We start from the raw sequence: 142,016 nt of genomic DNA, 5'->3' as shown, positions 1-142,016 counted from the left end.
GTCGCTTGTGTCCACACTGAGGTTTAGAATGTCCCACGGGCTCCTTTATAAACTCTCAGTCCTCACATGTCATGCTAACTGAGGGAGAGGGTTGTGGAGGCTTCCATTGTAACGTGAGTATAGGCTCCATCACACAGGACTGTTGTGCTGTGACATCTTCGCACAGGCCCAAAACAGCACAGCTGCTCAACCATGCATTGACATCTCCAAAACCAGGAGCGAGGATAAGCCTCTCCCTCCTCACAGCCCAAACAAACTCCCCTCACCCTCCCTACAGCCCAAACAAACCTCTACCCACTTTAGCCCACCCCTACCAACCAAAGCAACCCTCCCTCCCCATCCCATTACTACTTGTTGGGTCATAGTAATGAAAAGGGTAACAGCAAAGACATTTGGCAGACTATTAAATCAGATTATCAGCAATACAGTGTCTTAAAGCAACATAAACTTAATTCTTACATAGTTCTGGGCTTGGAAGTGTGCAGCAGCATCTGAAATCAAATTGTCTGAAAGGTTTACTATCTATTGCCTGTCCTCCCCCAGCTTCTCGGCCCCTCCCTCCATCTTCACAGCCAGCTGTGGCTAGTTAAGCCTTATCCCAGACCATTCCTACAGACTGGCTAAGTCTGTGTCATAGAGAGGACACTAGTGACATAACGAGGGCTCACCCAGATAAACCAGGACAATCCTCTTACCTCCGGTCCCCTGACTAGCTCTAACTGAACTCATAGCTTTGGGATTCCTGTCATGTGGCAAATCTATTCACTGGGTTGGGTTAGGACATTATCTTCTATCTTCCATAGGAGTTGGAAGTGGTTTTCATGCAAAAGAGCAAAGCCACAGTTCAGAGAGGGTAGGCTGACAAGGTGACCCACGTGGAGAGAAGGTGTAGCCCGCAGGGGCCCCAGGTCAGCTGAGAATGACTGACAGTGGAGCTCACCCGGGTGCCGGGGAAGCCATCTGAGACACGGGTCCAGGACAGGGGTGACAAGCCCAGATCTGTCTGAGACCTCGCTTAAAGTGGGAGATGGAAAGAGGTTAATGGGGACAATCTCATTAAAATTTTGTGTTCACTTTTTTGACTTCAAAATTCATCCGTGTATTGTACAGCTACCCAAGGGCTAAGGCTTTTTTGTTTTGTTTTGAGATTTATTTTTAAATTCTTTATGTGTATGAGTGTGTTGCCTGCAAGTATGGATATACACCACAGGTGTGCAGAGCTCAGACATGCCAGAAGAGGGCCTTAGATCCCTTAAAACTGGAGTTATTGACTGTTGTAAGCCACCGTGTATATGCTGAAAATCAAACTCAGTGCTTCTGGAAGAGCAGCCAGTGCTCTCAACTGCTGAGACATCTCTCCAGCCCCCAAATGTTGAGATCTTAAATTTGATCATTTTCATTTTCTTTGTCCTCTGTTTCACTTCTAATGCAGCCCTGAGTGGGCCTCGGTGTCAGCTGCCAAGGTTCCCCAGTACCCCAAAGCTACTCTGCCCAGCCAGGAGTCCTGGATCTGAGGTGGTTTAACTTGGGTCTCTGGAAGGGCAGAGAAAAGGTCTGGGAACCCCCTACTCTGAAAAGCTTCCCAAAGACTGGTGGTCTAGCTTGAATAGACAGAGGGAGAGAATGGAGGAGGAGGAGGCCACAGCCTGATCCTCCTGTTAGGATCAATCAGATAACTTAGGCTTTGCTCCTGACAGGGGGTCTCTGCAGGTCAGCACCCTTCACACCCCTCACAGCCCTGCCAGAGGGCAGGTCCTTGAGAGGCAGCAGGTGGCTCTGTGATATGCTGAGTGTGCACTGGCCAGGCCTCTCTGATGATGCAAGCCAGTCTCCATTGTGCAATAGAGATGAAGGGTCCCAGGGAGGGCCCACAGAGGCTTTGCCTCACTGGCACATTGAGCTGTGTCAAAATCAAACACCCCAAAGGAGAGAGTTTGAGGTTCAGAGGGAAGGTGTATTTTTACCAGGCAGTACAGGTCCTAGGGACCAGGGGCCAGGAGTGGGGAGGGAGGGGTGAATTAAGAGGGGGAAAAAAGACAGAGGAAGAGAAGGAGGGAATGGCATAGAGAGGAGAGGAGCAGCAGGAGAGGTGCCTGGTTGAGGGCTCTCGCCTAGAGACAGACAGCCTGGAGCAACAATGGAAACTCTCAGCCCCAGATCTCACCCTGAGGCTGACTCTGCTGGGTAAAAATAGGTGTGGCTCATAGGACAAGGTTTTGCAGTCCCCAGCGGAGCCAAGTAAATAGTGACCTGATCCAGTCATGGAGAAAAACCAAACCTTGTTGACTTTGCAGGCCTGCAGCTCTGGGTGCGGCCACTTGGGTCTCTTCTGTGGGGCTTTTGACCAGCCTAGCCTTGGCTCTGCTCAGATCTCAGGCTGGAACCCTGGGGCACTGCCATCTGCCCTACAGGGTTTCAATAGATTCAGGGCCTCTGTGGCACCATGCTGCCCCCTGCTGGTCAGTTCTGTGGTATCCCGGGAGGTCTCTGATACATGGTGACTAGGAGGCCACTTTGGAGAGCCCTGGGATGAGACCCTCCCTCTCTAAGCAGATGGCGTAGGGAAGCACCAGTTACATTTCACATGTACAACTGAGGGTCTGTAAGGTTAAGGTGGAACTAGGAAGTCCTCGTCCCAAGTGGGGACATGGATGTCATAGTACCATGTGTTACTCCCATATTTGTGTGACCATGTCTCCTGCACTGCCCACCCTGTCAATGCAGAAACTCAGTTATGTGAACTACAGAAGATTTGGTGGTCATGATCAGCGGCTACCTACTAGTCACGTCTTTTCATGTTTGTCTGCTTCGTTTTTCTTTCTTTTTATTTTTCTTTTTTCTTTTTTTATTTTAATGTGTCTGGCTTTTGTCTGCATGTATGTCTATGTACCACACATGTGCAGTGTCAGTAGAGGTCAAAAGAGGGCACTGGATCCCCTGGGACCTATGGAATCACAGCTGAGTCCTCAACAAGAGCCACCGAGCTTTCCCTTTTAAGTTGACTGTAGAGGTGTCAGCTGCAGTCTGCACAGCTCCCTGTGGCTCCCATTGACTGCATCTTGATAGTACTAAAGGCCATGTCCAAGGAGCAGCATGTTGCATACAGGTCAGGCAGGGAAGGTGAGTTCATGCTACTCTCTGCAGAACAGAATCGTCCTCTGTCTGTCCCAGGCATGTGGGGACATCTGAGTAAGGCAGGGAAGGAGCCAGCCAGTGGCCAGTGACAAAAGCCCCTTCCTCTGCTCCCTAGCTTCTGTCTGTCTTTCCATGAGAAGTGTGTGACTGGCAGACCTATCAATGGCTGGCACTGTCCTGAACTATGTGTTGGCAGTGTCCCGACTGGGCCTTCATTCAGAGAGTGGACCTCTTGGGTAAGGAGGGATTATATTCTCCCAGCTGTGGGTTGATCTTGGAAATTGAGATGAAGAAAAAAGCAAAGATGTCCAGGTGGTGGCTTTTCTCCTACCACTGTGTGGGGGTTGAGGCACAGGATAACCCCTGGCCTTTGGATACATTCTGGTGTGTGTGTGTGTGTGTCTGTACATATACATGTTTATGCATTTCACTAGTTATAGAAGAAATATTATGGGGCTGGAGAGATGGCTTAGCAGTTAAGAGCACTGACTGCTCTTCCAAAGGTCCTGAGTTCAAATCCCAGCAACTACATGGTAGCTCACAACCATCTGTAATGGGATGTGACACCTTCTTTTGGTGCAGCTACAGTGATCTGAAGACAGCTACAGTGTACTTAGATATAATAATAAATAAATCTTTAGGCTGGAGCAAGCAGGGCTAGCCAAGCAACCACATGATGGCTCACAACCATCAGTATAGTTACAATGTGCTCATATAATTTGTTTGTTTGTTTGTTTTTTGAGACAGGGTTTCTCTGTGTAGCCTTGGCTATCCTGGAATTCACTCTGTAGACCAGGCTGGCCTCAAACTCAGAAATCTGCCTGCCTCTGCCTCCTGAGTGCTGGGATTAAAGGCGTGCAACACCATGCCCGGCTGTACTCATATACTTAAAATAAATAAATAAAATCTTTTCAAAAAGAGAATAAAAGAAAATGTACTTCTAGAAGAAGGAGGAGGAGGAGGAGGAAGAGGAAGAAGAAGAAGAGGAGGAGGAGGAGCAGCAGCAGCAGCAGCAGCAGCAGCAGCAATATTACTGCATGAGGCTGCCCTCACTTGCACCAGAAGTCAACAAAGTTGTTCTGTTTTAATGAGACAGGGTCTCTGGATGTAGCCCTATCTGGCCAGGAACTCACTATGTAGACCTGGCTGGCCTTGGGTTCACAAAGATCCACCTGCAGAGATCCACCTGCCTCTGCCTCTGCCTCTGCCTCTGCCTCTGCCTCTGCCTCTGCCTCTGCCTCTGCCTCTGCCTCTGCCTCTGCCTCTGCCTCTGCCTCTGCCTCTGCCTCTGCCTCTGCCTCTGCCGAGTACCTCTGCCTCTGCCTCTGCCTCTGCCGAGTACTGAGACTAAAGGGTTGTTCCATCACACCTGGCCTATGAACAGTTTTAAAATGAAGTGTGTCATTTATCATTTACGAGGCCCATGGAAAATGAAAAAGTTGGTGAGAGACCAGAGTTGTTAAGGATTTAAGGAGGAAAAGAGTTACTTTTGCTCTGAAGACTGTGGTGATTGACAGCTCTAAAGGGAAATCAGGAACACCCACCAGCCTTAAAGCACTCTTGTCTCTGAACAGCAGTGTTTCTGAGGACCTGCCTGACATCAAGGTAAGCACAGAGATGCTGAGCGTGGGCTTTCCTTAGAGTGGAAAACAGAAAGTGAGCAGGGCTTTTTTTTTTTTTTTTTTTTTTTTCAGAGAGAGGGGAAGCGGCTTGAGGTGCAGATGGGGACCAAGAAGTCACACCCACAGAGCCTGCTCCAATCCGCAATGTGACTTTGCTGTTCTGCCTGTCACAGGCTGGAATTTATTTCTCTGTTGTTTGAAGTCAGGCCAGCCTGTGATACGGAAAGTGCCAGCAGGGCCTTGTGCAAGTCCCAAGGCTTGAGCCTCAAGGGGACTTGTGGCTTTGGTCTTCACCTGCCCTTGTAACCACCATACAGATACCAGGCCAGCTTCCATGGATGGATTTCCGCCATTTTTGCCTCTTGCCTGGAATGAAGAATGCTGCCATCTACTAGGAGCTGACTTCTCTCCCCACTCCTCCCCACCCACCCTTTTCCACCTAAAGTTTTTTGTTTTTATCAGATCTTTTATCACAAAAGGAAATTGCCAATACTCCTCTTTGGTTAGATTCCCCCCCCCCGAGTTTTCTTAATTGATTAATGAATTTTCATTTCTGGTATTTAGAAATACAATGTCATTTTACATGTGTATAGTGTGTAATTATACAAAATAAATCCACATTATGTCCAGCTATGTACTAGCCAGGCGCTGTGGTTCCTGCAGCTAGCTGGCTGCCGCTAGCACTTCCCAGATCACCTACCCCCGGTGGCTAGCCTGCAGAAATTCGGCTACCACTCACTCAGATCCCCTTAGTCCCATAAAATGAAAACTCTAGAGGCTTGTAATTTACCAGCCAAATTTGTAACAGTAAATCCTCAACCCCCAAAAGGCCCACGCCCACACAAAGAATACGAAACTCAATTGCTGTAAATACAAGCTGCACACCTAGATGGGGCACATGTGCCCTACATTACTCGATTGCCCATCTGTGGCTATTTCAGGCCATGTCGTTCTGATTCATCTTTTTCTTCCATCTTCTCTCCATCTCCCCCTGTCCCCATCTCTCTCTCCCCTCTCTAAAAAATTCAGCTCTGCCCCCTCCTTCCACTGTTCAAACACAGGCTCTAATCTTATCTGACCAATTAAGATTTCACTTGACCTCACCTGAATACAGACGCCCTTTTTGCGAGGGCAGAAAAAACAGACAACAATCCACAACACATGTCATTCTTGTGTATCCTGAAGCGTTAGTGAGTTCATTAGCTTTTGTGAATTTGGGGGATTTCCAGGCAAAGTCTTGTCACCTGTGTACGCAGTTTTTTGCCACCTCTTCCTCTTTTCCATCTTCTGAGACAGAGTCTTACTCTGTAGACCAGGATGACCTCAAACTCACAGAAATCCTCTTGCCTCTGCCTCCTGTGCTGGAATTAAAGACGCACGCTCTATTCCCCAGAAGTTGTTGCCTCTTTCTTCTACCTTAGTTTGTTTTCAGTTTCTTCTGTTTGACTTCTATCTTTGCTATATCCTGACACTTTTTACTTCTTCTTCTTGTTTACTTTCTCTGGTTAGAATTTCTAATATAATGTTCCATGACCCCTCCACAGCTTATTCCTGTCCTTAGACAGGCCATTCCAGCCCCTCTCCTTTGTGTGTGATGTCAGTGTGAGGCTCTCACAATGCCCCCTATGGTATAGAGGACATGCTTGTCTATGTGTACATATGTCCTGGGTGACTCGTGTTAGTATGAAGGAGACCTGGGCTTGTTCAGATATTTTATCAATGTCAGCTAAGGTGGTCACCAAATTTCCTACCCTTTATTCAGGGAGTGCCTTCATTATTGATTACTTCTCTTCTGTTGAATCCTTGCTTTCCTGGGGTAATGGAACAAACAGTGAAACCTACCAATTGTTTCACTAATGGGTTCTGGTTTTGTTATTCTGCTTAGGAAAGCCTTTACAAAATAAAATGGCCCTGTGAGCTCAGACATTGTTATGAGTGTGCCTATGTTATGTATCTGTGCGTGTGTGGGTGTAGGTACCATGGAGTCCAGAAGGGGCATTAAATCCCTTGAGCTAGAATAATAGGCATTTATTAGCAACTTGACCTGGGTGCTGGGATCAGAACTCTGATCCTTTGACAAAGCAGGAAGTGCTCTCAGACCCCAACTCAAGCCTTCTTAACAGCTGTGTGGTGTTGCTTCATGGACCCTCTACACTTTTAAGGAAGTACGCATTGATGAGTGTTGATAGTAGACAGCCTTGTTACCTACACAGATCTCCTTTGCCAATGTGTACCAAGGGAGTGTTGTATTCTTCTCTGTGGAAGAAAGTGTTCTGCCTGTCACCACCTTAACTGAGTGACTGCACTTAGTGTGATCAAGTGGAGTGGCATATTGCATACTTCTGCTAGGACATGAGAAGATCAGAGTCCTGTGAAGAAGTGTCTCTGCCAGAAATCCTTCACCTGAGATCAATCCTTAATAGCCAATTTTCAGTCTATAAAAGCATGTATGTGTGTGTGTGTGTGTTTCCATTTGGAAAAACAGATCAGAATGTGAGACATTTTATAAGAAAACTAATCTCTGCTCAAGTCAACTCCTCCTTTTCTAAAGGCAGAGGGGGCTGTTCTAGACCAACAGACAGACTGTAATAGTCAAGTACAGAGCTTGAACACAGCTTTTAGGTAAAGCTGGGTCAGATACTTTTATAAAAACTGGAGTAGCTTAAAAGGATGGGTGATTGGAGGTGCGGGAACCTGCTGGTGGGGTTGCTGTCACCTGTGGTGGTGGTGGCATATAGCACAGTGCTCCATTGGGAGGCAAACTGAATGTGTGTGTGAGGCTTTGTCTGCAGTTCACATAGCCCCAAGGGTCAGCAGGAAACAGTTACAGCCATGCTCAAACCACTGTGCAGAGATGGTGCAGCACACAGGGTTCTGAAATATAAGTCGGCTTGTCAGGAGTGTGCTCTGTCAGGAACACAGATGGCCACTGTTGTGGTTCGAAAGAGGATGTCCCCCACAGGCTTGGACATTTGAAAACATCCCTGTTTGGTGGCTCTGTGTGAGGGGATTTGAGTGGTACAGCCTTGCTGGAGGACTGTGATGGCTGTTCTTGGTTGTCACCATGACTACATCTAGACCTAACTAAAACCCAAGTGGCTGGGAACACCTGTGAGGGATTTTTCTTAATTAAACCTTTCAAGGTGGGAAAATCCACCTTGAATCTGAGCTGCACCTTCTGCTCTCAGCCTATATAAAGGACATGGAGGAAGGAGGCTTTCGCTCTCTGCCTGCTTGCTCTCACTGGCAAGTTCATTCCTTTACTGGCATTAGAACCCACTTCTTCATGATTTTGGTATATACTAAAGACCTGCTGAGACATCCAGCCTTATGGACTGACCAATATTAGATCTTTGGACCTTCTGTTGGTAGACAGTTAATATTGAGCTTGCTGGATCACAGCCTGTAAGCCATTCTAATGTAACATAAAATAACATAACATATATTAATTTTATAAGTTCTGTCCACCTAGTGAACCCTGACTAATACAAACCCGTGCCACCTCCTGTTCGCCATCTCTGCTTTACGATTGAGGTTGAAGATCTGAGCTGTCAGCCTCCTGCTCCAGCTGCCATGTCTGCTACCTGCTGCCAAACTCCCCTACCGTGATAGATTTCTACCCCTCTGAAACTATAAACCAAATAACCCTTCCTTCTGTAACTCTGCCTGAGCATGGCTGCTTTATCATAGCAACAGAAAAGCAGCTAATACAGACACATTTGTGCCTTTCCACCACCCGGCAGAGTTTATCACCTAAGTTATAATCTATAGTAATCTCATTGGCTGCAATTCAACAAGGGTCCCTGATGTCTCTTCATATTGTGGCTGCTGACAATTGCCTCTCTTAGGACACGCATGCCATTTCTCATAAATATTCACAAGATGGCAATGGAGGGGATAGAGCAGTTGTAGGCATTAAAGTGTGCCCATCTCTGTAGGTGACCAGATAAGGTTGACACACCACATGGCAGTGGCAGTCAAGTGGCCACATCAAGGGGGGCTTGTGCTGGGCTGAAGAAACATGGTGGAGAGTCCACCATCCCCTGATTGATCCTGTGACACAGGCACCTGACAGTCTGACAGAGAGTTTGGCCTGGTACTCTAAGTATGTTCATGTGCCTGGTTTGTCCCATAGAGTTTAGCATGCCTACATGTACCTGATATAATTGCTGAGTGGTGCTGGGTTTGTTTTGTTGTTTTCATACATCCTTACCCTGGGCCATGATTCTTCCTGGAAAGATGATAACTTTTTATTTGCACGGACAAGGTGAGGGGTCACTCTGCCTCCGTGTGTACACACAGTGGTACAAACTGTCTTTTACAAAGAGGAATTGCAGGGTTGCTGTTTCTACCATACATAGTAAAGGAGAGAGTAGCCCAACTGATTTCCACATTGACACTCTGAAGGCGTGTGTTTATGCAATTAAAAGTTGTAGAAATAAGCAGAAAATGAAAATATCTCTGTATGTATCGCTAAGCATCCGTCCAGTGTTTTTCGTTTGTCTGTTTTCTTTTTCACCAACACAGTATCTATCTTCCCACACCAGCAATACCACCTTAGCGTCCCCTGTGGAAGGGTTTAAGTTCCAAAATCTCTAAGGCGTTTTCTCCTCGTTGATTCAGTACAGCAAATTGTTCTGCTGGAGGAGCCAGGAGGGGAGAGCCTCACTCTGATCCCCAAGAGGTTGGTGATTCACCTGGAGCTGCTCAGGTGAAAGTGCTGGAAGGAAATGCAGTCAGACAGGTTTCTAGTCAGGAAAATGGGATCAATTTCTCAAGATGCATTAAATATGAACTTAATGTAAACTGCATGTTTAAAGTTATATGTACATTTTAAATGTTTGCTTTTTAATTTTATGTGTATGAATGTTTTGCCTGCATACATGTATATATGTGTACATACATGTGTACAGTGCCTGCAGCGGTCAAAAGAGAGTGTCAGATATCCAGGGGCTGGAGTTAAGTAAGGTTGGCTATGAGCTGTGATACGGGTGCTGGGAATCAAACCCTCATGCTCTGGAAAAGTGTCCAATGCTCTTAACTAATGGTCCATCTCTCCAGACCCTATAAAGTGAATTAGAACTGTAGAAGTTGTTTTTGTTTTTGTTCTTTTTTCTCACTTGGTTGCACTTAAGAAATAAAACAAAGAGAGAAGGCTCCTCCACCATTGCCTGGCTGGAGAGTCACAGCATCTTTCTGGGCTCATTGCTATGATGAGTGAGGAGGGACTCTGAGCAGAAAGGATTTTTATAGGGTGTAAAGCATCCCACATCCTGAAGTCAGGAACCAGGCTGCCTCTGTCATACAGCTCTGTTCTCTAGGCTTCTGCCTGGAAGACTGGTAACAGTAGAGTGTGCTTGCCCTATACAGTGTTTGACATGAATCCCTGAGAACATAAAACAACCCAAACAAACAACAATAAAAAAAAAATGTGTTGCTGGCTCCCCGACCTTTTCCTATCTGGGTCCATATTGCAGATGTTAAAAACCTATGACAACAAATGGCCATTTTTGTTCATTATCAACTAATAATTAAGGGCAATGTAGACATACCATACCCACATATCACATATGGGTTCACACACATGTGTACTGTTGGGCAAAGAAAAATTTCACACATACCCCCTGAAGTTTAACTGAATAAGGTGTCTAAAATAGATTAATTTGAGAAAAACATACCGGTTTATAATATTCACAAGTGGCCATAAAATTATTCTCATGCTCAGTGAGGCATACTTCAGAAGACAACATCCCGTTGTTTATAGCGGAGGAGGGGGACAGGGGTAAGAATGACTTTGGGACATTCATACAGGATTACTAAAGGAATAAGCTGTCCTGAAGACAGGAGTTAGTGTGTACCTGAGCCCAGGGACAGACCACATTTAGTGATGTGATGTCACTAGTGACAGAAGACCATGCAGATGTGGTCACATTTCTCAGATGGCTTTTCCTTCTTTCTCTTTCTCTTTCTTCTTCTCTTTCAAGGTTTATTTCTATTATTCACATGAGTACACTGTAGCTGTCAGACAGACACACCAGAAGAGGACCTCGGATCCCAGATGGTTGTTAGCCACCATGTGGTTGCTGGAAATTGAACTCAGGACCTCTGGAAGAGCAGTCAGTGCTCTTAACTGCTGAGCCATCTCTTCAGCCCATCGGATGGCTTTTCTAATAGATAATAGACTTCCAGGCAGGGTGGGAGGTCTCCCTCTGTAGTCAGGACTGGGAATTCTGAACAGAGTCTCCCTGATCTTTTGGGATGAGAAGGACCTTGGCTCTGAGTTTTTGCTTTTGTTTTTTATTTTCCGTTAGCCCCAGGTGCTCATCACAACAAAAGCTGCCATGTTTTGGATATCACTCTCCAAGTCTGATATATGTGCATACACACATTCACCCTCACTACCATTGTTCACTTGTCAGCACTATCATCTCCTGAGATCTTATGGCATTGAGCACTTCCAAGGCACCTGGTCTGTCTCCAGCTGAGACTAGATTACTAGAGAAGGTGGCAGTACCACACTCAGTCACTCATCCACTGGTATGAGCATCTACATCTGCATGCTTGTCCCAGTGAACAATGTCCCAATGAGAGCATCTATACCTATCAATGTCTGTACTTTCTGTGTCCTCAGTGGGCATTAACACACGGTGCCCCATGGCTCTGCAGAGGACTGCATGCCCAGCACTGTCTTAGTGTTCTAACCTGGCATTCAGTCTATGCTTAGGATCTTCTCAGAGGTGGCCTGGGATGTCAGCCATGATGTTATAGATGTAGTCACAGCACCCCAGAGGCTTTGGAACTGAGTTTGAGATCAATCTAGACAATGTAGCAAGACAGCACATCAACAAACAAAAGAAACCCCCAAACCAAACACCAACAAAAATGTGACCTGTTTGGAAGTAAAACAAAATCTTATTATTTTTCAGTTTTTAAAAAATATTTATCCTTAATTATGTATATGTGTGCAGGTATGTGGGTGTCTTCATGTGAATGCAGGTACCCAAGAAGGTGAAAGGCATAGCATCCCCTTGGAGCTGGAGTTGCATGCAGTCATGAGCTGCTTGGTACGGGTGCTGGGATCCGAAGTCGGATCCTCTGCAAGTGCAGCAAGTGCTATTAACTGCCGAGCCTTCTCTCCAGCCCCTCCTTGCTTGTTGGACTTGTGTCTTCCTGCCTGCTGATCTCTTAATCATCTTTTGATATGTTTGCTGGCATTGGGTTTGCAGGCTATGAATCTTCCCCTAGCTCCACCTATTTTTCTGTGGGATTGCTCTTTCTCATACCTTGTGAAAATATGCCACATCTCAGTGGGAACGGCTTTGTGTTCATTTTCTCAAATCTAACATCTGTCTTTTCATTGGATGTCATCTTTCATCTACAGAAAATTCCTACCACACCCATTCCTTTCTATTTTCCAAGGTATTTCTTTTAGAACAAATAACCAGGTACTCTCCTACATTAGCTAAGTTCTTCCCGTAGGACTGGAGAGATGGCTCAGGGGTTAAGAGCACTGGCTGCTCTTACAGAAGATACAGCTTGGGCTCCCAACACCCACGTGGCAGCTCACAACTGTCTGTAAATACAGAACCAGAGGATCCAACACCCTCTTCTGGCCTTTGCAGAAATTGCATACATGTAGTACACAGATATCCATGCAGGTGAACATTCCTACCCATAAAATAAAAATAAAGAAACCTGAAAAGAGAGAGGGGAAAGGCTGTTTCGCTACCTTCTAAAGCAGCAACTCTCAATCTGTGGGTCATGACCCTTTCACGGAGGTCATCTAAGACCATTAGAAAACACAGAGATTGTTTATATTATGATTCATAAGAGTAGCAAAATTTTAGTTATAAAGTAGCAATGAAAATAATTTTGTGTTTTGGGGTCACCACACATGAGGGTCTGTATTAAAGAGTCGCAGCTTTAGGAAGACTGAGAGCCGATGCTCTAAAGTGTTCATGTACTCTTACAGATCTTCTCAATCTGCTATTGCTGTTGCTCCTCCTCCTCCTCCTGCTCTTCCTCGTCCTCCTCTTCTTCCTCCTCTTCTCCCTTCTCTTCCTCTTCCTCCTCCTGGAGCTGAGTCTGAGTTACTGAAGTCCGCACTGTTCACAATGAATGATATTATCTCTCACTTGGGCCCCAACCCTCAGAATTTTGCCTTTTGTATTTATTTAATTAATCTATGGGCATTCACTTTTGCGTGTGGTATAAGAGTCTGGTGTGTTTTGCTGTTGAAGATCCAGCCAGGCCTGGACATCACTAAACAATTAGTCCCTCACTTTCCTATCACCCTCAGTGGAGATCCTGAATGTGCCTTCCATGTGCTTTGTGTGTGTTGATTCGTCACCATTCCTGGCTCCTACAGCTCAACTACATTAAGTTACCTTGACCTTATCCTACCTTTGTAGTTTGGTTTCCTTTCATTTCCTTAGGCAAATTTCCTTGTCCCTCTTGATCTTTTCTGTCACCTTTTTGTGTGCCTTGGATCTGGTGACCCAACTCTAAGCAGAGGCTGGGCATGCACTGCACACTGAGCCACACCCCTGGCCCTTTCTTAACATTTTCTGTCCATTCTGGGCATTCGAGCTTCATTCATGCCTTAACCCTGACACTCTTCATCTTCCATTAGTTAAGAGAAATTGCGTGGCCCTGACCTGGGCAGGGTGGCATGCGCCTGTAACCCCAGCACCAGGAGAAGGCAGTGGAGAGAGGAGGATGGCCCATAGCATGGGGCTGGTATCAGCTGCATGGTGAATTGCAGGCCAAACAGGGCCACATCATGAGACCCTGTCTGAAAACAAACAAAATATAATTATATCAATCTTAGGGTAATTGACACTTTAAGTCTTAGTGCTATTAAGTTTTCCATTCAAGACAGTGTTTGTTTTCTGTAACCTTTACTGAAACTTTGCAGTTTTCTCTGTTCTGTAATTTTCTTATGAAAGAAAATGTATTCATTTTTTAAATATTTATTTAATGCATGAGACTTACATATCTTAAATTTTCTTTAAGCTTAAATTAATTTTCTTATTTATCAGTGTGTGTGGTGGGGAGGCATGGCTCACATGCAAAGGTCACAGAACCTTGTGGGGTCACTTTAAGTGGGTGCTAGGGATTCAACTGTGGTCTCCAGATTCGTTCAGGCAATGTCTTTACCTGTTGAGCAACCTCACAGCCACTGCCATCTTAAATTTTTTTGTTCACTTTAGAAGTTTTTCTTTTTTAAAGATTTAATTATTTTTGCTTTATGCGTATGAATGTTTTAACTGCTTGTTGAATGTATGTGCATCACATGTGGTGTGTGAAGTGCCTTTAGAGGCTAGAAGGATGTCGGACCCTTGGAACTGGAGCTACAGATGATAGTGAACCACCATGGGGGTGCTGGGAATTGAACTCAGGGCCCTTGGAAGAGCAGCGCTCTTAATCATTGAGCCGAATGCCCAGCCCCAACAACAAGACGCTTCTTAAACAGCTTTAATGGAACATAACTTCTTTCTAATTAGATATCAGGCAATAAAACGACACTATTTCTTCATTTTAATAAAGTGTGTAACTCAGCGACATGCAGGGTAAGCTCCAAATGTTTCCCCACCTGTACTTGACTTCTGTCACCCAGAGACCCCCATGGCTTCCTGTGTCTGTGGTTTACCTGTTTTGGGTAGAAATTACTTAGTGTAACCCTCATGTCAGCTGTTTCCCCTTATCCCAGAATTTGGCATTTCATACAGGCTCAGTCCTCCATAAAATGTTCTCTATGTGCCTGGATCATGGTTTGTTTGTCTGTTGATTGACCCGTGGAGGGTGGAGTAGCTTCTACTTTAAGCTGCATAAGCTCTTCTCTGTTGTCAATTCTCTTGGGCATTACCTTTGGGTGGATTGGCTGGATTATAGAAGACTCTTTGTCTAACTTTTTGATGAAACACCAAACTGTTTTCCACAGTGACTGGATCCCTTTTGCAGACCTACAAGCAATGCCCTGGGAATAAATACTATTTTATTTTTCAGTTCAAAAGATGAGAATCAAATGTGAAGCTCTGCAGCTTCAAATTGGCTATCCTAGCTGTTCCGACTATATAGGACACAGAATCACTGAGATATGTTGACTTGAGGTTTGGTTAATTTAGGAGTATGATATTTTTTCATTTCCAACTTTTTCTTTTAAACAATAAAGCTAACTTTTTAAAAAGAAAGAAAAGAAATATCTAGTCTCCAAATGTAAGTAAATAAGATTTTAAAATTTAAAGCTATTTTTAAAAGACTGTTGTACATTCATTTGTGTGTGTGTGTGTGTGTGTGTGTGGTGTGTGTGTGTATATATATATACACACACACACACACACACACATATATATATATATATATATATATATATATATTTATACATACACACACACATATATTCAATGTTTTGCCTGCATGTATGCTTGTGTATCATGTGTGTGTGTGTTGCCTGTGGTGGCCAAAAGATGGCATCAGATCTCTTGGATATGAAGTCGTAGATGGTTGTGAGCCACCAAGTGGGTCTGGGAATCAAACCAAGGGGAAAAGCAGCCAGTGCTCTTAACAGCTGAGTCATCTCTCCAGCCCCAAGTGTTTGTCTTTTACAGTGGCTGTTTAAGTGGCTGACTCAAGTTTATGAAAATTCATTACATGGATTTTGGCTTGAGATTATGCCATTTCTCATCTAGGTCTGAGACAGCCCCAAACACACTTCTGCCAAGTGGCCTTTTACATGTTCATGCAAAGTGGCATTCTCGGACTAGTGATTATAAAATCAAATATCAATCAACTCTGAAAATGGCTCTGCACCCTGCAGCCTTACACATCCAGCCAGAGTTAATTATCTGAAAGTGAACAGGCTCACCGTCTCATTAGTGTTCCTATTGGCTTTAATCTTTAATCTTTAATAAACGACAAGGTCATATGCACAGCAAGGAGCTGGGCAAAACAGCCAAGAAGCATGCTTTTCATTGGTTTCCAGGCCATGAATGATCTACATGTCTCCTTTTCTATATTTACATTCCTTGGGTCGTATAAAAACATCCTGAGCAGAAGAACCATAAGCAGGCCCATGTTAAAGAATCTTGCCTTTGCTGACAGTTGTCACTCACAGGCTGGCAGCCTTTCTTAGCTTCCAGACTTACTTTTTTTTACAGTCTAGCTTTGTCAAAGTCAGGCAAAGTTCACACCAGTGAGTTAATAAGCACAGTTTGACGATACAGGGAGATCCTCTCCTGTAGTTTATATGACAATTTTTTTTTTCTGGAATAGTGATGGTTTTAACAATAATCATGATTTTTCTTTACCTTTGAAACAATTTTTTAAAAGATTTATTTATTTATTTATTTAATGTAAATACACTGTCAATGTCTTCAGACACACCAGAAGAGGACACTGGGTCCCATTACAGATGGTTGTGAGCCACCATGTAGTTGCTGGGAATTGAACTCAGGACCTTTGGAAGAGCAGTCAGTGCTCTTAACCACTGATCCATCTCTCCAGACCTCTTTGAAACAATTTTTAAAGTCTATTGGTTGTTGTTGGTTTTTTGTTTGATGTTTGTTTTTCCAGACATGGTTTCTCTCACTCTGTAGATCAGGCTGGCCTTAAACTCAGATCCTCCTGCCTCAGCCTTCTCAGCACTGGGATCAATGGTGTGTGCTGCCATGACCTAGCTCATTTCCTTTTCTTGAGCATCACACCCTACCACCCTGTGCTTAGCCTACGCTGTGTAAATGCCAGAGTGTGTAGCACCACAGCAAGGACCCAGTGCTATGTGCAGAGTAGCTGGACCAAGTCTAGCCATCCATAAATGTGCTTGATAAAAGAACCAGCATCAGTGACAGACAGCAGGTGTCAAGTGTGGAAGTGGCTTGTGCTACACAGGGAGCAGTCCATGCTGATTCCACCCAGGACCCAAGAGTCTATGAAAGAAGGAGTTAAATCCCCTGTAAAGTCAACAATTGGCATTCATCTTCTGCTTCCATGAATAAAGAGTTCAGAGGTCATCACCTGCATCCTACAATGAACAAAACTGAATAACATTAAGTTTTCATCCAGCTTTCTAAGAACTGAGGGTGTGGGCAAGAGGGTCAGGCATGGCTCCCAAGTCTGTAGACACCGGTGGCTAAGGAGTTCTGCAGAGTTAGCAATGCCCCTCCCCCAAGGCTATGCTAAAGGAACTAGTCCCCAGCACCTCAGCACAGGGCCTTGAGGGAAAGAACAGTACTGAGTATAGAATTACTTAAATCACTGATGATGAGGTCACATTGAAGCAGATCTGGGTCTTCCACCCAGGTCATGAAGAGTGTCCTTATGGGTAGAGAAGAGACATGGGACAGAGCTGGGGGTGAGGGATCGAGGGTGGTGGTTTCCATGTGACAATGGAAGCAGAGCCCAGGTGTTCACAACTGCAAGCCAGGGCCAGCCAAGATGCAGGATCTCCCCCCCACCCCCACCCCATGACTCAGAAGCAGTGAGACTCGAAATCTGTGAGCTTCCAGCCTGCAAGGGTTGCAAGTACATGCATTTCTGCATTCATGCATTTCAACTCCCTGATTTGCAGCATTCTGTTACTGCAGTTCTGGGAAAGAGAAACAGAAACCTAGGGTGGAGACCATGGACCAGCAAAAATAGCCAGGGCCAGCTTAGCTGGGGGTGGGGGTGGAGTGCTGTGGACCATTGGAATCACATAACATTCTGGTGTCTCACTGGAATTGAAGGCGGGATGCTCCAAGTCACAGTCAAGGGTAAAATCCCCACAGTTTGATGTCCAGGAAGCTCACTGTTTTCCATGGTGAAGAGCCATAAAAATGTTTACCTTGTGGCCTGGCATGGTTGCAAAGGCCTATACATCCAGGGCTTTGGAGCCAATGGCTGAACACAAGTTCAAGGCATCTGGGCTACAAAAGAGACCCTGTCTCAACAAAACAAACACAGTCTTGTGCCTCTGTCAGAGGGAGGAAAATAGTACCCATTTATAAACCCTCCTAGTGCCCTCTCCATAATGGAAGCCAACACTGCCAGGACTTTGCCAGATTGTTGTCTGGTGCAAAATGAAGCCAGCCTTCCAGCCCCTAAATCTGGCTTTGTGTTTCACCTAAGCTGGAGAGAGGGCAGAGTTTTTTTTTTTTTTTTTAAGAAAGATCTCTGATGGCCACAAGCCAAGAATACTCTTCTCAGGAGACAGATCCTCTCCCTATATTAAGTGTGCTCCAGCCTGGGTTCAGGGGTGACAGTTGAAAGATCTGCAAGACAAAGACTCTGTTTCAGAAGTGCTTGGGGGGGGGCGCTCAGTGGACAAAGGTGCTCATTGCCAAGTTCTATACCCAGGATCCACTCGGTGGAAAGAGAGAACTGACTCCCACAAACTGACCTCTGATCTCCTAATACCCCTAATACCCCTCACATGGCATATTTCCCCCCATACATATACTACACTAAATAAATTAGACATAATTGTGAAAAATTCTCAGAGAAACACAAAGATGACAGAAGAATCAAAAGAACAGAGTCGAGTCGGGCATGGTGGAACACACCTTTACTCCCAGCACTTGAGGGCAGAGGCAGGAGGATCTCTGTGAGTTCAAGGCCAACCCAGTCTACACAGTGAGTTCCAGGACAGCCAAGGCTACCACAGTCAAGATGTCCAGAGAGAAAGAGAGAGAGAGACAATGGACTTTGAAGCTACTGGCATTGTCAGAGTGGTGGTTTGAGTGAAAATGGCCCCCTCTAGCCACAGGGAGGGGCACTATTGTGGGTGTGGCCTTGTTGAAGAAAGTGTATCAGTGGGCTTTGAAGTTTCAGAAACTCCAGCTAGACTCAGTGTCACTCTCTCTTCCTACTGAGCTGATCCAGTTGTAGACCTCTCAGCTACCTTTCCAGCACCCTGTCTGCTTGCAGGCATCCATGGTTTCCTCCATGATGATAATGGACTAAACCCCTGAACCTGTAAGCCAGCCCCAATTAAATGTTTTGTTTTTATAAGAGTTGCCATGAAACCGGGCGTGGTGGCGCACACCTTTAATCCCAGCACTTGGGAGGCAGAGGCAGGCATATTACTGAGTTTGAGGCCAGCCTGGTCTACATAGTGAGTTCCAGGACAGCCAGGGGTTACACAGAGAAACCCTGTCTCGAAAAAAAAAAAAAAAAAAGTTGCTGTGATCACAGTGATAGGAGCCCTAAGACATTACACAGTGTTAAACACGGCTCCATTCCTGGCCAAGTTTACATAGCATTTAACACCAAACACCACTCCTGTCAACCAATGCCTCAGGTCTGGCTTTCAGCAAAAAGTTTCAAAAGATCCTAAAAGGAAAAGCCATAGTCTGCAGTATCAAGGAAAAAAAGGAAAAAACAAAACAAAACAAAACAAAAACAAACAAACAAAAAACAACCCAGGCAGGACATGACTCAGGTGACTGGACAGGGAGGCAGACCAGACTGAATATATTGAGATTCCTATGGAAGACAGCAGGCGGCAGTCAGGAGAAGGAGCAATGTGATGCAGAGCTTAACCCTGAGCAAGATGATAAAAATGTAAAGACATTAAATATGGATGTCCTCAGTGGGTAGAACACAGACTGGATGTGGTCAAAGGTCAACAACAGAAGCTCTGTAGCTGAAGAGAAAAAAGAACACAGGTTAGATGAACATATTTTAGCAGAGAGGCAGAGAGAAAAATCTAGAAGGACTCTGAAGAAACTACTTCACCAGGGTAGTAACCTTTGATTTTTCTGCCAGAGACGGAGTGAGCAAGGAGAGAGTAGGGGTAGGGGCTGGTGAGATGGCCAGATGGCTCAGTGGTTAAGACCTGAATAGTTCTTTCAGAGGTTCCAGCAGTCATGTCTGGCCTCACACAACTGCCTGAAGCTCTAGCACCAGGGGGATCTAATAACCCCGTTCTGGCCTCCACATTGCTCCACTGTGCTTGAGTGGTATATACTCACACAGATGCAGACAACATACACATAGTTTAAAAATAAACCTTTCAGTAAAAATAAATGAATAAATAAATAAATAAATAAATAAATAAGAGAGTGGGTAAAAATTTAAAACACTTGAAAGCAAAGCCAGTGACTTGAACTGTACATAAAACAAAATTCTTTTTTTTAGAAGTAAAGGAGAAAGATTCTGTCAGATAAAAGCTGAGGAAATTCATTGCCAATAGACAGATCCTGCTGGAAATGTTAACTGTGAGGGCCATAGAGATGGCTCAGAGGTTAGGAGTGGGTGTTGCTCTCTCAGAAGGCCTAGGTCTGGCTGCCAGCACCCATAGGGAGCTTACAACCACCACAGGGGAGAGAGAGAGACACACAGAGACAGAGAGACGGACAGAGACAGACAGACACAGACAGACAGACAGAGAGACAGAGGCTCCGAGGATGGCTCTGAAGAGATGCATGTGCAGCACAGAGCTCGTGGGCTTAGGGGGATTGTCTTGTGGCATTAGTGCTAACAGCTAGGCAAGTGTCCCTGGGCACAGGATGGGCAGAGGTCTGGCTTACCTTTGCAATGAGTAAGTCAACAGACAGAGAGATCAGCACAGTGGCCACACCCAAAGAACATACATCCTCCACTCTAGCCTGTAGTCCTTGGGTGGCAGGATGAGCAGCAAGGGACTGGGCAAGAGGGGAGCAGGGCCGCTTGTGTTTGATGTCTCCACCCAGCCGTGACGGCAAATGTGTGTGCAAGTCTCACGCATCACCGTCTTTTGAAACACGGTTTCTGGGTGGGAGATGGTGACACCTAGTCCCTCCTCTGCACCCTCATGCTTATGATGATACTGTAGGATCCTTCCAGAACCACAGGACTACCCATTCTGTCCCCTTTAGACATTGGGACCCATGGACAGGAAGGCACATTTCCTTGGAGACAGGTCTTTTGAGTCAAGACTGCATGCATTTGGCTGCAAAGCAAAAGCTCTCTGCACCCTGGGGCTTGTGGTCCAGGGTCCAGGGAGGTGAGAGGCCATAGCCTCCTTGGCAACAGGCAGGGGTCCCCAAGCAGGGGTCCCCAGCAGGCCAAATGGCCACACAGGTGCCCCCCTCCTTATAGTCAGCCCATGTTTCCGGGCCTTTGTGTCCCCATTGGTGACAGGACAAAGCTCCTTGTTCTCTGCTTTCCTGGGAGAGTTGCCATGCCAGGACCATGGCCAGGGAGCAGGATGCCTCTGCCATACAAATTAGACCTGCAGCTTGGTTCTGCCAAGATCTGTGGGGCTGATGATCTCAGACCAGTGTGAATGTGTGTGTGTGTGTAGGGCGGAGGGTTTGCTCTGCAGGGCCACAGAAATGGCAGAGGACAGCTGTGCTGTTGTCGTGGGGACTGTTCCTTGCTGCAAACTCAAAGTCTGAGGAGGTGTGCTCAGCATAGTCCCTGTGAGGGATCAAGTAATACACTCACATGCTTCAAACCTCAAGATGAAGAGAAAAAAAAAAAAAGCTTTGAAAACTTTAGAGCCCCTACTACCTGGCTCTCCTGTGCCCCCAGAGGAGCTTGCACAGGCTTTTGTGATTCTGACACTATTACAGCAATACAAACCAGAATGAATGGGAATATGTATTCTACTCTCTGCTCTTTTCATGCAAGAAAGATCTGGAATTTTCACTGATTTCTTTTTAAACATAGCAGCCTGTCCTGGAGGCCTAGAGAGCTATGCACAGCTATGATACTTTGTGGTGAACTCTGGGCTTTTAAATGAAGACTTTGTGGGTAGGAATTCGAGGTGAACTTTTGTGGGTATGTCTGTTTTTTATGACCCCTTTCTCTCACCATAGCTGTGCCCTCAGCCTCGCCTCCTAGAGACTTGCCTGGGCTACAGGTCATGTGGTCCCCATTTTCTTTTTTTCTTTTTTTTTTTTAGATTTATTTATTTATTTATTATATGTAAGTACACTGTAGCTGTCCTCAGACACTTCAGAAGAGGGTGTCAGATCTTGTTACAGATGATTGTGAGCCACCATGTGGTTGCTGGGATTTGAACTCCTGACCTTCGGAAGAGCAGTCGGGTGCTCTTACCCACTGAGCCATCTCACCAGCCCCCGGTCCCCATTTTCTAATTTTTTTCTTTAATGTATATGGGTGTTTGCCTGCATATATGTCTGTGTACCTTGTGGGTGCCAAGTACCTGTAGAAGCCAGAAGAAGGTCTTGGATTCCCTGGGATTATAGTTACAGACAGTTGTGAGCTACCATGTGTATGTGGACCAGAATCAAGCCTGGTCCACAGCAAAAGTGGCAAATACTCCTAACCACTGAGCCACCTCTCCAGCCCTTCTTTGATATTTCCCAGTTGTGTACTTACATTGTGTGGTTTTGAATGGGAGTGGCCTCTCAACAGGCTCATGTGTTTGAATGCTTGGTCGCCAGTTGGTGGAACTATTTAGGAACGATTAAGAGATATGACCTTGTTGGAAGATGTATGTCACAGGGTAGACTTTTAAGTTTTAAAAATGCACACTATTCCCAGTTAGCACTGTCTGTCTGATGGCTGTGGTCTCGACATGTAAGCTCTCAGCTACTGCTCCAGCATCATTCCTGCCTGCCTATTGCCATGTTTCCTGCCACAGTGGTCATGAACTTGCCCTCTGCCAACAAAGCCTTTCTTCCCTCAGTTGCCTTGGTACTGTGTCTTGTCACAATTTAAAAGTAACTAAGACAGCACCCCTTGATGGTACTTCCTTTTGACTCTCATAAGCCTTCCGATCCTACATCCATAGAGAAGCTGCTGTGGCCAGCAACTGTTGTCAACATTATGCACACATCTATGAAGAGCCCCACCTGGGCTGGGTCTTCACTGTCACAGAGTAAGCTAAACCCTAAGGGGCTGCCAGGGTTGTCACTGCTCTTCCCTCCAGCCATGACCTGCCAGCTTCGTTAGGCCAGATGCTTTGGCTCTGCCTCTGGCATGAAGAAGACATGGACAGAGACCAGCTGTGCTGAGGGCCACAGAAATAAAAGCAGATGGAAACATTTGTTCAGAGTCTCTGGGATTTGGGGACATCAGTTACCATAGCACAGCAGTGTAAGCTGTGTGTGGAGCAATGAGCTGTGCAGAAGAAACTAGTGCCAGGCTAAGTATGGTCTCTGCCCCACTGAGAACCAAGGAATAAATACTGCCTTAACAGGGGAGGTGGGAGCCACAGGGTTAAGGCCACAAGGATGGAGAATCGTGTTCTCAATAGGCTAAAACTGTGAGATGCCAATCAGATCTCCCGATGGCATGGTCAGGTGTGTGGTTGGATGTATGATCCCACCACCAGAACAAGGTTTAAGGTGGACATGGACAATGTATGGAGCTCAGATGGAAGGTTAGGAGCCAGGCACTGGGGAGGGAGTAGGTATCCCACTCAGCCTCCAAACACAAGGACTGGAAGTCCACAGAAGTGCTCGGAGGGGAGACACTGCTGGAGGTATCCTGCTGTGATACATGGAAAGACTGTGTCCTCAGAGTCCAGACTGCCCTCAAATTCATGATCCCCCCTGCCTCTGCAAAGCTGCTGAGAAATCCAGGTGGTACCACTTGACCTAGGATGTTTTAAGCTACCCAAAGAGAAACTCCAGATAACCAGGAGCTTGGAGACTTGGAGGTCTGCGTAAGCCTTGCTTCACAGCTGACCCGAGAGGACACTGTAAGAACCCGGGAGTGGGCTGTGATGTGGATTGCAGTTCCCTTCTGTTTATGTCACATGGATTGTTTCCCAGGTTCAGCAATGAAGTGCACAAATTCAAAAACTCAGTAACCCGATTTAAAGGAGTCTTAATTATACCTATGGTACATAAAAATATGCAATAAGATGGAGGACTCTGGTATGAGATGCAAACTCTCACTTAGCTTGCCTACCATGCCTAAGGCAGATCTGATTCTCTCTCTCATTCTCTCTCTCTCTCTCTCTCTCTCTCTCTCTCTCTCTCTCTCTCTCTCTCTCTCACACACACACACACACACACATTCTCTCTCTCTCTCTCTCTCTCTCCCTCCCTCCCTCCCTCTCCCTTCCCCCTCTCCTGCCTCCTCCCCCCTCCCCATCTCTCTCCCTCCCCTACCCCCTCTCCTGCAACAGATAAGAAGTAGTGGGGTGTAGTGGAGTTAAGCAGCCCGGCACAGAGGCACAGAGCACTGGATTAGAAGTCTCCGTTACCGAGGCAGGCCAGTAGCACACAGAACCCAGCAGCGAGCCCCGGGCTTCCTCTAGTGGCCAGAACTGCCTAGTGTGCCCACTGTAGCTCACCTGACAGGGTGCTGTGCCTGGCAGGATGTCCCCTCCCATCTTTCTCCAACATCCTAGTAAGGCTTTGGCCGTATCTGGAAATGCCTCTGGCTCTGCTGTGAGTGAACAAAGGACTAATGTGCACAAGCAAGCCGACCAGAGCCTTGAAGAGCATTCTCAGTAGGTCATGATCTGATGGGAATTGTGAGTTTAGGGGACGCTAGGGTTAGAATGGAAATTTTTTTGGCAATGAAATTATTTTAAAAACAAGACCTAGCCAAGGTTTTATGAAAGCCAAACACATGTGGGCTTGACCTCTACCACACTGCAGGTTTGGTTCCAAATCACAGTAGTAAAGGGAACAGCATGACGAGTGCTGTGACTGTGTTAGTGACTGTCATCTGTTAAGGACAGCTAAGATGAATCGCCATGTCTTCTTCTCATCTTGCCTTTGTTTTTAGTGGGTGTGTAGCTACTACACATATGCAACACCAGCATCTCCTCTGGTGCTGCCCCCTCTCCATGTTCTTCCAGTCCCTCCTACCTTGCTTCTTGGTCTTAGCCTTATTGTCTTGCCTTGCCAAGGGATCAAGACAGAAGTGTCATTCTGAGGCCAGGATATAAGAGGACATAGCTCCTGCCAAGGTCTCCCAACAGTGGCTCAATGAGGAGTTTGCTGAGGTTCCCAGTGATAGTAGCTCAGCTACTTCAAGGCATCCAGTCAGTTCCAGTTAACTGGCGGCCCCACCAGCCTTTGACTGCCACCATATAAGCAACCCACAGAAGAGCAAGTGTGTGCAGTCCTCCCTACGGGCTTTTACCACCATGTTTAAAAAGCAAGAGTAGACATCTAAAGAAACTGCACAAAGCCACAATCTACTAGCCAAGATCTGGTGTCCTCAGAGCAGAGATATGTAGCCCTCCTTTAGAGAAGCAGCAGGCACGCTCAAGTCACAATAAGACCAAAGAACATTGATGGGGTACCAGTACATACAGGAGTTGCTTGTGTGTCCTAGCAACCACTCTTTAAACCAAATGAGTATAGATTCATGATAACACAATTGTCCGGAAACAACATCAACTCCTTGGGTACATCCAGTTCCTGGTACAGGCCTCCAGGGAAGCTGGGAGAGGTTCCGCAATGAGCTCACTGGTAGACCTTGTGTCCTGGGAGATTTCCAGCAAAGTTGACAATGTGGTTCTGCTTTTGAAGGACTGGACATGTTCTCCTTTGCCACCACAACCTCACTGCACACTGCACTTGATATAAAACAGAAGCGGAGGTGGCTGGTCTGGGGAATCTCTAAAGGAGACTCAAGTACATGCCAATGGCAGCAACAGTGGAGAACCACGGCAATGCCAAGTGAGCGAGTTGCCCCAGCTCTGTTCGTGAGAACAGCTGACAGTGGGCAGCTCTGCCAAGCCTGTATGCTCTGAGTGCCCAGGTCACATGGGCTGATGACCTCCCAGGAGAACCTAACAGCCCTGGGGTAACACAGTCCTGACTGGCCTGGCAAGAGTTTCTAACCACCCCCTTCCTCTACAGAGGTTAGTAGATCACTGCATTCATGAGTGGCATTAGCCAAGGCAAAGGTACCTCAGCCTTTGGAAGGGAGATGCTATCTACAGGCCACACTTGTCTCTAGGGAAAACTTCCATGTGTTCACCATGTACAAATTCTAATGAGACAAAAATTAAAGAAAGGATTTTTTTTTTTTAGGATGGAGGAGACCTAGGCATGCATTTGTAGTGAGGGAGCAGGGGATGGGTATGTGTGAATTCCTAAGCAAGTGTGTGTGTGTTGCTGGAAAGGGCAGAGCCATATCAAGGACCCATTGCCTCAGACCCAGCAGAGTGGCAAAGCCTTCCCCAAGCGAGACTCTGAGGGATCGCAATGTCTCCCTCTGACTCAAGAATCAGGGTTTACAAATTATTGACCATCGGGTGCCAAGATGAGCAACAGCACTTCCTCCTTCAGGACTGCCACCTGAGACTGCTCCCCAGCAGAGACCTCCGTATGAAACTACCTAATGCTGCTTCACTGGGCCCCACCACAGCAAGCACAGCCCACCCCATCCCAGCTTTTCCGTACGTGTCTGCCCATTCTCAGATCCTGCATTGTCCCAGTCAGCTTTTCAGGACCATGACATGCAGGATGTACTGGTATGGGCTGAAGGGGAATAAGCAATGAATACAGGAGGCCCACTGCTTCCACAGTGGTGGCTTGTTTCAATGGTGGCTGAGTTCGATGGCTTTCTGCCACAGCGTAGTGATAGTGACAACAGGAGTGATCCCTTCAGGTGCCCACACTCACAGGGAACTGACTTCCTACAACCAACTACCAGCTTTGTGTCTGGGAGCAGTGCTTCACGGGAGGGTGACTTCACTGGCTTGTGCCATCTGACCAGTAATGACATTCCATAAGCCCACAGCATGGGTTCCAGGGGGAACCTATAGATTCCCACACAGGGATATGTTCCCACAGCTACCCTTCCTGGAACCGCCTTAGGCACACAACAGGAGAGCCCAGGGACTTTGATACAACTCAGTGGGTACACGCTAGTGGTTACTCAACTTGGGCTATGGGAGCCTAGCCAGGGCTGGAAACCAGAGCCTGCTGCTCTCCTCTTCCTTCCTCCCTTCTCAGCTGAGCCCCAGCTTCCCAGGCCAGCAGGACCTACCAGGGGTAAGTTGCCCTGCCTTTACTTGACTGGATCCTGCCTGCCAGTCTTCAGGGTTGGGTACAAGTGGGAGCATTACAAGTTGCTGGGACCCAGGGGGTGTTTGGGGTCATGTACCTATCTGCAGAGTGACTGAGTTCATCTTCCTGCAGACAGGCCTTGGTGATGTGGAGACCAAGGTGAACTAACAAATGTCCCTTCCTGGGATCTGCCACTGGAGGGAGAATCCTGAATCAGGCAGCTCATAAACAGCCACAGGACATATGGGGACTCCCGTCCATGTGCCTCCATGGCTGCCTTTGTTCTCCCCCAAGCTCCCTTTGCTGAGGAGAAGTAGAAGTCTGAAGAGCTATCTGCCGGGTTTTTTTACTCAGGCCCTACATCCAGGTCCCCTCAGTCAGGAGAGGCCAGAACAGACTGAGTGACATAACCCAGGATTCAATACCTCAGGGGCTTGTTTCCCTCCTGCTCTAAATCTCAGGTCCTGGCTCTCCAGGACAGTGCCCTTCCAAGCAAGGGATCACCCATTGCAATACTCTGTGACTCCACTGTCTGTCTGTGCATTAGAGGGAGGGAATTAGAGAATTCTCAACATTAGCCCTGACTTCTCAAATGCTTCAGCCCTGAAGGGACCTTCTCAGAGCCGCTGGCAGACTATGGAGAACAAAGAAGGGTTTCCAGGGAGATGTGGGAATGCAGTTGGGCACTTGGGGTTGCAAACATCTCCCCCATCACTACCCCACATACAAAATAAATATGTTAATGCCTCATGGGACTCAAGAAAGAGACAGGGCATGCCTGTGGAGCTCTGGTGGTCAGGATAATACGGCACATAAAGGGCACTGAGTCACCAGCCCTGTAGCTCTGGGACAAGTCCAAGTAGAGATGGCTGACTGGACTGTCTAATAGGACCTCATTCTGACTATGGATGACATCTGTCTAGAGGCCTTTATCTAACAGCTTTCTGTGGGATCAGTCTCATGAGAAGCTGGCTAGTCCCTTTCAGCATCTCTCATCTCTGTGGAAGATGGGGTGGGCAGAAGGAGCCATCTCTACCTATAGGGTAGGTTTGCTCATCTAATCAGAGATGGTGGATGGGCCTGAACACAGACTAGCGAAGGAAAGGGCCATACACTCTGAGAGGAACAGTTAGGAAAGCCACCGTGAGGAAGGAGCTGAAGGGTGACTGGCACTCATGGAAAGAGTTCTACGGGAACAGTCACCTTCATGAATGACATATAACTGAGAAGGAGTAACCATGAGGCTTGTCACAACATCCTGGAGAGAGAGCCTGGGACCTGGGAATATGCTGAAAGGATAATGAAGCAGGAAGAGAAAGCAGCCTGCCTCCATAACAGTGGGCCCTGTGGTTGGCTCTTCATCCCATGGAACCTTCTTGGGAACCATTTGAAATGAGTCTATATGTCCAGGGCCTGGAAAGTCCTACCTGTTGGCTGCCTTGACTGTGGAGACCTTCCACTCTGCTGACTGACCCCTTGCTGGGACACCAGGCAAGCCCTACACTGAGGCAGAGCCTTTGCACCTGCAGGGGCTGGAAGCTGACTAGTACAGTGTCCCTAAGCCAGACCACAGGGACAGCCACTGTGCAGGAAAGGTCTCCAGGAAAGCAAGGTGACTTTCCACAGGCCGTTCCATCTCCTCCCCAACAGGCCTGATTGGAACTGAGCAGTACACAGGGCAAAACCCTACAAGTGGCTACATAATGTCAGTTAAATAAGGCTTCTAGATCTTACCAGAATGGTCTGGAAGGAAAACTGAGATGGCTACAGGTCAGGGCCTTCCTGAGAAGCTGAGGTTCTCCATGAATCTGCAGTGAAGTGTAACTCTCCCAGCCCTTCACCTGCGTGTGTGAGTGTGCACGCTCACAGGCTGTGGTGGGGCATGGAGGTCAGAGGACGACAGCTTCTCTCCTTCCACCTCATCCAGCATTGGTACTGTCACCCGCTTCTTCCCCTGGAGTTTTGCTGTCCTCTTCAGCAGATGAGCCCAACCAAGATATTCTCTCTCTCTCTCTCTCTCTCTCTCTCTCTCTCTCTCTCTCTCTCTCTCTCTCTCTCTCTCTCTCTCTCTCTCTCTCTCTCTCTCTCTCTCGTGTGTGTGTGTGTGTGTTCTTTAGAGAGGCCAGAGAAGCCATATGGTAGGATCACCCATCTTGTACTAACACGAAACACAGATAAAGGAAACCTACCATTCATCCACCTTTCCATCCACCCACACACCCATCTGTGTAGTCCTCCTCCTCCTCCTCCTCCTCCTTCTCCTCCTCTCCTTCTGCCTTCCCCTCTTCTATCCACCCATCCAACTATGGAGTCACTCATCTTTACATCCATTCTTACACTCACCCTCTATCCCTACCTCCCTTCTATCCATCCCTCCACATCTATATACACATTTCTTCCTCCCTCCCTTTCTCTTTATTCCAGTTCTGATTATTTAATTTATCTATTTATTATTCATTTAGTCAACTTGACATAAGCTAGAGTCATCTGGGAATAGGGACATCACTTGAAGAGATGTCTCCATCAGATTGGTCCAGTGCAGCCAGTGCTAACCTGGGCAACGTGGTCTGGGATCGTATGAGAAACAGCTGAGTAAGTCACAGGGAACAAGCCAATAAGCAATGTGTTCCCCGTGGCTTCTGCTTCAAGTCCCTGCCTTGGGTTCCCACTCTGATTTCCCTTTTGGACTGGGACTGGAACTCATAAGCCAAATAACCCCTGTCCTCCAACTTGCTTTTGATCATGGTGTTTTATCAAAGCAATAGAAAGCAAGCTAGGCTACTTGTGCTATTTGGCTGTCTGCGCATTCATGTATCTGTCCATCTATAGATGTGTGTGTGTGTGTCCCCTTCTTTAAATGCCCCCATTTATTTATCCTTCCACCCACCCATATATCCTTTCTCTCCTGCTCTCCTAGTTAAGGAGTCGGGAAGACTATTCCTGAAACTGTTTGTGGATGCCTCTGCCAACAACAACCCATCCTTCCTAGAAACTGGAGAGACTGCAAATTCTTTCTTTTCTTATACATCTAACTTCACCTTCTTAGTTGAGTCCTTTCCTGTGGCTTTTAAATTCATACATTCCCTCCTTAAGCCCATTCCCCCTCCCAGACACCCTTTGCTTACCTTCTTCTCCTAAGCTAGACCCTTCAAACTTGTTCAGCCTCTGCACTAGCTCTGCCCATCATTGGAACACAGTTCCCTCTCTGAAGTTCTAGAGGACCTACACCAGCCCTCAGGCTGCCACTTTGTCCCCAAGCCTGACATGCTGGCCTCCTGTATTGCTCACACACCTGGTTGCACAGAGCCCCTGAATTCACTCTGCCCACACTGCATGCTGTAGACCTCAGCTGACTATGCTGCCCAGTGTCTTTTGCCTAGCAGGTGGCTTCCAGCTAATTCAGCCATTGGGAATCCCTGGGTACAAGGAAGAGGGAGATAAATGGGTAAGCCTGCCTCCCAACTACATCAAGGGCCAGGTAAATGCTATACCACAGAGCCACATGCCAGGAATCAGTCTAGGTCTGCCTGCCCCTTGTCCTTGAGCTTCCAGCCTTGTGGGTGGGGTTGACTCTGTTCTGTCCCTAACTCTACCACACACACACACATACCTGTCACTGCAGGATCACATGGCCTGTCCCCATTTTGTCACTGGGGTTGGACTTCCTCCTGACCCTGAGGGCATTCCCTGTGCTATGTCCATTCCTAGCCCTCCCTGGGCATGTGCCTGAGGACTGACCTGTCATGCCTGTGCCCACAGCTGAGTCCAACAGAAAGTCCTGGCTAATCAGAGGAGAGAGGGAGAGAGGTGTGTTGTTAGGCTGGCTGCCATCACTGTAATAAAGTAATTGACTGATAAAGAGAAAGGATTATTTCACCTCATTCCTTTGGAGATTTCGGTCAGTGATCACTTGGCCCCTTTGGCCCGGGGCATAGGAGAACAGAGAGCTTACATCGTGAGACAGGGAGCAGAGGGGAGAGATGGGCACCAGGGTCCCGCAATCATCTAGACTTCCCACAAGGGTCCACCTCATAAAGGTTCCCACTCCAATGATGCCACTCTGAGGACCAGGCCCTGAACACATCCTGTAGCAGGACAGGAGGTATCCCCTGTGGTTACAGTGTCACTTGGATATGGCCACCCACATGCTGTCCTCTGGGTGCTGCTAAGGCTCCAAGTTTCTTCCCCTAGGAGGGCTTGGGGTCTGGGGACCATAACTCTGTGGTGGGGTGCTGTCCTGGGCTCCTGTGATGCCGCTATTTCTTGTCCATACTTTCCAGGTCCCTGCCTCTACTCCTACATGGATTCTTGACTGTTTCTGCTCTAAGGGCAGCGATACAAAGTCACATGGATCCTTTATGATTTTTTGGTTTTAATGCCAAATGGTTTGTTTGTTTGTTTGTTTACTTGATGAATGAAATTAAGGTGATGATCAGGGGAGATTGTTCTTTTTTATTTTTGTTTTGTTTTGTAAGACAGTGTCTCCTGTAACTCAGGCTACCCTTGAACTCTCTAGGAAACAAAGGGTGACTTTAAAATCCTAGTTCTCCTGCTTCCACATTAGTATTTCCAAGCCTCTAGTTCTACCACATTCAATGAGTTCACTATTATGTAGTCATCCCCTAAACCCACCATCATCCCCTCCCTCATCCTCCATCATTCATATCCAGCCTCCATCATCCCCTCCCTCATCCTCCATCACCCCTCCCTCATCCTCCACCACCCCTCCCTCATCCTCCATCATCCCCTCCCTCACCCTCATCATCCCCTCCCTCACCCTCCATCATCCCCTCTCTCATCCTCCATCATCCCCTCCTTCACCCTCATCATCCCCTCCCTCACCCTCCATCATCCCCTCCCTCACCCTCCATCATCCCCTCCCTTACCCTCATCATCCTGCCTCCACCATCCTGCTCTACCCATCACCAGGCGTTTCTGGTTCCCAAATAATGTCACCCACTTTAAACACCAACCTCCAAGACTCCCCAGTCCCAGTGCTCCCCACACTCCCTTCTGATTGCCCTAGGGACTTCACCTATGAGGAATCGTTAGGTCCTTTTGATTCCTGTGTATTCCTGTGTACTTCAGCTAGTTTGACTTAACCTCATTCGGTAAATTCAAGACTCAATCCTTGTCATCACTGGTCTGGTTTTCTGCCTTTTTAAAGTCTAAATTATTTCTCTTGATTTTTTTTTTTTTTTTATGAACAGAAATGGCAGTTGAGAATAGATGCTTCTCGAGGATTGTCTTACAAAATCAGAAGGTCTGGTTACCACTGGAACACAGTGTCCAGTGACACAGCTGACCAGGTGTCCCTGACCTTTCCAGCTTCTCCACTGCTGTCTAGTGAGCTGAGCTTCATCCCTCCCAGCTGACCCCGCCCCTCCCTGCACACACCTTGGACCTTCTCTCTGTTCCCTGGCTGGGAAGTCCTCATTTCCTCCTGATCCAGTTCACTTGCCACACCTGCGATCTAGGCTTTCTTAGCAATCCTCTCTCCTTTGACTTCAGCTGAGCTCTCCTCATCATCTCCCCTGGGTTGGGGAGGCAGCACCTGCCTCTCTGGGTCAGCCCATGGAGATCATGTGTAGACCTTGCTCTCCTGGGCACTGAGATATTAGGGTTTGGCCTGACAATGCCCACAGGCTCCACCCAAGGCTGCAGAGGTATGGTGTGAAGAGGGCCTTGAACTTCCAGATCACACCTCATCTCTCTCCCGGAAGAATGACACTGTGGTTTCAGGTGCCATGACCTCTGGTTCAAGGTAGAACTAGAGTGGGGTCTGACACTAGCACCTGCTTTTACCTTCTATGTCAAAAAGCACATGTTGGGCTCTTCCCAGGGGGACATACAGTGGTCACTGTGACCTCTGGAAAAAGGAGGAGGGTGTCAGATGTGTCTCACAAGGTGGGATACAGGTTTCTGAATAGGAGGAGGGCCCCCAAAAGGAGAGAACTTTGCCCCCAAAAGAGCATTTGGGTTTGGTGATGCCCCCCTGTAATCCCACCCTCAGGAGGCTGAGCTGAGGGATCACTCCCAAGGTTTAGGCTAACCTGAGCATACACAGTGAGACCCTGTCTCCACAAAACACAACAAAGTTTGGGCCGCTTACCCTGCTCACCTTGACTTCCCTAGGTCGTAGTCCTGGCCAGGTTAATGTTTCCTCGTATCCAGTGAGTTCCAGAACCAGATGAATCATGCTTATACAACAGAAGAAAAGCTGTTCTGCCCATCTGTTCACCTGTGCTCCAGCTTCTGAGCCCGACGGCCCCTCCTAACGACTTCAGGATTAAGCAGCAGCCCTTCCAGCCCTCCATCCCCTGCCCTCCCATTCCCTCTATCCACTTACCCTCAGCCTAGAGATTGGCCAGTTCGCACTGTTCTTCCTGGGGAGCTAGCCACAGGGCCCTGCAGAGAGCTCCAGCAGTTGTCCTGGCTGTGCTTGCCCACCCATACCTGCCATGATGCTTCCTCAGCATCCTTAATAGAGATGGTAGGTTTAAGACAAAAGGGAGCATCCGCTGCTCCCATAGAAAGATCCAGAGAAGCATGGGAATATGGCATTGAGTGTGGTTTGTTTAGGACATGTGTGCCACTCCATGCAACTGCTGGGCACTGCTGGCATGGTGGGGTAGAGTGGTCATCCCCCTGAGTGTCATACAGGCTGGGACACAGGCTGGCTCTGCCACTCACTGACCTCAAACCTGTTTCTCTGTCTGCCTGTGAAGGCATGAACCCAAAATTCACACAATGTAGCTTCTGCCATTCTCCCTTTGTTAGAACCAAGTCATGATATCTAGCCTATACTCATGGGAGGAAATAAGATTCCACAGGCCCTAAAGGAGAGGTTTCAAAGATTTTCCAACTGCCACAGCCTGTGTACCAGCCCCAGTCATTGACACTTCCCCCATGCACAGAACCAACTCACCGAGCTGAGCACTATGAAGGGAACCATAATCCCATACGTAGAAGGCAGACACAGGAAGATTCCCAGTTCAAGGTCAGCCTGGGAAACCTTAGCTCAGAGAACAAACCTTCCCCCCCCCCCCATCACTTCCCTAGAGCCCATTCAACTTGCAGGAAGTGTCACAGCTGCAAGTCAGAGCTGCTTTCCACACCGAATAACAGCAAGAAGCTCAAAAGTCAGGCAAGAGCACCGACATGCATCTTGGTCAGTCCCTCAAGTGTAGCCCCTCTGGGCAGGATTGCTAGCGTAGGGACAGGCTCCCGGGGCAGGTATGCTAGCGTGGGGGCAGACCTAGGACAAGCATTCTGCTGTTGAAAGCGAATGGTGGAGGCAGTGAGGCCCAGACTTTCATTTCTGCACTTTGAGCTCCTCTCTCTGTTACCCTTCAGGAAGCGCAGCCCACATCTGCATCTGTGACACTTCTGCCAGTTAAATCTGGAGAGTCAGGGGCATCTTCTTTGGCGCTCTTGCTAACCCTGTGCATCCTTGCTGGCCTTCTCTCCAGTATATGTTCTAAAAACTTTGTGTTTCTTTTATGAACCTCATTGTGGCAGCTGATCTCCGTTGTCCATTTTATGGGATTTCAGGTCTCCCTGGAAACAAACCTCTGGCAACAACTGTGAAGGAGTTTCTAGATTCAAGTTCCATGAAGACCCACCTGCCCCCATTAAATGTGGGTGGATGGGTGGCAGCCTGGTATGGTGAGGTTCAGTATTGCATAAAAAGGAAAGAGTGAGCTGAACACAGAATTCTCCACCCTCTGCTTCCTGACTGCAGATGCAATGTGACCAGCTGGCTCACACACATGCGTTTGCTTCCACAATGGACCGGACCATAATCTCAAACCATGAGCACTGACAAGCTCTTCTTCCGTTACATTGCTTTTGTTGGGCATTTTTATAAATGAGAAGAGCAGCATAGAGGCCCCCATTACTACAGGAAATGCTGCTTGTGCCCCCTTTCTGCTCAGTGCCCTAATAGAACAGATCCCTGCAGATTTCCCTAGATCTTGTTTTGACAGTCAGCTTCCAGGCTGACCTTTGGGACATTCCGTCACCCACCCTTCTGCCAACTCCATTCCAACTGCCGAGTACAGAGCACACCAAATCCTGACATTTAATCATGCTACATACAGATTTTAGCCCTTTACCTGCAAGCATGCCACCTGGTGCTGGGTCATCGCATACTCCTGTGGGTGGCATAAGATGGATAACACTGAAACTGGAGGGTCATAAAGGAAAGTTAGAGCTTCTCTGAAGATGTGGTGTGTTAATAGCGGGAGCTTCCTAACTCAAGGAGATAGTAAACAACGCGGAAAAGTCCGTGCGTGAGTCCTGGAGGACTTTTTGAGCGACTATTATCTGCCTTGTTAAGGAAGTAGGAAAGACAACTGTTGCATTTCCTGATCTCAGAGAGCTTACAGTCTGGTAGGAGAGCAGATGCACAAGAGGGCAGGGGGCACTGAGGGTATGGCTAGTTCTCTATTGGCAGTAACTGAGAGTGGAGGGGCACAGAGGAGCCCAAGAGGCTCCTTAGGTTGTGTGGAGGGTACAATATGTTTGGGCTGAGCAACCCAGAGCCAGACATTGGCTGGCTTACCAGACACAGAGGTGCCTGCTATCACAATCCAAGGGTCTGCTTGAGGCAGAGCCAGTGCAAAGGTTGTGGTTAGAGCCAGCCTGGTGTACTGAAGAGGGGTGAAGAGCTTGAGTAAGGAGTCTCAGAGGTGGTTTGAGTGGCAGGACGGTTAATGGAGTAGTTGTGTGTGTGTGTGGGGGGGGGGAATCCTTGGGAGGGAGCCTGCAGGACAGAGCTTTGGTCAGGAAGTGATGGGCGTGTCACTGGACCCCACCCCCCACCCCATTGTCTTCTGACTTTTCTCAAGTAGGACAATGACTCTGCCCAGGGAGGGGGTCTGCGACAAGGTGGAAGGGCCAGAGGAGAACTTGAGAAGAAAACCAGAGGAGGCCGTGAAGAGGTGGTGGGAAGGGCATGGGATTCAGAATCTCAGGCCCACCAGGACACAACCCCAAGTCCACAGCAGATGGGTGACCTTGCATGTCTCAGTCACCAGCGTTGTGCTCCTTGCTTATCATGCTTGGGTGAAGGAAATGACCCAAATAACATAAATCCTGAAGGCGGGGGACTAGGCCAGCTAGGGCTTGCTCTTCCCTTCGCCTCCCTTCCCAGCTGCACTTTCCAAAGGCCCCACCTTCAACAGATTAGACCCGCCTCCTGCTTCCTGCCTCCTCGCCTCCTCACTCGTGGGTCTATGCCCATCTCCAGTCTCGGGATTGAGGCTCACTGAAGTCCCATCGCGGTCTGGTCTGGTGAATCAGCGGCTGGCTCTGAGCCGTGGGTGACCAGCTAGGCTCCGGGCATGCTAGGCAATGAACTCAACCCGGAATGGGGGATGCGGGAAGGCGGGGAGGTCTCCGACCAAGCTATGGGTACTCAGCCTTTTGAGGACGTGCCTGTCGCTGCGCGGTGCTTTTTATAGACGATGGTGGCCCATTTTGCAGAAGGGAAAGCCGGAGCCCTCTGGGGAGCAAGGTCCCCGCAAATGGACGGATGACCTGAGCTTGGTTCTGCTAGTCCACTTCCCAAATCCCTCACCCCATTCTAGGGACTAGGGAAAGATCCCCTGATTGGTCATATCTGGGGGCCTGGCCGTAGGGCCTCCTATGATTGGAGAGATCTAGGCTAGACGGGCCCTAGGACCCGCCTCTTCTCTGCCTGGAGGAGGAGCACTGACCCTAACCCTCTCTGCACAAGACCCGAGCTTGGGAGCTTGCTGCCCCTGTGCTGACTGCTGACAGCTGACTGACCCTCGCAGCTAGCAGGTACTTCTGGGTTGCTAGCCCAGAGCCCTGGGCCGGTGACCCTGTTTTCCCTACTCCCCGTCTTTGACCTTGGGTAAGTTTCTTTTTCTTTTGTTTTTGAGAGAGGCACCCAGAGCCTCTCCACTACAGGCAGCCGCTGAACCTTGGATCCGCAGCTCCTGCCCTGGGAACTACAGTTCCTGCCCTTTTTTTTTCCCACCTTGAGGGAGGTTTTCCCCAGTAGCCTCGACTGTCCTGGAACCAGCTTTGTAGACCAGCCTGGGTCTCCGGAGAGTTGGGATTAAAGGCGTGCACCACCACCCCAGGCTCATGTCCTCGGAGTTTTCTTAAGCACAGCTGAATCTTGGCTTCTGGTCTGTAAAATGTGGAGGTGTGGAGTCTTAACAGTACACCTCTCCTGAGGTTCCTGGAGAATTCTGGTCCTAGGCAGCTGGTGGTGAGTGTTGGCATTGTCCTCTGTCCATATAAGTTCTCTGTGCCCAGGAGACAGCAGGGACATATTTTACAGAGGCATTTGAGACACAGGGAAGGTGGCAGTTCACTAAGGCCTTGCAGGCTTGAGAGCTGGGTTGCTCTATTGTACCCTGTAGCCACACCCAGGATCATGGAAGTGTCTGATCTTGACTCCCTGAGGGATTTATCCACCCCCACCTGGAGCCAGGGCAAAGAGGCTATCATAGGACAGGGTCAGCCTTGAGCAGTTATAGAAAAGGGTTCCTTGTATTCTAGCAGAATGTCTGGCCATGGGGTGAACCCTGACTACCACTAGGTCTGCTCCCAGCATGGGACGGCAGCAGGCTATAGACCGAGGGCTCCTGCCACTGTTCTGCTGTCCTGACCCAGGGGCTAGAAGAAGGGACCTGCGGAGCAGGAGCCCTCTGAGTCCCTGAAGGCCCAAGGCTTCAGCAGCCCCTGGGGATGTCCCATGACAAGAAGACAGGGGTGAGAGTCTGCACCCTATAGCCTTGGGGCTCAGTAGACCCTCCAGACTCTCATTTGCTGTGTGGCCAAAGGCCAGCTTTATGTGACAGTCCTCACTCCATGTTTCTTCTTGTCCCTGAGCTGTGATAACGGCTGATCTGCAGCCATCCTGACTGAAGCCAAGTGGGGTTTTTGTTGTTTTGTTTGCTTGTGTTTTTCTCCTTTACTCTTTCTATAAATAACAGATGTTCAGAGGGAAGGGAGGCAGGTAAGGGAGCCCAGAGCTGAAATCTCAGCACTCAAGGGGCTGAGGTGGGAGGATGGAAATGTCCAGGGCAGCCTGGGCTATGCACTGAATCCCCCTTGAAAGAAAGCAACAAATACATAGAGCACACACACACACACACACACACACACCATCCTGCAGACTCACATAGACACACACAGCATACCCCAGACCCACAGACACACCATACCACAGACATACCATATCACACAGACACAAAGACAGATGCACATACCACAGATACCCACATACAATACATACACACACACATGCACACATACACACCATACCACAGACAGATAGACAAACACACACCATACTACAGACAGACACATACACCATACCATAGACACACACACACCATACCCCAGACACACAAACACACCATACCACAGACAAAAAGACACATGTACATACCACAGACACCCACATATAATACACACACACATGCACACACACACACACACACACACCATACCACAGACAGACAAACACACACACCATACCACAGACAGACACATACACTATACCATACACACACACACCATACTACAGACACATACCATAACATACCATACAATACCCCCCCCCACACACACACACCACATTACTGCTTTGGGAAATTACAGTGAGCCGCTATCTGCTGGAACATGTTGGTTCACATAACCCCAGCCAGCAACAGTTGGCTACATCCTGATGGCATGGTCTACTAACTGCAATTCACCACAGCATAAACCCACCTGTTGTCCTCTGGTCTTCCTACAGTTTATAAGGGAGACACTAAGTCAGGACTGAGCCATTTTTCATGCCCCCTGCAGAGAGTTTGACTCCACTTACTGTTTCCCAAACCTCACCAACACTGTGTATCATATTATTTTCAATACCTGTCAGTTTTACAGGGGGGAGTATGTACTGTGTTTAACACTGTATTGTTCTAACTGGTTGTGATTTGAACATTATTTTGTCTGTTGGCTGTAAGTTTTTCCTTTTAGTAAACTGCTTTATATGTGAAACTTTGTCATGTTCAATTTACATTCCACTGTTAGAGTCAGGCTTGGAAAGCCTACTGTTCACCAATATTTTCTAACAATCCTCTCTCTCTCTCTCTCTCTCTCTCTCTCTCTCTCTCTCTCTCTCTCTCTCTCTCTCTCTCTCTCTCTCTCTCTCTTTCTCTCTCTCCCCTCCCTCCCCTTCTCCTACTCCTCTTCCTTCTCTTTCTCCTCCATTTTTGAGACAGGGCTTCATGTAGCCCAGGCTGGCCCCAAGTCCTCTTTGTAGCTGGTGATGACCTTGACCTCCAATCCTCCTGCATCCACCTCCCGAGAGCTGTGCTAACAGCCTGTTCCAGTACACTTAGTTCTGTGGAGCTGGGGATGAAACTTCATGCATGCTAGAATGGATGTTCAGTCAGCTGAGCCAAATTTCCACCTTACTATATTTTCTTCTTGTCTTTGGTGTAAAAATATTTACTTTTAATCCAGTTGGACTTTTTTTGAGCAAAATGTAGGCCCAGAGAGCTCTATTTGTTCTTTTAAATTAATAATCAACCCTCAAAACTTGTTTTAAGTTTGTGGGAAAACATGAGGGCAGAATCGAGTTCCCATATGTTCACTCTGCCCATGTCATCTCCTGTTAAACATTCACCGTGCTGTGTGAGCCGATGCCAATGCATGTGATGACCTCAAATCCATGTTCTGCAGTGAGCTGTTGGCGTGCTCTTTTTGGGTGGTGTGTAAGGACCTGTATTCATCCTTGTAGTCTTAGAGCCCACGAGTGTTCTCTACCCACCACCCTCCCCTCTGCCCTGGAAACCACTGACCTTTGCACTATCTCTGGCTTATGTTCCATGATCTGAACCCCATCCTCACTGGCTTTTGCCTTGTTTTTTCCATTCACTCCCTAACCTGCATCATAGTTGCTTCCAGGATTGGTCAGTTCTAAGTAATGCTGCATGTGGAGTTTTATGTGGACATTAACTTTCTGTCCATTTGAAGAAATGCCAGTGAGGGAGTGTCCTAGTTAGGGGTTGCATTGCTGTGATGAAACCCATGGCCAATAGCAACTTGGGAAGGAAAGGGTTTAATTGGCTTATGCTTTGTCATCACCGTTCATCATCAATGGAAGTCAGGAACTCAAACATGCAGGAGCCTGGAGGCAGGAGCTGATGCAGAGGTCATAGAGGAGTGCTGCTTACTGGCTTGCTCCACATGGCTTTCTCAGCCTGTTTTCTTAAAGAACCCAGGACCACCAGCACAGGACCCCACCCACAACGAGCTGGGCCCTCCCACACCAATCACTAATTAAGAAAATGGCCATAGGCTTGCCTACACCCTGATCTGATGATGGAGGTGTTTTCTCCATTGGGGTTCCCTCCTCTTCAATGCTCTAGCTGTGTCAAACTGACATAAAAGTGGCTGGCGCAGAGTGGGTTCTAGAACCCATAGTTACAGTGAGGGGTGCCTTAGAGCAAGCATGCTTTGGGGAACTGGAACGGTGGCTTACTGGTTAAGAGTGCTTGCTGCTCTTCCAGAGGACTTGCATTCTATTCCCAGCACTGAGGCCAGGCAGCTTACAACCTCCTGAGGCTCTAGCTCCAGGGACATCCGATGCCACCTCTGGCCTCCACCAGCTTTTTTCTTTTTCTTTTTCTTTTTCTTTTTCTTTTTTTTCTTTTATTGGATATTTTCTTTATTTACATTTCAAATGTTATCCCCTTTGCCAGTCCCCCCCCCAACTCCCTATCCCATCCTCCCTCCCCCTGCTTCTATGAGGGTTGTTCCGACACCCATCCACCCACTCCCACCTCCACGCCCTGATATTTCCCGACACTGGGGCATCAAGCCTTCACAGGACCAAGGACTTCTCCTTCCATTGATGCCTCACAAGACCATCCTCTGCTACATATGCGGTTGGAGCCTTGGGTCCCTCCATGTGTACTCTTTGGTTGGTGATTTAGTACCTGGGAGCTCGGGGGAGCTGGGGGGGGGGGTTCTGATTGGTTGATAGTGTTGTTTTCCTATGGCATTGCAAACCCCTTTAGCTCCTTCATTCCTTTAACTCCTCCACTGGGGACCCCATGTTCAGTCCAATGGTTGGCTGTGAACATCTGCCTCTGTATATGTCAGGCTCTGGCAGAGCCTCTCGGGAGACAGCCATATCAAGCTCATGTCAGCAAGAACTTCTTGGCATCCACAATAGTGTCTGCTTTTGGTGACTGTATATGGGATGGATCTCCAGTTGGGGCAGTCTTTGGATGGCCTTTCCTTCAGTCTCTGCTCCACACTTTGTCTCCATATTTCCTCCATTGAGTACTTTGTCCCCCCTTCTAAGAAGGACTGAAGCATCCACATTTTGGTCTTCATTCTTCTTGAGTTTCATGTGGTCTGTGAATTGTATCTTGGGTATTCCCAGCTTCTGGGCTAATATCCATGTATCAGTGAGAGTATACCATGTGTGTTCTTTTGTGATTGGATTACCTTACTCACGATGATATTTTCTAGTTCCATCCATTTGCCTAAGAATTTCATGAAGTCATTGTTTTTAATAGCTGAGCAGTACTACATTATGTAAATGTACCACATTTTCTGTATCTCTGTTGAAGGACATTTGGGTTCTTTCCAGCTTCTGGCTATTATAAATAAGGCTGCTATAAACATAGTGGAACTTGTTGTATGTTGGAGTGTCCTTGTTATATGTTGCAACATCTTATTAGCAGGTTTGAATCGAGTTGTTGCTCTTTTGACTGAGTTTTGAGAGTTGGCTTTTCAGGTCTCTCGGTTTATGGATTCTCATCTTCTTTTCTTTTCTTTTCTTTTCTTTTCTTTCTTTTCTTTCTTTTTTTTTTTTTCGAGACAGGGTTTCTCTGTGTAGCCCTGGCTGTCCTGAAACTCACTGTGTAGACCAGGCTGGCCTCGAACTCAGAAATCCACCTGCCTCTGCCTCCCAAGTGCTGGGATTAAAGGCCTGTGCCACCATGCCCGGCCTCATTTTATTTTCTTGATGTAGTCCTTTAAAAGTAGAAGTATTTAACTGAGTGAAGGACTTAACTCTCCTTTTCATGAGCCCTCCGGTTCTGTGCTTTGAAAGCTATTGACGATGCAAGGCTGCCCATGTCTCTCTTATTATCTTGGAGTGGCTTATAACCTCAGGTCTGTGATTTGTTTGGACTTGATTTTTGTGCAGCGTATGAGCCAGCATGGCCACCTGTGACACAAACACCAAGCCCTGACAGCTCACATGGCCACAGGCTAGTGAGACAGCAGAGAAATTAGGCATGAGGTTAAGTCTGAACGGCAGATGTGTGAGGTTGGCCAAGGCAGACAAGATCAGTGCTCTGTGCTGAGAGAGCCCTGGGTGTTTGGTGAGCAACAGGCATTCCAGGTGCTCAGACAGCAGCAAGCTGTGCCTGTGGGAATTCGTGAGGCTGCTTCACACCCGTGTTTTCTGCGCTTCTGAGTGTGTGAAGTGCTCGCTGCTTCAGTCTTTTCCCTAAACCATGCATATGTGATAAATGGACAATTTAAGGAAAGATACCAGAGAGTACCTCGGGTTTTACAGGAAGGTACTGAACTTGGCAGCCATCCACACACACTGACTTCTCTTCATTCCAATGTCCCTCTCTTCAGCCTTCCCCATTAGCACCCCTCCCAACTCAGTCACCCTGTGCTCTGGAGACTGGTGTCAAGCAAAGCTCCTTGTTGTCTCTCTCATGACTTCTGGGCCTGGTGCAATAAGCCTGGTGTGACCTCAAGAGAAGTGTGGTGGCTTTCTCATTAACAGCAAGGGAACAAAGGCTTAAAGTGGTGTGACCAAGGTCACAGATGGGTCACTTCCAGGGGATGTCCTAAAATGTCTCTGAGGACTTGCACCAGGTTTGTGACAGTTTGCAGGGATCAGTGAAGAGAGCCCCCTAAAGCTACAGTCACTGTCTGATTCAACAGCTGTCATCAGTCTTCACATCCACAGATGTCTAGGCTACCCCTGTCCCCTTGCACAGTGGCAGTCTCCCCAAAGCAGCCTGCTGTTCATGGAGCCCCAGGGATGGCCAAGGCAGGAGAAAGCACCCGCAGGAGCCTGCGCGGTTTCCTACGACTCCAGAGAGCCCTTTCTAACCCTCTGGCTGCTCCTTCAACAGGCGCCTTCCAACCTTCTGTTGCCATGAAGATTGCAGTAATCGGGCAGAGCCTGTTTGGCCAGGAGGTTTATTGCCAGCTAAGGAAGGAGGGCCATGAGGTGGTGGGTGTGTTCACCATCCCAGACAAGGATGGGAAAGCAGATCCCCTGGGTGAGTGAGCAGCTCAGGGGCAGGGAGGAGGGTGGGCTTGGGGGGTAAAGTCTGGGGTCTCCGCAGCACAGCCCTTGCAGAGGACACTTACACCCCTTCCATCCTGAATCCACCCCGATGCCAAGTGGCTGCTGGACTGCCCTGGAATAAAGTGACTATGGGGTGGGATCTGTATCCTGACCAGTGGGCATAGAGAAGTCCATTTTGTCCCACATACCTCTCTTAACTTCTCTGACCCAAGCATCTAATCTCTGAAAACCTCCTAGGGGTGGCTCCTGGCGTTGTCATTCCGTTCATGTCACCATCTTTGGGGCTCTGTTAGCCCTGAGTGCTCAGTCCACCCAAAGGTTCCTGGCACATAGAGTGGCTAGAGCTGAGAGGTTTCCCTTATAGCATCTTCTGGGTGTCCCTACCTCACTGGCGAGAGCCCTACCTCAGTCCTGGACCCTTTCCTTGGAACTGGAGCCCAGCACCCAGGATGCTGGGGCTTCCATATGATGAACAGAGCCTTCTCAGGCCTGATGGAGGAGGACTGTGGGGCACAGCTTAAGGATGGGAGATTGAGAGTAGGAAAGTGACTTTGTGGGACCAGCCAGATCCAGGGCAGAGCAAGCAGCCACAGTCTGACCCCTGGACTCTGATGATGCCTGCCAGGTCTCAGCCCTGCACCTGACCACAGCATGACATACATGACCCCACTGTCTGAGCTCTACAAACAGATACTAACAGTGATCAGACAATGTCTGCTCCCAGTACCTGTCAGTAACAGCCCAGGCCCTGTTGGGACCACTGCTTGGCCTTGACCTTGGATGGCCTGCAGGAGTCTCACTGGCCAAAGCAGTGAGGCTGCTTTGGAAGTGTAGTCCAACCTAGTCTCATCACAGCTGGTCACACTGTGAAGCTGAGATTTGTCCTGGTCGTTAGCTGGCTCTTTTCTCCTGTTTTATTTACCTTAGTACATAAGATGTTGTTATCCACATCCCAGGGATGTTAGCACCTTGGCAACACCCTCCTACTGATTCCAAACCTGGCGACATTGACTATGTAAATATTGCCCTCATGACCACATCAGGTCATGGTGGCAGAGATGAGGACAGAGAGCAGGGTCAAGGGTGGACTGTACACAACAGGAGTGTTCTCAAGAGAATTGCTAAGGATGTTCATAAGTACTGAAGAATGGTCGGCCAAAGAGAGCCCCTTACGGTCAGGGTTGTGCCTTCCAGAGGCCGCTGTTACCACCAACCTGAGGATAAGAGGGGATGGTGTTGTGCAGGAAACAGCCTGTAAGGAGCCCTGCAGGCTGGTGGGCCTCCAGGCTGCAGATGTGAGGAACAGAGAGTGTGTACATCGGGCGGGGCCAGGTCTGCATACTGGGAGCAGGGATTAAGCGGCTTCTCTGGGAAGGAACCCCTATAGCTGGGGTGAGGCATCTGACTAGGGTGGTGGACAGGATCCCACCGGAAGGACCAAACCCTTTCCTCATCCTTCTTGTCCTTCCCCCCCGACACCCCCCCCCCGGCCTCTTCACCTCCTCCTGGTACAGCTGACACCCAGAGGGTGGAGAGGTAGGGAAAGGGAAAGTAGAGATGTCAGGGGAGAGGAGGAAGACATAGTATTGGGCATGGAGGGGCCTCTGGAAAGGGCTGTAAGGAGAGAGGCTATAGGGAACCTGTGAGATCTGAGCAAGGGAGGCATTCGGAGGCCTTAGGGCTCGCAGCAGGAAAGTCCCTGCCCAGTATTCACCCGCGGCTAGCCCCACCCACATCAGAACTTTGCTGGACAGTGGGAACTGGGAAGGGGACCAAGAATGGGCCCGTAGCCACTTCTCTGGGTAGAGACAGCTGACAGTGTGTGGGTAGAACAGAGAGGAAGCTTGCTCACCTGCTCTCTCCACAGGCCTGGAGGCCGAGAAGGATGGCGTGCCCGTGTTCAAGTTCCCTCGGTGGCGGGCTCGAGGACAGGCTCTGCCAGAGGTGGTGGCCAAATACCAGGCTCTGGGTGCAGAACTCAACGTGCTCCCCTTCTGCAGCCAGTTCATACCCATGGAGGTCATCAATGCCCCACGGCATGGCTCCATCATCTACCATCCGTCTCTGCTGCCCAGGCACCGAGGGGCTTCAGCCATCAACTGGTAAGATGGAATCCACCCCCAATTTGCCTGGCAATCACCCTTCCTCAGCCTGAACCATCTCTCTGGGGCAGTCAAGTGCATGGTGCTGATGCCTACCCTGCCCTGCTGTGTGTCTCCCTGAACCACAGTAGGGGAGTGTGTTAAGACAGCATGCTTGTCAGGTGTGGTGCACACACATGGTTGGAGATCATAAACGCTGTTTCTTTTCTTCCCTTTCTATAGGAGGAGGTGTCAGCCTCCTATGGGAGGAGATAGACCACTCCCAAGAGTGGCAGGGGCCAGGGGCCAGCTCCCAGTGTATCCTCTGTGACACTTTCTATCAGACTGATACTTTCCTTGTATCTTCCAGGACCCTCATTCATGGAGATAAGAGAGGAGGCTTCACTATCTTCTGGGCTGATGACGGTCTGGACACCGGTGACCTTCTGCTGCAGAAGGAGTGTGACGTGCTTCCAGATGACACCGTGAGCACGCTGTACAACCGTTTCCTCTTCCCCGAGGGCATCAAAGGGATGGTAAGGCTGAAGGCTGGCCACGCCTGCCCTCCCATCACATACCTGCGCTGACCCAGTCTCTAGACTCTTGGCTCCACTGCCCTTCCTGATCCCCATTGGCCAGGCACACACACCCAATTTCAGGACTCGTGAACGAGGGTACTCACTCTTTAGGACCTCAAAGGGATGGGATGATGAACGTGAAGGAACTGTGGGCAGAGTAGGCAGAGCCCAACTCAAGAGGGTGTTAGCCTAAAAGGGCACTTTGGTTGGAGTCATTGACTAGACAAGTCCAGACACAGGGTGGGCCAGGTGTGGTTGAATCCAAAAGCCTCTAAGTCTTTGGAATCTCACATCTCAATTTGGTCCTTTTTCTGTTTAGTTCATTTTATCCTCAGGTCAGATGTCCTGCGTGACATGAAAGATCCTTGACTCCTATGTCTAAGCTTTCAGTCCCCTAGTCCATGGGGTGAGAAACCCCATTTCTCCAAGATATATGGCTGGAAGATCAGGGAAGACTCTGATTGGACATCCTGGGGTCATGTGGTTATGCTGACTCAGTTGTTGGCCTGAGCAACAGGAATACTCTGGTTTGTGGGGGACTCTGTGAACATCAGGGCCTGTAGAGTGTCCATCCAAGACAGGCAAGAAGGAAATTGGGTTCAGTATGACTCAGTAGCCAGTGTTGGTTCACACTTCATGTTTATTTTAGGCATATTTAAGAACAGCACAATTTGGTGAAAAAAGATTTCCTGGTGATATTTAATTCAATCCCATGTGTACAATAAAAGCTTAAGACATGACTACAGCAAAACCCTGCTTTGTAAAGTACATGTGACACCTGTCATAAAGATGGGTTCTGTAGATTGATTGAGGGAAAGCAAGTTCATGATAAGGGTCTGGGGATGGATGTGGTGTGGTCCCAGCCACATAGATAGCATAGCACAAATGTCACCAGGCTATTTACCATGTCCTTTCCCAGCCTTCTGGGCAGTCAACTGGTTATTAAACATCTCTCCATCTAAAGGGACAACCCTGCATGGTTTTTGTTTGTTTGTTTGTTTGGTTTTGGTTTTTAGAGGCAGGGTTTCTCTGTGTAGCTCTGGCTGTCCTGGAACTGACTCTTTAGAGCAGACTGGCCTCAAGCTCAAGATAACTGCAGGCTAACCCTGCTTGTTTAACATTCCTCATTTCCCTAGTCCTTATCTCTGAACACAGGACCTCTGCCTCCTACACTGATTGACTGTCTCAGTGATATGCATCCTGCTGTGATCAATTGCGGAAGATAGCCACTTAATTACAGTGGCGGTCCAGACTCTCCACTGGGCAGGGCTGTGGAAAGACAAGGAAGGACACAGACAACTTTTAGCCAGTGCCCCCAGGAGGTCCTAGTGTGTGTGTGTGCAAGCTGCTGTTGTTCCTGTAGGGTAGGCTAGTGAGAGAGGACCAAAGCCCTTGATAATCAGGCCAGGATGTTTTACAGACAAAGAGCCTTGTCACATGGCAGTGAACAAGGTGTCAGTCACCAGACCACTGCAAGCCCTGAGCCATCTGCCCCTCACCCCAGTCTGTTTTCACATCAGCTGCCTTTTTGTCTTTAATGTTTTCACTGTGTGTTAAACAGTAGTGAGCAAAGCTGCCTTGTTGAATACTTAGCCGGAGATGAGAGGACTTCACATTCCACAGCAAATGGCTCAGATGGCCATTAGAGACAGAGTATCCAAGGCAACCACTGGTCACATGTGTCTATTTAAATTAATTATAATTAATTTTCGTTCAGGAATTTGGGGATGGGAATCTAGCTCTGTAGTATAGTGATTACTTTGTATGTGGGAGGCCTGGGTTTCATCTCCTGCATTATAACACACACACACACACACACACACACACACACCCCTACCTTTGAAGTCCCCAGGAGCTGGCAATTGTACAGGACTGTACAAACACAGCCCATGTTTACCACTATAGTGTATTCCAACAGGCAACCTCCTTGCATTACAGTTCTGCTGCCCTATTTTTTTCTTTAATTTTTTTCTATTTATTTATTTTACGTGTGCGAGCATTTGCCTGCATGTATATATGTGCACCATGGATATTAGAAGAGGGCATCAGATCCCATAGAAGTAGAGTTATAGGAGGTTGTAAGCTGTCATGTGAGTGCTGGGAATGGAACCCAGGTCTTCTCACAAGAACACCCAGTGCCCTTAACTACCGAGCCACCTCCCCAGCCCCATGGCACTCTATTTCTTGTCAACAATAGCTCCTTTGGGTCCTCCTCAGGGTGGGTTACAGCCTCCTTTCCACTCCTTGATTCAGACCCCAGAGAAGTTGCTTTACTACAGACGCCCAAGCCCACATCATTCTCCTGTCACCCATACCCTGTGTCCCTGTGTCCATGCTGTAGGCTTCTCGGGTGCCTGCAGGGTGAGGACCAGGACTGGATGTGGGTGGGACGCTGATGCTGGGGAAGCTGACTGGAGTCACCTTTGCAGGTTCAGGCTGTGCGACTGATCGCAGAGGGCACAGCCCCGCGCCGTCCCCAGCCTGAGGAAGGAGCCACCTATGAGGGCATTCAGAAGAAGGAGACAGCCAGGGTGAGTACCAAACCCAGCTACCCAGCATCACCTGTGTCTGGAGTGCAGAAGTGGCTCAGGGAAGCAAGATTCCACTGACGCTATAGGAGCAGCAGTGGAAGGCAGGGTTCCAGCACAGCATCGAAACGTGGACGGACAAGGTCCCTTCAGGCGTCATGTTTTTCCTGTTTCTCTTTAAGTAGAAGAAGCAAGCATCACTCCAGGGAGGAAGAATAACTAGGGCTATGGCGTATATCAGCCTTGGAGCTGGAAGCTGCAGGACACTGGGAGGTTTCTTGGAGCAACAGTGGGTTGTCCTATGGCTGCCTCTTCCTGGGACTGGTTATCTCTGTACGGAGGTCTGCATGAGCCCTGTATACATAAAGATACTGTAGTGGGGCTCTACAGGATGGGCCAAAGCACTCTTCCTAGGGACTCTGTGGGACCTCAGCCACCTTGACAACAGTAGAGTAGCCTCTTCCTAAAGCCATTCTACAGGCTGTGCAGGGAGAGAACTCAGGTCACAGCCCCAAACCAGGGCACCCCGCTCTGCACTCAGACACATGTCTAGGAGGAAGCCCAGGTTCTACCTGCAAGATTAGGCCCACTGTGCAGCAGTCTTCGGGAATGAGAGAAGCTAGCTGAGGAGACAACATCTTGGATCCTACAGATCAACTGGGACCAGCCAGCAGAGGCCATTCACAACTGGATCCGTGGGAATGACAAGGTGCCAGGTGCCTGGACAGAGGCTTGTGGGCAGGTAGGTTCCCATGAGGTTGATATCCAGCAGAAGAGCTGTGTGCCCCCACCCTGCAACCTTGAAAACCACCCGCCAGGTTTAAAATGTTTGATAAATTCTATAGCCCCTATTCCACCTTCTCCCAAATGCCCCCTACACCAGGACTAGGAGACCCTGTACTATTCAGAACTAAAAGTGAGATGTCTGCTGCCACTGGTAGCCCCAGAAACCTACTGAAACCTGGGATTCTGCTGAATTTGCTTAGCTTGAGCCTCATCCCATGTTCTCAGATGCCATAGGCCCAGCTCTGACCTTGCCCCAGGAGAGGGGCAACTTACTTTGAGCTGAAACTGAGCAGCAGCTGACTTAGGATAGAGAGATGCAAGTCTTGTGTACCTCTCAAAGTCTGCCCGGTGTCCACACAGTCTGCTGTCTAGTCCCCTGACCCCCAGCTCACTGTAAGTGGACTATGCAGAGGACCCTCACTTTCTGCACTGACACACAACCCTTCACTGTGGCTGCTTCATCTGCAGCAGTGGTCAGCAGCAGCCAAGGGTCTGTGGCTTTGTGGCATACCTTGAGAAGACTTTCCTGGGGGTCTGTGTCCCTGAGAAAGTGCAAAGGTCTCAAGGGTGCCCAAGGCTTGAGGCATCCAGGTCCTCAGATCTTCTGGATAGCATCTGTGCTCCCAAAGACTGGGTCTAGGTCAGCCTCAGTCTTGTGTGTAGATTACAGCTCTTCCAGGTCTCTCCTGTTCCCCCTGAAGGCTGGTCTCAGGCCCACTCAGCATGCACACTCACTCTAGGGTCACACCAGCCCCCATACCACTTGGCCCTCTCAGCCCTGTGGAGTTTCAGCTGGGCTACAGATAGCAGGGACTCATCGGCTGTCTCTTGACTTTTCTCCTGCCATAGAAGCTGACGTTTTTCAACTCGACACTCAACACTTCAGGACTGGTGGCTCAGGGAGAAGCTCTACCCATCCCAGGAGCCCATCGTCCAGGCCTAGTCACCAAAGCAGGACTCATCCTCTTTGGGAATGACGATAGAATGGTAAGCACAACTGTGAGTCACCGGCCTGGATCATAGGTTCAAGGTCACCCATGCTGCTGTCCTTAGGCTCAAACCCTACAGGAAGACCTCAGGCTGCCCTTGAAGAGACAGAAAGAACCAAGAGTCAAGGGAGAAGCTGCCACCTGAGCACAGGCTGTGTGGGGCGGGGCTGCATTTTCTCTGACAGGCTGGACACCCTATGTGACAGAAATCCTTACCAGTAGCCCTGGCCTAGGATTTAAAGGCGTCAAAGCCGTGCCCTTAAACCCCTAGGCCTCAGTTTCCCTCTCTCTGAATGGGGTGGCTGCTGAGCTCTGGTAGTCATTACTGGACTTTGCATATCAGAATAGCTGCAGAATTGAATGGAGTGTACTTAGGCACCAACCGCTATTTAAAAACCACGAACAGGCATCCCACTTCATTCTCCAGACAACCCTAGGAGTTAATTATAGATATTGTTTGCATATTTCAGAGGAGCAAATCAAAATGAAAAGACTTACCAAGTTTGCCCAAGGTTTCTCAAGCTAGTCAGTGCCAGAGCTGGGCTTCAGACCCTAAATCCTGGCTCTGAGACTGCTGTGGCCCTGAGACTCCACTCTGGGAATTTTCTTACAGGTGTGGTGAGAGGCAGGTCTCCAACACTTTGCATCCTTGACTGTGTGAGTGTGGCTAAGGTGGAGGGTGGAGAGTTGTGCAGACTGACAAGGTTCTCTCCTGTAGTCTCATGCTATATTATGAGAGGCCAAGGCTGTCTATCAGCTGCCATTTAACAGTGGGTGGGCACTTAGGTATGCATTACGCATGTGTGCAGACTGAAGCTATCTGTCTGTTGTTGAGGTCCCTATAAATAGCATCTGAGAGGGAAACTATCCCACAGATGACTATTCAGGAGCACCCTAAGGGGAAAAAAAATCCCATGTGGCTATGAGGGCAGAGCAAAGCCACAAGGTAAGGAGTGGGTTTGTCTGATCCAGGTGTCTCTGAGGATCCGTTGACTGCCTCTGCCCTGAACATGTGCTCACGGGTCAGCATCTGCTGTTCTTGTCCTTGGAATAGTGTGGAGCCCTTGGCCTCTCTGGTCACAGATGCTTTCCCATCAGGTGCAGTGAGGATGGAACTGTGCAGTAGGCTGTCGGTGGCCAGCTCCTTGCAGCAGCTGGAGGCTGGTGTTAGCATTCAGGAGGGGTAGGCTCCCCAAGGCCCTGACTGTCTCTGCCCCTGCAACCATACAAACAACAGAGCACAGAAGCCTTCGGGAAACATGACTCAGGCTTGTCTGCTGGGTCTAGCTGGCCTTCTGCTTGCTGACAGTTCTAGAATATCTTCAAAGGCAACTGTGTTGCTATAGACACTGTGTTTGACCCTGGTTGTGACTCTGGAATATTCTTATATCTACCTCAGATTGCCAGATTTTGTAATGTTATTTTATGAGTTACTTGAACTCTGTTTGTTCATACACAATTGTCTAATACATGTTAGAAGGTTGGACAGAGGAAAGATAAGATAAATGATTTTGGATGAGCTGGCAGCAGGCTGGCTTGTCTTCACTGAGAAGGGTGACTCTGCCTGCACTGCACACTTAACACAAGCTCCGCAGAGCTGGAGCCAGGCTCTGCCTGGAGTGCTGTCCTCGAGGATGCAGACCAGGCTTACTGAACTCTCCTTGTATCCTTTCCTCTCTCTACCTGTATCTCAGACAGCTGTTTGTCCTCCAGATGTTGCCGCCGCCTTCTGGGAATGATCCCATGACTAACGCTGCATTGTTGACTCAGCTGACTTTCACTGTAGTGCTGCAAGCATTTTTTTTTTTCTGATGAGAAGCTGTCCTTTTAGTAGAAATAACATCATTATTCAACAAAAGAAAGCACTTGGCTTGTGGCACTCAGTGGTAAGGGCCTGCTTGACATGAGGGAGGCCCTAGGTCTGTCTGTCTGTCTGTCTGTCTGTCTCTCACAAACACACACACACACACACACACACACACACGAACATATGCAGTGCACACATGTGCACACACATGCGCACTGCACACATAGAGTCTAGAAAGCAAGCAGCAAGCCCAGAGTGGCAGGAGACAGACAATTAGGATCAAGGACAGACATGCATTGTACGGTTTCTTCCATATGCCTAGGACAGTGTGTCTCAGTTCTGTCATCTCCTGTGGCTCCTGCTCTCTTGGCTCTGAGGGTTGGAGGGAAATTGCGAATTCCCTGCTCAGCTGCCCATCCTATCCTGGTCCTACTGAAGTTCTCCCTTTTGCAGCTGCTGGTGAAGAATATCCAGCTGGAAGATGGCAAGATGATGCCAGCCTCCCAGTTCTTCAAGGGGTCTGCTAGCAGTGCCCTGGAGCTGACCGAGGAGGAGCTAGCCACAGCAGAGGCCGTGCGGGTAAGACGCACCTTCAGTGGTGCCACACAGCTGGGCAGATTGTACCCTGTACATGTGTCTAATGTGTTCACATTCTCTGGAGTTGGGGATGCACTGACCTTAATCAGCATTGCCTCTGTCCCGTGTTGGCACTTTCTGATGTCCCTGGTCCCTCCTTCCTTTGTACCTGGGCCCCTGGGATTTGGGTCAGCTGAATCTGGCTTTTCTAGGGACTCACTCCAGTTAACAAATGAAATTTAGCTTTAATTTAGTTAAAGGTGGGGACTTAACCCCATCACCTGTGATGCATGTGTGTCTGGAACTCACACAGTAACACCCAGGTGGTGACCAGCAAAGCTTCAGAGACAGGTTCCCTTCTAGCTCCTTCCCTACACAGTCTGTCATTCCCACTTCACCCCCTCCCAGTGAGCACACCAGAGAGGGGAAGGGAGGCGAGAACAACCTCAGGTGGCAAGTAAGTGCAACAGAAACAGACTTCTGTAGGAAACAGACTTCAGAGAGCAGCTTGTTTTTATTGGGGGATGGGGTGGGGCAGGGAATAAAGGCTTTTTAAACTTTATGGGTGAGTAAGTTATATGGGGTATGTAAACAGCATTGGTCAGGGCCAGGGTGCTGGGGATGCCTCGTTTGCATATGGAGGAATTGCAGTGCTACTGGACATGGCCTTAACCTGGCTTAACTATGAGACTTCCTCTGCTGTCAGCAAAAGTGGGGGTGCAGGACTACATGTGCCTGGGACATGCAGGCCTGAGTCAGGGGATGGAGTAGTCCAACTTCCTACCGCTCTCAAACATGACTCAACTCCACTCCTACTCCGGACTGGCTCTCCCCCACAATGGTCTACAGGTAGCTTCCTCCTCTGTGATCTAGCCTGAAGCTGCGTCAGCAGCTACCTCCCAGGATCTGTTCCTGGCCCCTCCCACTCTGTCTCCCTCTGGTACTGAGCCTTGCTGAGCAGATGACACTGAAGGGTTTCAGCTTAGTCATCCATCCAGACAGGGGCTCAAGGACAGCTGCTCCTCTGCCTGTTATGACTCTATCCAGATAAACCCATCTGAGAAGCCAGCCTCGTAAGTTGAATCTTCACTGAGTGCACCGGTCTTAGCAGCATGCATAGTAGAGGGTATTGGTGTGCCCATGAAGCTTCCCTGGGGCTGCAGCTTGCCCTACCCTAGGCATCAGGAGCAGATCCCACCATACCGGTAGTCTGGAGAAAACTCCCAATGCAGAATTCCACGTGGGCTTTACAGTACATGAAGAATCCATGTGTGTCTCTTACTTAACAAGTACCACCCTCATACCATGTGAAAAAGAGAGTGGTAAGTCCTCACAAGCTAAGGGACTTGGGGACACTTGCTGAGCTCCTCCTGATTGCCAGACAGTGGGTGGGAGTGGCGGGTGACGCTGATGTCCATGTAGAGCTCCTAGCGGTGCAGACAGTAAGACAGCTTTGGAAGACATTCTGTACAGAACAGGGCCTGTAAGACGAGGCCTCAGAGATGGGGTCAGCATTGGAGAAAAGCTGAGAGCTGGCTACAGAGAAAAGATCTGGATAAACCTTACCGCAGAGGACTATGTGTGTAAGGACACTGCAGGTGCAAGAACACCACAGGTGCAGGAACAGCACAGGTGCAGGGATAGCACAGGTGCATGGACAGCACAGGTGCAGGGTCAGCACAGGTACAGGAACAGCACAGGTGCAGGGACACCAAAGTGCAGGGACAGCCCTGTTTGAAAAGATCACCTCTGCCATGATCCGGAGCTGAATGGAGGTGGGTCACAGCTGGAACCAGTGTTATAACACTGAAGAGTAAGACAAGAGACAGTCATGAGGTGCCACGTGGTCCAGGTTAGCAGAGAGCAAGCTTTCCCTAGGAAAGCTGGGCACTTTAAATGTCTGGGAGAGAAAGGAGGAGGAAAGGGAGGAAGGAGGGAAGAAGAGAGAGGAGGAAGGAAGAAAGAAGGGAGAGGAGGAGGGAGGGAACAGCTCCACATTTGCTAGGTTTAACCCCCTCCCTCCAAATAAAGAAATTTTCAGGATATTCTTGGAGCAGCCGCTATGGCTGTAGCCCTGAGGCTGTAGCCTGTTCAGGGTCACTGGACCAGCTGGACCAGCAGGCTCTGAGCCAAAGATGCTTGCTTACAATGGCTGCTGTGGAGTCCTGTGCAACAGGGTGAAAGTTGTCCCAGTGGATGTTATGATTGGGTAGTTCAGTCTGGCATCTGTTAGGGACAGCCTTCCTACCACAACCACTGGGGGTGCCAGCTGCTGTGCTCTCCTCACTTGCCCAGTAGGCCAGCAGCTTGTTTTGCTGTGCTTCAGAGGGTGCAGGTCAGAGGAGTGCTAGCCAGCCAGTATCTCAGAGCAGACAAGTCCATGAGGCCCTCACTGTGTCTGGCCTTCACCATCATTCCATGCTGCCATGCGAGTCCTGTGCTGGGAACACTGGAACCCTGACAGCCACACCAAGGCCAGGAGTGAGCCTTTCTGATACCCAGCCATTTTCCATTGCCTTCACTGTACAGGTGACCAGCAACCTAGTGTCACAGAGGCCAGAGCTGTGGCCCTCTCTGGGCCTTAGAGACAGTGCCTTGAAGACCACAGGAGCTGGAACCCACAGCCAGCCATGAGAATGGCACCCTACTTCTCCCAGCATCTCTGTCTCTCATGGCCTTTGTTTTCCAGAGCTCTTGGATGCGAATTCTGCCCAATGTCCCAGAGGTAGAAGACTCTACAGATTTCTTCAAGTCAGGAGCTGCATCCGTAGATGTTGTGAGGTGAGTCCAGGGACAAGGGAGTCCCTTCCAAGTATCTACTATGGCCCCATTGAAGCCACTGTTGGTTGTATTTGTGTATCATTCATGAGATCAGAAAGGGCCCTCCATCAGATATAGAAGCTAGGCCTAAATATCTGCCCCCAAACTGGCCTTTCATCCCGGAAGAGCTGCTGATGCCCGGCTGTCATTGCTAACCCTTGGCTCTCCGTTCTTCTTCGGATCTCCCTGCAGGCTGGTAGAGGAGGTGAAGGAGCTGTGTGACGGGCTGGAGTTAGAAAATGAGGATGTTTACATGGCCACCACCTTCGGGGACTTCATCCAGCTCCTAGTGAGGAAGCTGAGAGGGGAGGACGGCGAGAGCGAGTGTGTCATTAACTACGTGAGTGCTGCCCTGTGACACCACCAGGCACCTGAGCACCTGGAAGCCAGGAGCCTGGCCCTCACCCTCCAGTTTCACCAGCCCTAGATAACATCTCCCACAGGAGACATTGCTGCCCGGTGCACAGAGTATGGGAAAGTCGTGTTTCAAATCTCTAGAGGGGCTAGAGAGGAGGGCTTCTGTTCCCAGTGAGAGCAGTCGACTCTGTGTGTTCAGCTTGTGCAAGGGGAGGTGCCACAGTGACTATAAATACATATACGAGAAAGTTCCTGAACAGTTTCCCTTAGGAGCAGCCGGCCAGTCTACCACCCACAGTGGAGGGGGTCCTGGGTACTTTGTTCACCTCATGTTTTGGAACAAAACTGGGAAAGTACAGGTGGCCAGGGTGGACTCCAGGTGACCCGTAGGATAGTGGACAAAGAGCCAGTGAACAGACTTCAGGACAGGCTGGTGTTCCTGGGACTCTTGGGTTCAGGGTGAAGAAGTTCATGTAGGAGTGGCAGGCAACATGTCCGAGGGTAAAAGAACCTTGCTGCCCATAGCAAGATACCACCAAGAATCCCCCCACCTAGCCCTGTATCTCCTAAGAATCTAGCAGACCTGGGACTCCAGCCCTGGCACTCTGCCGAGCTGGTGGACCTTGACCCTCCTTACCGTAACTCAGGGGCCCCACTGTCTAGGGCAGTTCCTGGAACCCCGACCTTTGTGTGGCTATACATCCGTCTGTGCGTCTCTGAGCATGTCACATTCATCTGTGAGTCTCTGAACGTGCATGATGTCACATGCATGGTGTCACAGATGCCTGTGCGTGAGGGACCCACTGTAACTACGCCTTCTTCCCCAGGTGGAAAAGGCAGTGAACAAACTGACTCTCCAAATGCCCTACCAGCTCTTCATAGGCGGCGAGTTTGTGGATGCTGAGGGCGCGAAGACCTACAGTACCATCAACCCAACGGATGGAAGTGTGAGCAGCCTGCGGCCCCCTTCTTCCCACCCACCTCCAACCTGCCTTCTAGGGACAGTGGCCAGGGGCCTGTGCCTGGATGTATGTCTTCATTGCAGACATGCAAGGGTTCCATCCTAGGCCCCAGGAGTGGAGTAGAGCAGGCTGATGAGGAGAGGGATGAGAGGGGGCAGGAAGGGGCCGAGGAAGCAGAATCTGCTTTCTAGAACAAGGATGCTTAAGATGCTTGCTCCCATCCACGCGTCAGCCATCTCCCGTGTCTGGAGGCCACTGTCTGCAAGTCTTCCTCAGACAGAAGTCTGTGTGTGCCAAGCATTCTTGACTGTGAATCTCTCATGTCATGATATGATATGATGATATGATAACACGGGAGATCACACATGAGGGTCTCAGAAAAAAAGACCCAGCATGGGGATGGACCTTCCGTCTGCAGGTTCCCACTCAGTCCACAGAAAATAGAGAAACTTAAAATGGGCCATCTAGGGTAAGGCGACAAAGCGAAGTCCAAGGGGCTGGCAGGATGAGAGGTGCCCTCGGGATGACAACCTTGCAAGTGCGACATGGATAGAGCTGCCTGCCAGGCCCTGGGGGCCTTGGGTGGGAAGGGGAAGGTTGTCCATTGCAGCCTACAAGGAGATGCTAGTCTCGCTTCTCTGCAAAGCCCGTGGGGTTCCCACAGGACCTATCAAGCCAGGGCTGGGACTGGGACATGGCTCAGCTCACTGAGCCTGTGGATCTCAGCTGCCACTGCGAACAGCACTAGACTACCTGTGTCCCTCACTTGTGGCTGGGCTATCAGTCCCTTCAGGCTCCATGGGAATGTGAGAGGGATGGGCAGGGAGCTCCCAGCCCCACCCGCCTTTGCTGTCTGATTCCTCCCTGTCCACCAGTGGCAGAACTTTCCTTCTGTGCCTGCCTCTGACTGGCTTCAGGATGAACCAGGGGTCCAGGGAAGGCTGTCATGGCTCTATCCTTCCCACAGGTCATCTGCCAGGTGTCTCTAGCTCAGGTGAGTGATGTCGACAAGGCGGTGGCAGCAGCGAAGGAAGCCTTTGAGAACGGACTGTGGGGAAAGATAAATGCGCGTGACCGGGGCCGGCTCCTGTACAGGTGAGAATCAGGAATCACCAGCTGCAGCCGCCCTCACCACCTTCAGCTAGGAGCAGGGGCCAGGGTGGAACCCTATAGAGGTTCCCCATAGTGAGAAGTGGCCTGGGCTTGCAGCAATAAGGTCTTCAGAAAGTCTGGAAAGGCAGATGAGGTGTCCACAGCTAGCTGTGACCTTAGAGGAAAGGTGGTGGGGTCAGTGAGAAGCTGCAGAGGTGAGACTGTGCTCCAGAGGGGACACAGGATGAGGTGCCAACAAAGGGGAGATGTGTCTGGGCCTGCTTGTCACTGCTCAGCCTGGCTGCCGGCCACTGCAACCTCCTGGTGTCATGTCTTCCTCTTTCAGTATTTTTAAAAACTGTTATAATAGTGTATGGCCTATGGTGTGTGTGTGTGTGTGCGTGTGTGCATGATGTTTGCAGTTTATGTGTGATGTGTAGTGTAATATTATAATTAAAACTGTTATAATTATAGTGTGTGGTCTATGGTGTGTGTGTATGTGTAGTATGTATATATGTGGGGGGATGATGTTTGTGGTTTATGTGTGATGTGTAGTGTTATAATTAAAATGGCTATATTTACAGTGTGTGGTCTATGGTGTGTGGTGTGTGTATGATCTGGGTGTATATGTGTGTGGTGTGTGTGTATGTGTGTACATTATGTATGTTGGAGTGACATTTGTAGTATATATGTGATGTGGGGGGTATGTATGTGGTGTGAGGTGTGTATGTGTGGTATGAGGTGCATGGTATGTGTGTGGTATATGTATCTGTGTGTGCTTGTGATATGTGTGGTGTAGTATGTGTTTGGTGTGTGTATGTGTGGTTTGTGTGGCAGAGTATGTGTGTGGTATGTACTCTCTGTGTGGTATGTGTTTGTTGATGGTGTGTGTGTGTGTGTGTGTGTGGTATTTGTGCATGTGTGTGTGCATGCACATACATACATACACATACATACATACACTGTGCGCATGGAAGTCAGAGGACATCTTTCCTGAGTCAATCCTCTCCTCCCATTGTGGGCTCCAGGTCTCAAACTCAGATTGTCAGGCTTGCATGGCAAGGGCTTTTAGCCACTGAGCCTCTTGCTAGGCAACATCTTCCTCATAGTAATGTGTTTTAGTAACAGGAAGGGGCCTCTCCATGTAGTGCAAGCTGACAGTCTTGGATCTCTGGTTGCTTGAGTTTGTGACTGAAGGTTGCAGCTATAAAGGAGCCTACATAAAACCCTGCACCTCTAGAGCCTGGACCACAGTGTGGGGGACACAACAGTGCCCCTTGTAGATGCAAAACATAGCTCTCCTTTCCAAAGTGGCAAGAGCACTGGAGCTAACGGGAGTGCTCATGGCCGGGAAGTGCAGGTCCAGATCGCCCCAAATAACATGTTCCGACATGAGAGCAGTTCCGTACAATTTAAAAATTCTGGGTATGTGTGTTAGTGTGTGTGCTTGCTCATGTGTGTGACACGTGCATGGGTGGAAATTAGAGCTCAACCTGAAGTGTCAGTCCCTGTCTTCCACCTTGTTTGAGGCAGGGTCTCTTGTTATTTCATAGTTGCCTAAGCCAGGCTGGCTGGCTCTCCTGTTTCTGTCTCCTGCCTCACCACAGGCATTCTGGGAGCCTGCAGCACAGGCATTCTGGGAGCCTGCAGCACAGGCATGCTGGGAGCCTGCAGCACAGGCATGCTGGGAGCCTGCAGCACAGGCATGCTGGGAGCCTGCAGCACAGGCATGCTGGGAGCCTGCCTAGGTGGATTCTGGGCATCCAGACTCAGGTTCTCACACCTGCAGGGCAAGTGCTTTAAGCACGGAGCCCTTCCTAAGGTTTTACAGCCACACCACAACAGAAAGCCGTACATCAAGGCATTTTTTAAAATTGCAGAATAGAGTCAGGCCCACAGCTCGGCTGTTTAGAGCACATGCTGCTCTTGCAGAGGACCCAAGTTCGGTTCCCAGCATCCACATGGCAGCTCACAACCTCTGCAACTCCAATTCCAGGCGGCCTGAGCCCCCCTTTTGTCCTCTGAGGCCTCTGAAGGCACTGCACATAACATTGTGCACATACAGACCTCCAGACAAACAGACACATAAAATAAAATAAAAAAATAAGTAAGTCTTTTAAAAAAAAAAAAAAAAACCTCACAGCAGTGGACACATCAGGCTTAGGGGGGCGCAGCAAAGTGGGGGGATCTCTGCTGCAAGTCTCAGGTGCTCTCTGATTACATCCCTAGCTTAGGGGTTGGTGGGAGCTAGTGGTCTGATAAGTTCAGACATTTCAAAAGGTTCCACCTGAGAGTCACAGGGTTGTTAGTTCAGATCTAGAGGTGAGTAGTGAATGGCTAATGAGGGAACCAAAATTAATCTGTTAGAATTTGGCTTGGGATCTGCATCATCCCAACCCTCCACAATCATACCTTCTACTCAGTCTGCCTTGGAAAATCTTTAATCTGGCATGGTTGCCACCCATCCCCACCTCCACCCCCACCCCACCCCCGCCCATCTTCAGCTCACACTCTGAATTGGGGAGTGATTTTTCCAGAAGCAGGAGGTAATGGGCAGAGGAGCAAACAGCCCTCAGAGGAAGCCAATAGAGTCTGCTTGGCTTTTTCCCTCAGTGTCCCAGAGGACCCTCAACACTGTGGAGGGCAACCCACTCACACATGGATTGTGGCTGTGTCATCAGTGAAGAGGGAAATGATGGGGGCACCCTGGGGGCAGGCAGTGCAGTCTTTCTGAAGAAGTGGAGCTTCGTTTGATGCAGGCCTACCAGGGTTTGTCTCACCAGGCTGGCAGGAAAGTGTGGCTCTGCAGTAGGAATGGTGGTTTTATCTACTGCTGAAGCCAGCTATTCCAGGTGGCCCAGCAGCAGGGAACCAGAGCGGGCCCTTGGCTGCATGCATATAGTGCAGACCGGTGCGTTAGACATTTAAAGCTGAGGCTAGCCATGCACTGCCTGCTGAGGTGTCCAGACTCCACGAAGAAGCCATAGAGTTTAGGGAGCTGTTGACCCATGGTTCCCTGAGCTGGAAATGGTCTCAACTGTGGGCCTTAATCTGGAAGCATGTTCCATAAAATGATCTGCTGCCACCTGGTGGCCACTGTTATAATAACCCCATCTAGCTCGCAGTAACAGTTCCAGACTGACTCTCCAGGGGGTCACTGCTGTGTGTGCCTGTGACCCTTGTGCTCATCTCAAGTCAGCTCAGCCAGCCTGGGGCAGGCAGTACAGTCTTTCTGAAGAAGTAGCCACAGAGTGTCCCTGGCTTGATATAGTGTCCCTGGCCAAGGTCCCCAGGTCAGAGGCCTGAGTCACCTGAGTGACAGGCAAGACCAGCAAGAAGGGGTGGGAAGCTGGAACCCTGAAATGACCTTGGTATGGGACCTGAGGGCAACCCACCCACTCATAGATTGTGTCTGTGTCTTAAGCAAAGAGGAAAATGATGGAGGCCCTGGGGGTTGTCAGTGACTTTGTCGGGAGCAGGGTGGGAACTGACCAGACTGCTTCAGTCAAACATTCAGACTTGGACCCAGGAATCTCTGCCAGGCTGAGGCCTGCTCCCTTAGCAGCAGACCCTCCCGTCAGTGAGGGAACACCGTGATTAGCTCCAGGCTGTTCACAGCCTCCATCAGGAGCAGAGCAGGGTAGCCAGATGCTGATGAGAGCAGATTCACAGTTACCTGAGAAGCACCTCCCGCCCCCCCACATACACATCTCTCCTACTTACAGGACTGGGGCCACTAATGGGGGTACTAATGGTTCCAGACGTCAGCCTCGGGAACATGACTCCTGGACTGAGCTGGCCACTGGGTTAGATGTACTTTCTCTCTTTTGGAGCTATCCAAAAACAGGAAGAGTAGCCGAGGGCAGTGGCCTCTCAGCTATCAGCCATAGGCAAGTGAACACCTCTTCAGGATAGCTTCATGAGGACATTGTAAAGTTGTCAATCCATGGGTCTTCCAGGAAGGAAGAGGAAAGGTAGGGACAGAGGATGTCATTCTCACACCCATCCAAGAAGAGAAACCGATTGTCTCATCTTACAGAAGAGTGAGACCAGCACATCTTAGTAACAGTTCTGGTCGTAAAGGGCAGAGTCTCTGGCTCCATAAGGAATGGCATTGAAAGAGCAGGCAAGACAGTGCCAGGCCTAAGCCAGTTTCCTGCCTCTCTCTTGCTGTCGGCCAGGTTGGCGGACCTCATGGAGCAGCACCAGGAAGAGTTAGCCACCATTGAGGCCCTGGACGCAGGTGCTGTCTACACGCTGGCCCTGAAGACGCATGTGGGCATGTCCATCCAGACCTTCCGATACTTCGCTGGCTGGTGTGATAAGATCCAGGTGGGTCGTGAGCTCCCATCTCCCGTGTGTGTGCATTCTGATGTGTGCAGACAGCTACCGCAGCAGGGTGAAAACATTAGCAAATCAAGGTGGGAGTCCAGGAAGCTTGGTTGGCTTTGTGCTAGGGTCTCACAAGGGGGCCGGTCAGCCTTCTGTTGCAGTAAGAAATACCTAGGGAGTCAACTTGTAGGGTGAATGGGTATCATTTGGTTCATGGTTTGGATGGTACATCCTATTGACTCTGAGTCTGGGGATGCATAATACAAGAGTGAGTGGCAGAGCAAACCTGCTCACATCAAAGCAGGTTAGACTGGAGTTTGAGTAGCTCCTTGAAGCACACTCCCAAGACCTAACCTCCACACCCTCCTCTTAAGGGTTCCCCTACCTCCCAGCAATGCCCTTCTGGGTAACAAGCCATTTGCATGTAGGCCTTTGGGGGACACTCAAAACCCAACTATGACAAATGCGTTTGATGGGTGGGCCTTATCTTGAGTCTCTAAGGTGGGCCTGTTGCCAGGACCACTCACAGGTTGCTGAAGTCCAGGTCTGGTGCTTTCAGGGCATGTGTCTGCGCTGGCTACAGGCAAGGGCCTCTCTCCACGATCCTCACAAGGCCTCCAGTACCCAGGGACAATGCCATCTGTGAGCTTTGGGTCTCTGGCTCTGTCATATAACTGTGGAATGCTATATGAGGGATCCTCCCACCTCCTAAGGTCCCCTGTGAGAAGCTAGAGCTTGCATATACCCTGCCTTGAGATCAAGCACTCAGCCTTAGAAGGTTCCCCAGAGAGAGGAAGGCTCGAGGCTCCCCCTCCCCATTAGGAGCTGAGAACTATGAAGCAATGATGCCCATGTGAGAGGAGGGAAGCCATCACCACCCACATTCTGCTTCCTTGTGTCTTCTCTGGAGCCACCTCATCCCGGGCCCCCTGGGCCACCTCAGCACTAATTGCTCTAGGGGCAGCATGGCCTCCTCCAGGGGTCTCCTCATTTTTTCTTTGCCCAGATATCAGAGCATGAGGCCTTGTCTCTTTCAGGACTAGCCTCCTGTCCAAGAGCTGTGCTGAAATAAAGCTGTTGCTTTGCTCCCACTGCTCATCCAGCCTGATACCTCTCAACTCCTGCCACATCCCTGTCTAGTGAAAGCTGGCGACTTTGGCCTCCTAACCAGTTCCTCATTTAACAATCAGTGCCTAAACAAGACCCTGTTTCTCCCGGGTCTCCTACAGGGATTGGCTGACCAAGGATGGGACTAGCCCCACCCTACCCTGGTGACGCTGCTGTGCTTCTTCTAGGGTGCCACCATCCCCATCAACCAGGCTAGACCCAACCGCAACCTGACCTTGACCAAGAAGGAACCTGTTGGGTGAGTGACAAGGCACGGGTGTGCTGGTGTGTTCTGGGATACCATATGCCAGCCTGCAGCTTTGTAACATACTCTGCATATACCCATGAATGGCTATGCTGTTCATATCTAAAGTACCCACTCTGTCCAGCACTGCTGTGGTCACTGTGCCATTATTTAAGTGCACAGTAACTGTCAGAGCCATGACAGTAAACAGGGGGGCTGCATCCAAAATGATTGTAGAACAACTGCGTCCATTACGAATGAGTCAGTGTTAGCCAGAAGAGTGAGCCAGCAGAATATACCTCTAATTAAAAGACCAGTGGGGTTGGCCTCCACCCTCAGAGGCTCCATAGCCAGATGGCCACCTGCAAGCTGGGTGACAGCCACCCAGTCTGAGAAGCTGGAAGGCTCAGAACAAGAGCCACACATGGCACAGCCGAAGGCCTGGAATTTCCCTGGAGAGGTGCTGGCGTGACTCTGGAGTCTGATGTCATGGATGGTCCTGCTGATGATGCATATGTATGAGCAGCCCTGTGCTCTACCGATTGCTCCATCCAGGCCCCCAGCCTTGTGGATGCTGCCACCCACATTCAGGGAATGGCTTCCCTACTCCATTCCCAGATACTCCCCAAAGTTAGAGCCAAGGTTAACCAGTGACAGTGCAGGGCAGAGTTCAGTAGGGGAAGTGCAAAGGCAGATTGCAGGGCAAAACTGGTCACCTAGTCTCCCCCACAGGAGGCCTCAGGGCTCAGCAGAAGAGAGAAAGCATACTGGGATGAATATCTTAGCCATAAGCATTCAGAATCCTGTGTCACAGACATGGCAAATCCCTCACAGGTGTAGGGGGAACTTAGGAGCCTGCATGCAGTTCTATAGGAGCAGGAGTTCTATCAAAAATACTTAAACTGCCATGGTCTTAACACAGTCTCCTGAAGTCCCTAAATGGGAGGGAAGAGGGATGGATGGAGGGAGGCATGGAGGGAGGGAGGCATGGAGGAAGGGAGGCATGGAGGGAGGGAGGCATGGAGGGAGGGAGGCATGGAGGAAGGGAGGCATGGAGGGAGAGAGAGAGAGAGAGAGAGAGAGAGAGAGAGTATTCAGACACTATAGGACAGTTAGTATCATGGGTAAATCAAAGACAAGAGGCTTTCTACCAAGCGTGGCCACTAGGAATTGCCATGACCTGCATGACTTAGGGATTGACCTAACTGGGGTAACAGGGAACTAAGAAATGGCAACACACATACAGATATGCTGGGATTGGGTGAGCCTTCTTCTTTGATGGAGACAGGCCAATCAATGGCAAACCAGAAACTCAGTGTATTTATTTTATATATCTGAATCTAGGAGATGGGTCATTATATGCAGCTGAATAAGGCAGCAGGTTTAACTAGTCTCAGTAGGGGCTGGGGTCTCTGTAGGAGAGCAGCCTCTGGCTGTAAATATCCTAGGAGAGGAAGCTGTAGCTGACATCTGTGCACACACTGTCAATATCGACACACAAATAAGGCTGAGGCACATGGCTGCCTTGCCCCGTGGCTTCAGGCCTGTGGCTCACCACAGCTCAGCAGAAGCACACAGCACAGGAAGCTGCCTGCCTCCGGGCAGCCAGGAACCCTTCAGCATATGGGGACATGTGTGATCCACGTTTGCACGGCATGCTAGTGGCTGCTGACAGCCCTTGGCATTTCTTACAGCACTGTCACCCTGACCTCTGTCTCCATGGCCATGTCCCATTCCCTTTGGGATTCTGGAGGTGTGAGTTTGGGGAGGGGACCCAATTCACCCTGTAGCAAGGGGACTCTTCTGACACTTTCCTCCTTTGGCTCTCCTAAATCCCCATGACCAGCACCCAGCAGCTTCAAGCTCTGCTCTCTGCTACCCACCCAGACCCTCTACTATGCTGGGTGTAGGTTGGACAGAGGGGTGCAGCATCCTGACCCCCTTGTATTCTACCACTCCCAGGGTGATGCACAGGCTCTTGATGGACCTTTATCCACACAGGGACTGGCTGATACTTACCATGCCTCCTTTGAGATGCCTCACAGTCATCCTGTCCACTGGCCTCTCTGACTGTGCTCTCTCAATACCTGGGCCCAACTAAGAAACTTCCTTTCTGGTCCCCTGATAGTAGTGATGGTGACACAGGAGTCAAGAGAGGCAGAGCCACACAGGATTAGGCTGTGGTCTGCATACCTACTGCCCACCTACCCCTGAGTCTACACTACCATACCCATGTGTGAATGTGAAGCTCCTACACTGAGCCAGATGTTCTGCCAGGCCTCCACAACAGTGTCTGGTCACTGTACCCACCCTTACCTCTCTTCCTCCCTAGAGAGTTCCCCTCAGACACCAACCTCCATCCCAGCCAGGCTGCACTGCAGCACTGGAGGCATGGGCTGGCTCCCCAGGTCCATTGCCTTTCCTGGAAAGCCTGGCTTTGACAGTGGCAGCCAGTCCTGGGTGAGGGGCTGAAGTTGGCAGGTTCACTCTGGTTCAGCCTGTCTGAAAAGGGACAAAGGCCCCCTGCTTTTGTTTGCAGGGTCTGTGGCATTGTCATCCCCTGGAACTATCCCTTAATGATGCTGTCCTGGAAGACAGCAGCCTGCCTGGCTGCTGGGAACACCGTGGTGATCAAGCCTGCCCAGGTGAGTACACATTCTCTGGACCAGGCTGTGTCCCAGGAAGGGAATGGGAAACACATCAAGAGACAAAGGTCCCTTCGCCCATACCGCTCACTGAGGAGCTGTGCCTCAAAGGCCAGCTTATGATAAGAGAGACACATAAGGGGGATCAGAGCTAGTTGGCTGAGAAGGCTGTCCAGCTACCAGTAATGGAGCCCTGGACATTGTGTTGGCATATGCCACCACTCAGAGGACAGGGTTTCTACTGCCATTCTGAATCCACTCCCTGGATCTTGTTTTCTGTCTCTTGTCTGTCCCATGCTCAGGGCAGGCCAATGCTATCAGTAAACTTGGTTCCTTGTCTCTCATCTGGTTTCAGAGATCAGAAGTTCTAGAGCAGTGGTTCTCAACCTGTGGGTCACAGACCCTTTAAGGGTTGAGCAACCCTTTCACAGGGGTCTCATGTCAGATATTTACATTATGATTCATAATAGTAGCAAAATTACAGTTATGAAGTAGTAATAAAAGTCATTTTATGGTTGAGCATCATCAAAACATAAGGAACTGTCTTAAAGGGCCGTGCATTAGGAAGGTTGAGAACCATGGCCCCAGAAGGAGGTGGTATGGCTAACAAGATTTAGGAACCTTCCAGCCCTCAGCAAGGAGCTACAGATGATAAGAGAGTAGAGGTGGGGTTTCAGGGGCACTGACAACAAAGCCAGCCTCAGTCTCACGTGTGCACGGATCACCAATCATCCACTGCTTGCCTCTTGCACAGGAGGAACTGGGCACAAGGTCCCATCTTTAGAGTGGCAGGCTTTGAAGCACGTTAGTCTGGAAGGCAGCAGCACAAAACCCAAAGAGGATTCTAGACTGTGCCAGAGTCACGCTCCTTCAGTATTTTAATGCCTTCTGTTGTTGTTGTTGTTGTTTTTTTTCCTTATTCCTCAAACTAAATGCAGAAATAGAACAGCAATTGAGCAGTTAAAATTTCCATTTGTATTTTATCCCTGGAAATACCTTTTCATAGTGATTTGTTTAAGAAGATTGATTGCAATTGGGTCAGAAAAACTGATAAACTTGTTTTCTGAAAATAAAATATCAGAGGGAAAAAGAAAGGATGGTTGGGCTGAGGTAGAAGAGCAAGTTAGGAAGTTTGCTGCTACTCCAGGGGTCCCGAGTTCCCAGCACCCACCTCAAGCCACTGCCAACTGTCTACAGTTCCAGATTCGCATTCAGACAAACACACATATACAGACACACAAATACACACACACACACACACACACACACACACACACTCCAGCTCGAGCAAGCTCCCATCTGGCTCTATTTCTTCATTCCTTTTTTTTTTTTTTCTAATTTTATTTTTTAGAGGGTCTCCTTTCCCCAAGACTGGCTCCTACTTGCTATATTGATGAGAAAGATCTTTAGCTCCTCTTCCCAGCTGCTGAGTGCTGGCATTCCAGGCAGGGGCCAGCACACACAGTTTACTCTGTACTGAGCATGGAGCCCAGGGCTACAGGTACCTTAGGCCAGGGTTCCCCAAATACTCCCCCCTCACACACAAAGGCCAGATCCCCACAACTGCCTTACCTTGTTTTTTTTTCTCGAGTTAATTGTGTTTATTTATTATTTTATTTATTATTATATTTATTTATATAATTTTTATTTACTTTTGGTTTTTTTGAGACAGGATCCTCCCTAACACACTGAAAAAAATTGTCAGTTTGCACGTACCAGCTTATTTAAGCTTGACAAAAATCTTCTGAGGTAGACTTTAATTTTCTGCCAAGCCAGTGCTGCTGGAGGGTCATGGTCATTGTCTTGGCTCAGGTCATCCCTGTCCTCGTGCAGAACACTTGGTCCTAACAAGGACTGAGGCCCCAGAATCACAGCCAAGGCACTGTGGGGTATGAAATGACCTAACCTTGACTGGAAGAAACCACCAACCCAGCAGTTTATAGGAGCCAGGGGAGGGGGAAGTGGCCTCCCTTTGGTTTCCAGAAATGGAGCAATACTCAGAGTTACACATAGGCATGGAGAGCTGGTCACCAGAGCCCTTGTGCTCCTCGGTACAGTTCCACCAGAGGCTTCTTCTCTAGACCGACACCAGCAGTTTTCTGAGCTGAAGCTGGTCTCCTGCTAAGGGACTGCTGAGGGTCACCTGGTTGGGGAAGTTGAGCCATTGTGGATAGACCTGCTAGCCAGTCCCATTGAACACTGCTGCTTCCATGATTAAGTTCAAACACACTGGGTAGACATGAGCATGGGGTAGAAAGGGATCCAGGGCTGGCTGAGGAGCACCAGAGGGAGAGTTCAGGATAGTGGGGGCTTACAAGACCTAATTCTCCCTGAGAGATGTTGGGGATGCTAGCTGTGTGGTCAGTGCCTATGGTTGGCCATGAACATGGCCTCCGCATGGTCTTCCTGCTGCTCCAGGCACTGCTGCTACTTCCTGCTTCAGAAAGCGAGCTTCTTGGGGTACAAAGAGAGGAGGCTGTGAAGGGAGATCTGGATGCACTCTGCATCCAAATCCTCCACAGACTCCTACCCTGTTCTCCATTCAGGTGACCCCACTCACAGCCTTGAAGTTTGCAGAGCTGACACTGAAGGCTGGCATTCCCAAGGGTGTGGTCAACATCCTCCCAGGATCTGGTAAGGACTGGGGTGAGGTAAGGGCTGGGGCTCGGAGCATCTAGATACACACATGGCCCAAGCAGTATGGGAAGGGCAGTGGCCATGACCAGCCTGTGGTTAAGGAGGCTACACCCTGGGGAGACACAGTGGCTTGAAGGATCATGACATTCAGATAACTCCTCAGATGCTCTCAGATGTTTTGTGTATGAATGTTTACCTGCATGTATGCTATGCAACATGTGTGTGCAGTACCTGTAGAGGCCCAAAGGGAGTGCTGGATCCCTTATAACTGGAGTTGCAGATCATTGTAAGCCACCATGTAGGTACTAGGAATCAAAGTGAGGTCCTTCTGAGCAGCAAGTATTCTTAATTGCTGAACTATCTCTCTGGGCCTGTTCTTTGCTTTTTAATAGCTGGTTTAATCCATTTATATTTAATGTCGTTTTGCCATAGTTGGATTTGTCATTTTACCTTTTACTTCCTGTCTTCTGTCACTCTCTCTTTTACTGCTTTATTGAATGGTGTCATAGTTTAATTTTTTAATATGGAATCTTGCTGTGTTACTAAAGATGGTCTCAAACTCTTGGACTCAAGTGATCCTCCTGCCTCAGGGTCTTGAATACTGGAACTATAGGTTTGAGCCATTTTACCTGTCTGACATTTTAGCTTTTTAATAGTGATTTTTTTGGCCATGTATGTGTGTGTATGTATGTATGTGTATACATGCATATAAGTACATACACACATATGTGTATTGTTACACTTTTTCTTTAAGACGTTTTTAAAAGTTAAGATTTGTGTATTTATTTTTCCTTTTGCTTTGAGACAAGGTCTCATTGTGTAGTCCTGGCTGCCTTGGAACTCACTAGTTAGCCAGCTCTCTAGGCCATCGTGTGCTTTTTATTCTTCTTAGCATCTTCTCTAGGACTTATCACTTACTCCTTATTTTGTGAAAATCTATTTTACACTGACTCTGGGCAAACAGAAATATTACTTTATGTAGCTTGAGACCTCCTTTTGTGCTTTTACCTTTTGTGTCTGTACATATGTATCATCGGTGCAGTTATGTGGCAACTAATTGTAGTAGTGTAGGTGCAGTTATGTAGCAACTAATTGTAGTAGTGTAGCTACTGAGATTACTTTGTATCATTTTGTGTCTGCTACTGAAGTTGGAAGAGGGGGCTATCTTCCACAGTTCTTATCTGTCCCCTCTTTCCTGGTCTCATGGTGGATCTGAGCCTCTGACTGCCATCCCCTTTCTCTGGCTTGCTCCTCCCCTCTGTTATTGGTGTCCAAGCTGTTACATTTTTACCTGTTTTAGGTAATGCAAAGAAACTGTGCAGCTGTCATATATGGTTGCTTTTTAAATCAGTTAAAAGATGAAAGGGAAATGAAGTGGGTGTCACATTGCTTGACTAGCCATGTTCTTGATTCTTCACACACACACACACACACACACTTCATGGATTCTGACTACTGTTAGATACTGATTCTAGATCACTTGCTTTCATCTCTGAGAGCTTCCTTCAGTATTTCTTCTACTCTCCACAAACCTCAGTTATCTGTGGGACGATGTCCTTATTTTCCTCCATTTTTTGAAGACCTAGATGCTTCGCTAAGGTAAAACTGCTTTTTGCTGCATTTTCAGCATGTTACTCTATGTGCCATCCCATCTTGTCCCACATGCTGTCCCTATGTCACCCCACATGCCTTCCTGTGTCACCTCATGTGCTTTTACTGTCACATCATGTGCCTTCTGGCCTCTGGTTTCTGTCTATCTGACAGGTCATTCCTCCCTCACTGTTTTCTTCTTCATTTCTGCCCTGTGTGTCAGTATGTGGATTTCATTGTGTCCATTAGAAACTCTTCCAGCTTCTTAGATGCACGGATTAGTGTTGTTCTCAAACTTTGGGCCATCTTCAGCACGGTTGTTTGCACCTTTCCTTCTCCTCTCCTCTCAACACTTCTATGACATGTGTATTGCTACAGCTAACAGTGCCCTGCTTGCCCCAGAGGCTCTGGCCATTTTTTCAACCCCTTTGCCCTCTGTTCACTGGTTCTTCTGTCACCTCCTATCTGATGCTGAGCCCTTGCTTTAGTTTTAACATGTCCTGCTGGCTTCCCTCCTGAGCTTTGCTCAGTTGACTGCCAGCCCTTCCTTTGTGAAGCACTTCAGTTGTTTCTTAATTTGCCCTTTTCTTTCTTTCTCTCTTTTCCTTTTCTTCTTTCCTTTTTTCTAAAAGTAAGCATTTTAAGCAAGTAATATTTTGTAGCAACTTTGAATACTGTTTCTCCTCCCTTTTCAAAGCTTGTTTTTTCTTTGCTTGCCTGTCTAGTGACTTCATTGGATACTTTCAATGAAATCTCTTTCCCCAAAGTCTGTAGCTTTATTATCATTTCTCTGAGGGTTGAGCTGGAGCCTGGTAGCCACAGCCCCCTGCCAGGACAGCAGTCTCAATAAAGCTCACTGACTGGATTTCTCTGGCTGCTGTTAATCATTCTGCCTCTGCCAATGTCACTTAGCTGTTTAGCTCAGGTGCTCATTATCACATATGTGTGAGTACATATATGTGTATACACACATATGCATATAGGGTTTTTTGCATATGTGTTGGTGTACCATGTGCATACCTGGTACCCAAGAAGGTCAGAGGAGGGCATCAAATCCACTGGACCTGGAGTTACAGATGGTTGTGAGCCATCATGGGTGCTAGGAATCAGACCTGGGTCGGCTAGTGCGCTTAACCACTAATCATGTCTCTAGCCCCTGCTCATCATTTTTTGACAGTACTCCATGACATTCTACAACTTCAAGCCCTTTGAATGATTTTTTTTAAAGATTTAGTTTATTATTTTATATTATGTGTGGAAGGGTGTATGCACATGAGTGAAGGTGCCCAAGGAGGTTAGCAGCTTTGTATTCCCCTGAAGCTGAAGTCACAGGCCATTGTGAGACACCCAGGTGGATGCTGGGAATCAAAGCCAGGTCCTCTGGGAAAGCAACCAGTGTTCTCCACTGCTGAGTCATGTCTCCAGCCTGTGAAGGGATAATTGTTAATGCTAGCATTTGAAGTTTGAAGGGCTTCTCCCTCATCCTGCTCTTGGGGATCATATGACCCTCAGGTTATCTTATTGTCTCCTGGAGCCTCTGCTCCTTCTAAGTTGCTCACCCTCAAACCTCTGTTCTTGAGTGCCCTTAAGGCTGAGTGTTTCTTGCTGGTTCCTTTCTAGAGTGTTGATGTTCTCTGTTCTTATGGACAGCTTTCCTGCTGGTAAAAGTCTCTCCTGTGAGGAAGCAGAGCAGGTACAAGATGTTCTGGAGTGCTCCTTTACAAAGGGCCTGGTGAAGAAGAGATTCCCAACCCCGCAGCCATATTTGCCAAGTGGACAGCCCTGCTAGTAAAATGCTGTGTGTCAGAGAGGAGTATGAGGGAGTCGTTTCTCTCCTTGTACCACATGCGTTCCAGGAGTTTCCCTCAGGTGTCCAGGAGTTTCCCTCAGGTGTTGAGGCTTGCCAGCAGGCACTTTATCCATTGAGCTATTTCACTGGATCTATTGTGTTGTGTTTGTCTTATTCTTAAGTATGAGACAATTGCAATCTCCACTTCTCTTTGAACCTATAAACACAGAGCAACTTCAGAACTTGTCAAATGTGTTTTTAAAGACTGTTGTTCACGAAGTTTCTCATTGCCTATGTTACCATCAAAGTACACAGCATGTATCAGTGACAGGGTGGCAGTGGCAAAGTCACATTTCCCTGATGGCACATGCTGCTGAAGTAGGTAGGACAGCACAAACTGTAGTCTCAGTACTTGGTAGGCCGAGCCAGGAGGCTTACTGTAGCTAGACTGTGTCTACTTTGTGGGTTCTTCCTTCTTCCATCCTTCTTTACCCTTTTCTACCCTTTCAACCCCTAACACTAGATAGGAGTGAAAAATGGAGAGAAAGGAAAGGGGGCAGCATTATCATTACACCACTTCCTGCTGATTAGGGGTGTCAGGTTCCTTGGGACAAGTTTGATCTTCACTGTCAGGATATCTAATTTCTTCCTTTTCTTGCTTCCTTTGTGAGCATGACTACTAAACAAACCGTGACCAACAACAGCAAACAACCAACAACCCTGCCTCTTGAGGCCCTGGCATTTACATACCCTCTCAAAAGTCCCCAGAATTCTAAATGTCACACAATCACAGAAACTAACTGCAGCTGGCAAAATCACACTCCTGCTAGAGAACGAGGCAAATCATAGTCAGCTGCTGTGGGCATCTGATGCAGACCTTATCCCACACCTGGGATTAAAACAAAAACATATTCCCATAATATTTCTGTGTTTTTCAAAGAAGCCAAAACTCCAAAACTGTCACTACAGTTGACTTCAAATTTGAAACCCTGGGCTACACAGAAAGGCCTTGCCAGGAGCGCTGTTATTGTTTTTCATGCTGGCTTGCTTGCTTTATAGCTGGAGAAGCATCTCTGCAGATCTTTTCCTGGTTTCAGATAACTCATTTGTTTTCTTAAATGTACTGTTTTTTTTTTTAAATACTTTTGCATATTTTGGATATAAGTCCCCTGTCACATACATCTTTGCAAAACTTTCTCCACAAAGCAGTGATTTAACAGTCGTGTCAAAATGGAATTAACTTTGAGGCCAGCAGCTCCCAGGTTCTCCTCTCGACTAAGCTAGCTGTATGGAGTAACCAGTTTACCCTGGGATTGGATGCAGGGACCAGGGCTGGGAAAGATTTAAAGCACCACTTCAAAGGCATTGGATTTGAGAGGCCTGAAACCATCCGAGCACACAAGGCTGAGTAAGCTGAGGACGAGAGATGGTTCTAATTCCAGAGAGTTTGGCGGGTGATGCATATTTAGGAGATGACGTATCTAAGGGTGGCCTTTGGAGATCTGGCCATGATCAGCTGAGGAAGCCCTGTAAACTGAGACGTGTGAGCCTAGGGCTAGCTAGCCCTGGGTGTTTGAAGGTTGCATAAAAGACAGAGAAGGGAAGGAATGATCAGGGAAAAGAACAAACCATGATTGCAGAAACCAAATCAAGAAAGAACTGGGGTGAGGGGGGTTGGAGAGGGGTTTCTGATGATCCTGAGAAAAAGCAGCAACCCTCCCTATGGTCTCACTGACCAGAGAAACACCAAGGACTTGGCCACAGACTAGGCTGAGGGATATGAAGGAGAGAGGTGTTTTATGGGGCAGGCTGGAGCTCGGTAGTACAAATAGACATGGCAAGACTCTCAGCACCCCAAGGGTGGGACTTTTGAATCCATGGTGTTCTCCATGGACCACAGTCAGTGTTGACCCTGAAATTTGAAAGTCACTGAGTTTTAGGCCACTCACCTTTGATTTCCACACTTGATGCAGAGTGAGGTTTCTGGTACCGCCATGATGAAGTGTTGAGCCTGGGGCTTCCTCATCAGACAGCTATGGTGGCAGCCGTGAGGGACAAAAGCCCAGGAGCAGAGTTGTCAGAATTGCATCCCCTGATGCCTCACTCCCTGCTGTGAAGACGACATTGTATCTGTGCCTCACATAGCCATCTCCCTGTATAGATCTGTATCCTGATTTTCTTTATTTTTATTAGGACACCAGTCACATAGGGTAGAGTCCATTCTATGACTCCGTTAGAGACCCTGCCTCCTGGTGCACTCACATTCAGAGGCAATGGGGTTAGTACTTCAGGGTTTTAATTTGGAGGAACATATTTCATCCCATAATAGGGCAAATCCCATGAGTCCTGACATGGCATACCTACATGGTGTAGCATCCTCTGGTGGACATGTGAGGGACAGGTGGCTGCCTTTCCCAGACCCCAGAGGTCTCCTTGACTTTCTCACCTATCCTAACCACAGGCTCGCTGGTTGGCCAGAGACTCTCAGACCACCCTGATGTGAGGAAAATAGGGTTCACAGGCTCCACGGAGGTGGGAAAACATATCATGAAAAGGTAGGTGGGTCACATGAGCCATGGTATCTGGGTATAGAGATGGTAACCCCACAAGCTGGGTCCTGCTTGTTAGGTTTTGGTGGGTATAGCCAACCCCAGCATGCTAATAAAGATTCAGAGTTTTCCATAAGCCCTTGAGAGGCTCAGTGGAGGCCACACAGACCAGCAGGGTTCTGGTACCATGCTATCTCCTAACCCCAGCAGCGTAGAAGTCAGCAGATCTGACTTGAGATTGCCATGAGTATGAACTAGACATTGATTTTAAAAACTCAACACATACTAATATGTACTCATCCATAGCTTTTATATTGATACAAACCGACCTGGCGATATTTTAGATACATTAGATTAAGTGGAATCTATTACAGTTGGTTTTCTGTATCCATGGCAGATTCAAACAGCTGCAGATTAGAAATATTTGGAAAGTCAATTTTGCCTGTGCTGAACATGTCCAACCTTATATTTACCTAGCTAGTACAAGTATTCATACCATGCTCACATTGTGTTAGGCATCATGTACAGAGAGCTGTGGGTACCAGAGGATGAATACAGCTTCTGTGCATATTGTCCATAAGGAGCCTCAACACCTGCGGGCTTTGGTACATACATGGCTGCTCTGAGTCATATGTGGGCAGTGCTGGGGCAGGGGAGCCCATACCCTTGGGTGGTCTAGAACCAGAAGACCTGTTCTCTCAGGCCATGTTTGGTACTTACTTTAAGTGGCATGGCTGAAGTATGACTCTTGCCCATGGACACATGTCTGTAATTCCTAACATCTTTCTGCTTGGTCACTAAAACCCTGAGACATCCCTATCTGGCCAACACAGCTCTCTGGCCACAGCTACTCCAGTACTACTCCAGCTGAGGGATCATTCTCTTTAGGACATACTCAATCCACATTCCCGGAGCACCAGCTGCGTGTTAGGCACTGGGATGTCATAAGAACCAGACTAGTGCATGCTACTGTAGGGAGGCATGTCTTCTCACAGACAGAGTCATTCATAAACAGAATGTGGAGCCCAGCATCTGACAGATACACAGGGAGGTGAGGATTTTATATAGGAGGGTCAGAAAAGGACCCTATGAATGGGGACAGAGTGGAGGGGAGAATGACATCTGTGAATATGAAAGGCTGCACCTGGGCCAGGTGTTAGGGGAATAGGAGCAGGCCCAGTGGTAAGAGGTGGAGTGGATTGTAGGCACAGGGATAGTGTCTGGTGGCTCTTTGGAATCTAACACACCCTGGACTTGCCTTGTACTCTGCCTGCAAGCCCCTGTGCTCTGGGCCACCTGACATTAGCTCTGCCCCCTCTGTTCCTTCCAGCTGTGCCCTGAGTAATGTGAAGAAGGTCTCCCTGGAGCTGGGTGGAAAGTCACCCCTTATCATCTTTGCTGACTGTGACCTCAACAAAGCTGTGCAGATGGTGAGGCTGGGCCTGGGGTAGAGAGAGATGGGAACATATGGAAGAAAGAAGTAGGAGGCGTCAGGGTAGAGGCAGAGAGATGGGAGCGCAGCATCTCTCAGCATCTATGGTTAGCCTAAGCTGTACAACCATCCATGATGTCACCACAAGTATAAGTGGCATAGTGAGAAGCATCCTTGGGGCAAGGATGTTCCCACAGTGTGTTCCCAGCATGTCCTAACTGTCATACCGTTGAGCTAGATGCATGGATTGGTAACATGAGCAGGCTGCCTCTCATGGCATTGATGGAAAGCAAAGTATCCCTGGATCTCTTGGACATGACCCTGCTGACAGCCACCAGTCTGCCAGTGACCCCGTGCATACATGCTCAGGGTCTCCACCTAAGCTCTGGATAGCCATGGGCCAGGCCTCAACATACCCCATCTGCATAGGGCCAAGGAAGTACCCATCTGTGGTGACTAAGGACTTAAGACAGTGACTACATCCCTGGCCTCCTGCTATATATAGGCTTCTCAGCTCCTAGTGTGTCCTGATGGGTTTCCTGTACTCTTGCAAGGGCTTCCCCGGAACCAGAGCTGTCCCCTCAGCCTTGTCCTCAGGCTATGCATGTAGCCTGGTCCCAAGAGAACCTGGTACCTTTTGGGTCACCCAGTCACCACTCACCCCATACTGTTCTCTATTGTTTGTGTGACTAGCATTGTTATGTGGCAGTGAGGGTGAGGCCTCTATGGCTTCCTTTTACCACGTGACCCGTATCCTCATTTCCCCCTGCCACCTCTTGCCTCCACAGCTGAGGGTCACACAGGACATGTGTGTCCAGTGCTGATCAAGCCTGATCCATGTGTGGGAGGAAGGCAGGATGCAGGCACAACCCCTCTTCCCTGAGAAGAAATAGCAGTCCTGATAGGCACTAGGGCAGAAGCACTGACTGAGGAGATCCATGATCTGGCATTTCTGTCCTTCTCCAAAGGGCATGAGCTCTGTTTTCTTCAACAAAGGGGAGAACTGCATTGCAGCAGGCCGGCTCTTTGTGGAGGACTCCATCCACGACCAGTTTGTGCAGAAAGTGGTAAGTTCAAGGCTAGAGTCTGAGCTGGAGGGGGCAGGCTGCAGGAAAGGCGGTGGTACCCAGAGGAGTGGCTGGGCTCCTCTCATTGGGTACCACCATCGGTTCAGAGGATCCCTGGGGAACTCTCTTGAGACTTCAGCTCAAATTGACATAACCAAAAGGGCCTGTGGGCTGAGGGTGTCCCAGTGGCCTAGTGCTTACCGGGACTTTTGGGTTCCATTCTCATCACCACCACCACAAAGAAGACACATTCTCCAGTAATGGAGGCTAGGATGAGGACCAGGGGTACAAGATTCATGGAACTGCCCTCCTTAGGTGAAGCCATAGGAGGGAGCAGGAGAGGAGAGGGCAAAGGAGAGGGGAGAAAGGACACATGGCCTCAGAAACCCCTAGCAGCATCCCTGGAGCAGGAAGTACCCTGCGCAGGTGCCCAGAGTCAAGAGGCCAGGCTCTGCCCCCAGCCCACAATGTTGAGCAGTGGTTGCCGCAAGCTGGCCATGGGGTGAGGAGGGCAGCTTCTGCTGGCTCCCAAGGCTAACAGCAGCAGCCTGCCAGCACCTCTGGGGACCTGGCAGGTACTAAAAAGTAGCTCCCACTTGAGTTACTGGCTGATTTAACAAACCTCAAAGGGCCAACAATGGCTTTGGGAACAAATGGGTCTTCTTGGCCCCATAGACACATCTTGTTTGCTTGTTGTTTGTTTGTGGTGCTAGAATGGAGCTCAGGGCCTCAGCTACTGAGATTATTGCTCTGTCAGTGAGCCTGAGTCCCAGCAAGGGATGCTTTCAATGCCTGACTTCGGGATTTCTCTGTGGATTGGCTTATGACCAGCTTCCTCATGTGAGGTTGACAGCTGTAGAATGACACTTTTCTAACATAAACCCAGAGAGGGAGAAACTCCAGCTGTTAGGATGAAGTTATGCAAGGGCACAGGTCGGCCCAGCCAGAGCCACCACCCATCTTCAAAGTCTAGACAACAGTGCCAAGGTGATGGCACCTGAGGCAGGAGGTGTCCCGGTGACAACTGAAAGCCTATCTTAGATCCTGAAGATCAGGCAGGAACCTAACAGATATGTACAGGGATGCGGAGAGGCAGCAAGCCTGTCACTTTGCATACACTGTGGCTAGGACACCCTGAGGAAAGGATAGGGTGACATTGCTACTTAGAAGCATTTCCTAGGGGAAGGTCTGTGTAATCGAGTGCCAGAGATAAATGATTCATATGGAAGAAAGGTTTGTTCTTACTCACAGTTTCAGAGTGCATGGTCCCTTGGCCCAGTTGCACTGGGCCTGTGGTAAGGCATAGTATCATGGTAGGGAGTTCAGAGCAGAGCAGAAAACACTAACCTCATGGCTCTGAGAGAAGAGAGGAAGGGCCAGGATCCAAATATCCCCTTCAAGGGAACAACTCCAGTGATCTCACTCCCCTCTGCTATGTCCTGTCTCCTAAAGGTCCCACCACATCCCAACAGTCCCCCAGCCTTGAACACATGGGCCTCGGGAGGATAATCTAATACCAAACCATAGTAGTCAGGAATGGATCTCAGTATGAAAGGCAACAAAGACAGGAAGGACTGGGCAGCTGTGCTACTTAACAAATGACACACAACCCGCTAGTGAGATTACCTGGCTCGCAGTCCATCCTGACTGGGGTAAGCCCTGAACTAAAGAGGCTGGAGATGATTCTGTGTGACCTGGAGACTCCAGGGCAAGAGCCTGGGAGCCAGGCCATACTAGAAAGGGTCTGGAGCCACTCTCCCAGAGCTCTGTCTTGTTGGCCTCTAATTCTGATCACCTGTGTTCCTCATATTTTTGGTTGTGAACCTAGCCTTTAATGGCTGAGTCATCTCTCCAGTCCATGTATCCTTTCTTAATCTTACATCCTGACTCATTTTTTATACATGTATCTCCTTCATGTGTGTATGTACACAACATGCTTGGTGTCTGCAGATGTCAGAAGGCATGGACTCCCCTGGATCTGGAGTTATAGATGGTTATGAGCCTCTGTGTCTGGGAACCAATCCCTGATCCTCTGGAAGAGCAGCTGGTGCTTTAACTCATGAGCCATCTCTGCAGCCCATGATTCATTTTCTGTCCCCCTGTTGTCCCAAGCCCCAGAGCCATTAGATCACCTTCTCTGTGACTCCCTGATGATACCCTAGGAAGCATCTCTAAGTCACAAAGCCTAGACTCAAAGCTGCCTGAGGCAGAGGGAAGGCTTCCTTGGAGAGGCCACTCTCAAAGGTATTTGTTGAAACAGGAAAATGAAGGCAGAGATTGGTAGACTTGATCCTCAGAACCGTTCTCTTTTTTCAGTGTCTGCCCTCTCTGTCACTGAGACTGCTGCAGGAGATAGGTTTGAAGTCAGGCTGGGAAAGCCACGTTAGCTGGGAAATGGCTTCCACATGTTCTTCCAGGATCTGCGGTCAGTACAAAACCGCAAAGATTGGAGGTGTCCTAGTGCTGACCGTCACAGAACACTGTGGTAGTGTTGAGCAGGACCTGACCTGAGGACTTTCTGCAGGTGGAGGAAGTGGGGAAGATGAAAATCGGCAACCCCCTGGACAGAGATACCAACCATGGCCCGCAGAACCATGAGGCCCACCTGAGGAAGCTGGTGGAGTATTGCCAACGTGGTGTGAAGGAAGGGGCCACACTGGTCTGTGGTGGGAACCAAGTCCCAAGGCCAGGTCAGTCAGAGTTCTCCAGCTCACTTGGGTAAACTGAGGCAGCAAACACTAGGCCTCTGGTTTCCAGCCCTGACTGGATATAGCCAAGGGCCAAGTACTGGTGTGGTCAGGATTCAGGCCTGCAGCTCAGAGTCAGATCTTGGACATAATGGGCTTTGGCTGTCTGGTCACTCTCTGGACCCAGGTCTGGGACTGAGAAGGTGAGGCTCCAGAACATTCCCTAGTGCTGGCATAGTCTGCTGTGCAGGGAGTTGCTGTTGCCGACACTCCATTCATGGTGGCCGTCTCCTCTAAGATTTCAAAGTCCTCCCATTTCGGTTTCTCTTTCAACCAGTTGTTTTGTGACATTGCATGACTTCTGGAGAGGCGTGAACTAATGCCTACTCACCCCAGATAGAGCACCAGGGACTGACCAAAAAAAAAGATGGACCACTGATGTCTAGCTTAGTGATCCAGTGAGTTTATTGGTATCATTTATAGAGACATGAATGGTTCAAAGGCAGCTGCATCAGAGCCTGGGTGACGTTCGACTCCCAGCTTGTGTCATTTACTTGCTATGAGCCACCCTCACCCCTTCCCTCCTCCCTCCTCCCTCCTCCCTCCTCCCTCCTCCCTCCTCTCTCCTCCCTCCAGGGAGTGTTTTAGTGCAGAGGAAACAGCTAGGCAACAGGTAGAAACTCCACAGTGTCCCTCCAGTGTTGGTCAGCTGCCCTTAGCTGGGAGTGAGCCTTAGCCTGGAGCAGGCAATCCTTGAGATGGTGCAGATCTTCACAGACACATACATGGCTCAGGCCACCCATCTGCACACAGCCAACACTAGTTAGATACTTCCACCTGATGGTCCCAGGCACATGGCTTTATCAGTCATCTTGCCTGTCTTAGCTGCTTTGCTTTTGCGGCAAAGACACCATGCCCAACAAACACAATGTGCAGAAGAATTTATTGGGTTTACAGTTTCAAGGGGTGAGTCCATGACCATCATGGAAGATAGCATTGCTGTGGGCAGTTATGGCACTGAAGCAGTAACTGCGAGCTCACATATTGAGACAAAAACTATAAGGCAGGGAGAGCTAACTGGGACTGGTGTGAGCTTTTGATTGGTGTGAGCTGCCCCCAAACACACACCTCCTTCAACAAGGTCACACCTCCTAATCCTTCCCAAGCATTTCCACTAACTAAGAACCAAGCATTCAAATACATGAGCCTGTGGGGGTCTTTCTCATTGAAACCAGCACAGTGTCTGACTCCAGGTACACCTGCTTCTCTGGAATCCACTCTCACTTCTAGCCACCCAAACCAGGAAAGCAGAAGTCACATGGATGGAGTCTTGTGCTGCTTACCCAGGGCACCACAGTTCCACATCCTGCCTGCTTTTGCTATCTGCCTTTTATACTCTATACAGAACCCTGCACAGAGAAGGCTCTCCTTAGCAGATGGAAAGAAGAAGGGGAAGAGAGGACACACACCCCGCTCTGACCCCTTGATTTTAATTCTCTCCTGGTTCTGTTAAATCTGGCATCTCATTTATGTTTTGGCTCTCCTGCACCTCATCCTGCTGAGCGTCCTGGAGAGTCAGCCATTGATCCCTTGTTTATTCACCCTCTGAGAACTCTTGGGTTGGTTTTGATACCCAGCAGTACCCGCCTGCTTCAGGGACAAGTTCCCTGACTGGCTCTGTGGTCTCGTTTGTGAACAGTGTGACTTGCCCTTGACCCCCAGCCACCATTTTTGCATTCTCTCTTAATGCTTCTCATCTTCTGTCATCTGTATTGGCTGCGCCTCAGTTTGACAGACAACTCCCCAGCATCCCACCCAGAGAACAGCTTGTTATTTGGCTCAAGTGGCATTCAAGCACAAACATCCCTGTATCACTGAAGTGGGAAGTTCCTTAAGTCTGGGGACAGTGTGGCAAGCCCTAGCAGGGGGCAGATGGCAAGTATTTTTCACAGAGCAGGGATAGGGACCCAACAGAGCCAGTGTAGCCCCCAGGAACATAGGGGCAACACATCTGCTCTCTGAACTGGAGGGTGGAGAGTTTCCTAGAACCCAGTCAAGAGCAGGACAGATCAGGGGTGACTCTTTTTGGCCATTTTTACTGGAAGGGAGAGGATGAAGTGCTTGGTCTATAGTGCAGCTGTTAGAACCAGAATGAACAGAATGCCGTGTGAGCCAGTCCCTGGCCAGGGCAGGAAAGAGACAGTCAGGGACTTACACCTCTGACATGCATCGGGCCACTGTCTCCCTACAGGCTTCTTCTTTCAGCCAACCGTTTTCACAGAGGTGGAGGACCACATGTACATCGCTAAGGAGGAGTCCTTCGGGCCCATCATGATCATCTCTCGGTTTGCTAATGGGTATGTGATCCACCATGCCTCTCCAGGCTTTTCCTCTGTGTACATGGAGTCTTGACATGAGCTGTAAGAGATGGTCCATGAGGAGGAGATGGAGTCAGTGGAGAACCTGTGTACCATGCCTGGGCTGCCTGCCTCTTAAAACACAAAAGAGGTTCTGGCTTCCTTTTGCCTCCCCTTCCCTGGGCCAGGATGACCTCCAGGCCCAGATGAGCAAAAGCCAATATCCTCTCATGTCCCTGCTTCCCTTGGTCTGCCCTGCATCTCTCTGGCATTACATACAGCCTACCAGGTCCAGTTCTCATGGTGTCCTATGAGTAGTCAATTGACCCTACCCAAGTGGCCTGGGATAGCTTGGGTCTTACTCACGAATGAGCTTCGGGTCGGCTGGATGGAGTGAGCTTGTCTCTGCTCCATGCCACATCTGTATTTTCCTGGTACAAAGGAGGAAGCTGTGCTCACTCACCTGGGCTCCGAGAGCCTCCATGGCAGCCTTGGGGAGCTCAGGTCACTGGCCTGGAGCCTAGGTCGCACAGAAACCAACTGGAGGTAGCAAGAATCCTTGGGAGCTAGCTTCAGAGTGCACTCCTCAGCCCAGCAGTCATTGAGGCCATCAGGTTAAAGAGAAGGAGGGATCCACTCACAGTAGAGGAACTAAATATCTTTGGGCACATTTGACCTTTCATGCCTTTTTTTTTTTCTTGCTAATTTTTTTAGGCAAACTGACACCTTCCTCTTCCCCTTTTCCAACCAATGGTCACTGTATGACTACAATCACCGTGCTGACTGTAGTAGACAGATTTCACTGTCTTTGCCAAACTGGCACAACCATAGCTCTTTGGTCTGATGTCTGCTGAATGCTCAGTCCACTTCTGCCCTAAGCTGCTTTTCTGGGCTCCATCCCTGCATGAGGGCGCATGCCCAGATCTGCTCTGTGAAGTGCCTCTCACTTCTGACTTCTGTTCTACTGCCTGCTGCTTCTCCTCCAGTCTTGCTCTGGCCTCTGCAGTTATTTTTGTTTGCTTGTTTGTTTTGTTTTTTTCCTTTTAGAATCTCATGGGTGGGAATCAAGGGAGTTAGGAACTTTGTGGAGGCAGATTCTGATCTTGCCTTGTCCCCAGTCCAAAAACGGACGCTCTGAGCATCTCTCAGGGAGCTCTTGGATTTCCCCCACAGGGATGTGGATGCAGTGCTGTCTCGGGCCAATGCTACAGAATTTGGCCTGGCCTCTGGTGTCTTCACTCGGGATATCAACAAGGCCCTGTATGTCAGTGACAAACTGCAGGCGGGCACTGTGTTTGTCAACACATACAACAAGACTGACGTGGCTGCACCTTTTGGAGGATTCAAGCAGTCTGGATTTGGCAAAGACCTGGGTAACCAAACCCTGTCTGTGGGACTACTTTCCAGCAAACACCTGTCAAAGGCCACCAAGGGCCAAGTCTTGTCCCCAATACTGGGGTGTCACACTGATCAAGACAGCTGGTGGCTGGTCAGTTCTAGGTGGGAGGGGACACTCTTGGGACTGATGTACTTGCTGAGACAGCAGTGGAAAGGATATGTATGTATAACATGTTCTAGTCACAGGAAGACAGGAGGATAACTTCTTGCCCAATAGCCAGTAGGGCATCCATACCACTTCCTCTACCATCAATATAGTAGGGAAGGTTCTAGAATGGTTGCCCCAGATCATTCTCCTGCCTGCACTGGTGCCCAAGCCCACAGCTTACTACAGGGATGGCCTGGGTCGGGTGCATGATTTCCCCAGGGCTTGGTTTCTCATCTGTAGAGAGAGCCAGGCTACCCACAGGTGTGTTCCCCGGAGGGGTCCCCTGCACACCCATAAGGTATCCCAACAGTGGGTGCTATCTTGCAGGAGAGGCGGCCCTGAATGAGTACCTGCGGATCAAGACTGTGACTTTTGAGTACTGAAGCCAAGTCTCTGTGATACTTCTCCTGTACCCTGTTGGCCTCAGGGAGCACTGACCCTGCCTGGTGACTTAGCACCTTCCTGTCCCCAGCACTGCTCCTTTCAGCTGCTGAAGCTCTTGGCCTGGACCCCTGCTGGTGACAGGACACCCTCTGAACAATTGGAAGTGGCTCCAAGTGGAGTGAGCATTCATGTCCCCCATGAATAAAAATTGTGAGCAGAGGTCATCTGCACTTTGTGTCACTGCTCTGTCTATGGATGCCTCGTATGGAACCAGAAGCAGTGGTCACCATGAGTCCTGAGCATGTAGCATCACTTGTCCTTCAGAGAACGAGACCCCTTAGTGGGACCCAGGAGGAAATGCACATCACACACCTCCAAAAGCAGAATGGGTACAAGAGGCTGTGGAAGAGGGTGCGCCCCAGAAACAGGAAATGGGACTTGGGGAGTGAGCCTTGGGCCATCAAGCACCCCAGTCTCCTCTGCAAGGACCCGGGTTCTCACTAGCCACTCAGTGGACTTGGACAGCCACAATGGTAGCCTGGGGTCTACAGCAGGGACTCCACCCAGCCTGGCATTTCCCTGGACAGCACTCCCATCTTCTACCATCTGCATTTCTTTTTATCTTACACCACCCCAGCCTGGAGCACAGCCCCTGCAAGGCTTCTGCCTCCTGTGCGCTCACCTGTGGGTGCCCGAGGCCCTCTCCTCTGTACCTTCTTCATTCTGGAGGTCCCACATACCACATCTCAACAGATTTGCTATTGCCTTGGTTTACCCAACATTCTCTTCTTGGCATGCCAACCACTACCACCTTTCTTTGGCTCTGCCTCTCTTGGTCCAAAATTCTTTAAAGGCCTTTCTGTTCTTCTTCAACTCCCCTGGCCAGGCAAGCAGTGACCTGGATCAGTCACAAAGATTTCAGGCCTATGTGGCATCCTGGACTTCCTCCGCATCCCTGCCCTTCTCCTGAGTGCGGCACATGCCTCAGAGTAACATTTTCGTCAGTGAGAAGCTGCATACCTAATACTGATTCCAGAGTAGCAGATCTGAGAATTCCTACTACCTATGATGTCACAAGTGATATGATGTATGATGTCACAAGCGATGTGATATAAACTCTTCATCCTGTATACATGATGGGGCTGTGTAAACCCCACCACATGGCTGTTGGAGTAGGAAACTGGGGTGGTCACAGTGACACTGTCACTGGCCATGTGTCCACTAAGTGATAATCAGTGTATATATTTTTTAAAGATTTATTTTATTATTATTTTTTGTCTCTGTGTTTGTGTTTATATGCACGTGCATGCAGGTACCAGAAGAGATCAGAAGAGGATATAAAAGATATCAAATCAGGGTTATGAGGAGTTGAAGGCTGACAGATTTGGGTGGTGGGAATCAAACTCAGGTCATCTACAAAAGCAGCAAGCTCGTAACTCCTGAGCCGTTTCTCTAGTCCATAAGTGGAGTGTGTGTGTGTGTGTGTGTGTGTGTGTGTGTGTGTGTGTGTGTGCTGAAACCAGTGACAGTGTTATACCTGCAGCAACCTTATCTGTCTGGTGTGTGTGTGTGCAAGATGTCCCCAGTAGATCATGTTCAGTGACTGACCTTGACCATCTAGATTACGTGAGTTTACTCTGCTGTGACGTGCACAGTGACATTGCCTGACAGCAAAGCTCTTGGACCTTATCCCAGTACCCAGATGACATGGGACAGTAGATTGTGTGACTCCCACATGTGAAAACTGGTAGTAGCAATGATAACCACAATAGCTTGTCGAATGCTGCCTGCCATGCAGGCTTCTAAATCCTCTCCACACCTTTGAACTGCACATGCTGTAGTCCAGGGAAGGACTAGCCCACTGAAGCACAGAGGCCAGCTTGCTCAGGGACCTGTGGCTGCTACGAAGCTCCTTTTCTCCTCCCAAACCAAGAGACCCTTGAAGCCCGTGATGCGAAGTGACACAGAAACCGGGGTCCTGAGTCTCTGGGAATATCTCTGAAGCCTTCACTTTCAGGCCGCAGCTATAGGACACCAGTTCCTAATGGGAGATCCAGACCATGCCCTCTACATGAAAGCTCTATCCCATATAGAGGGTAAAGTGGGCTGCTCCCCAGGGCTCACTGCACCCAGGCTGCAGCCTCTCAGAGGTCTTCTTACAGGTCTATGAAAGGCATGTAGCTCTCTCTGTGAGGTTCGTGCTGGGTCTCAGTGTGTGTGTGTGTGTGTGTGTGTGTGTGTGTGTGTGTGTCTGTGTGTGTGTCTGTGTGTGTGTCTGTGTGTGTGTGTGTGTGTGTCTGTGTCTGTGTGTCTGTGTCTGTGTGTGTGTGTGTGTGTGTGTGTGTGTGTGTGTGTGTGTGTGTGTGTGTGTGTGTTGGGTGGCAGGGTGCACATGCAGCCTTTCTTCCTGATGCCCGTGGAAGGGAAAGATGTGTGTTTACTTCCACTGCCCATTTTAAGGTGGGATAAGGATGTAGCCCTGTAACACTAAGCACCACTCTGTCATTTCCAACTGCCACCTCCCTCCTTTTCCAGAACCTTTTCGTCTTGTAAAGCTTAGGGTTTTTTCTGCCTTTAAACACAGGCTTTTCATTCTCAGGTAAGGCAAGCTGAGTCTGTGAGCCCAGGGTTCACATTCAGCTGGGATGGAAATAGAAACATCCCACAGTCTGCACCCTTTACCACATGCCCCACAGCCAGCTAAAGGGGGGTGGGATAGCTCAGTGGGGGAGCAGTCATGCTGGTGTGGGGGGCTCTGGGTTCTAGTCTCTGCACCTGTGTTTGCACACACACACGTTAGTAATCTACAGTTGTTATTCTACACATTGTATGTATATTGCATGTGCTCCATGTAACATTTAAAATATGCCACAAGGTTTGGCCTCCGTTCTGACATTTCTTCATTTCACATCTGCTGCCCCCCCCCAATGAGATAATTCAGGCCCTTTGCAAGGTCCCAAGTAGAAAGATTTGGGTCCTGTGAGGAGACCCTGTGCTCTGGCTCTCCTAGCTGCCCTGGGATACCCCCCACCCCTTGCCAGCTCCTCCTCATGTGCAGTCAGCTAAACCTATCTTTAGCATCAGGTCAGTTTCCTCAAGGCATCAGGTCAGTCCTGAGAGGAGGGGGTTTTAAGCTCCCTGGGTGCTGTCCCTGAGGACTGCAGCAAGTCAGGTCTGCAGACGGCAGCAGTACTTACATGCAAGCTGTCCCCACTGTGGCCCCACAAGCCGATCAGCTGCTCCTGGCTCCCACCGTCCTCCTCCAGACAGAACAGCAGTGCTGAGGCCACCGCAGAGTCCACACTGACAAGTGCTGTAAGTCATTGTCCCTGAAAGTCCAGGACCTGTAGGGAGAGAAAGGCTTGCTAATGCATCAGGAGCATACCCAGCCTTCTGACTCTGGCACTGCCTGGCTCTTTCTGGTGGGCAAGATTCAATTTCTTACCTGAAAACAGCAACTATGATGCCTGTCTACCCAGTCCAGCTTCTCATGTTGATCCTCGCCACCATGGTGTCAGTGGGTGCCATAAAGTCTAAGCGCTAGTACCATTACTGCATTAAATTTTGCTCGCACTTATGGTTTTGCAAATTACTAGTGGGTTCCCAATGACAGCCTTGTCTTCCTGGTAGCTCTTGGCTACATGTACAGCTGCCAGGAAAGTCTAGGAGTGTGGTAGGGTGTGATAAACTGCTTCAGAGTTGGGCTAGTCCAATGCCAGTCAAGGCCTCTCATGGGACTGGTCTCAGCTATCTGTGGAGATCCCTGGGAGGCCAATTGACCTGACAGGACAGGAGTGAAAATGGACTTCCCTATGTGTATAAGGAAAGCTAGAAATGCCATTGTGCCCTAGATGGACAACCTGGGGGATGTCCTTAGCTAGCTCTTAGATACCTGGAGGTGAGGGACCATCGTGGGTGAACTTGAAGCATCTTCAGAAATAACATTTTTGCGTTGGGGAATTTTATTTCTGCTTTGTATGTGAACTTGATACTTTAAATTTAATATTTGAAAGATGACAGCTATGGTGTTACAGAGCTGTAATCCCTACACACGAGTCAAAGACAGGTTTTGTGAGTTTGTGTGTCTGTGAGACTGTCTTTGTGTGTCTGTGTATGGGACACGGAGCATCCTGTGCAAGCACTCTGTCACTAAGCCACATCTCAGTCCTGAGCCATCACATAACAGGACCTGGACAATCAAGAGTAGCCACCTCACTCATCAGTCTGTCCATCCAACTATCCTTCCATCCATTCCTTCACCAACTCACTCGCTTAGGACAAATTCACAGAAAGCCATGGCTTTAGGCACAGGCCATATTTTAAATCCCTGCTCTGCCAATGCAGCATTCGTGGCCTTGGGCAAGTGGGCACCTCTAGCCTTCCACTCCATTGGCTCCCTTACCCATGAAAGGGCACCAGCTCTGCTGGTGAGTGGCAGGCCGAGGACCAAGTCCTAAAGACTGTACTTTCTCCCTTCATTGCCTCTGCTTGCTTATTTGCTGATGCCCCCAAGCCCTGCAGAGTCCCTACTGACACCCTACTCTGCTCCTGCCTGCCTCTGGCTACCTCTGTCCTCAGGGACTATGGAGGGTGGTATCCTCAGGGAGTACCAGCTTCATGTGAGGTCTAGTGGGTGGTGACTTTGTCCTGCTCTCTGCTCTTTCCAGTCTGGTATCGCTGAGTTTCCCAGAACTCACGTGTTGCCATGTTGGTAGTGAACCTCCTGTTGTCTTTTCTGTCTCTCCTTTTCACTGTCACAGGGCTTTCTGGGTCAGCCTTTAATCAAAGGGTTTGTGCTGGAGTCCTGTCTCAGGGATCAGGGGCTGAGGTCCAGGGTTCCCTTCAAGGCTGTGACACCAGTTATTGCTTTTCCCTGTGCTATTCAGACCTAAGATTTTGCTACCCCCTGCCTGCCCACAGTACCTCAGTCTGGGAATCAAACTCGTTAAACCTTTATGAAACCTTCAAAAGTATGGGCTAAAATAAACCCTTTTCTTTGTATAAGTTGATTTTGTTACAATAAATGAAAGCATATCAACATGGAGTTCAAGGTTCATGGATGGCTATTCCTGGTGACGCCTCCCTTCTACTGTCTTTCTATGTCTCACCTGCATGCACACAGGGAGAATGAGCTGTCAGGGTCTCTTCCTGAGAGGACTCCAGTCCCATTGTGACTGCACCCTGTGACTTCACTTGTTCATTGCTACCTCTTACATAAGCTGGATTGACAAATGAAATCACTTTGGGAGCTTGGAATTCAGCACTATATTTTGACAATGTAAGCCATCCAGTCTGTAAACTCTCCTAACATGTGGAACACTGTCATCTGTTTTTGTTTTGTTTTTCATTTGCTGGGGACAGAATCCAGGAACTGGGCTTGCATGTCCCAGGGCCTTGCCCTGTCATACTTTTTTTTGTGTTGTATTTATTCTTCAAAACTACTGTCTTGCAGGTCTTGCACATCCGGTTTCTGCAGGTGCAGTTGGCAGCTTAGAATCCAGCCAGGGCTCAGGATTCTTGAATCAGCTGAGAGCTGTAAGTTGGGGCACGGGATAGATTGTAGGAGCTGGTGTCCACTGAGGCTCACCACTGCTGGCTGAGTCTTTCCAAGGCTGTATCAGCCTGGGCAACCCACAGCTACCCCTCGCAGGTGAAGATTGCAAAAGACCCCCTTCCCCCAACAGCCCTACTACCTTTTACAGGGTTAGAAGTAATTTCCAGGTCAACCCAGGACTCCTGCAAAAGACTGAGAATTACCAGTCTTGATAAGAGTGAGAGGATCACACATGTTGAAGGACAGAAGAACTTTCATGACACATACACAAGTGTTCAAAGGTGAAATATTTAGAAATGTCAGATTGAAAACTGATCAGGCAAATGTGTACCCTAAGGGAAGCTGGCCCTTGCAGTGTGCTACTGGAGGCTACTCCGCCGCCCAGCCCCGCCCCCGCCCGTGGCCCCGCCCGTGGCCCCGCCCTACTCATGGTCCTGCTCCGGGGTCCAGCTTCTTTCTTGGCCCCACCCCAAGCGGCACCGCCTCTGAGGCGTGTCATTGGGTCCTTCGGCACCCAGGGAGCATCCCTGCACACCCCACTGCTCGATCAGAGAGCTGTCCTTACTAGAAGGCTTTAAAAATTGGGTTTTTCAAGCGCCACCTCTGTGGATTGGCCCCGCCCACAACACGCACCCAGCAACCCTCCCCTCCTGTGGCCCCGCCCCTCTGTCTGGACGCCTAGGCAGGGCGGGGCTGGCCCGCCTGCTGCCCTTCCCGCTTCCTCCCGCCGCAGGCCTCCACAGTGTCCAGCGCGCGCCTGGCCGCCTCGCTTTCGCCGCCGGCCGGGAGAGGACCGGTAAGCGCGGGCAGGAGCTGGACTGGGAGCCGGGGAAGCCAAGGGAAAGCGGAGCGTCAATGGGCCTCGGGATGGGGCGTGGGGCTCAGGATCTGTCTTAGGCACACTGGGCGGGTCAGTTTGTGGCATCCTCGCTCCAAAGGTCTGCAGGGACCGGCCCAGCTGATCCCTCTCCCTCTGCCCGTGATGGACCCCAGAGCGCCTGACTCTAGGGGTTATGGTTAACTCCTTCAGCACCCCGAGAGCATCCTTGACCACCCCACAGCAGGCTCAGCGAGCTGTCCCTGCGCTCCAGGTTGTCAAGCTAGAGGTCGTTCAGACTTGAGAAGATCCCTCGTCTACCAGATCCTTTCTATAAAGCTTTTAAAACTCAGGTTTTCAAACTGCTTCTTCGCCACGGAGACCACTTAGAGATGCAGCCATTCCAGCCTGACCCAGATATCTAGATGGTCCTGCTCTGCTTCCTGACGCTGGCTGGCCTCATGCTGGTACTACGGTAGCTTAAGAACCACGACTGTAAAGTAGTACAGAAGGGCCTGGAGTCAGGTCAAGTGCCCTGTAAGGAAAATACATTATAGAAGGTTATAGTAATCTCCCCTTATTGCAGGGAGGTACAAACATGTTCCCAAAGAGTGTCTGAATCCTGGAATGATATCCGAACATATAGATTGTTTTCCTAATATACATACCTATGGTAGAGCTTAACTTGTGAACTAGACACAGTAAAAGATAAACACCCCAAAGGTAGGGCAGGTGTAATGATATACTGTGATACAATTGTCACCATCACTACACTTGTGCCATTATTAAGTAGACTAAGGGTTGTTTGGCCAACAGCTCAGCCACCCTAACAACTGTTGAGAGGGTGACTAGCCGATGGGCAGCATCTGCAGCATAGATCCATAGGCCAAGGAGCACTGCATGTTCTAGGAGGGACAGTGTAGTGTTAACTGAATCGGTCCACCGTGCTGCTCAGAATTGAACGCAAAACCTACAAATTCTTTCTTTCTAGAAATGTTCTCTTAATATTTTTGGACCAAAAGTGGTTGCTGATAACCAAAATCTCTGAAGGTACCCTAGGATAAAAGGTCTTACAGCGCTCCGTTCAAACTTGAAGGTACCCTAGGATGAAGGGTCTTACAGCGCTCCGTCCGTTCAAGCTCCGAGGTGGATGGTATTTTGCTCTCCCTAGGTCACACATCTGCGAAGAGGAGAAACTGGGATTCGAACCCTGAGTTTGGGTTCCCGTACATTCCCACCCGAATGTTCTATAAAGTCAAGAAGATAAAGTGCAGATGTGCTTTCCTTATTCTACATAGTGGGCAGCTAAGAGGCAACCCATCCATCCCAGAAACTCAGCCCACCCGCCTCGTGGTTAGAATCTCCCTGTCTCAGTCAAGTGGGCATCAGTTTGTGTGCTGTGCCAGAGGGATGCTTAGTACCTGAATGTTGAGCAGGTGCTCACAGGCCTGTGTGTAAGGCCAATCTCTCCGGGCAGTAGGATGCTTCTGAATGGTAGTGTTTAGTGTCTGAGTGAGGCACCAGTGACGGTATTCTCATTAGACACTTGAACATTCCCAGTGAATCTTCAGTCACCTTCATGGAGGTCCCTGCTGATGGGCTAGGATATCCCTGACTGGTGCAGATGTCTAATGGATGCTGACTGCTAGGCTGAGCCACGCCAGGGACTGACTTGATCCCCATTGCACACCCTGGCCAGGGTGCATGTGCGGTGAGGATTGTGAGGCCAAATGGTCACTGCCGGTTGGCAGGTGTGCAGCCTTTTGTTTGCATGAGCCTTGGGGCCCTCTAGTGGAGAAGCAGAGTATTGCAGCAAGGTTGCCTTTAGCTGCTTCTGCTCACGCTTCATTTTCCCCAGGGGACCTCCATGGTAGTTCATGCCCAACCAAATATTTTCTTCTAGACTTTTAAGAGTTTTAAATTGATATCTGTCTGTCTGTCTGTCTGTCTGTCTGTCTGCTTGTCACAGTGTACTTGTGGAAGTCAGAGGACAACTTAGAGTCAGTCAGTTCTCTCCTTCCACCATGTGGGTCCCAGGGATGAACTCAGGTTGTCAGGCCTAGTGGCAAGCACCTTCACCTGCTGAGCCATCTCACTGGCTCTAAACTTACCATTTTTTAAATTTCATTCAGAAGTTTGCCCTGTGAGTATGTTTAAACTTTGATACTCAATTCTAATTCTTTTTCTCTTCCTGCTCTATAGGGGTCTGAATCTGTGACGTTTGGATCAAAAGTCTTTCTTTTATACTTTTTTATTTTGTTATTTTTCTTGTTTGGTCCTTCTGACTATTCCCTCTGGCTGTTCACGGTGTCCAACCTCTTCTCTGCCAGCAGAGGGCGCTCAAACAGAGCAACCCCTCCGCTCCTGTCCCTGAGACCTGGAGGTGTCTGCCGGTAGAGGGAGGCTCCTTCAGATTAGTACTGGGTGTGTTGACCGGGTGTGACACCCATCCTGCTGTACTTGGTGGTTGCACCTCACTGATTTGCACAGCTAATGGGACAGGAGCCGTGCACACTGCCCAAATTCTTCAAACGTTTGTGGTTTTACTAAGAATGGCACATTGTTCTCCTGGAGACATTTAAGCAAGCACCATGGTAGGGGGTGCCTATCCATTTGCCCTCCGTATCTGCGGGTTTCTCATCTGAAAAGCCGACTGAACTCAGAACTGAAAATATTCAGCGGAAACAGCTGTATCTGTTGAATATCCACAGACCCCTGCACTTGCCATATTAGCTGAATAACTCATGGCCATTTCTATAACACAAGCCTGTGTTGGGCAGTGTCACAACTAAAAGGTCTGCCTTGGCCTTATGCAGGTGACATGTTATATAAGGAACTTAAGCACTGGAGGTTCTGACACTTACAGGCATCCTGTACCACCTCAGTGACACCACACACACCTAGGGAGGGCAGAGAAATTCTTCCCACTCTCCTTAATTTCTGTAATTTTACTACTGTGTGTGTGTGTGTGTGTGTGTGTGTGTGTGTGTGTGTGTGTTTCTAGAGTTTTAGGGACCTCACCACATTCAAGCCGGACAAAATTGCAATCTCACTGAGCAGTAGAGGTAGACGTTTTCTTATACATGACTTATTATGGGCTAGGAACTGGGACCCGGGCCATGCAATCCAGTGAGGGACTTCTCTGGATCAGTCTGGCTGGAAAGCCCTGCTTCTCTGTCATGACCTGGTCTCTTTGTATATTTGGAAGCTCATTCGTGACTAACCTTAATCTCAGTACAATTAACGGTCAGCCAGGAGAGATGGTGGACTTGTTTGGCCTTGCTTGCTGTGTTGTCTGGATTGATCTTGAATTCCTGGGCTGCATTGGTCACCCCCACATAGCCTCCTGAGTGGCTGGAGTTACAGGTGCTGACCACCAGGCTGCGCTGGTGTGTTTCCTGTGCACCCAGCACCAGCTGTGTAGCTCCGCTCCTCTAGGTACCTAGTTCTTAGAAAATAGGGGCCTCTTTAGTTGCTTATCTCTCTTGACCACACATGCTTAGCAGCCACAAATGCTGCCTTCTGCCTGGTGGTCCTGTGGCACTAGGCTGGCTCAGCTTTCCTGTCTAGTTCTTATTTTTCCAGCGTATCTGGACTGGTCCATTGGCTCCTGCTTACATCCACAATGTGCTTAGCTATCCTCCTCAAATGTGGCTCTGTTGGTAAAGGACTTGCCTGGCATGTATGAAACTCTGGATTCAGTCGCCTGTGCCACATGATCATGACAGTGCACACCTGTAATCTCAGTACTCCATGGGAGGAGGAGGCAAGAGGATCGGAAGTTCTGGGTCATCCTTGGCTACACATCCAGTTTGAGGCCAGCCTGGGCTGTGTGCATCTCATTTGCACCGAGTTTGCTCCTGTTGGCTGCTGCCTCGGCTGTTCCTTCACTTTAGCTATCCACTCGTGCATGTCCTGAAAGCACCTTGCTTTCCCAGCGTCCGGTGGTCATCTCATTCTCTCAATTTTTTTCCTGTTGTTCCAACTTATGGGACGCACCGTTCCTCCCAGAATCATGGGAGGAGGCCTATTCTTTGGAGAGCTTCGAGCTGTTTTGTTTCGTTCACAAGCAAGTTCGTTTTTAGCCCTTGGATGCTGTGAGCCAGGCTGTCTTCTGAGCATGCAGCAGAGGGCAGTTTTTGTCCCACATGGGCTGTCTTCTCTCAGCCCTGTCCCCTAGGAAAGATTGGATGGACTATTTTGGAATCACAGAGTGAGCTTGGCCATTATCTTGTAGTGGCCAACACATTCTATAATAGTGATTCACTGTTTCTTAGTGTTCTGGGGTACTGGGCAAATCTCAGCCCCAGGAGAGCCTGCTGGGGTCACTGGCTAGCCCTCATCCCCACCTCCTTCCTCCCGAGCCTCTGGTACCTGTGAAGCCCTTGTGAGGCCCTTTGTGACACACAGCCCTGCCCATCGCTCTAGACACTGCCTGTCTTTCCAGCCATGGGCTGCCTTCAGAAGCATGCACGCCATACTCCATAGCCTTGGATTTGTGCTCTCTGCCTGAGGTGAGTGTCTTCAGGGTGTGCACACTCCCTGCCAGTTCTGTCAGTTTGGGCTAAGGGGTTCCGTGAGTTCTTTAAACATGTTAACAGACCCACCTTGAGGGTTTCTCCGGGCCAGTGTCTGGTCCTCTTTGCCAACACTTCCTGTTTTGTTCTGTTGGAGTTGTACTTTCTTGCTTCTGTGTCTCCTATGAGGAGGATGTTCTGTGGCTACTTGCTGCCTGGTGACTTCTGAAGTCATTGAACACCGTTCTGTGCTGTCACTGTTGCCAAGGGACCCATTATGTCTCACCATCCAGTCCACAGTCCCCACTGAGGGATAATCCGGGCACCCCTCCATCCCACCCACCCTAGAGCCCTTAGTACATGCCTCCCCTTGCCTGCCTTCACCCTATGCCCGTCAGACATTTTCTGAACTTGCATCCAACACTGGATGTGAGCCCTATTGCATGTCTAGATGGCCTTGGAACATCTCCTGCCCCCGTGCAGTCCCTTTTAAACCTTTTCATCAGCCTGTTATTGTTTCCCAGGTTTTCAGTACTAGCAGTCTCCAGACCATCTGCAGAGGGAGTGTCCTCAGAACCTCACATGGGCGTAAGGGCCAGGGCTCATCTGGAGCTCTGTTGCTGGTTCTCCCCAAGGAGAGCTGAGGTTTTAGTTTCTTTTCTCATTGTTATGAACAAATGCCTGATAGAAGCACCTTAAGGGATCTCAGTGAGGCAGCAGGCACACGGGCGAACAGGTAGGAACCTGCTTGCATCTGGGCAGTCCAGGAAGTACCTTTCTCTCTTTCTATCCAGCCTTAGACCCCAACCCACAGACAAGGCTTAAGCATCTCTGCAAGGCATGCCTCAGCAATGCCCTGGGCACTTCTTAATCTAATCACCTCGGCAGACGGAACCAGCCCTCCCAGCCACCCATCTTCCAGGCTAAAGACAATGAGACTGATTTGGAATGTCACCAATATGGTGAAGGTCACAGTGTTCCTGATAGTCCTTGGGTTGCTACAGCCTTGGCTTAATTCCCAGAGTTCAGACAAAGGTGGTTCTAACTGTGCTTCTTGTTGGTCATTCATTCATTCATGTTGGACATTGGTAGTGAGGATGGAAGCCAGTACAGGCTAGATGAGTGGGCTTTTTGGTTTTTTTGGGTTTAATTAATTAATTAATTTATTTATTTTTGGTTTTTCGAGACAGAGACAGGTTTATCTCTGTGTAGCCCTGGCTGTCCTGGAACTCCCTCTGTAGAGCAGGGTGGCCTCAATCTCAGAAATCCGCCTGCCTCTGCCTCCTGAGTGCTTGGATTAAAGTTGTGCGCCACCACTGCCCAGCCAGTTGGGTGTTCGGTTCCTCCTCAGTGCCAGGTCAGGTGTTTGATTGGTTGGTTAATAGGGAGCCTCTCTCTGTTACCTCCAAAGCATGTTTAGTGATCCTTCCATGGGCGTGTGCATGGGCCTTCAGGCCTGTGCAGATGACATTCATCGGCAGAGAATTGGGGTGGTGGAAGCTATGAAGCTGTAGCTTTCATTCTGCTGTAGTTGTCATCCGGGAGGCTTACTGCCTCCATCGGCTAACCTAGCTAAGCCTAGAACTGGAAGCTTCTAGCCTCCCTACAATCTGATCTAGGCCTTGAATGTTTTCAGCCTCTGAGACTTGCTGCTGAGTAAGTTCACCCTTTCTTGTTCTTTCTGATCTCTAGCTGGCTGATTCATCTCAGCTGTTCTGGCTGAAACTCCTCTCTTTGCTAACTTTTCTCTTGGCCTCACACTAACTCTAGCAATCTTTTCTAATCTTCTGGCTCCTTCTCATTCTCTTGCTTGTTCTATCTACCTGTGTCTAGCTTGTTCTCTCTTCAGTCTGTCTCTGTAAAACTCTCCCGGCAAACCTGCCTCCCCTTCCCTGTCTCTGCTGCTCTGCTCTCCCTCTCAACTCTACTGCACTGCTCTCTTGGAACTAGACTGTATTCCTGTACTGCACCCTCTTCTTCCCAGGCTGTCTGTCTCTCCCTTAAGTAGCTTCGCTTTCCTCTCTTTTCTCATGAGAGTTGGGCATATCCTAGTCTGTCAAATCTTTCTCTGTTTTGCCACTTTTCCTGCCACTCAATTAGACATCTCTTTCAAATATGGATGCTACCTAACTTTACCTTCATTGTTTGGGATTAAAGATGTGTACTAAGGGTGAGTCTGCAGTCCAGCCAGAGGGATTAAAGCTGTGTGCTAAGGGTTCAAATAGCCTGTAACAACCAGTCCCCGAATGGCAGCTGCCAGGTGGATGGATGGAGGTCCTGGGGAGTCAGGAGTCCTGCCCTTTAGCCCTGTCACTTTGTGTCTCCCAGGTCAGGGCTGCTGGGCTCAGCCGTGTGCTGATGGAAGGGACAGAGGCCCGACAGAGGAGGCTGGAAGGCTGTGGAAGGCTGAAGGAGCTGGGGCCATTGCCCAGCCACGATGCAGGAAGACTCCCAGAGGCTTCTGAAGAGGGACACCTGGAGGTCTCTGAGAGCCAACTCGTGGATGCCAAATCATTGGAGGCCCCGCCTGGCAGGGAGACGTCCCTGATCATTGGCTTTCAGGTGGTAATACCCTTCCTGCTTGCAGGCGTGGGACTGTCCTGGGCTGGCTTGCTTCTGAACTATTTCCAGGTGAGAGACAGCTTTCTGGGGACAGGGGAACCTGAGGAGTGGGCAGCTGAGGCCGGCTGGAGGGTTGTTAGGTGTATTGGGCAAGGTTCTTTCAGCTTAACCCAAGTTACGCACAATAAGATAGTGGCTGGGCTCATGCCCTACAGATAGACCCGGATTCACTGGACCACTTCCGGTCTCATTTGTTCTATGAGGGAGTAAGGAGTAGAAAGTTTGTTTGCATTGCAGAGACTGGAAGGCCAATGTCAAGGTGTTGCAAGGTGGTTCCCCTCTGAGGCCTCTCTTATATCTTCCCTCTGTGGCTCCTTGTCTTTTTATGGGTAGCGGTCATGCTAATAAGGTCTGTGCTAATGACCTCCTTTTCACTTCCCTGTTAAAGGCCCTGTCTCCAGAAATAGTCACACCCCGAGGTGTGGAAGACCAAGACTTACACAAATGCACCGGGAGGGACACAGTTGCCCATAGTAACAACATAGTGTCGCTACCAAATGCTGCCACGAGTGACCCTTAGCCATGTCCCACACACCCGAGGCAGTCTGTAGGTCTGCCACTTCAAGTAGGACTGCCAGGCCCAAGGACCTACATGCAGCTTGGATGGCTGTCACCAAACTTCCTTCCTAGCCCAGGGCAAATTATAGGAGATGTCCGTCTCCCAACGCCAATGGGCAGATCATTGTCAGCCTTTCTCGTGTTTAACAATCTGCCAGGGGATGGGCAGAGAGCTCCGTGTGTGAGAGTGAAGACCTGCAGAAGCTGGGCACAGATGCACTTACAATCCAGATAACCCTAGAACTGGGGGATGGAGATGGATCCTGGGAGCTCACTGGTCCGCTATCCTAGCCGAAATGGCAAGTGTGCAGGTTCAGTAACAGACTCTGGCAAGTGTGCAGGTTCAGTAACAGACTCTGTCTCAAAGGAATAAGGGCAAGAGTGGTAGAGAAGAACAGCCACATCATCCTCTGGCCACCAAGCAACTTCATACACAGTTACACACACACACACACACACACACACACACACACACACCTTCGAGTTGGAAACTGCATTTCATGTGTTAATTTCTATTGCTGCCTAAAATTCAGCAGATTACAATGCCATACTTCTTCCAAAGCTCCCAGCCTCTGTGGTCCCAGACCTGTCTCTCCTGAGGCTATGGGTGTTTCCCTTCTCTCTGCCTGAGCAGCTGGTTGACCCAGGCCCCTGCTCCTCACTACCGTTCCTGGTGCTACAGGGCACCCGATCCATTTATGTGCTGTCTTGTCAAAGAGGCCCATGGCTGCTGTGCCATCTGAGTCACCTGACCACAGAGGCTTTGGGGTCACCTGACCACAGAAGCTTTGCTGTTCTTGGTGGCAAGCCGGGTCACTAGGTTCTGTCCCCAGTGCAGCAGGAGGAGTTGTATAAAAGCGTCATAGAGGGCGGCAGGAGCACTGGGGCTTGGTCTAAGGCTACGGCCTTGTGTATCATGGTGTGGTTTGCTTACACGTGCCTCCTTACTGGTTTATGGTCTTTGCTTACATGCTGTGTTCCAATGTGGTTTGCCCCCACCACAGCGCTTGTTAAGGCTTAGCTCTTAATGTAACTCTGTTGAGAGGCGATGGAGCTTTCACGAGGCACTTCGGATCACAAATGCATTAGTGTGGTTCTCAGAGTGGGTCAGTTATGCCGAGACCAGATTGTTACAAAGTGAGTTTGGCTTCCTTGGCTTTCTCGTGCTTCCTGTCTTGTTCATTTTCAGCATCCATGTCCACCTGCCTCTCTTCTCTGCCTTTCCACGATGGCACAGGGCAGCCCGTGGAGCTCCAGAAGCTGACTGAATGGCACTGTGCTCCCAGAATCCCAGAACCACAAACTGGAATTAACCCCTTTCCTTTTATAAATTAGCTAGACTCCAGGGTTCTATTATGGGAAGTGGGGGGGGGCAAGCATTGGTAAACTTAACTCTGGATCTCCAACACCACATAAAAATCTGGTGGCAGGGGCCAGGCAATGGTAGTACATGCCTTTAATCCTAGCATTTGGAAGGCAGAGACAGGTGAATGTCTATGAGTTTAAGAGGCCAGTCTGGTCTACAGAACAAGTTCTGGGACAGCCAGGACGGTTACACAGAGAAACCCTGTCTCAAAAAACAAAGGAACAAACCTGGTGGGAAGGTGGGAGACTGGAGGATCCCCGGGGCTTGCTGCCAGCCAATCCAGCCAAATTGGTGAACTGAGGTTTAGTGAAAAACTTAACTTGAGCCACGTGACACAGTGCCAGGGAGAGTACCTGCCAGATGTTGGTGCCCCTCCCTGAGCAGACGAAGTCAGGATAATTCTCACTGTGGCACCCCTCAGCTTTGGGGTGAGAGGAGAGAGCCTCCACATGAAGAGAGCAGGAAGGGTGGGCTTTGTGGGGAGCAGGCTTCACTCCAGCTGACTGCACTGGGCTCAGCCATCTCCAGTGGCGAGTACAGTGTTAGCAATGAGTACAATGTAAGAACCAGGCAGGTGCCCTGGGTCGTCCTGGGATCCTGCCTGCCTGAGGCTGGCTGGCTAGCCCTCACTGGGGAGAAAGGGCTTCCACTCTAGGCTATGAAGATATGACTGGTTCCCAGGGCTAGGCAAGTGAGAGCCACAGCATTTCTTAGTCTCCCACACTCACAGTCTGAAGAGGGGGGATGCCACCACATACATGCAGAGCCGGCTAGGATGAGGGGGCAGGCCCTGCTCTGTAGAGTGGAAGGATGGGAGCCACTTCCTGCGGGAAGGCAGAAGAGCTTTCCTGGAAAGTCCCTTGGGCTAGCAGACTATCGCTCATTCAGGGACAGACAGGATCCAGGCTTGGACCCCTCACTATGGAGAACATTTCCCTGGGGACCTTACTAAGGAAGGGGTGTTGCTGGGTATCTTAGGGGGTTCTATTGCTGCAACAATGGGAGCCAAACATTCAAACCAACCTCAGTGGGCTACTCGCTGAGGAGGGCATCTGGCTGGAGACCTTGCCCACAAGAGGGAGAGCCACAGGGGACTCCTGGTCGGGCTACTCAGTGCTGGGGACAGTGCTAGGTCATCATATGTCCACTGGCTGTGGAAAGGGCTTCCTTCCTCTCTTGTGGTGCTGAGGCTGGCTCTAAGGCCGTGAACACATGAGGCAGGTGCTTTCCTGGTCACCTATGCCCCAGGGTCTCTGACCAGGTTACTGCTCCTTGTTGTTTCTGCCATTCATTCATTCGTTCACTCATTCATTTGTTCATCCTGGCAACATGCACCGTGTGTGCACACAACCAGACACCATGCACAGGGTCCCAGTGAACAAGAGAGACAAGCAGGTTGCCCTCCTGTGGTACTCGTGATTGAGTGGGGAGAGTCAATAGATGCGTGTGTCTGTGCCAGACAGAAAACAGCTAAGCTATGCCAGCACAGCCCAGGAGAGAGGGAAGTTGCCCGAGGCCTCCTGGCGGAGATGCTGGTGAGGAGCCTGAATCTAGGGAGCACTTGAGAAGCTGCTGTGGGGCTTCACCTTCTCCCCTGGGTTCTGTGGGCTCAGACCAGAATACAAAGGAAATGGGAAAATGAAGTATACAGCCTGGTATCTGAGATCTGAGCAGTGGGGATGTTTTCATGGCCAGCTAGCCCATACTGCCCAGGTGCAAGGTAGCACAGCATCTGGAAACTGCTCCTGGGATGATTTGGGTCAGGGTTGGTGTCAGTCTTGGAAGCAGGATTGGTGATATGATGCCAAAGCCCTGTGCTTTCCCCCTCCCGCCCTGTTAGGGACAGAACCTGACCTCACACATGCAGACATTCTACCTCCCGGGGCGGGTGTGTGTGTGTGTGGGGGGGGGGGGCGTTGTGCATAAAGGTTGAGAGCAGTTCATAGGCCCCAGTCCCTCATGTCCAGGACTCTAGGACAGGCTAGAGGCCCAGGGATCAGAAGGACTGTGCAAGGTCACCCAGGAAGCCACTTGATGCTTGACCCAGATCTGAACCATGCCCAGTCAGGCTATGAGATTTTCCACTGTGCTGGGACTATTTTTAAAATCACATTGAGATGTTCTGTGTTGTGACCCAGTAAGCCGTGTTGACGTGTGTTGTTCTCAGCTTTCCCGGGGGAAAGTACCGTTTCTCACACGCGTAGATTCTTTTATTTATTTCTGCTGGAAGCTTAATCATCCTAAAAGCAAGTCATTACAGTAGTCAGCACACTCTGAAAGCCAAAAGGGTCACTGTAATCCTCCTGCCTACCACAGGTGACCACTTCAGCACTGGCTTTTAGTAACTCCCTAAACACCTCTCCCTCTCTCCCCCCCCCCAACCCCTCCTCCATGCCTCCATCCCTCCCTCACTTTTCCTTGCCCCTCTCTCTCCTGTGTGTTTCTCCAAGGCTGATAAGCGTACTCAGGAGACTCTCCTGTTCTGGTAAGAATGTTTCAGGGAGCCAGTGTGTGTGACTCGATGAGTCCCCTGTAGATGGATGATCCCAAGCTAGGGTGACCTTGTGGAAGGTGCCAATGCCAGCATAAAATGTCTGTGCCTGGGGATGGTTCCACTCTGTGTTCAGCAGCCAGCTCATCACCAACCTGCAGGGATTGTCTCAATCCAGCCAGTGCGCTGACGCCAGTAGCTTCTGCAGGCCTCTTCCCTGCTGTTCCACACTAATTCGTGTGTGTTTAGACCAGGCCCAAACCACACATCATAGACTGTAGGGAGGGCTGCCGAGGTGGATGCTGGACATGTGGTCTCCCACTAAACTACGCTTTCTCGGTGGTGGTGGTCAGGGGGAGTGGGGACAGGTGGTAGGGGGACAGTCATTGTTTTCCTTGAGCGTTGGTACACTTTGTGATTGAAGGCAAACCTTCCCGGAGCCTTAAATACTTTGTTTGCAAAATGTGGGCATTATAAGCTGTGAATGCAGGGAGGTGTTCTGTCCAGTAAGTGGCATGAAGGGCTTTGTAGAGTATGGTCAAGAGTGACTTCATCGATCCCAAACCACAGCAGGACTGCTGGGACAAGCTTCTTCTTGGGAAGGATGGTTAGGTTTTCCTATTCTTACTTGGACAGAGCCACCATGGTTCTTCCTTGTACTTAGAGATTCTGGGTAAAGAGCTGTGGGGCTTTGACTCAGAGATCAAGAGGCACCTTAGCTGCCCACAATCGTTATTGAGGCCAGCCATAGGTGTGAGGGCCATAGCATGACAAAGGGGTCCATGAGAAGTTCCTTCCAAAGGTATGTAGGGTAACATGGCTGTGTGCTCGGACAGAGATGGCTCAGGTATGGGTGTCCTTTCAGAAGGTGAGGCTCACCTGCATGCTGTTCCCATTTCATGAGGGTTCCTCCTTAGAATGCCCATGTGGGTTGATGACAGGGAGAGCAAGTGTTGTCGTTGGGGGAGATGTGTGAGAAGCCCCGGGTTCGTGACTGAGATGGTCTCCTGTGCTGGAGCTGAGGGGACAGATCAGGGAAAACTTTGAGGGCAGCAGATTGGATGTAGGACTGCAGTGAGGGTGTCTGGGCTCAGCATGCTTTTCTGGCAGATGTTCACTGATGTGCAAGGTGTAACAGAGGCACTATGGAAGAAACTGCCATGAAAATTGGGGAGTTTGGGGCACTTGCTCCTGCACAGGAGGCTGAGAGGAACAGTCTGGAAGCTCAGAAGAGGCTAGAGAAGATGGAGAGGCTGAGGACTGGTGGAGAAGCTGGTGGAGAGGCTGGGGGCTAGTGGAGAAGCTGGGGGCTGGTAGAGAGTTTGGGGGCTGGTAGAGAGGCTGGGTGCTGGTGGAAAGGCTGGGGGCTGGTGGAGAGGTGCATCTGGGATGAAGAAAATGTAGCGCATGGACAAGGTGCTGGGATCTAGTTCTAGGCTGCTGTATGGCTCAGCATCCCAAATTCAGAAGCGCTTCCCATAGCAACCCACTCTGGTCACTGATAGTTTAAGCATTCCAATGGCAGCACCTATTGGCCATGTGCAGATCCTGGCCCAAGGTGTTTCACTCACCTGCGCACAGCCTCTTCATGTTGGTCTGACTGCCTGGCTTTCAAACATGAGTGTGCCAAGAGACAGAGAAGCCCAGAAACTATTCCACGTGGTAGCTTCTCCACCCTGAGCTGCCGGCTAAGCAGTCAGGAGAGGTAGGGCTGGCCCACCAGAACCAGGACCAAAGTTTACAGCCTGCACCTCTGCCTCCTGTGGCAAACTTAAAACTCCAGACAAACGAGCAGAAGAGAGTGAGTGAGGATGCGCTGAGGATTTCCGGGGCAGGCAGGATGGGGGTGGGGGGGGCAGTTAGTTAGGGAGGAAGTTCTGCCTGGGGAGATAAAGGAGTTTGGACTTGAGCATGAGATGAGGCGATCTGTGAGAGCAGAGGCAAGGTGTCCAAGAGGGTAGTACGGTAGGAATGGGACAGAGGGGAGGCCAGGACCCCAAGGTGAACCCTGGGTTAATAGAAGTCAGTCAGACTTTCAGCTTGGGATCTTTGCTGGTAGAGAGCTCAGTTTGTATTCTGTTGGCCCTTAGGCTTGGAAGTGTCCCTCTGGCCCGTGGCATATACAAAGGGGCACTCTCAGCATCCCTAGACTCTAGTGCAGCTTCCCGGCCGGGCCCCTTCCCTCTGGTGGGATCAGCAGGGCCTGTTCTGATCTTTCTGAGCAGAAGCAAGCTGGATAAAGTGGTCCAGGCCTTTGAGGGAAAGCAGGGCCCCAGTTGTGTGAGCACAGCTTTACATGGTAGCTGTGAGCCCCCACGCACTGGCACAGAGCTGACCACAGGTGTCACTTTCATCTTGCAGTCCCTCAGAGTCCTTGACCTTACAGGACTGAACCCCATGCGTGGGCCTGGGTGAGTATCCCTGGAGCTGTGGTCTTCCGGCCCTTCTCGGCCAGAGCAAAGCAGCCCATGGCACGTGTGCAGAGGACACAGAGGGTGGTGCTGACTTCTGCGTGGGTACTTAACCAGAGCCAGGCCCATGTGGGTGGTGTCCCTGCCCAGTCTGGCTAGCGTGGGCTGGACTACTGGACACTGTCAAGGTCGCTGCTGAGGGACAGTGAGCCTCTCTGGCAGGCTAGAAGAGGGAGGTCCCGGCATATCCACAGCTGCACTCTGAGGAGAACCTGACCAGTGGAATGGACAGAGGACACCGGCAGCCTCCTGAATGAGGCTCTGACCAGGTCTGGCCTTGTTTACTCTGGCCCTCGGCCAAGGGACTCTCAGAGACCCACTGTGGCACTTCCTGGAAAGCTGTCTGTGTGGACCTCTGCAGAAGAGAGCCTTGGAGGGCAGGGAGGAGAGAGGACAGACTCACCCAGGGCCCAACCATGGTCGTCACTCAGCTCAGCCTTGAGTTCCGCTTTCAGGGCAAGAAGCTTCGAGGCTTCAGCTGTGAGCTCACCCGCTCCCCTCATGGGATCCTCCCTGAGCCTGTCCTCACCACCACCTGCCAGGTCGCCATACCTATCCTGCTGTCCGGCCTGGGCATGATGACAGCTGGCTTGGTGATGAACACTGTCCAAGTACGTACAGGGCTCCAAGGGAGAGGGGGCAAACCGGGTGGAGGGCAGGAACCAGGGTGCTCCCTGTGGGTGGCAGGGCCCAGCTGGGATCCAGCACCAGCCGTGCAGGTGAGGAGATACCTTGGGCTCCTAGCACCTTAACAGTCACAGCGATGACACTTGATAGCCCTCCAAGGCAGCCTTTGTGAGCCTACAGCAGCCTCTGTCATCTGCCACCGAGTGTGAGCTTATTGGGCAAGGCTACAACTCAGTACAGGAGTCTTTAATGCCCTGCTGCCTCAGTTTCCCCTTTTCTAAATCAGGAATAATGAGAGCACCTGGCTGTCTGAGCTGTGAGGAGCAGGTTGTAAGCAGCAAGGAGCCTGCTGATCTCTGTGGTCTGGGTGATAGGCAAAGCTGAATGACAGACCTACCTCTCCAGGGTCCCCACAGAGCTCCTTGAGGGAGGTGAAAGCAGGGCATGGGAGTCCCATATGCCTCCAAATCTCTCCACGAGGTGGCACTTTCCATCTGGCAGGGGCATTTGCTGAGTCCGGTTTAGGAGTCCCTGTTGTTGAGTGAATCCCACTGTCTGTCACCTCCAGCCTTTGTGGCCTTTGTTACGGAGCATTGAGTGTTGCATTAGGAAAACACAGACAGTGTCAGGCGTGGAGGAAGGATAATCACCAGAAATTGGCATGGTTCTGGCAGCTGGAAGTCTGAGGTGAAGAGCTGGCGGGGTTGGTGTGGTCATCCTTTAGGGCCATCTTCTTGATGTGCTTCACAGGTTGTCCCTCTCTGCAGGTCTGTCCCCTAACCTTGCATGTGAGGTAACAGCCATGGAGGCCTGGGGCTCACCCACCCATGACCTCCTTCACTCAGCCCCCCCCCAATCTTCTGTCTCCTCTAGACACTTTCGTCTGAAGGTCCTGGGAGTCAGGGTTGCAGTCTGGTAGTTGCCAAAGTTATTTCCAATATGCGTATATGCACAAATGTATAGAGACATATAATAATGCTGATGTTGATTCTTTTTAAATTTAACTCGTGTGTGGTTGTGGTGCTGGGGGTGGAATCGTGGCCAGCATGCACCACACTACTGAGTTCTACCACAGCCTGAGACTGTCGGCGGAGGGCGTGTCAGTAACTCCAGGGCACTTGGTTTTTGCTGGTTCACCTCAGAGAACAGGACACTGGGTCCTCAGAATGCTGGGATCAGTCTGTTCCTAGAGAGTTGGTGCAACCTGCTTCCATGGTGTGCTCTGCCCCTACCTAAGGCTGTGTGCATGATAATCCTCAGAGGCTGGACTTTGCCAGACTGCCCAGCATGAGCTCAGCCATCCCTGGCCTGCCATGCACTCCCTGCTCGCAACGCTTCAGTTGCGCTAGGCTCCCAGAAGGCTAGCTTGTCAGACTGGGCAGCCGGTGGAGGCGGTGTGAGGCAGCCTGTAGGAAGGAGGTCGCTTCACCCTCCTGCAGGTCAGGGATCTCTAGAGAGAACAGGACAGGACCATCAGAGTGGGCCTTGGGGAACAATTGACCATGTCCACACTGTGGGAAGGAGTGAACGCCTGGCAGAGACATGGGGTGTGTGAATACACAGGTGGCTTGTGTCCTGAGTGTAGACACTGCTAGCTGTCCACTCTGCCCAGGAAGTGAAGTTTACACTGAGGTCAAAGGGGCTTGGCTTTTTGTTTATAGAGTGAGCCTTGCTTTTGTGGTATTGGATTACTAACATAGCCATGAGCAAACTGTCTGGTTGGTACATACTGCATGGTGAAATACAGGAGGGGACAGCAGTCTAGAGGGCCCTCTCTGACAGCCTGTGCTGGTGTTTGGCTGTGCATGAAGTGTGATGTGCCAGCCACATTCTTGAACAAGTTTAGCGATCAGAGCTGGGTGTACACTCAGTCGTGGAGTTGGCAGTGCAGGGTCAGAAGTGACCGGGTGACGTGATCATATTTATGTCACAAAGCTCAGTCCTGGCAGCAATGTCAACAATGTTAGGGAGGAGAGAGCAAGGGAGGCTCTCTCCCAGTACCACAGGCTACCTCCCTCTCCCACTCCGACCCCACCCATCAGGATAGACATCTGTAAAGCGTCTGAGAGATCTGTAGCAGAATTTAAAAGTTAGGATGACTTGAAGTCAGATTGGGGAGGACAGGGGTTAAATCCTGCTGGGCAGAACCGGGAGTGGGTAGGAGAGGAGAATAGGCCCAGGGGGAGACAGGAGCCTGGGGATGGTTGAGGTCCAGTATTGTCAGCTTACAGCCATAAGGCGGGAGGGATACCAGGGACGTCAATGAGCCCAGAGCATCAATCAGACCAAAGTGACATCAAGGACACACAAAAGAAGCCTGGAGAAAGAGACATTCTGGATCTGGGTGGTCAGGACATCAGCAGGGTCAGGCCTCCTTTGTCACCTGCCTCAGTCTGCCAGGGCTGCTGTAGAGCACCTGAGGCCAGACAGTGTATCCCACAGAAGTTGACATTATCTCTAGGGGTTAGAAGTCAGAGATGCCAGGTGTTGGCAGTGTTGACATCCTAAGCCAGTAATGCCATTTCCCCCCTGTTCCCCACATGGTCACCTCTCTTTGCATATCTGTGCTTGTGAGATACCCTACCAGTCTTGTAGGATTGGGAATCAGGGATCATCCACCTACGACTCCCTTAGCTCAGCCCCTCTTTGAGGACCCTGTCCCTAAGCACTGTGTCTTTACGGCTGCAGTCCCGTCAATTTGGGGGAACACAGTTTAGCTAGTCTCTGTTGACCTTGTCTCAGCTCATCTTCTTCTCACCCTGTGATTCCTGACAAGCTCGTTCAGTGGCTTAACTCTCATGGCCAGGGCTGTGGATGCAGTCCCAGGATAGAGCACTACCCTAGCTCAGGCAAGGCACTGGGGTCCATCCCCAGCACCGTCAATCAGTTTCATGGCCAGAATTGGCTCAGCCAATTCTGTAGCATCAGCAGCAAGGGTCTGGGACCATGCAGTCAAGTCTCCCTTCCTCCCTCCTGAGGCATGGAACTGTGGGGAAGGTGGGCTGGATGCTGGAAGTAACTCAAGCCTTGAAAGAGAGATGTGTAAATAGAAGGGAAAATCGGAAGTGTGACTGGGTCAGGAGAAGGAAGGGGTTGAGGACCATGGCGGAGTCATTAGGGAGACCAGCAGGGAGCTAGAGCAGGGGGCTAGGGCAGAGAACAAGTTCAGAGGCTGGCCGCCTCAAGCTGTCCTCCAGGGGCGAGGGCAGCAGAGAGAGCTCCAAGAGCCCATTCACACACAGCAGGTCCTGAGGAAGAGAATACTGTAGCCATGGCCAGCACAGCACTGAGCTGTGACGAGGCGAATGGAAACTTGGTCAGGAGTTCCTGGCACTGAGAGAGAGGAGAGTTGAAGGAAGAGACACAGAGTTTGTCCTGATGTGGGGCTATTAGATGTGTGGCCTTGTGTGTGGCCGGGAGAATGTGCACCAGGCTGTGGGGGAGGCAGAGGGTGGTGGGTGAGGGCTGGGGCAGAGGACATGCTAGGAAAGGACAGGGTGTGCCAGACAGCCCTGGCCAGGAGTAGGAGAGTGTGTGTGATGGTGGTGTGGGTGGTGTGTGCCCGAGGGGTGCGCAGGGCTGATAGGCAGCTACACACAGACCTGAGGCCCCCGCTGCAGAGAATGGGGCAGCAGTAGCTGGACTGATAAGGAAGGGCCCCTGCAGGTGGGCCTCTGCTTCCAACCGAGTTCTTCATCTGAGAGCAGGAAATCGCATGCATTTCTTAAAGGGCTAAGGTCTATATTATGAAAGATCCAAGCGAAGGGATAAATGTGGGCAAACGCAAAGAGATCATTTTCGAGAGAGAATCAACATTATGAACAGGGTAAAATGTTCAGACTCGGTGCTAAAGAAGCAATGCACGTTAAGACTACATTTTGCTCCTACCCAGTGGGGAAATATATAAGATAAGACTTTTATAGAGCCTCTGACTAGTCCTTCTCTGCCATGCCTCCAAGGCACTGCTGCCTGGGGTGACTCCTGCTTTCCCCAGAGGTGACATGTGTTTGTGTCTCTAGCTACTCTTTCCTGGGGAGATTGGGGACCGAGCCCAGGAACCCCTTCAGAAAAGGACTTTGTCTTTAGACCTAGAACCTAGAATCCCACAACCTTAAGATCTTAATCCGTAGCCAGGCAGTGGTGGAACACGCCTTTAATCCCAGCACTTGGGAGGCAGAGGCAGGCGGATTTCTGAGTTCAAGGCCAGCCTGGTCTACAAAATGAGTTCCAGAACATCCAGAGCTACAGAGAAACCCTATCTCAAAAAACCAAAGGGGAAAAAAAAGATCTTAATTCGTTGAGGCCCTACTTAAATCAGATCTGGGGGTGTTTATCAGGCAGTGGGGGAGGAAGTGGGGAGGGCCCATCACACGAACACCTCCTCTCTTTCCCAGATTTCTCAACACATCCTGGCCACTCTGCCTTTTCTGGTGTTATTGTTTGTGTGTTAGATGCGGGGTCTCCATCAAATGGACTTTCCTGTTTTGGAAAGCCCAGGGTCCGGCAGGGTCCTGGGTGGAGCCTGAGATACCCTTGTCAAAGTGCCCCTACCAGTTAGTTTAGCAGAGTTTCTCCAGGCCTCCCAAATTAGGAGAAATAACTGAATTGGTGACTCGATCCAATGTCTACAAAGCTGTTGCTGCACACTGGCACATTTTCAGGCGGCGCTGGGCCAGACCACTGGCCTCCAGTCTAGCCCTGCCTTTTTCCTGGCCTCTGAGGAGGCAGGAGGGGGCCCACTGGAGGCCTCAGCTGCTGATTCGGTTAATGATATTTAAAGTGTCCTGTTTACTTAAAACACTTTAAGTTTTTCACTTTAAATGATTTAGGCCAGTCATGGGCAGCACACGCCTTTAATCCCAGCACTCAGGAGGCAGAGGACAGGCAGATCTCTGTGAGTTCAAAGCTAGCCTAGTCTACAGAGTGAGTTCCAGGGTACCCTGAGCAATGTATAGAGACCCTGTCTCAAAATAAATAAGGCATTTAGGACACTGCTCGGTCTTCCAGGCTGATTCACAGGGCATGCAAGGTCACTGACTGAAGGTTCTCCGCAGACATCTGCAGAGCTGTCTTTGGCCTCATCTCCTTCTGCCTTCTCTTCCAGCACTGGCCAGTGTTCAAAGATGTTAAAGACCTGATGACGTTGGTGCCACCCCTCGTCGGTCTGAAGGGAAACCTGGAAATGACACTGGCGTCTCGGCTCTCCACGTCTGTAAGTGGCAGTTGTATGGCTCAGGTCACTTGCAATTTGGGGACAGAATGTTCCCCTCAGTGTTAGCCCCTCTGGGTGGTTTGCTTGGGGACTAGAGTCTCCGCCCACATGGGCGTGGTTGGGCTTTGGTGTCTCACAGGCTGTTCCTGTCTCCTCTCAAGTTTTGTACTGTTTTTCCATTGCCACCCTGAGCTGCTGAGGGACCAGCGCAGTGCCCCTATGCACTTTCTTCCAACTTTCTGTGTCCCTATTCCCCAGGGTCTGCATGCTGCTGTCTGGACCCTAGGCCATACTCCCCACTCCCTGGCACATACACATGAATGCTTCAGTGGGTAGTACGGCTTCAAAGGAGGATTCTGAGGCAGGAACAAGGAGGGGCTCTCAGTTGTCCATTAACAGCCTCTGTTCTTATATCCCTCCTGTCATTGTGGCTGTCTGCACTTGGCTCTGTAGCCAACACAGGTCCTACCTTGGTCAGCTCTGCCCCCCCTCCTCCAGGCATCCCCCAGGGGTTGTGGTATTACCCTCCTGTTAATACAGAGGGCATTCTCTTTCTCCAATGGCCATTGGCATCCTGCACATGAAAAGGACAGTAGTGTGTCCAAGGTATATTGTGTTCAAGGGCCTGGGCAAAAGAGTCCCAAAGCTGATGAAGAAGGGCCAGAGATGGACACCTGCTATGTGCATGGCTCACTGTGGAATGCCAGCGTCTCCAACTATAGCTGTATAGTGCTGTTTCTCCATAAAAGAGGCCAGGCCGGGAACAGAAGAGACGGCCTGGTGCTCTCCCAGAGAACCCCAGAAGGCTTGGGTTTGGTTCCTGGCATCCACAGAGAAACTCGCATGCACCTGTAACTCAAGTCCCAGGGAACCTGACGCCCTCTTCTGGCCTTCACAGGCACTACATATTCACAGTGCCCAGACACAGCCCAGGTGAAACAGCCATGCACAGAAAATTAATATAATTTTAATTATTTGGGGGTGGCAGCGGGGTCGGGGGGTGGTGTCTAGGTCAATTCATAAACGGTTGGAGAGCTGACTCACCAGTTAGGAGAGCACACTGCTTTTGCAGAAAACCCGGATTTCGTTCCAGGCACCCACACTAGGCAGCTCACAACTTCCAGTAACCAGCTTCAGGGAATCTGACCTTGTCTTGTGAGGACTCCTCAGGCATTTATACTCACACGTGCACACACACACACACAGAGAGAGAGAGAGAGAGAGAGAGAGATAAAAAGGAAATACATGTTAAAGGGGGGAAGTAGGTCACCATCTAGAAAGCTTAGTAGCGTAATCTGTTCTGATTTGTTTCCTGAGAGAGGGGCTGGCTATGTCCAGAAGGACTGGCGTCTCCAGATCCACCAGCCTGACGCCGCTGCCCTTGTCTCTGTGTGCTAGGCCAACACTGGGCAAATCGATGACCGCCAGGAGAGGTACAAAATCATCAGCAGCAACCTCGCCGTGGTTCAGGTGAGTGAGTCTTGGAGCATCACCTCAATGTCTCTCCTTCCCCACTCCCCTGTGGATCTGGGGCCCCCGCCTTTCTGGGTAGGAAGAGGGAGGCCTCTGAGCCTGGTCCCTGTACTCTAGACTGACTTTGGAGGACAGTTGTCTATGTGGCCACCCATCTGTCCAGCAGACGGTATCTGTGGCACAGTAAAGAGCATCCCAGGGAGCCACCATACCTACCCAGAGATGCCTTTAGGTCTGTGGTTCCTGCAGCTTCCCCGCTGCCTGCTTTCTAAGCCAAATTCTTAGGGGGCTGAGTGTACTCAGTGTTAGTCATGCCCCACGTTTGCTAGTGGCCTCTTCCTACCCACATGTTTCTCTGGGTCACTGATGCTCCCCAGAGGGGCACACCCCACCTTTGCTTTCTTCCAGTGACCTCACTTAATCTCCCTGGGACCTGATGATTCATTCCTGCCTGAAAAGTCCCTCATTAGTCCTGCCCCTGCTGCTTAACTTGTCCTATCTCAGTCTTTGACAGAGACCTTCATGCCCCTCTTACACTGTGCCTCCTCCTGCCAGGCCCTCTATGGGCTCAGTTCATTTAGGCCCTTTTCACTGTGAACTAAAGTCATGGTACCCAAGGCAGAAACAGATGAGGGCAAGGTAGGCTCAGGCAAGAAGGAAGGCTGGGTATACATTTGTCTCTTCGGTACTGTAGTCCAGGATCTAGTGAGCTTCTCTGAGACAGGCAGCCTCTGATGTCACAAGGCTATGTGGACTGAGTTCAGACTCGACATTGCCTGTCAACTGGGCAGCCCTGGCTGGGCTGTGTGCCCTTGTCCATTAGTGAATAGGTATATTCTTCCTGTCGTCCAGGTCAGAATATTGGCCTCTCCCAGAGGCAACCCCCCAAACAGCAAGTTAGAACGGCCTCATTAGCCTCTCCTTACACTTGGTTCTTCTGAAGGCACCTGACCCACTGTGGTGGAGGCACGCTGCCTGTGGTGCCCCTTGTACCTTAGTTAGGTTTCTGTTTCTGTGACAAACACCATGACCAAAAGTAACTTGAGAAAGAAAAGGTTTATTTCATCTTACAGTTTATAGTCCATCACTGAGGGAAAGTCAGGACAAGAACTCAAGGCAGGCAGCTAGAGGCAGGACCTGAAGCAGAGATCATAAAAGAGCGCTACTTACTGGCTTGCCCAGCCTGATTTCTTATTCAGTCCAGGACTGATCCAGGTGTGACACTGCATAGTGGGCGGGGTCCTCCCACATCAATAATCAATAAAGGAAATGCCTCAGACGTGTCTGCAGGCCAGTCTGATGGTGGCACTTCCTCAGCTGAGGTTCCTGCCTCAGATGTGTCTGTAGGCTAGTCTGATGGTGGCACTTCCTCAGCTGAGGTTCCTGCCTCAGATGTGTCTGTAGGCTAGTCTGATGGTGGCACTTCCTCAGCTGAGGTTCCTGCCTTAGTTACTGTTCCGCTGCTGTGAAAAGCCACCACAACCAAGAGGAAGCATTTACTTGGGGCTTGCACCCTCTTCTCGGGTACAGTGTGTGTGCCACCCTCCATCTCTCTCTCTTTTGGGTACCATGGATGTGCTGCCCATTCTATGACTGTCCAGTCATTTCAGAGGATCAGTCCATGATCATCATGGCAGGAAATATGGTGGCACACAGGCAGCCATGGTGCTGGAGAAGCTGCTGAGAGCTACGTCCTGATCTGCAGGCAGAGAGAGAGAACTGGGCCTGGCGTGAGCTTTGAAAACCTCAAAGCCACCACCCCCAGTGGCTCTACCTCCTCCAACAAGGTCTCCTAATCCTTGTAATCTTGTCAGAGTTACCCTTCCTGGTGACAGCTTTCAAATATATGAGCCTGTGGGGGCCAGTCTTCTCAAACCACGACAGTTCCTGTTCCCACTGACTTCAGCGTGTGTTAAGTTGACAGAAATATAAAACAAAACAACAGCAACAACAACCACCTCAGCAGGACCCCAGCCCCCAGCTCACTCTGCTTTGCTTCCTGGCTGTGAGAGGGACCTGTTTTGCATCCTCTATGAATCTGCTGTACAACAGGCTCAGAGCAATGGGGTCAACTGATCATACACTGATCCCCCTAACACTGTGAACCAGAGCAAACCTCTGTTTCTAAGTCGATTCTCTCAAGGATTTTGTTACAGCTGATGGAAAGCCGACTGTCATTTAACCATTCCCCACTGAGGACTGGTCCTTTCCACTTGACCAGGGAGACTACCCTCTCCCCCTAAGTCTGTCACTATGAAGACCCTCACTCTGAGCTGCAGTTGAATCAAGCCCTGCTTCTCCTCCTTCACAGCCCATGCCTGTAAACCTGTGTGCCTTGCAACTGCTTGCTGTCCCTCAGTCTTCACCCTTGAGTACAGTGTATGCACACATGTGCATTCATGTGCATGTGTATGTAGCCCTTCAGCCCTCTCCCTCTTTGTTATAGTGTGCACATGTGTACATTCATGTGCATGTGTGTATGTGTGAGCACCTGTGTGTGTGCACACACACATATGCATGTGCAAGTGTGCTCATGTACATGTACATGTATGTGCATGTGCGAGTACATGTGTGTGTGCACCCTTGTGCATGTGTGTGTGCGTGTGTGTGCGTGTGTGTGTGTGTGTGTGTGTGTGTGTGTGTAGCCCTTCAATCCCCTCTCTTTCTCTGGTACAGTGTGTGCACACCCTTTCGGCCTCTCTCTGTTGGATACGGTGGATGTGCCTCCTACCTCACTGTTCTGGTTGAGGCCTGTCTTGGTGTTTCTTGCCCACAGTGCCTAGGCGAGTCTTGTGTGGCAGAGTCTTGCTTGTGGGCTTGTGGCTGAGTCACTGAGAGATTGAATCAGATCCACAAGAGGTCGGGTCATGGGGTGACAAAGGCCCAGCACCGGGCATACCTCTCCTGCCTCTCTAGAACCTTCCATACTGTGAGCCTCAGGACTCACAATGCCTACCTGGGCCTGACTTAACTTACACACTGTCTCAGATTTAGCTTACATATGATTTTGCTTCTTCCTTTTAAAGTGGATTTAACTTTGGTCACAGGGTGTTGGGTAAGTTGTACAGTTGGACTTCTAAAAAACTTCAACATGTACTGCCATTTAAATGTGAAACCAGTGATGAAACTTTTAAATTTAAAACAATTTGACAGTTTCTCACATGTTCCCTGTACCTTGATCATATCTCCTCCCACCCACACCTTCCTGACCCCACCCACACATCCGCCCCTCCTTCCCCTTTTCTGTCGAAAACCACTGAATCCAGTTAGTGCTGCTTGCTGGAATGTTGACTGACCTTGAGCAGGTGACCCCAGCTACAGTGAGCTCATGAGTGCTGTGTGACCGTGTCATCCAGAGGACGGCACCTCACAGCCCCCGTCCTGCCCTGATGCTCTGACGTTCTTTCTGCCACCTGTCACCTGAGCCTGAGGGACGTTGATGTCGGCATTGGACAGGGCTGAGTATTAAGCAGCCATTTATTCTCAGCAGGAAAACCTTTTTTAACTTTTAATTTTATGTATATGGCTGCTTTGTCTGCTTGTACTTATGTGTATTGTATGCATGTCTGGTACCCATGGAGGCCGGAAGAGGGCATCAGATCCTCTGGGACTGAAGTTGCAGACTGTTGAGAACCCCAGGAGGGTGCTGGCAATCAAACCCGGTTTCTCTGCAGGAACACACTTGCTCTTAACTGCTTTTAACCATCTCTCCAGCCATCACCCCAACCCCAGTGTGAAATTGTGTAACTTCTCATTTGGGCATGGGGACTCCCCAGCAAGACCGAGGGTAGCCTCGGAGCAGGGCAGGGCCACCATGCAGCCTGTGCAAGCCTCTCCCTCCCTTTACTCTGTCTTAGAAGCCGTACCCTGGGTTCTTCCTTGTCTTTATTTGCTAGGCGATACTGGCATGGCTACATTCTCTTTTACACTAAGGCTTATTGTTGGCTGTCTGGCTGTCTGTTAGAAGTGCTGGGACTGGGACCCAGAATCTCACATGAACTGGATAAGCATTCTGTCACCAACCCATGTCCCCAGCTGTTTGTGACCTTCTGACCAGTTTTAAGCTTAGATCTAGCTGGTACCAGCGGTAGCGTGGAAGTGGTTGCATCACTGGCCGCTCCACTACCTTACCAGAACGGAAACGTCCCCTCAAAACTCCCCGTGCCCCGCCCCCCATGCACTCGCCCACAGAGAGCTCTGACTTGTCGACACGGAAGACACGGAGATCTTTTCCTGTGCATCCCATCCTGTAACTCGTGTTTCCCCTGTGATGACATAGACTCACTGTGCAGCTCAGTTAGAGCAGTGTGTGAACAAACAGGCACTCTCATCTATTACACTGTTACCCCAACTCTGTTCACACCCAGGGATGCTCCTCTAGAGAAGATGCTAGGTCTCAACCGTACCCCAACTCCCATTCCAGTCTTTACCCACATCAGTAAGTACGAGAGCCAGGTCACAGTGACTTTGACCTGTTCCTAACTTCTTAGTGTTAGGCTTACCTACTGCATGAGTCTGTTTCCCATCGCGGTCACGAAATGCCTGAGACAGTACACTTATATGGAGGGAAGGTTTGCTTGGCTCATGGTTTCCTAGATTCCTGTTGCCATTGTGTCCATGGAGATGCATTAACGGAGCAAAGCTGCTTGCCCCATGGTGTCTAGGAAGCAAATTAGAATGAGGGGGGGCACTTTCCCAAAAACTTAAGATTTCCCAGGAAACTCCATCTCTTAATGGCCCCCACATACCTTCCTATAACTGAAGACCAGACTTACAGCATGGGCATTCTGAATTCAAGCTAACAGCACAAGGCCTGAAGGATAAAGAATAGGCCTCCTGGTTATTTTCTATTCATTAACCGTATGTGTCAGCACTGGGTGCTACAACAAGGATACCAGCATCCAGTAACATGCTTCATAACAGATTCTACTTAAAATCTTCTTGAAAACTAGGAAAGTCAATAATATTACTGTACATAACTCCATGGTATCTTCATCATATGGACATCACATATAAACTTTGTTTATAATATCCTATATATAGAAACTTTTTTTCAGTATTGACAGTTGAATCACATGCATCTAGGTGGGTGCTCTACCAGCCAGCTGTAGTTCCTGCTTTCATTTTTTGTTTTTTTACTTACTATTTTGAGACAAGGGCTTGCTCAGTTGCCCAGGTTGGCTTTGAACTCACTCTGTGGCCCAGGCAGGCCTTGGCCTGTGACCTTCTTACCTCAGTCTCCAGAGCGGCAGGTGTATGTCACCACACCCAGCTTTGTACTCTTCTTTATGGATTTTATACTGTATCTTGAAAAGAAGGCCTTTGGTGGTCAGAGATATTTTAAAACATTTACTTGATTCTTGCTAGTTCTCATGTAGAATAGCTGACCTTGACATCTCAATCCTCCTGCCATGGCTCTCACTGTGGGAACAGGCAGGTATGACCATGCCTGGTTGCAAATATCATGAGCATTCTATCACATATCCCTTTATTTCACCCCACGGTTTTAGTTTAAGGGTGCAAAGCGGGCTGGGGGTCCACCTTTTTCCTGGCCACAGTCCTTCAGTTTCCTTTGCTCTAATTTCTTAGTATTCACTCACTGAGGTCACATATCCAGGATATGCCTTCTTCATCCCTTCTTCACTAGCCTCAATTTACAGACCATTTCCTGCGCTCACTTTCTGCGCTCCCTTCTGGCTCCCATCTCCATTCATCTCTCTCTGGCAATGACAGGCTGCTCTTGCCTCTCCAGCTTCATGGTATATTTTGACTCATATTTTACAATGTATCTGGTATATACCAGTAAACCCCTCCCCTGAACCTCCTTCCAGAAAATTGTTTTGGCTCTGCACCTATAAGGTTACCCATCTCTGTGGCCTTTGGAGTCATCAGACACCATGAGAAATCGTGTGGGGACTCTGTGTGGAATACATTGGTTACCCTGGGATTTTTGTTGTGCTCACCGCAAGCACCAAACTTGAGTTCCATCCCCAGAACCGGCATAAAAAGCCCAGTGTGGTGCAGTGTACTTGCAGTCCCAGCACAGGGAGGCAGACACAGGAAGATGCCTGGGGCTTGCTGGCCGGCCAGCCTTAAGCGAAAACAGCCCCAGGTCCATGTCTCAAAACATAAGAAGTGGGCTGGAGAGATGACTCAGAGGTTAAGGGCACTGGCTGCTCTTCCAGAGGTCCTGAGTTCAGTTCCCAGCAACTACATGGTGGCTCATAACATTTCTTTAATGAGATCTGGTGCCCTCTTCTGGCCTGCAGCTGTACATGCAGGCAAAATACTGTACACATAATAAATAAATCTAGGAAGGAAGGAAGGGAGGGAGGGAGGGAGGGAGGGAGAGAGAGAGAGAGAGAGAGAGAGAGAGAGAGAATGAAAGAAAGAAAGAAAGAAAGAAAGAAAGAAAGAAAGAAAGAAAGAAAGAAAGAAAGAAAGAAAGAAAGAAAGAAAGAAAGAAGAAAGTGGGAGCCATGAGACGGCTCAGTGGGTAAGGCACTTACTAGCTGCCAGGCCTGGTTACCTGATCCCTGGGACCCACATGGTGTAAGGAAAGAACCAGCTCCACATGTTATTCTTGGACCTCTACATATGCATGTACACACACACACACATACACACACACATGCACACACACACATGCACTCACATGCATACATGCACTTACCTGCTCTTCTTGTCCATAGACATTACAAGGCTCTATCTGTGTTCCTTCATCCTTTGGTAATATAGACATTTTAGACTAGGGGTCTTGATGCTGGTTCAGGCCTGGACTCTAGGTGGTAAGGGTCTTAGTGGCTCAGAGCATCATGCTCCAGAGACAGGGAAGTAGTTTAAGGAGAATGTGAGCTGGGGACAGGATAGCTATGGTGTGAGACCAGCATATGTGATATTGCTGTGGGTCTGGGGCTACCATGGGAATGAGAGGCCAGTCAGAGGCATGCGTCCCTCCAAGACCCTGATCTCCTCCTGCAGGTGGCATCTCACATGAGACAGAGGTAGACAGGGAGGCTCTCCAGGGAATCACCTTGGAGGGAAATGCTGAGGAGGAAAACTGCCAGCAGGGCCCAGCATGAAGGATAGAAGGGTCTTGTTTGACCCTTGAGGTGACCAAAAGTCAGAAAGGACAGGGGAAGTGACAGTGGTCAGGGACCCTTCTCATGGGGTCTTTCTGTCTTGGCAGGTGCAGGCCACTGTTGTGGGGCTCCTGGCTGCAGTGGCCTCCCTGATGCTGGGCACAGTGTCCCACGAGGAGTTCGATTGGGCCAAGGTGGCCTTGCTGTGCACGAGCAGCGTCATCACCGCCTTCCTTGCTGCCTTGGCCCTAGGTGAGCCATGCCCATGGACCCCAGACCCCAGGCCCCAGGCCCCAGACACCCCAGACCCCAGGCCCCAGACACCCCAGACCCCAGGCCCCAGGCCCCAGGCCCCAGGCCCCAGACACCCCAGACCCCAGGCCCCAGACACCCCAGACCCCAGGCCCCAGGCCCCAGGCCCCAGGCCCCAGACACCCCAGACCCCAGGCACCAGGCCCCAGGCCCCAGACACCCCAGACCCCAGGCACCAGGCCCCAGGCCCCAGACACCCCAGACCCCAGGCACCAGGCACCAGGCACCAGGCCAGCTGCTTCTCTGCTGTTTTGTTAAGGTTCACAGAGAGGTTTGCAGTGAAGCTGCTGTGGCACTAGTGTGGAACTCCAGGAGTGGGGGGTAGTGGTTCTGCCCCGTGCCTTCTCACAGGTGTGTGTGTGTGTGTGTGTGTGTATGTGTGTGTGCAGAGAGCATGTGCATGCCTGAGAGAGTTCTGCTGTCCTTCTCTTCAGTTTGCCACCCCTTGCTGATGAAGTCAGACACCTGAGCAAGGCAGCTTTCTTCATCTAGTTTGTTGGCCTCTACATGTGTCAATAGAACCACATACAGGACCATGTACAAATTGGCTCACAATTATAACAAGCCTCCTGCCTCACCTTCCTGAGTACTGGGATTACAAGCATTCAGTGAGACCAGCACCAGCCCATTGGCTCAGTTGTGTAAATTCAGGTTCACTTGGCGCCCGAGTTTAGAAAGAAGAAGCAGGGCCCTGGCTTGGTCACACAGGACACAATGTGGCAGGTGGTGGCATCGAGGGTGAATGTAGTCCTTTTTATTTTTAACTCCATTCACTTTGTGGTACGAGGGGACAAGCGAAGGGCCTTTCTGGAATTCTTTTCAGAGTCACAGGATTCTTGAGTAGTGTTAAGTTCTAAAAGCCAAGATGCATAATGTTTTGAAGAACCAAGGGAAGCCTGCTGAAATAGACGAAGCCCCAGCTAGCAATTAATGAGGCTTGCAAGGCTGCAGGGCAGCTGCACTCAGAGTGGAGGGTCCTGGGGCTGAGCCCCTGGAGATGTGCTGCTCTGATCTCCCAGCCAAGCCATGAAGCCCATCACCATCTGCACCTCAGGGTCATGTGTTTCATCCATGTGACTCGGGGACAGTATTGCTGGGCTCCTAGAATAAGGGACTCCCCGGATGTCTCTGGTGCCTGAGCAGAGCCTTTCACCCCAATGGGGTTGGGACACACATCCACCTGCCCTCCCTCCCCAGCCTCCATTGGTGCTTGAGCCTAAGAAATGTCTCATATATAGGTTGCTCAGAGGACTCAGCCGTTCCTGGAGGCCGGGTCCCTCTGCCCCTCAGGTTACTTTTGCTTAGAGCATCCTGGAACAGCCCTCCATGTAGCAGAGGCTGTGAATGCCGCGTCCCTGTAATTCCAGGTGCTTCCAGAGGTCAGAGGCTACCTGCCTGCTCAAGCGTGTCTTCAGGGTTTTCGGGCCACCCTTTGCCACCCCCACAGGTTCCATCTAGTGACAGAAACTTAGGGAGGTAGGCAGCCTGTTGAGCATCTAGACTTTCATAGATATAACTATTCCGTTTCTGACCACCTGCTTGACCCTTCCTGAGGGTGGGGGAGCCTCTAAGCCTTCTCACCACCAACCACTCCCTGAGCCTCCCCTCCTCCCACTGCAGGAATTCTAATGATCTGCATAGTGATTGGTGCTCGGAAGTTTGGGGTCAACCCTGATAACATCGCCACACCCATTGCAGCCAGCCTGGGCGACCTCATCACCCTGTCCATCCTGGCCCTCATGAGCAGTTTCTTCTACAGCCACAAAGGTAGGGAAGGCTCTTGGGAGGGACATGAGCAGATGTCACACACACACTCACACACACACACACACACACACTCATACACACATACACACTCACACACACACAAGCAGCTCAAGTCGACAGGGTTTGGAGGTCTGAGAAGTAAGCACAGGTACAGATAAAACAGTATGGCCTCCACTGTACCTGGGGCATCTCTGTCCAGTCTGACTGATTCCTGTAACCATCCTCTTAGGTGGCAGTGAGGAGCCTCCGAGAATCAGATAAGATGACCTAGTTGTACTTTTAGGCCTGTCTGATTTTCATAGGAGTTGATTATTTGCATTTGATTTGTAAAACAAATATGAGTGCCATTCCCCTCCCCTCTTGCCACTGCCTCTGCTCAGGAAGGCGGTGGGCCTGGCCCCAGGAGAGGGTCTTCAGTGACTGGGAAGTGAGTTAGCTCCCACATGCCAGGAGCTGTCAGGAAGACGCATCAGTATAAGGGGGGAGCTGGATGGCTCCTGTCTGAAGTTATGGAGAACCTGGGCAGGGTGCCTTCCCAAGTGCCTTGTAAGGAGACACTTGTACAGGCTACTGTGTCCCTGAGTGTTAGTGGCCTGCTTAGAGCCTGAGGGACCTGCCTTCCAGCTCTGGGGATGGTACAGAAGCTAGCCATATCTACCACAAAGCACTTTGTCTATAGCTAGCCTGGAGCACCTGTGGCAGATGAAGGGACTATTATTGTGGGCTGTGGTGTCTGGGGTAGTGGTGACACCATACCCAGAGAGGGACCCCACCCAGAGCAGAGTGAGACGTACACCACCTATAGCCATCTAGCACTGGAGCTGCTCAGGCGGGCAGGAACACGATGCAGGGATGAGTCTAGAGCAAGTCAATGTTCTGTGCACATGTGGGACATGGAACGAGGTTGGGAGAGAGCAGAAGCAAAGCCCCTGGGTGGGCGGTGCACTGACCTCACAGCTGGAGGTGACTCTGGAAAATGAGTGGCTATTGGGCCAGCCTGACCCGTATCCCACAATAATACAGAATGTCTTAGCCAGGAGAAAGCTTCCTCCTGATCCCACCCCTGAGGCCACGTGCCCTGGGAACTACCTCTTTGCTTTTCTGGGTTTTCTGGACCTCTAAGCAGGGTTATAGAGAACTGCCATGAATCTGCTATCTGCTCATAGCCTGTCCTGGGAAAACCAGACCAAGGGTCTTGACGATCGCCAGGGCGTCGGCGAAATGCAGGGATGGGGCAGGACAGACTCGAGGGGCTTCCCAGTTGCTTAACTGTTGCTCTCTGGCAGGTATGGTGAGACAGCCCCTCTAAATGGCCAGTGCCCTCGGTTCCCAACTTCCGTCTCACCTATGAAAGGCCATACTCCAACCTGCTCCTCTGTGCCAGCCTTGGCCATTTGAGCTTTGTATGTCTGCTTTCCCTCAGACACATGGTATCTGACGCCTCTGGTCTGTGTCGGCTTCTTGGCTCTCACCCCTCTGTGGCTCTTCATTGCCAAGCAGAACCCGCCCATCATGAAGATCCTGAAGTATGGGTGGTTCCCCATCATCCTGGCTATGATCATCAGCAGGTGAGCAGCGTGGGACACGGACATGCCTGTCAGAAACAACTTCAGGGAAGGAAGGCTTATTTGTCTCTCTGTCGAAGAGGGTTCAGTCTGTGACCATCTGGCCATGTGCTCTTGGATAGACCATGGTCCCAGAAGCACATCACAGTGAAGCAACCTTCACTTCAGAGATGCTCAGGACATGGGAAGAGGCCAGGACAAGATGTGGCCTCCAGGGAGTCACAGCCCTAGTGACCTCCTCCTTCTAACTAGCCATACCTCCTGCCTTTCACCACCTCCCAACAGGAAGATTCTTAATCTATCAAGGGGTTAATCCACCCCCCAAGTCAGAGCCCCAATGATCACCCACCGTCAAATCCTCTCTGGAAATGTCCTGACAGGCACATGTTGTGCTGATCGCCTGGTGAGTTTAAATATGTCAAGCAGGCTGGTGAGATTAACCATTACGGACTAGGTGAGGTGTCACACACCTTCAATCCCAGCACTCTGGAGGCAGAGGCAGGGGGATCTCTGTAAGTCTGAGGTCAAGCCTGTCTACATGAGTCCAAGGCTGTCTAGGGTTACATAGTGAGGCTCCTCCCCTTTTTTTTAAATAGCCATCACAATCCACCCCTTGTCAAGTTGGCACAAAGATAAGTCACTTCAAACTATAACATCCCACTGTCATTCCCAAAAGCTCACCTCTATCTTATACTGCAAAGTATGTTCGGGTTAGCGGCAAGCATCCCCATGGTGCCAACAATCTCCACATTGTCCAGCACAGGTAAGCTCAAGGTCTCTTCGAGACTCTAGACTCTGTAAGTCAAAAAACAAGTTGTATTCTCCCAACACACAGTGGTTCAGAGAAAACAGACTGCCAGACTAAGACTGCAACTTGGCAAGGCAGGTATTAAATCTGTAGCCCTGTGTCTGGCATCTGGAACACATGGTTGCCTGATATGAGCTTCAATGGGCTTGGGAAGTCCAGCCCCTTATGGCCTTTCGATCACCTGCCCACAGGCTCTCTACATTTTGCTGCCTCCATACCTTGCTTGGCACCTTGAACATCCTAGTTCCCCTTCAGCCTAGGCTTGACCTTCCTAGCTTCATGCATCACCCCCTCAAGCAGTCATCACCTTGCCTTACACTGCCTGGCCTCTGAGGACTTCTGAGTGTTGATGGGAGCCTCTATGACCTCCTACACCTGCATTATATATGCCGCAGACCAGTACCATGTGTTCAGCACCGAAGTCTACCACTAGCTCACAAAGTATCCCTTGGACCACATATACAGCAGCCGTCGAGTGCTCAATTCAGAAAGACATTCCCTAGCTCACCCTGCAGGTAGCAAGGGAGTCTGGCCACTGAGGAATTCCTGAGACACCCTCAGGCATTCCTGTTGTCCCAGTGCAAAGTGCTTGGCTTCTCTTCACTGTCCTTTGACAGCCACATCCTCTTCAATGTTTCTAGACTTGTACATTTCCCTCTGGTCCTTCTGATCTGCTTTCTTCTCCCATTTCTCACTGTAATTCTAACTAGAACCAGCCAGAAATACTACACCACAGCCTGAGTGGTGTGCTGCCTCAATGTTTCCACCAAATAAGTTATTTATATCCAGTCCCAGCGCTTTCAAGGCATAACCAAAATAAGCAAAATTCCCTTTTGTCCCTTTGTACATAAATACATTTTATTTTTGAGCAAACTCATACCCCAGGCTTCCACATCCAACTCCTCCAGGATCTTTCCCATTGCTTTCCCAACTTCATGTCCTCCATGGATGGGTGGGTGGGTGGATGGATGGCTGGATGGATTGATGGATGGATGGAAGGATTATAGACAGACAGACAGATAGACAGACAAAGATACCTATCTTTATGTATCCTACTGAGTCCATTTACTGCCATCCACATGCATGTAGCTGCGGGGGCTGCCCACTGTAGCACAGGCCCCTACCAGGGGCCCCACCTGGAGGAAAACTGATTTTCTGTCCTCAGCGCCCATTGATGCCTTTGTTTTCTCAGCCAGGAGTGTGCCTCATGAGTCACTCCTACTCCTACTGGACTATTGTTACAAAACTCTTTGCCAGGATATATCATGAAGGACTCCTAGCTCAGTTCCCTGTGGAGTCCTCATTCCTGTCTGAAGCCCCACGGGAGCCAGGCCTTCACTGTCTCAAGTTTCTGTTGCCACTCTGATCTCTCACAAACTCCACTTAGAACGTTCTAAGCTTCCATAGCCCAGATCTCCGGATGTCTCCAACTTCCTCCCCACACCAGTTCCAAAGAGCTCAGAGCCAAGTGGTCAGGTTTGGTCACATGGGCGACTTTGTGCCTCTGGTGCTAGTTTTCCTTGTGGCTGCTGTTTGTGTCACTGACAGAAACAACCTGGAGGAGAAGTGATTTGCTCATGGTTTTAGAGGGTTCCGAATGGTTGGTTGGGTCCTGTGCTGCTAGGCCAAACATGGAGATGAGTCTCTGTGTGTAGAAAGCTCCCCATGTCATGGTGACCACAAAGTCTAGAGAAGGGCACAGAAGGAAAGACCAGGGCAGCATTCCCCGTAGCACAGCCAAACATATGCCCCAACAATCTACAGGTGTTTTTTTAACCCAGCCAAGTTGTTCAACCTTCTCCCTCGCAAGAACCCTGGAGCACTCAAAGTGAAGGTGGCAGGTGCTTGGCACAGCCTCGCCACAGCGCCTGTGTTCTGGTGTGAGTGAGCTGCACATTTCGTACACTCTGAACCTCTTACCTAGGCCTCGTCCACTCTTCTGAGGCACAGTGCAGAAGTATTGGCAGCCAGGAGGGCTGAAGCTGGGCAGAGCTAGAGAGAACTGCACAGCGCAGCTCCACGCCCTGTCCTGATGCTGTGGTATGCTGACCATAATGAGACATCTGTGCAGGTGTCCTAGGGTTGCTAAATAGTTAGGGTTTCCACTGGTGTGAAGAGGCACCATGACCAAGGCAACTCTTTAATTGGGGCTGGCTTACAGGTTCAGAGGTTCGGTCCATTATCAGCAAGGCAGGAAGCATGGCAGTGTACAGACAGACATGGTGCTGGAGAAGGAGCCGAGAATTCCCCATCTTGATTGGAAAGTAGCCAGGAGAAGACTGATTGGTTCTTTGGCACTGGATGGAGATTGAGTATATAATCTCTAAGCCCACCCACACAGTGACTCACTTCCTCCAACAAGGCCAACAAGTGACACAGACTAATAGTGTCACTTTCCATGGGCCAAACAGAGTCAAACCACCACACTATTGCTGTGATAAAACACCATGATCAAAAACAACTTAGGGAGGAAAGGGATTATATCAGCTTACAATTTAAGAGTCTATCACTAAGAGAAGTCTAGCCAGGAGCTCAAAACAGGACTCTGAAGGCAAAAACTGAAGCAGGGGCCATGGAGAAGTGTTATTTACTGGCTTGGTTCCTATGGCTTGCTCAGGCTGCTTTCTTATATACCCCAAAATCACCTGTCCAGGGATGGCACCACCCACAATGGGCTAGGCCCTCCTGTATCAGTCATCAATCAAGAAAATGCATCACAGACTTGCCTACAGGCCAACCTGATGGAGATATGTTCTTAATTAAGGTTCCTTATTCCCAGATATGTATAGATTTGTGTCAGGTTGGCAAAAGCCACCCAGCACATGGGTCCTTCATCCAGGCTCCAGGGAAACAGTTCCCACCTAGTCACTGTCCCAGCATAGCTGCTGGTGGGACCCAGAGGCTGTAGGGTTGGTCCCACCATGTTCTCTGGTAGGAAACTGCAGTCCGTTTTGTGGTTGCAGCAGACATTCTGTACAGGGAGGGGGTGGTATTTTCCAAGCCCAGGAAGGTGGCCAATGGACAGTTGGCCTGGACACTCTAATGTCAGCTCTGTTCTCTCCCCAGTTTCGGAGGTCTCATCCTGAGCAAAACCATTTCGAAACATGAGTTTAAAGGCATGGCTGTCCTGACTCCAGTCATGTGTGGTAAGTGGTGGGCGGGGCTCCTCTTAGGGACCCTGGGCTTGGTGGGGCCTGAACATCGGTATACAGCCTCAGTTGTGAGGTGGTTGGGCAAGCTGAGCCTGCACAGCCTACAGGTTCTGTTAGGCTTGATTTTCTCAGATGCAAAGGATCTGAAGGGACCCCACAGCATCAGGGGAATGAAGCACACCAAGACTTTTGACAGGGTCTCACTTTGTATATCTAGGCACCTTGGAACTGTGTAGTGCAGGTCGACCTTGAACCCATGTGATGATCTTTCTACCTCAGCCTCCCAAGTACTGGTATTATAGGTGAGAGCACCAGGCCAGGTTTGCTTGGTTTGTTTCAGAGTCATTGGCAACATTAAAACACATGAGACTCTAGATTTCTGTCTTCACCTTAAAGATAAAGCCCATGACGGTAGTAGGTTTACTCTCTGGGCCTGGTGACAACCATCACAACCTGTGTGGCACTCAGCCCCACAAGTTCCCCACTGTCCTGCATGGATTCACTTCCTTCCACTGTCTTACTGTCATTGGTCTGCAGGATTTGGGGTGCTGACACCCTGACTCCTCTCCTAGTTGCTCAGAGATGTCAGCAAGATGGGGCTGGGGTTAGCTGGAGGCCATTCCTGGCCTAAAGGAAGTGCCGTCTGCCCTGTCCTTCCTGCCACGGTGGCCATGGGAAGCTGGATTCTGGTTGCCAGGGAGCTGACAGATGAAGAGAGGTTGGGAATTGGGATAAAGAGTGGAATCTATAAACACAATGAATTTCTTAAAGTTGTGTATAGTCAAGAGAAGTAAATGTCCAGCCATCCTCTGCCTGCAGGTCAATGTCTTTCTCCACTGGGGCCACCCATGAGGCTGATCTCAGACCCTGGGTGTCCCTGGCCGAGCTAGGGAAAGTTGTTGCTAGACTGTGGACTCCTATCAGGGGCATGCTAAGAGAAGGCTGTGGCCAGCTAGACCATCCCATCCTGCGGGAATCACATCCTCACCAGGATGTCTCAGGATTCCAGGGTGTGAGCTCTTGGTCTTCTGGGCTCTTGGGTCCTATTGAGGTTTTGCGCACCATTCTTCAGCCTCTTGAGTCTTCCTGAAGACAACCTTCCCTGGGTGCCCAGCAAGTCTGAGTGGCAATCAAAGAGGAGATAAGAATTGCTGCACCCATCAAGGACACCATCCTAAAGGAAACCGTATACAGGAAGAGCTAGAAGCCAGAAGTTGAGCTTGCCACACCCCCTCTCTCCTCACAGGTGTTGGTGGCAACCTGGTGGCCATTCAGACTAGCCGCATCTCCACCTTTCTGCATATGTGGAGCACACCCGGGGTCCTCCCTGTCCAGATGAAAAGATTCTGGCCTAACCCCTGCTTCATTTTCTGCTCTTCAGGTCGGTATGCTGTCTGATGAGGCCAAATGACCTTCTTATCCCCCACCCCTTGTTCTTATGTTTGCAAGGGGTCTCACTATGCTGCCCAGGCTAGCCTTGAATCTCTGGGCTCAGGTGACAGTGCTGTCTACCTCACAAGTAGTGGTGCATGCTCCCGTGCTTTCTAATGCCATTCACAAACTGGAAGACAGCTTTCTGTTATTTAGGCATCTTGCATTTTGCTCAATTCTTACTGTCCACACGTGCTTCTCCTTCAGATTTTCTTGAGTGTTCAGTCCAGCTGCCCCACTTGGCACGTGCTCCTAAAAGCTGCATATTTGGGGGGTATTCACCCACCTCACAGCTTCCCTTTTAGGCTTTCTTTACATGCCTTTGAAAGAGAAAAGTTGAGGAAATGGCTGGGTCAGGAGAACAGGCTTGCTGTACAGGTGTAAGGACCCAAGTTCAATCCCCAGAATCCATATAACAAACCAAAAACAACAGCAAAGAACAGGCATGGTCCACTTGTGACCCCAGTACTAGGAAGTGACCCCAAGTGAACTCCTCCGGCTTATTGGCCAGCAAGTCTCATCCCACGGGTGAGTTTCAGGCCAGTCAGTAAGAGACACTGTCTAAAAAATAATCAGCTCTTGAAGAAAACACACATGCATACACACACACACATACACACACACACACACTTGGCTGGGAATGTAGCTTGGTTGACTGTGTTCAAGGCCCAGCACCGTGTTTCAGTGGACATGGTGGTGCACAGCTAAAATCCCAATACTCAGGAGGTGGGGGCAGTAGAATCAGGAGTTGAAAGCCATCCTGGGCTATAGGATCCCCTGCTCCTGTTTGCCCACCCCCACCCCCACCCCAAACGTGGTTTCTGTGGAGCTGGGGATGACACCTCAGGGCCTTGAGCATGCTCAGCAAATGCAGTGTCACCGAGCCATACTCTGTCCTAACGACTAAAACCAACCAAACACAACTGCCTTAGTTCACTGGCTCCTTCAGTTCATTTTGTTGTTGTTGGACTCTGAGTTTGACATGGGATTTCCTGCCTTTTCCTGACTTTCTCAGGAGGGCAGTGATGACTTGTACTGTACGACTGTGTTTGAGAAGGGGGTCGCATTCACTTGCTGTAATTTCCAAGTGTTTTGCTGTTGGGTCTGGGTGAGGTGAAGTCCACTCTCTAGGGATCCTTAAACTCACTAGAACAGAGAAAAACAGAGCTCAGAGCTCACTGTTGCCCCAGCTGCACAGACAGGGCTGAGGTACGAGGAGCCACCCAGGGGCCCTAAGAGCATGTCATACTCTCCAGTCTCTCCTCCACACCAGTGTCAGGCCTCAGCCTATGCCCTCTCCACCCAGGGATCTTAAGGGGGAACTTCTCCCTTATACATACTTCCTGGTCTGAGATTATTTTTATTTTTATTCATCTGTTTATCTATCTGTCTATCTATCTATCAATTGATTGATTGATCTACTATCTTTTAGTATTTCTTGCCATTTGAAATGGCCTCTGTTTGGCCACTCTTACCTCAAATGTCAGCCCTTTGAAGGAAGGGAAGGCCAGGACTGAGTTCACACTTAATAGAGTGTGCCGCATTATAGGTGTTAGTAGGTGAAGGAACTTGGGTGCCTCATTGGGGACTCTTCCTTTGCCAAGATGGCCTCTACAAGGATGTAAGTTTTGTGACTCTCTTGGTTTCCTTCTAGAAATCAATTCTGTGTCAGCACGAGTCCTGCTCTTTCTGGTGGTCCCAGGACACCTGATTTTCTTCTACCTCATCTGCCTGGTGGAAGGCCAGTCAGTGACAAACAGCAAGATCTTCATGTTGCTGTACCTGGTGGCAGGCGTGGTCCAGGTGAGGATGACAGTGTGCAGAGACACGCAGCCTTCAGGGCCTCTCAGCCAGCATCAGTGGTACTGTGGGAGGTACCGAGTGCAGGTCCCATCATACGAAGATTCAGCCAACATGCTCAAGGCCAGTGGCATGGCCTAGACAGAGGCTACCATGCTGTGTGCCCACGCCTCGCACCCATCTCCACCACATACTGCACACTGCATGCTGCATGGTTGCACCTCGCACTGAACACTTCACTCACTTTGCTTGCACTCCACATGCCACACCATGCTGGAAGAGCAGCTGTGGACACACTGTGTTCTGCACAGGAGGCTGAGCCGGCTGTCCACCCCTCACAGAAGCCCCCACTTTACATGATGCTTAAAGGCACACATAGTCTTCTCCCAGGCAGGATGGCATGTGGACAGTGTGAAAAAAGGCTAAGCTTGAGAGGGGGTCCTCAGCACTGCTGAGAAGCCAGCTGGCTAATGTCCCTGGTGGCCTAGAGTGTCAGCAGAGAGGCCAATAGACACCATGGCAGCTTCAGGAGGGGTTCACTGAAGCGTTTCCTTGTCTCTACACTCAGGCAAGTCCAAGTTTACTTAGGGAGAAGGAACGAGGCAGGCACTGACTGATAAAGACTGCAGGGACTGTGGGACCTGAGTAGGGCCACGTGGATTGCTCCTTGGAAGCTTCCTGAGGGACTCACCAAATCTCCCAAGGGGCAGGGGCTCAAGCAGGGAGGGTTCCTGGCTGGTGAGTGGCACCATGCCCATGTAGAACTTCAGAGGCCAGAGCAGAACCCAGCTGCTAGGAAGGGCTTACGATGGCTGAGTTCAGAGCCGTCTTTAGACCACAACCAGCCCATGTGTTGCTGGGTAATGAAGTTGATTTGCTCACACTTAAAGTTGTTGGGGGGGGGGGTGCGGAGGAGGAGTCCAACCAGCATGTGACAGACATTGGCAAGTGGACAGGGAGCCAGCCATGAGTATTCATGAGAAATCCAGTCAGTAGCAATAGCCCTAGCCTTGCAGCCTTGCTCCTCAACTACCTGTTTTGAGAACCCAGGGGACTTACTTGGTCCACTCCCTCAAGAAGTATCAGTTTATTCATGACCTTCCCATTCCTCACTAGGCCTCAACTCAGAAAGGTACACACACACACACACACCTCAGTGCCACAGTGGGAACTGAGCTTCCAGCACAAGACCAAGATCCTTCAGTCCCCAAGCAAAGCTGGGGAAAGGGAGCACGCTGGGGTCGGTGGTGTCCATGGAAACCAGCTGCTCTTCTCCGTTGTCTCTGGGCCTCTGATTTGTGTCTTCCCTCTGCTCTTCTGGCAGGTGGTCATCCTGCTGTACCTGGCAGAAGTGACAGTTCGGCTGACATGGCACCAAGCCCTGGATCCTGACAACCACTGCATCCCCTACCTCACGGGCCTGGGGGACCTGCTGGGCACTAGCCTGCTGGCACTGTGCTTCTTCCTGGACTGGTTACTGAGGGGCAGAGCTAATCTTCAGGAGCTGGTCTCAGAGCTGGTTTCTGTGCCTCCGTGACAGAGCCTACCACCCGCAGGTCTCCATGAAACTTTCCCTCATGTCCACAGTGGTCTGGCAAGCCGTTCACCCCTGCTGTCAGGCTTCAAGCTGCTAAACACCTGCGAGGGCAGTGGCCTCATCAGTCTGTCAAGGAGACAAGCACACACCTTGACTCTCAAGTTGGCAGCCCATCCTGAGGTAGAGCTCTGACATTAGGAGTTCTGCTTGCAAGTGTGTGAGTCTGTATGCCTGGACTCTGTGTGTGTGTGTGTGTGTGTGTGTGTGTGTGTGTAGGGCAGGCTGTTCTAACCTGAAGATGCTGAGGAAGGAGCCTGTTGGTGCAACCTGGGTTGGTGATCCATTGGGGTGGATCAGGATGGAACTCTGTGTCCCCAGGTCTCAGGAGTGCCATCCCCAGGCTCAGCTCCAGCTGCCTGGGCTCATGCTACTAGTGCTCTGGGCCCAGTGACCATGCACCTTCACCCCAGGCAGGCCCTGTGTACCCCTCCTCTATACTCCAGCATTTAATCTTGTGGCTGCTTTCTTTTTATTTCCCACTTTCTCTGTTTTATAACAGAACCTTCCGTATAGGTTCTGGCAATCAAGAGATGTATAATAAAACATAGCTTATGTGAACTCGGTGTCCTCCATCCTTCAGGGAGCTGGGGGGCTGTGGGACGCAGCCTCCGAGCAGTAGATGACTTTTCTCTAGTGCACTCTTTCTCATGGTTTGGTTGAGTGTGCATGGCATCTGCCAACTGCTTAAGGGAAGAAGACGTGTTGATCCAACACTGTGCACATCCATCTCCAGCCAGACTCCCATTTGCCAGTCTCAGGTAGGAGCTCAGGGCCTGGGGGATAGGTTAATGTCCCACAGGGTCACCCTCCTCGTGGACACAGAGCCAGGTGGGATAGAGAATGAGCTGAGTGGGGGTTGGGCACTCTACAGCACAAGTGTGGGCAGAGCCCTCCTCTCTGTCCTGAGTCAGTCAGTGTCACAGAAGAATTGAGCATTGGCTGGTGGCTTATTTATTTATTTATAGCTATGTTATTGGGCTCTTATACTTCTATGTCCATTCCAACCTGTATTCCATCATTCCATCCTAATCCTTCCCAATCTCCTAACACTAGGTAGGAGAGAAAGAAGGTTAGAAGGAGCAGAGGGGGGCACAGACCTCTGTAGACTACTTCCTGCTGATTAGGGGCAAGTCCAGTCTTCGTCATCAGACTTTCTCCAAACAGAAATCCAGCAATGGACCAGTAGCATCGAGGGCAGCAGCAGGGGAGCAGCAGCCACCACAGGCCGTATTGGGCTCTCTCATTTATACCTTCTCCAGAGTCCCCAGAATTAAACTATCTGCATTTGGTAAAAATCACACCACTGCTAGTGCCCGAGGCAAATCATAATCACCTGCTGTGATGCAACCTCTTACCTCACACCTGGGATTAGAACAACAACATATCCACATAACATAACTGGGTTTTTTAAGAAACCAAAATTCTTACTACAATTGGCTCTTATAAGTTCTGTGAAAGAAGCAGATAGAGCCATAGAATAATATAGTAACAAGAGCCAAGCTTCCATTGTACTTGCTGAGTGTGGTCATGCACATATTAGGTTTCAGACTGAATTTTTTTAAATGGTTTTTCGAGACAGGGTTTCTCTGTATAGCTCTGGCTGTCCTGGAACTCACTTTGTAGACCAGGCTGGCCCCGAACTCAGAAATCCGCCTGCATTTAATCTTGTGGCTGCTTTCTTTTTATTTCCCACTTGAGTTCCCCATGAGGAACTCCCAAGTGCTGGGATTAAAGGTGTGCGCCACCACGCCCGGCTTCAGACTGAATTTTAAATCATAACTTGGCTCAAACACATCTTTGTTCAGTGAGAAGGAAGGTGGTGTAGTGGATAAGGCTATAGACTGAAGCTTGGTTCGCCCGACTTCTAAAGCGTTGGTTGTGTGATGTGCAGTCAGATGTTGTGGAGAAGAATCATGTCCTTTCTAGTGAGAGTGACAGCGGAAGCGGCGCAGTGTTCAGAGCCTCATGGATTTACAAATCGTACATCTTAGGTATAGTGGTTTCACCAGATGGAGAAAGCTGCTTCAGGGTTAGACAGGCAGCAGATCCTAAACAGCAGCTACAGTCTTTCCTTGATGTGAGTGAAACTTTAGAAAGTCTCGTCTGGGTCCAGCCCATTGTCTAGACGAGTGGTTCTCAACCTATGGGTTGCAACCCTTTTGGCAGTCAAATATTAGCTATCCTGCATATCAGACATTTACATTGAAATTCATAACAGTAACAACATTACAGTTATGAAGTGGCAACGAAGTAATTTTAAGACTGGGGGTTGGACTGGAGAGATGGCTCAGCGGTTAAGAGCACTGACTGCTCTTCCAGAGGTCCTGAGTTCAATTCCCAGCAACCATATGGTGGCTCACAACCATCTGTAATGGGATCCGATATACTCTCCTGGTGTGTCTCTGAAGACAGCTACAGTGTACTCATATAAATAAAAATAAATCTTTTTTTAAAAAAAGACTGGGGGTCGCCACAACATGAGGAACTGTACTAAAGGGTCTCAGCGTTGGGAAGGTTGAGAACCACTGCTCTAGACATTTCCACGATCCATTGAGAGATGGTTCTTTGTTATAAAGAATAAGTACAAAACTACCATGTTTTTGAATCCCATCAGCTCCCAAGTTGCCCACTGAACAACTGTTCACATTTCTAATTTGCCTGAAGTGCTGAATGACTCTTGAACAGTCTAGCTGAATCTTTTGGCGGCTTCTCCTGTGACTGTAGGAGAATTTGGGGGTACAGTGTTAGTGGGCTGACCATCATGACCATCATAGCAGGTAGCATGGCAGCAGGCATGCATGCCCAGTGCTGTAGCAGTATGTGAGAGCTTACATCTTGTGATTACAGCTTACAGCCTGTGTGTAGTGGAGGGGTGAGTGAGTCCATAAGCAAGAGACAGAGAGCTAACTGGGAATTGCATGGGCTTTTGACACTTCAAAGCCTACCCCCCAGTGACACACCTCCTCTGGCAAAACCACACCTCCTCTGGCAAAACCACACCTCCTAATCCTTCCAAAAACGATTCCAGCCCATAGGGGGCCATTTGTTGTTTTTTTGTTTGTTTGTTTGTTTTCATGTGCCAAGGCTTCTTTTTTTTTTAATTAGGTATTTTCCTCATTTACATTTCCAATGCTATCCCAAAAGTCCCCAATACAATCCCCCCCCCACTCCCCTACCCACCCACTCCCACTTTTTGGCCCTGGCATTCCCCTGTACTGGGGCATAAGTTTGCAAGTCCAATGGGCCTCTCTTTCCAGTGATGGCCGACTAGGCCATCTTTTGATATATATGCAGCTAGAGTCAAGAGCTCTGGGGTACTGGTTAGTTCATAATGTTGTTCCACCTATAGGGTTGCAGATCCCTTTAGCTCCTTGGGTACTTTCTCTAGCTCCTCCATTGGAGGCCCTGTGATCCATCCAATAGATGATTGTGAGCATCCACTTCTGTGTTTGCTAGGCCCCGGCATTGTTTCACAAGAGACAGCTATATCTGGGTCCTTTCAGCAAAATCTTGCTAGTGTATGCAATGGTGTCAGTGTTTGGAAGCTGATTATGGGATGGATCCCTGGATATGGCAGTCTTTAGATGGTCCATCCTTTCGTCACAGCTCCAAACTTTGTCTCTGTAACTCCTTCCATGGGTGTTTTGTTCCCAAGTCTAAGAAGGGGCACAGTGTCCACACTTTGGTCTTTGTTCTCCTTGAGTTTCATGCGTTTAACAAATTGTATCTTATATCTTGGGTATCCTAAGTTTTTGGGCTAATATCCACTTATCAGTGAGTACATATTGTGTGAGTTCCTTTGTGATTGTGTTACCTCACTCAGGATGATGCCCTCCAGGTCCATCCATTTGCCTAGGAATTTCATAAATTCATTCTTTTTAATAGCTGAGTAGTACTCCATTGTGTAAATGTACCACACTTTCTGTATCCATTCCTCTGTTGAGGGGCATCTGGGTTCTTTCCAGCTTCTGGCTATTATAAATAAGGCTGCCATGAACATAGTGGAGCATGTGTCCTTCTTACCAGTTGGAACATCTTCTGGATACCTCTTCAGGAGAGGTATTGCTGGATCCTCTGATAGTATTATGTCCAATTTTCTGAGGAACCGCCAAACTGATTTCCAGAGTGGTTGTACAAGCTTGCAATGGGGGGACATTCTTATTCAAACCACCACACAATAAGTCATTAGAAAATAAGTCATTAAAAAAAAGGAATGTGTACTAAAATGTGTGACACAGCCACCTTTTTTATAATATTGTCTCTATGGGGCTAGACTCTATGGCTGCTGAGCAGGAGCTTCCAAAATCTGAACGTCTCAGTCAGCCTGTGTGTAGTGGAGGGGTGAGTGAGATGGGAGCTCAGAGAGCCTTGAAGCCGCTGTTGAAGGAGAAGCAGGAGGTAAGAAGGTGTTGAGGCATTCCCCGAGGACATCTGTATAAAGCAGAGGTGACTGTAGGTGAACTGAGGCTGAAGCCCGAGAGGGTTCAGTATTTGATGAGCACTTAGCCATGGCAGATCTTCAGCTCAGAGGTAGGAAAGGGGATAGAGAAAGTTAAGGGGAGCCCAGGAGATTGTCCCAGAGACCTGGGAGGGTGCAGGAAGGGTGGTCATCAGAAAGACTCAGCTTCTTCAAGGTGTCTGCTGACTTTGGGAACAGGGGACTTGGGTGAGAAGTACTGAGGGAGACTGACAGGCCAGAGTCAAGTGGCGGGGGGTAGGAGTGGGGTGGGATGGGGAAAGAGGCCTGAGCTGGACCTTAGGGGGCAAAGGGCAACAGTCAGCAGGTGGCTCTCCCAGAAGAGAACAGAGAAGAGGAGAACAGGACTGAACCAAGTCCATGAAACCTGTCCCCTGCCAGGTCAGTGCTCCACACAACTGGAGCTGACCTGGGACACAGATGTCTCCAGAGACTTAGCTGTAGTTTCTACCTGGTGGTGTGACTGCTCACAATCTTTGAGCATCTCAAAGATGGCCTTCCCCCCTGCCCCCTTTTGGGATAGTTTGACCTGGTAACCCAAGGTGTGTTCACCCCTGTATGCTGGGGTTGCTAGGGGTACTTCACAATGGCATGAGAAAGTTACTCCTGGAAGAGTCTTAGCCAGGTTAGGGATAATGAGAGATGAAGCAGGAGACACATTTGCTGCTGCAGGGGAGAAGTCTGGATCTAGGATGGAGCCACACACAGGGCTCAGCTCTGTGTCAAGAGTGAGCATATCTGTGGGGTCAGCATGAGTCTGATTCCTAAACTCCAGAACTCTGCCAAACAATCAACCTGGAAGTTAATTTTCTGAACCACCAACAGAGACTGTTACTTTTGAAGAAACTAGGTATCTCTTAGTTTTGATAACATTACCATGGCTCTGTTACATTCTGTCCCACAGGCTCAATCAAAGGGTTTACAAAAACTTAATACTACTCAGCAACTTTTCTTACATTCAAACTACATCAAAATAAAAGGTTTAAGGGGCTGGAGAGGTGGCTCGGTGGTTAAGAGCATTAGTAGCTCTTCCAGAGGACCTGAGTTCAGTTCCCATAACTGACTGTAACACTAGATCCAGGTTATCTGACACCTGCTGGTCTCTTTGGGTACCTGTGCATTTGCACATGTTCGTACACACCCACACGGGGGTGGGGGTGGGGGCTTATACTGATAATTAAAAATGATGATTAAGAACTAAAATAATAAAAAGTTTAAAACAAAGAATCCAGGCCTGCCAATTTATGGCCTGTGATTCTAGATACTTGCGACTCTGAGGCTGGAGAATTACAAGTTCAAGGTCAGCCTGGTCAATATAGCAAGACCTGTGTTAAAGTGGGGAAAGGGGTCAGGGAAATGGTTTGGCAGATAAAATGTCTGATGCCTGAGTTCATTCTTTGGACCTGTATGGTAGAAGGTGAAAACCAACTTTCACTAGGTTCTCTGACCTACACACGCGCACTGCACCCTCTTCAAATAAACAAGAGATGAAAACTAATAATTTCTTTAAAAATAATTTTAAAGGGCAGGAGATAAAGCTTAGTGGTAGAGTGTTTGCCTGATGTATGTGACATGTCAGATTCTATTCTATCTGCTAAAAATAAAAAATCAAGCCCATAGGCAGATTTCTTGTAAGCAGGACAGCTGGATCCATCTTGTTAATTCCTCCCTCTGTCCCCAGCCTGACTTTTGGTTACTAGCATGTGGTTAGTCTGCTGTGGCTGTTTGTTTAAATACAATTCATCTTCCAGCTCTTGGTCATTATGCTGGCTAGTTTTACATCAACTTGATACAAAGCTACAGTTATTTTGAAAGAGGGAAACTCAATCGAGAAAATGTCCCACCAAGATTTGCCTGTGGTGCATTTTCTTGATTGATGGTTGATGTGGGAGGGCCCAGGTCAATGTAGGTGGGGCCAACCGTTGGCTGGTGGTCCTGGGTGCTATAAGAAAGCAGGTTGAGCAAGCCAGTAAGCGAGCAACAGAAATACAACTAAGAGAGAAATTGGTACCAGCTCATGGGATATTGCTGTGACAGACCTATGTTTTCTTGGAGCACAAGCCTGGCTTGTGAGGTTTCAGATGGAAGTTTGAAAGTTTTTCAAAGACTGTCATGTGATTTTTGTTTTGTTTTGTTTTTATTAAAAATTTGAAGTTCTGATTGTCTGGGGCTGAAGAATCCACAATGATTAACAAGAGGCCAATAGCACTAAAGTGAAATTTTGCTTTACTGAAACAATTGATGCTGACCATTGGGTCTAAAGAACCTGTTGTGGTTAAGAAGAGACCAGAATCCCTGAGGATCATGTGTCTGGGTGTATTTACTCAGGGTCAGCATACACAAGCTGTGGTCCAGAGGGGGCAGAGGCACACCTGATGTGTGAGAATTTCCCAGGTGATACTGGTCCTAAAGCCACGAAAGGCCATGCATGGAGAGCAGCTGAGGCTTGGCATCAGGAGGGGCTGAGAGAGGCCACAGGTGAGTGTGCAGCCTCCGTAGCACTGACAACCCTGAACTGGAGGGGTCTTAGAGAGAGGCTGAGGCTTGGCATCATGGGGCAGGGTCAGAGTCTGAAGAGAGCCCAGACGAGCTTACTGGTGAAGGTAAAGCCAAGTTGTAGCAGAGATTCGAGTGTTTTGAGATAATAGTACCATAGAACAACTGCCAAAGACAGCGGCAGCTTTGGAGCCGAGCAGCCTGCACTTCTGAGACAAGCTGTACATACTGAGGTAAGCCCTTTGGAGCCTAGAGATTGTGAGTCCCTCCATCTGACACAGAGTTTTACAATGTTAGATTTTGGTTTAGCTTTGATATGATTGTGCCTGTGCCTGGCTTTCCCCTCTTGGTGTAAGAAAGTTATTTTACAGAATCCCACAGTTAAGAGACTTTGGGATTATGGTGAGACATTGAACTTTTTTTCTTTTTCTTTTTAAGATTTATTTATTATATGTAAGTAAGTACACTGTGGCTGTCTTCGGACACCCCAGAAGAGGGCATCAGATCTCATTACGGATGGTTGTGAGCCACCATATGGTTGCTGGGATCTGAACTCAGGACCTCTGGAAGAACAGTCTTAACTGTTAACAGTCTAACTCTTAACTGCTAAGCCATCTCTCCAGCCCTGAGCCAGTCTTTAGGATGACTTAGGTTGTAGGTTAGCAGGAAGCAGAAATGTGGTCTTTTTGGTTTTTTTTTTTTTTTAGATTTATTTATTATATGTAAGTACACTGTAGCTGTCTTCAGATGCACCAGAAGAGGGCATCAGATCTCATTACATTACGGATGGTTGTGAGCCACCATGTGGTTGCTGGGATTTGAACTCAGGACCTTTGGAAGAGCAGTCGGTGCTCTTAACCACTGAGCCATCTCTCCAGCCCCGACATTGAACTTTTAAAGAGATTTTGGATATTTTAGAGAGCTTTGGATATTTTAAAGGGTTTGAATTTTTAAAGGCTGTGAGTCTTTTAAAGGATGGGATGTTTTATACATCATTATGATAGTAATGTTAAAATGCCATGGTGGGGACAAATGGTAAAGAAAAGGTTCTGGTTGAATGGTTATGTGTTTGTGTGTCACGTTGACAATGGGTTAATTATGCTGTCTAGTATATTGTGCCAGCTTGACACTTTGGGAAAGGGAACTTTAGTTGAGAAGATGCCCCCATCCAATTGACCTGTGAGCAATCATCTTGGTCGATGATGTGTGTGGGTCTAGATCACTGTGAGTGGAGCTACCCCAGTACCTGTGGTCCTAGACAGTACACAAAAGCAGACTGAGCAGGCCACAAGGAGCAAGCAGTATTCCTCCATATCAGTTCCTGTTTTTAGATTCCTGCCTTGAGTCCTGCCCTGGCTTCCCTGGATGATGAGCTACAAGCAATAAATTGAAGTAAGCTAATCCCTTTCCTCCCTCAGGTTGCTTTTGGTTGGTGTTTTGCCACAGTAGTAGAAACCCTAAGACAGTCATCTCATTTGGTCTTGTTCACTTTTTCCTGTTGTGTTAGTTACTTCTGTTGCTGCGATAAAGATACCATGACCGAGGCAATTTACAGAAGAGTTTATTTGGGTTTAGGTTTATGGATCCAGACAGTTAGAGCCCATGATGGTGGGGAAAACATGGCATGGTGGGGAAAACATGGCAGCAGGCAGCGGGCATGACAGCTGGAGCAGAAAGCTGAGAACTGACAGCCTAGACCAGCAGGAACCGCAGAACTTCCTAAAGCTTGTAACCCTTTGTTATTATGTTTCTTGTTGGTTGGGATACAGTGTACATACCATAAAACTTGCAGTCTTGACAGTTACGAGGTCCGTTCCCTGGCTGTAGGCCATCAACATTTTACAATCACTTTTCCACCTCACCACTGCTGTCATCCACCTCTGCCACCTCTCCACTATTCCCATTGCCCACACATCTACCATCATCATCCCTTCCCCCATCCACCGCCACCATCTCTCCATCATCTACAATGGCCTATCCACTCCACCCTCCACCCTCATCCTTGTACAACCCCAGTGGCTTCTGTCCACGTTCAGAAATTTTTCATGTGTAATCTTTATTTAAAGTGTTGGCTTAGCTCCTTGGAGAGACCTTTAAGAGAGGCTTCCTTGGTTGCTATGCACCTCCCAGGAAGCTCTGTGTGTGCTGTGGGCCTGGCTGTCTCAGGAACCTGTTGCTTTTCACTTTGAGGTCACAACTGTCGCCTTTGGTGTCTGCAAAGGCTTCTTTCAGGGTTCTCTGCTGACATTTATTTCTCATTTAACCCTGCTCGAGCTTCTCGTGGCTTGTGCCAAGTCACCCCATATTCTATCTCAGATCCTTGTATGATGCTGCTGTGTTGATGGTGTTTTGTGAATTTTTTGCTTGCAGTTCTCTGAGCTTCTGGGCTCTGTGGATTTATGCTGTGTGGGCTTTGATAAACACATGTACACCCTTGCAATGGAATACTGAACACACAAACAAGTGAGCGTTTACAGCTCCACAGCAAGGGGGACACGGCCAAGAGAGAGAACACACGCCATGAATTTATTTACATACAACATAAACATGCGAATGGCTATACTACTGATAGGAGGCTCACCGAAGTCTGGAGACAGGATAGACAGGCTCGTCACAGGCACAAGAGTCTCTGGTGGAAAAGGGGGAGTTTTCTTTCCTGAAGGTGGTAGTTTGTGAGTGAGCACATCAGCCATTTTAAGTCTGGAACTGAACCATTGCCCACTGGCATTCTGAGCAGGAGTTTGCACAGCAAGCCAGCAGAGGGAGCTTTTCTTGCTGCTGTGGCTGGTGGGCCTTGTCCAAAGGCTGGCCTCTGTCACTGAGGATGGCCCTGTAGTCTGTCTGGTAAGTGCCAGTTGGTCCAAGCAAGGGATAACAGTGAAACTTGAAGGTACAGAGGTTTCATCTTTAGTATTGAAGTCTTTGAATCTATTTGTGTATGAGTGTACATATGTGAGAGCTATTTCCTCTTCTCTTCTCTCCTCCCCTCCCTTCCTCCCCCCACCCCGTACCTGTGTGGATGTACAGGTGTGATTCATGTTTGCATACATGAACACATGTATATGTGTCTGAAGTAGAGGCATGGTGGCCTAGCAGGACCTTGCAGTGATGCCATGCTTTTTGAAGGTGGCCACTGCATTACTGGATACCTACATGGCCCTAAATTTATATCTTCATTGGGAATTTGCACTATAAGCCATGTGATTTTGTGTCTTGTTTTTGAGGCCACTTTTTACATCATTGGACACCAAGATGAAACTACTGCCCCTACTCCATCTTTGCCTGTGTGAGAGTGCCCTTGTATTTGTTTATGAAGCCTTTTTATGGGCTGTCTTATGTGTGCCTCAGAATAGGGGCAGAGCTGGCAGAGTTTGGCTCTCTGATCCATTATAGACTGAATACAGTTCCAATCCAAACCTGTCATGATTTCATGGAAATCTGGGTGGCCACTCCAACTCTTGACTTAAGGGTATTCCTCAAACAGGTCCTTGGCAAAGGAGACTCCCATCCAAACCTGTTGAATCCTGCTGGAACATGGCATGGAAATGAATGCATGTTGCATGCACACATGTATGTAGAGAGGTCAAAGGCCAAACTTAGGTGTCATTTCTTAAGTATTATTTACCGTGTTTTGGTTTTGGTTTTCGAAAAAACTCTCTCACAGTCCAGGAACTCACCAAATAACCTAGCCTGCTGAGTCCCAGTCCCAGGGACCTATGTCTCAGCTTCCTCGGCACATATCGGCACACATGCCCAAGCCTAGCTCCCCACACTCCCCGGGTTCCAGCTATTGAACTCATGCCCTCGTGCTTATTCAAAAAGCACTTTCCTGGGTGAGCATCTCCTGAATCCAGGCACTCAGCGTTCAATGTCACTGA

General features: G+C 49.6%; 2 protein-coding genes and 1 long non-coding RNA gene across 9 annotated transcripts; 2 read left to right on the top strand and 1 right to left on the bottom strand.

Annotated features, from left to right (window-relative positions):
• The first annotated feature begins 26,636 nt into the window (after window positions 1-26,636).
• On the top strand, window positions 26,637-84,173 carry Aldh1l1 (aldehyde dehydrogenase 1 family member L1). Of its 5 annotated transcripts, XM_085840309.1 has the most exons (24): window positions 36,374-36,481; window positions 36,583-36,917; window positions 42,823-42,972; window positions 44,869-45,103; window positions 45,453-45,618; window positions 48,090-48,191; window positions 48,841-48,930; window positions 49,824-49,961; window positions 52,224-52,349; window positions 55,036-55,127; window positions 55,359-55,506; window positions 56,351-56,470; window positions 57,453-57,580; window positions 61,759-61,909; window positions 63,205-63,275; window positions 65,800-65,905; window positions 68,452-68,539; window positions 74,383-74,476; window positions 75,801-75,900; window positions 76,871-76,969; window positions 79,494-79,659; window positions 81,908-82,013; window positions 83,187-83,386; window positions 83,887-84,173. In XM_085840309.1, exons 3-24 carry the CDS (start codon window positions 42,846-42,848, stop codon window positions 83,940-83,942), a joined length of 2,709 nt encoding a protein of 902 aa, XP_085696435.1. In that variant the 5' UTR covers window positions 36,374-36,481; window positions 36,583-36,917; window positions 42,823-42,845; the 3' UTR covers window positions 83,943-84,173. The 5 variants fall into 5 exon arrangements, with proteins under 5 accessions (XP_085696437.1, XP_085696433.1, XP_085696434.1 ...); XM_085840311.1 differs by lacking the exons at window positions 36,374-36,481; window positions 36,583-36,917 and adding an exon at window positions 26,637-26,656; XM_085840307.1 differs by lacking the exon at window positions 36,583-36,917 and having other exon boundaries at window positions 36,364-36,481.
• Window positions 84,174-90,169: 5,996 nt separating this feature from the next.
• On the top strand, window positions 90,170-131,708 carry Slc41a3 (solute carrier family 41 member 3). Of its 3 annotated transcripts, none has more exons than XM_085840306.1 (11): window positions 90,170-90,293; window positions 97,160-97,462; window positions 110,071-110,178; window positions 111,577-111,648; window positions 118,841-118,985; window positions 120,666-120,812; window positions 122,236-122,380; window positions 126,252-126,331; window positions 127,584-127,718; window positions 129,423-129,571; window positions 130,893-131,708. In XM_085840306.1, exons 2-11 carry the CDS (start codon window positions 97,190-97,192, stop codon window positions 131,103-131,105), a joined length of 1,467 nt encoding a protein of 488 aa, XP_085696432.1. In that variant the 5' UTR covers window positions 90,170-90,293; window positions 97,160-97,189; the 3' UTR covers window positions 131,106-131,708. The 3 variants fall into 3 exon arrangements, with proteins under 3 accessions (XP_085696432.1, XP_085696430.1, XP_085696431.1); XM_085840304.1 differs by lacking the exon at window positions 90,170-90,293 and adding an exon at window positions 95,490-95,567; XM_085840305.1 differs by lacking the exons at window positions 90,170-90,293; window positions 97,160-97,462 and adding an exon at window positions 104,413-104,950.
• On the bottom strand, window positions 91,277-95,009 carry LOC147003889 (uncharacterized). The gene is made up of 3 exons (XR_015047506.1): window positions 94,922-95,009; window positions 93,539-94,490; window positions 91,277-91,494 (listed from the first exon to the last, which is right to left on the bottom strand). It is a non-coding gene; the product is annotated as an uncharacterized LOC147003889 (long non-coding RNA).
• Window positions 131,709-142,016: the final 10,308 nt, after the last annotated feature.

This window comes from Mus caroli, unplaced genomic scaffold (assembly GCF_978045245.1).
Source record: "Mus caroli unplaced genomic scaffold, Mus_caroli_1 scaffold_7, whole genome shotgun sequence".
Taxonomy (NCBI): domain Eukaryota; kingdom Metazoa; phylum Chordata; class Mammalia; order Rodentia; family Muridae; genus Mus; species Mus caroli.
Note: the sequence above shows the minus strand (reverse complement) of the source record. Positions and strands in the feature narration are given on the sequence as shown.

What these genes read in the sequence shown, in the direction of transcription:
- Aldh1l1 (XM_085840311.1), top strand. Translation starts at nt 42,846, where the DNA reads ATGAAGATTGCAGTAATCGGGCAGAGCCTGTTTGGCCAGGAGGTTTAT. An exon ending in CGGGGCCGGCTCCTGTACAG is followed by an intron (nt 57,581 to 61,758) that starts GTGAGAATCAGG and finishes GCTGTCGGCCAG; the next exon opens with GTTGGCGGACCTCATGGAGC. An exon ending in TCAACAAAGCTGTGCAGATG is followed by an intron (nt 75,901 to 76,870) that starts GTGAGGCTGGGC and finishes CCTTCTCCAAAG; the next exon opens with GGCATGAGCTCTGTTTTCTT.
- Slc41a3 (XM_085840306.1), top strand. Translation starts at nt 97,190, where the DNA reads ATGGAAGGGACAGAGGCCCGACAGAGGAGGCTGGAAGGCTGTGGAAGG. An exon ending in CCTTGCTGCCTTGGCCCTAG is followed by an intron (nt 118,986 to 120,665) that starts GTGAGCCATGCC and finishes CTCCCACTGCAG; the next exon opens with GAATTCTAATGATCTGCATA. An exon ending in CTTCATTTTCTGCTCTTCAG is followed by an intron (nt 127,719 to 129,422) that starts GTCGGTATGCTG and finishes GTTTCCTTCTAG; the next exon opens with AAATCAATTCTGTGTCAGCA.